At 42.6% G+C, this 144,179-nt stretch overlaps 1 protein-coding gene across 5 annotated transcripts; it reads left to right on the plus strand.

Moving 5' to 3' along the window:
* The first annotated feature begins 15,941 nt into the window (after positions 1–15,941).
* On the plus strand, positions 15,942–97,174 carry MARK3 (microtubule affinity regulating kinase 3). 5 transcript variants are annotated; one of them, XM_090034100.1, is made up of 20 exons: positions 16,353–16,460; positions 24,920–24,958; positions 31,280–31,471; positions 39,791–39,844; positions 49,059–49,107; positions 53,147–53,212; positions 56,198–56,268; positions 61,453–61,509; positions 62,055–62,291; positions 62,405–62,524; positions 64,268–64,367; positions 65,398–65,510; positions 67,019–67,172; positions 70,570–70,787; positions 78,246–78,349; positions 84,068–84,232; positions 84,994–85,251; positions 87,801–87,827; positions 94,249–94,293; positions 96,608–97,174. In XM_090034100.1, the coding sequence occupies exons 1-20, from the start codon at positions 16,410–16,412 to the stop codon at positions 96,951–96,953; spliced, it is 2,466 nt and encodes an 821-aa protein (XP_089890226.1). In that variant the 5' UTR covers positions 16,353–16,409; the 3' UTR covers positions 96,954–97,174. The 5 variants fall into 5 exon arrangements, with proteins under 5 accessions (XP_089890222.1, XP_089890226.1, XP_089890221.1 ...); XM_090034095.1 differs by lacking the exon at positions 84,068–84,232 and having other exon boundaries at positions 16,355–16,460; XM_090034096.1 differs by lacking the exons at positions 24,920–24,958; positions 84,068–84,232 and having other exon boundaries at positions 15,942–16,460.
* The last annotated feature ends 47,005 nt before the right edge of the window (positions 97,175–144,179 follow it).

Consider the following 144,179-nt stretch of genomic DNA (forward strand, 5'->3'; position numbering starts at 1 on the left):
TCCAGGCTGTCAGATATTCCTTTACATCTCATGACTTTTTCTGAGCAACCTTTTCCCCCATCCTGTTAGCATCTGAGAGTCTGCCTAGTGTCACTGAGGCTGCCCTTCTGCTCTGTCACTTGATCACAAGGACCATCTATAACAGAAGAGAGATCTAATGCCAATAGTGATACCCTCCTTAACAAGTTAGTTTAAAACTAGTTTATCTGCAAGCAGGTCACATAGAAAAACTGTTCTCAACTAGAGCTAACTGAAAAATGGAAACAAATATTTTTCAAAATATTCAAAAGTTTCAAAATCATTGTTGTTACCTTGATTTCAGAAGGCAACAATTTTTGTTCAAACTTGTTCATTATCATTTTTATTAGTTATGTCATGTTTATGGGGGTTTTTTCTCTTCCCTTCTCTGTTCTCTCCACTTTACCTTTTTCTCACTCCTTTTCTTTCTTTTGCAGGCTGTTTCTCCCTTTATTTCTTTTTCCATCTTGCTACTGAAATGGATTAAATGATTTTTCTTGTCATCAGTTGAAAAACTCATACATGAAAATCATCTCTCAAAGAGAAATTCCAGTGTATGTAAAAGATGAAGAATTCCTGTGTGCTCCAAGCCTCAGGTTGAATTCTCCCCGGGGAGGGTGCATGTAAGTCATGGTCTTCATTCAAGGAGGAGAGAATTTTTTTAACTGTATAAAGCACTGGATAGACCAGGAAAGTGAACAATGCTGGTCTACCTAATAACGGCTCCTGCTGATCATAAGCCTAATTCTGGGAATTTTGCTATCACTTTTAGTGAAAACAAGCATGGCCTCTATGGCAAGTGGCAACAGATGTCCAGAGTGTAAAGTGAAAAATAATCAATGACTTGATTATTCGGGGATTCAGTTATTAATATCCCTCAAATATTACTAGTTTTAAGCACATCACTGCCTACACAGCCCTTGTCCACTTAATTGTGTTTGCTTAAGACAGAAATTAGGAAATAAATCAATGTTGACCATGTGAAGGAACACCTTGAGAGGCTGGACACCTTCAAGTCAGCTGTCCCAGACAGTTTACACCCCGGGGTACTTAACGAGCTGGCAAGCATCATAGTTCTGCCACTGGCACGGATTTTTGAGAACTCGTGGAGCTCAGGCAACGTGCCCAAAGATTGAAAGAAGGCCAATATGGTGCCTATCTTCAAGAAAGGGAGGAAAGTGGATTTGGGGAACTACAGGCCCATCAGCCTGACCTCTATTCCAGGGAAGATCTTGAAAAAAATGATCAAAGAGACCATTTTTGACAAACTGGCTGAAGGCAACATCCTGAAGGATAGCTAGCACAGTTTTGTTGCAGGTAGGTCCTGCCTGACCAATCTCATCTCCTTCTATGACCAGGTGACATATCACCTGGACAAGGGAGAAGAGATTGACATCATATACCTTGATTTCAAAAAAGCTTTTGATCTGGTGTCCCATGATCATCTCATAGGAAAACTGGCCAACTGCAGCCTTGCCTACATCACAGTCCACTGGCTGGGGAACTGGCTCCGAGGTCGGACCCAGAGACTGGTAGCTGAGAGAAGTCAATCACTGTGGTGCGCTGTGACCAGTGGGGTCCTCCAAAGCTCTGTCCTTGGGCCTATTCTTTTCAACATCTTCACTAATGATGTGGACATTGATGTTGGAAGCAGACTGGCCAAGTTTGCTGATGACACCCAACTTTGGGGTAAAGTGTCCACACCTGAGGATAGGATGGTGATCCAGGCCAACCTGGACAGAACCGGAAAATGAGCAGATGAAAACCTGACGGCCTTCAACACCAAAAAATGCAAGGTAGTCCACCTTGGGAAGAAAAACCCAAGGTTACAGCCTTGGCAGTGCTACGCTTGCTAGCACCATATCCAAAAGGGACTTGGGGGTCATGATTGACCACAAGATGGAAATGAGCCACCAAAGTGATGTTGTAGCTGGCAAAGTGAGCAAAATTCTGGCCTGCATCCACAGATGCTTCTCTAGCAAATCCCAGGATGTCATCCTCCTGCCATACTCAGCCTTAGTGAGGCCACAGCTGGAGTACTGCATCCAATTCTGGGCTCCACAATTTAAAAAGGACGTGGAGAAGCTTGAGAGAGTCCAGAGGAGAGCCACATGCATGATCAGAGGGCAGGAACACAGGTGTGAGGGGATGGGGTGCGTCACCTACCGTGAGTCCCCCTATCCCCGGACGGCCCCTGGAGAGGAGGGGGTACGCGATGGGCCGTTCCTGCTTCTGCCGATCTCGCCTGCCACGACTTGATGGAATATGGGGGTTCACCCGTACGGGGAAGTTGGCGGTCCAGATGGGGTACCTCGTCTCCAAGGTCCAGGGGTCCTGAGGGCTCCTCCTCCCCTACACCCTCGCCCGGTCCTCCGGGGTTAGCCCCCGTCAGGGGCTCCCTTGTCCGTGCCCTAGTCCTGCAGTGGGGGGGGGAGCGCCCTCGCACTGCCGGACCCTCACCAGGAGTCCTCACAGCACCTAGTCTACCCAGGTGCAGCTAGCTCCTCTAGGTCTGGGGTGTCCTTACCCCTATGGATTGTCTCTCAAGACCCGGGGGGGTTACGAGGCTTACCTCCCTGCCCGCGGGTCTTCTTCTGCGGCCAAACGGCCCGCAGCTGCCGGAGAAGGGTCCCTCCGTCCGAACCTCTCGTCCCGGTCTCCTCAGGCACGGCAGCCGCCGGCCCCCTGGTTACCGTTGGGTCGTCGAGAGTCGCTACTGCCTTGGGCCCCACAGCTCCCGGCCCCGCAGGCTCCTGCGGTGCGGTCCTGGGCTCCGCAGCTCCCTGTGCCGCCGCCGCCGGTTCCAGCCGCGTGGCTCCCGGCTTCGCGGCTCCCGGCTTCGCTGCCGCAGGCTCCTGCCACGTGGCTCCCGGCTCCACCGCTCCCGGCTTTGCGGCTCCCGGCTCCGCAGCTCCCGAGGCAGGCTCCAGCTGGAGCCTCCGTCCTTCTCTGCTTGGGGTAGGTGGGCTCCTTTTATTCTCCCGGGCCGGTCCCGGTCCGGCCCGGTCCGAGTTCCGGGAAACGTTAAGCCCCCGGCCAAACTTCCGGGTCGGGCCCCGGAAGTCGGGCGGAACTCCAGGCTTCCCCGCCTGACTCTGGCCCCTTGGGGTCTTGGCCCCCTCACAACAGGCCTTATGATGATAGGCTGAGAGCCATGGGACTCTTCAGCCTGGAAAATCACAGGCTGAGAGGGGACCTGGTGGCTGCCTATAAGTATATTAGGGGTGTGCATCAGGATGTGGGGGAATGCCTGTTTACCAGAGTGCCCCATGGGATGACAAGGTCAAACAGTCACAAACTCCTCCAAGACCACTTCAGGCTGGACATAAGGAAGAACTTCTTTACTGTCCGAGCCCCCAAGGGCTGGAACAGACTGCTGCCAGAGGTGGTGCAAGCACCTACTCTGGACTCCTTTTAAGAGTCAATTGGACATGTATCTTGCTGGGATCCTGTGACCCCAGAGGACTTCCTGCCCCTGGGACAGGGGGCTGGACTTGATGATTTTCCAAGGTCCCTTCCAGCCCTAATACCTGTGAAATCCAGTAAATGAAACTTCTGGCAACATCTTCAATTGCCTACACAGATAAACAATCTTAACCTGGTTTTGCATGCTCACGTCGGTTCTTAGCCAGAGTGCAGGACCTCCATCTAACCCAGGAGGTGCACAGTCCCACCAGGGGAGACGCCTTGTTGGACCTGGTGCTGGCCACAGGTGATGACCTGGTGAGGGGGCTGCGGGTGATGGGCCACCTGGGAGACAGTGATCATCGCTTGCTGGAATTCACCATCCAGCGTAAGGTGGCAAAGGGCTGCAGCAAGGCAACAGCCCTAGACTTTAGGAGGGCTGACTTCAACAAGCTAAGGAGGATCGTTGGGGAAGCGCTGAGGACCCAGAGGGGAAGGGAATCAGATGTCGAAGGGGAGTGGTTGCTCCTTAAGGAGACGATCCTCCATGCCCAAAGGGAGGTAATCCCAACAAGGGTCAAAGGGAGCAGGAGGGCACATAAACCCCCATGGCTCACTAAGAGCATCCGGGAATGTCTCCTTGCTAAAAGGGAGGCATACACCCAATGGAGAGATGGGGTCATCACCAAGAAGGACTATGTTACAGTCGCCCGAGGATGTAGGGGGGCAGTCAGGAGGGCCAAGGCAGAGATGGAGATAGGACTAGCTTCCCGGATTGGGGACAATAAGAAGTCCTTCTTCAAATACATAGGGGGTAAAAAGAGGGTCCCGGGTAATGTGGGGCCCCTGCAGGACACGATGGGCAACTTAGTCATCACGCCAGATGACAAAGCTAACATATTTAACGATTTCTTTGCCTCTGTCTTCCTAAGTAGGGACCAGTTCAGCCACCTCCCTGCTGGGCCCCCCTCGGGCCCCGGGAGAGACACGCCTGGGCCAGGGGTTAGCGAGGAGTTAGTTAGGGTACTTCTGGAGAGGCTGGACGTGTTCAAGTCCGCTGGTCCGGACGATCTTCACCCTAGGGTTCTACAGGAACTGGCCGAGGTCATTGCGGGACCCCTGGCGCGGCTCTATGAGCACTCGTGGTGCTCTGGCGAGGTGCCGGAGGACTGGAAGAGGGCCAATGTGGTCCCTATCTTCAAAAAGGGAAAAAAAGAGGACCCGGGAAATTACAGGCCAGTTAGTCTGACCTCAATCCCGGGTAAGCTCTTTGAAAAAATTATCCTGGCACACATCCAGGAGGGCCTTGCGGGGGAATGCATGCTCAGGGGCAACCAACATGGGTTCATCAGTGGCAGGTCTTGTCAGACCAACCTGGTGGCCTTTTATGATCAGGTCACCAAATCATTAGACGCAGGGGTTGCTGTGGATGTAGTCTTTCTGGACTTCCGGAAGGCTTTCGACACTGTCTCTCACCCTGTCCTCATCAATAAGCTGGGAGACTGTGGTGTCGATGCCCACACGGTCAAATGGGTCACCAACTGGTTAGAGGGCCGCACCCAGAGGGTGGTAGTGGATGGGTTCTTCTCGACCTGGAAGGACGTGGGCAGTGGGGTTCCGCAGGGCTCGGTCCTCGGGCCCGCACTGTTCAACATCTTCATCAGTGACGTGGATGAGGGGGTAGAAAGCACCCTGTTCAAGTTTGCTGATGACACTAAGATGTGGGGGGATGTGGGTGCACTAGAAGGGTGCAATAGGCTACAAGCTGACCTTGACAGGTTGCAACGGTGGGCGGATGAGAATAGGATGGGGTTTAACACTGATAAGTGCAAGGTGTTGCACATGGGGAGGAAGAACCGGCACCACACTTACAGGTTGGGGAACTCCCCTCTTGCCAGCACGGAGACAGAAAAGGATCTTGGAGTCGTCATTGACTCCACGATGAACATGGGCCGGCAGTGTGGGGAGGCAGTCAAGAAGGCCAACCGTACCCTGTCATGCATCCACAGATGCATCTCGAGCAGGTCCAGGGAGGTGATCCTCCCCCTCTATGCGGCACTGGTCAGGCCGCAGCTGGAGTACTGCATCCAGTTCTGGGCGCCACACTTCAAGAGGGACGTGGACGATATGGAAAGAGTCCAGAGGAGGGCCACTCATATGATCAGGGGTCAGCAGGGCAGGCCTTATGAGGAGAGGCTACGGGACCTGAACCTGTTTAGCCTCCACAAGAGAAGGTTAAGGGGGGACCTTGTGGCCTGCTACAAACTGGTCAGGGGGGATCAGCGAGTATTGGGGGAGTCCCTGTTCCCCCGTGCACTGCCAGGAGTGACCAGGAATAACGGTCACAAGCTGGCGGAGGGTAAGTTTAGATTAGATATTAGGAGGCGCTACTTCACAGTCAGGGCGGCTAGGGCCTGGAACCGGCTTCCAGGGGAAGTGGTGCAGGCTCCTAGCCTGGGGATTTTTAAAAGGAAGTTAGATGAGCACCTTGCCGGGGTCATCTGACCCCGGTGCTCTTTCCTGCCAAGGCAGGGGGTCGGACTAGATGATCTACCTAGGTCCCTTCCGACTCTAGCTACTATGATACTATGATACTATGATAAATCATGTCATTCGAAATGACTGATGGTCTGGAGTTTCCACCAGTGAAGATTTCTTTGATAGCATTGACAATATTTTCTAATATAATTCCCTTTTATTTCTTCATATCTTGAAAACATTGATCTACTGAGTTAATAAAAACAGATCTCTATTTCTACATAAAATATATTTTGAGTGTACATATGTCACTGACATGAATTCTAATCTTGGTCATTACATTAATGTTATAGAAAGTATTAATTTGATCTTGAAGGGATGAAAATATTGTCTAATTTCACTAAATCTCTTCATATGGATATCTGATATTTCCCTTTGTCTGCTGCATGATTATGGGAAACAGAAGCATACCATACATTGTGTGTCATATCCTTGATACTTAAAAACAAAGGTGTTACTTCATATTCGAAGTTTGGATTTTAGAGTGGAAACTGAACAGAAGAATCCAAATGTTTCTATACCTAGTCTAGTCTGAGTGGGAAGGCAGAAGGCAGCCTACAACTAGATTAGCAGAGGTATTGAAGGTCAGGACTGACCAACTGTGACAGCTCTGTAGGGAAACTTGCACACCGATAAGCCTGGCTCAAGTCAATTCTGTAAATCCTTTACTTTCACACACTCTGTATTTACTCATTTGTTCAAAAGACAGGGTTTGTTATTTTAGCATTATGTTATGAAAAGGAGACACAAGACATATAAGCAAATTACTGGCAAAATGCCTTTATGGAGGTTGCTTAGGTTTAGTACTTATCTTAAACACTACATGAAGCTATTTTATTTTTCTAAAAATGCAGTTTTCTTCAATAAGATGTGTAATAGGCCTGATTTTGTCAGCATGGAACTACACACCATATTCTCTATAACTGCAGCACTACAGGTGCACTTGATTTTCAACAACACTTGCTGCACTATGGCATGCCAAGAGAGAAAGAGAGCTAATATTGTGCCAGTGTTTAAAAAGGGTATGTGGGATGATCCCAGTGATTTTAAGCCTCTTGGCCTGACATGAATCTCAGGCAAAATAATAGAACGGCTGATATAGGACCAGATTAGTAGAGAATAAACAGAGGAAAATACAGTTAATGCCTATCAGCATGGGTTTGTGGAAAACAGACTCTCGGACAAACTCGTTATCTTTTACTTCATGAGGTTATACAATTGATTGGCACAGATAACAGCACTGTTGGAATATACTTAGATCTTGATTATCATATTTGATTAGTATTGTGTAACATGTTAAAAAACTCAGGTGATACAAATTTAACATGGCACACATTAAATGGATTAAAAGCTAATTGATATCACTCCACATGAGGAAACATCAAGTGGTTTCTAAGAGGGTCCCATAGGGGTTGGCTCTTGGCCCTACACTATTTAATGTTTTATCATATCTGAAAGAAAACAAAATCATTATTTATTAAATTTGCTAATAACGCAAAGAGTGGGGGATGGGAAATACTGAAGAGAAATTAAGAGACAGGTCCCTGCTGTGGATCAAACTGTAGTGCTTGGCAATTTGTGCACAAGCAAACTATATATGTGTTAACTGTCTGAATCTATCCTGGTTGCATAATTGGGGGTCAGTGACCAGGCTATTAGCTCCAGGTGCTGATCTCAAGGGGGCACCTCTGGGTCTCCTCCCTCTCCTGCAGCACAACTCACCCCACAAGTCTGTGCATTCCTTTACCCTTGAACTGTTTCTCTGCACTACCCCAGCACTCCTACTCCAGGGGTCGGCAAAATGCAATCCGCAGGCTGGATGCAGCCCACCAGGCCATTCTATCTGGCCCACGGGGCCCCTAAAAAATTTAGAAAATTAATATTTACCTGCTTCTGGCTGCCTGTCATGTGGCCCTCGATGGCTTGCCAAAACTCAGTAAGCGGCCCTCTGCCTGAAATAATTGCCTGCCCCTGCCCTACTCTCTCATCCATCCCTTTACTACATACCCTGCTTTTTTTGCCACTTAATGAATTGCTTGTGGCAATCAGCAGTGAGAGTAAGGGGCAGCTGTGGTGGTGACTGCAGTAGGGGAAAACAGAGCATCCCTCAGCATAGGGCAGGGAGGGTGTGGGTAATAGCAGGCAGCTTGGGTGCTGCAGAAAAACAGTTCAAGGGCAGAGAAATGCATGAAGTTGTGTGAAGTTGGGGGCTGGCTCTGAGCGTTACTAGTTATAACCTTACCAGGTAGGGCCCTGATGTGGCCAAATATAAGGTGCTACTTCTAAAAACAAATACTGTTGGCCAGCTTAAAGAATGGGTGCTCAATCCTTGGAGGCAGAGGCTCCAAGAAAGATTTGGGGGTCATGGTGGATTAGCAACTGAGTGTGAGCTCCTGGTACAATACTGCAGCTAAAGCAGCTAATGCTGTTCTTGTTTATATAAGCAGGGGTATGCTGAGCAGGAGTAGGGATCCCATATTGCTTCTGTATTTGACACTTGTGATATGGCTGCTGGAATGGTGGTCAATTATATTCTAGTTCTGGTATCTACAGTTCAAAATGGACGTTGAGAAACTGGAGATGGTTCAGAGAAGAGTCATGAGAATGATTAAACGACTGGAAGATAAGCCTGTTAGTGACAGATTCCAGTGGCTTAGTTTGTTTAGTTTATCAAAGAAAGAATCAAGAGTAATTTGACCACAGCTTATAAGTAATTATACTGGGAACAAAAATTGGATAATCTAGCAGACAATAGTCAAATGGTTGGGTGCTAAAATTAGATAGGTTCAGACTAGAAGTAAGATACATATTTTAATGGTAACTATAATTAACTACTGGGACAACTAACCAAGGGTGAAGTCTCCAGCACTGGGGATTTTTAAAATACGATTGCATATTGATCTTCCCTTGCTTACACATGAATTAATTCAAGGACGTCCTATGGCATAGAATATCCAGGAGATCAGAGTAAAAAAAAAAATCACAGCAGTCATCTTTGGCCTTATAATTAATATAATATACTTTGCATGAACAAAATCTTCCTTCCACAGCAGCACAAAACCTGCTCTGTACAGCCTTACAATATCCCTACAAAAGGTGAGGCATTCAGGAAGGGGACTCTGGAGCTCAGGACATTCTCTAGGAGCAGATGGGATCTCAGGGATGAGCCAGAGAATAGCACAGGGATAATCAGCTAGTTCATCACTCTTGTTGGAGTGTAAAGCCTTAGTAGCAGGAGATCAGGTCTGAACTTTTGCTCCAAGGCTGTAGGCCAAGTAAACAGTACTGTGGCAAAGATGTTTGATGCCTGAGACAAAGCCCGCAAAGGCAGCCTGCCTTCGTCCCATGCACAGATCCTGGGGGGGCATACTCCCCCCCCCCAGTGCCTGCCTGGGAGTGCATGCAGCAGTGGAAGCCGCCCTCCCTCTATTCTCGTGCCCTGTCGGGTACTCACCAGATACGGGTGCGTGCCTTTGCGCCCAGTTGGCATTCACCAGTTCTCTCCCATGCATCTTGACCCTCTGTCAGTCTACTTGGGGTAGCTCTGTCTCTTTTTTTAATCTTGCCTGCCATGACTTTTGATGTTTAAACGGTGTAAAGGAAAAGGGAGGGGTGATGACTTCCCCGCCCCAATAACGACTGACAGCTGGTTCACGCCACCGAGCTCCGTGCTGGTGAAAGACAGAACAACCCCCACCCCCCCCCACCCAAAAAAAAAAAAAAAAAGACTGCTGGCCATGCCAGGTTCCCTTCCAAAAACAACAACAAAAACAAGCTGAGAGGGAGAGTATCCCTTGCTTCTCCCTCTTTCTCTCTCCTTTTCTTCCTGTCCTTTCTAATGAGGACTCTTCCGAGCCCACAAGACCCGATCGGTCTCTTGCCTCATTCCCAGGGACTTCAGTCTCGGGCTGGATAAGGCAACCATCCTCCCCACCCCTCCTCTTTCACGTTCACTCACCTCTCTCTCTTGGTCTTCCACTCAGCCCCGGTTATTGACCCGGCCACTGATTCCCGCCAATCCGCCTCACCTGACAAGGTGGTAAAGCAGATCTTGGGCAGACCAGGAGCTTTAGTTAATGTGCAGTCAAAAAGTCTAGATTTCATCTCATCACTACAAAACAATTACTTCCCACTAATGCTCAGGCACATCAAATATTAATTTTCACTTGAAAACATTACGTGTACTAGAGTCATCTATTCTTTTCCCACCATTATGAATGGAGCCTTTGATTCAATATTAACCACACAGGAAATCCAGTGTAGGTGGAACACTAACATGCCTGACTCAGAAAGCAAAGCATCTGAACGAATTTAAGCTTCAGATGTTTAAGATGTAACTCTGGAAGGGACATGCAGTAATATGAATGGAAGCTTATTATAAAACAACTATGCTGGCTTTAAACACACGGAACCAAATTCATAGCCAGCATTGTCTCATTGCCTTCACCAGGGAAAAATGTGGTCAGTTGTCCATTTGTATGTCCTTTTTAACCCACAAAAGGTCAGATTTATAGAAAGCTAAAATTAACACATTTTAAGATCTTGGGTTTTTTAACTTTCTAAACCCTGGCCTTGCATCTGACATACGATAATAATGTTTAAATGTAATAAACTATTTGCAGTACAATAGTTCTGGCTCAAATCCTGCCCATCTGTGTGCTCAATACTCACATGACTCAAATAGTGGTAGAACTGATGTGGCCCTGTCATGTTGAAAGGGACCCGTCTGCAAGGCCACATCTCTTGTCGGCCATTAAATGCTGTTTCACAAGGATTTGGGCTTCAGTAGCAGAGAGAAGCGAGTTTGGAAGGCAGGTGTAGATGGGTAAAGGGAAAGTACAGTGGTTGTCACTGGATTTGCAGTTATATAGTTGACAGGCAATTGTCTTTCCACCCTTTAGATTTATGGTAGTGGGGGTGGAACACATTGGACAGATTAATTTTGCCACCATTCTGGAGTCGGGACGGGAAGGTCTTCTCCCTTTCTACCCCTTCCTGCTTCCCCTCTGGAAAGCCCATTTAACTCTGGCTTTATGGAAGGACCAGGATTTGGGCTTGAAGGCAGTTCGATTCAATATGAAGTATTGATTCAGCCTGTCGGCTGTGATCAACTACTTATCTATCATCATATCATTATATAGCTTCAGATTTTCAGATTTGCATGTTTTCCCTTTCATACCTTATTGCACGAATTCAATATTTTTAAACACACACACAAATAATTTTTTTTTTAAAGATCACTGTTGAGAACAGACAGAACTGTCCAGTGGATGTTCCATTGCACAAAAGACTCCTACGCTACATAAAAAGGAGCATTAGAATATTTGGACAACAGACTGTGACTTGCATGGCAAGGGAAGAACTGATTTGTATGCTTCCCTGGCTTAAAAAAATGGGTGGTCCTAAATTGGAAAAGCTTTGAAAAAGACTGGAAGTTAGAACTATCAGGGTGGACAGGCTATTTGATGTTTTCTGGTAACTAAAATTATTTTCATTTGCAATATGTTGGGGCATTCAATGGAGCTAGGACAATTTACTTGAGCTGAGGACCTGCCTGTTAATTTTAAAAGTCTGTAAAGCTTCAGCCCTAAAAGGGGGATATAAATATATTGGAGTAGGCATTAATACAGAAGTAAGGATTGACTTTTGTGGCCCATTTTGCAGGGTGAAGGCCTGGTAAAGTATTACAATTTAAACACACACACAGATTGGGGAATTCAAGTTTATGTTTCATGCAGCAACTGTAACAAAGTCTCGTAATTTTTGCTAAGATTGAATTTGCTGTCTAAATGTAAGCTTCACTATATATGTGTGATGTAACTCTTAGAGTTTTCCATGGAAGAACTGTGATTTTGAATTTCCTGATTTTTTTTTATTTAATTTTTTTACCATAAAAACTTGGGTTTATACATGACTTCTTAGTTTTTAAGTGCAGTTGTGGTTAGCAAAGTAATGTGAAAATGTCACCGAAAGTAAGCATATCTGCTTCCTGTGGATCTTTGAGTTGTATCTACTGACCTCACTGACAAAAACAAGTTTTTACTACTGTTAGCACTTCAGAGCCAGAAGAGCCAGAAAAGAAAGCTGCAATCGATTCAGTTTCTTATACAAATAACATTGTCAGTTAAGTCTTACTTGCAAAATCTCTTTTACCACTGATAATGGGAAGAAGCAGTAAACACGATTTGACCTGATTCCTTTACTGAGTTTTTAGGGTTTTAAAATAGAAAAATCACCTTGTAATGTGCTAATGCAACCTAGTTTGTGCTTTAACATATATAAGTTCCGCAAAAGAAGAAATATTAAACCCTATACAATAACTTTTCTAGCCATAGGTATATTTTAGGAGGAAAGGTAGAAAACAGTATCAAATGCACTTTTAAATAAACTCACATCTAATTCTATGTGAGATGCGTGTACAAAATAAAAGAGAATCAAGAGCCAGTCAAACACAAAAGAAGTTAAGTGCTATACAAATCAGCAAATCTGATGTGAGATTTTTGATATATAAAAAGACGGCATTATAATCACTAGAGTTACTTAATGGCAGCAAAGCAAAAACACCTTTCTTTTGGCTCCACATTTTTTCTTGACAAGTTCTAACTACAACATCATTGTATTAATCTGAACTGTAATTTTGCAAACAATACGTCCATTCAAACTATGAGGGTGAAATCTTGGTCCCGCTGAAGTCAATAGCAAAGCTCCTATTGATTTCAATAGGGTTAGGATTTTCACCATGCATGCCCACAATTGCATAGATTGGGTCCAATCACGCAAGCCACTGGAAAGTATTTCAGGTATTTTTAGTCGCTTGCAGTGTTACTTAGCGTCTGTGCACAGGACTCTTGTAGGCCTCAGCGCTGCAAACACTTAGGCATATGAGTAATTTAACACACATGAATAGTACCATTGAACTTGATGGGACAGCTCACACCCTGAAACCTACCCACAGGCCTAAATGTTTGCAGGATTAGCACCACCAATATTAACTGAAATTACATCAATTCAGGAGCGCACCATTAGTCAGATTAACCACCAAAGCAAGCTACTCTCTATTCCTTTCCTTTTCCTGATGTAATCAGTTATAGTTTTTATAAACATAGTCAACTGCAGTTTTTATATGCCTTTTGTAAGGAGCATATTTTATTGGCAGTGGAAAAAGAAAGATGAAATAACTAACAGCTTGCGGCTGAAGCACAGGATTGAATGTCAGGAGATCTGAATACTTTTCTTGGCTCTGCTTGGGACTTCCTGTGTGACCTTGGCAAATAAGACAGAGGCAACTTCTGTCCCATGCACAGTGCAGAGAGTTCTGCCTGCCACAGAGGGATGGATCCAATATGGGTGCAAAGGCTTGAATGGCCTGCACAAAGGTCTGTGCCAAAGATCTTGATTCCTGTGCACCACTTCTCAGTAAGGCAAAGTGTAAAGGGTAAAGACAAAACCAAAAGATAAATTGCTGTGCCCATCCATTTACTGCCCGTTCTAACATATGACAGGGCAGGGGGCAGATGTTGTGAAAGCTACTCCGCCCCTGAAGAGCAATAAGGGATGTGTGAACCTGCTTTGTCAAATGGCATTCAGAGAGCACCTCTCTATGCTTTTACTTCTAACAATGAGGATAACTGTACTTATTTTCCCCAGAAGGGGATTGTGAGGCTAGACAAATAGATATTTCTAAAGCGTGCTAAGGTTTTCAGATGAACTGCACCATAGAAGACAATGTATTATCATTATGGGCCAAATGCTAAGAGGTGTTGCACATCTGCAGCTCCCACTGGAATCAGAATTTGGCTGCTCATGTACTCGAGAACCTTGCATTACCTGCCTTGGATACTTGGAAGAAGCAGAAATGGAAGTTTGTTACTAAGTCATCTATGTACTGAGCATGTGTAGCAGCAACTTTTTAAATATTTTTTAAAATTCAGAGTTCATTCTGAATCCAAACGCATGAGAAATCTGTCTGTTTTAGAAATGGCAGTGCAAAATAATTACTGGTTCAATCTGTTTTTCCCATACAAACTCTCACCTCTGCCCAGCACACACATGCACTCAGGACCTAGGCACAATATTGATCCTACAGCTGTGAATCATTACATCAGTCCTTTTGCTCTCATGTGACGTACTAAGCACTGGTAATCCAAGAAGCGGTCTGGAGCTTCTGAATCACTTGGGCTCTCCCCGTTTTAATTAAGAGTTTGATGATAATGGTGCAAGGTGGTCTGGGAGAAATGCTGAAGGTTGATAGTTCTGTGCTGGCCCAGAGGTTTGGGAACCACTGTTCTGAACTAAACATACACATTCCCTTTAGGTCTGGGAATACCGTTAGCACCAAGGAGAATAATGGTTTGTAGAATAAGACCCTAAGGCCTATAGACTCTGGAGATTTTTCCTTCAGTCAGCAAGCCAGCTCCAGGACTGGATGGAGCGAATAGACAGCGGTCAATGGGCAGCAGGATGAGCCCACTCCCACCCTCTGGTCTAATTCTAGACCTCACATTTCAGTCATCCCTGTCCTGGTGCAGGCTGCATTTTGCTATTAACATCCTGGGCCATCTCCCTACCCATTCACAGGATCTTGGGCCAACTCCCTTTGCCTTCACGATCCCATGCACCACCTGGCCTGCATCACACTCCCATGTACCAGCTTGCCTCCCACTCGCAGTCCCGCAGACAGTTCACCGGCACATGGCTCCCCCGGCCCTCCCATTGATGGTCTCAGGGGCTGCCCTCCATTGCATCCACGATGCCGTCACACCCCGCGGCAACTGCGGGAGACATTTTCAACAGAACAACATGAGGACAGTATTGAGCAGTTTAGTTTTATGCTATGTAGCAACAGTTGACAAGGCAGGGAAGCATGCAGAGGTCAGTCTGCAGCCTGGAGGCCTGGCTGCCTGCACCCCTCCACCCCTCCAAACAGCAACAAGTGCCGGGCATTGTTTGTAACAGAGCGAGCTGGGGTGGCCATCAAGGTACCTCCAGAATAGAGGACAATTGCATTTCCGCTATGAAATCGTGTTCTTTTGACCATTCTGAGCCAAAGGATGTCTTTCTCTTGGGCTTTATTAATGGTGACATCAACTGATTTTGAAAACAAATGTTTAATGGGGGCAAGCCACAGCTGTAATGCAAGGACGTCATTAGGAAGCATGAGAAACAGGATCTTCGTTGGCATTTGCAGGACCAATACAAACACGGGATTAATTAAGTGACAAATATATTAACCAATGAAGACAAACAATCTAAAGTCCAATTGCGGGTTGAAAGGTTGGGTGTCTTGAGCGAAAACTGGAGGACATAAAGATGCGTGGTTTTGTATCAATAGAGGACAGAGTAGCTTAAAACTGATGGCCACCCTAGTTGAGACCCCAAGCCAGGCTCTCAGCCGAGTGGCGCCATCCGGCAGCTGACCCCACTGCTCCTTGGCCGTGCCTGCCGCCACTGAGCCCCCGCGCCGGAGGGTGCCTGGCAGGGGGCCACGTGCCAATGCTCAGCAAGGCCTGGTGGTGCAGGGGCCATGAGGTGATGGTGACACCCACTGTGGGGCAGGGATTGTGAGGCTCAGGGACCTCAGAGATCATTTGCACGAAGCAGAGGTAAAAAAGGGACAGGCAGGGACCCTTGTGGCTACACTGGGGCGGGGAGGGAGCTCAGGACCACGCAGCACAGCCAGGCCACACCGTGGTGCGTCGCAGTGCTGTAGGCTGAGGGGGCACCTTGGGCACCTGAGGAGAGTGGCCCAGAGGCCACCCTGCCCTTGCAGGGAGCTCATTGCTCCTCCCCGACACTCATTACCCTGAGGAGGGGGAAGGGCGTAGTGAGTCCCCCACCCCCCAGGCCACTCATTGCCCTGAGGAGGGGGAGCGGGTACTGCGTGCCCCTCCGCCGGGCACTCAATGCCCCGCCCCCCGGGCCCTAGCAACAAGCGGCCGTGGGGCGCGGGGCGGGCGCTTCCGGTTCATGCCGGAGCCGAGGGGGGGCGGAGGAAGCTGGGCCGCCATCTTGGATCGCCCAGCGGCGGCGGCAGAGCGGAGAGGAGCGGAGCGGATTCGGGGCGGCCGCCGCAGCAGTAGGCGGGAGGCCAGGGCGGGCCCAGCATGCGAAGCGGCGTTGCGGGAGCGGCCTGAACTGCAGTTGCCTGCGCTCCGCATGCGGCTGAGCCCCGCTCGGGCCGGGGGATGAGCCCCGCTCGGGCCGGGGGGCAGGCGCCGCGCCGGGGCCGGCCCGCGGTCGGGATCTAGAGCAGGAGCCGCCGGGCTGCGATCGGCCGCTCCCCGCCGGCTCATGCGGGCCCGTGCCCGCCGCTGCCCGCCCGCCCGATCGCCGGCGTTGCGGGGCTGAGGCCGCCGGGCAGGGGAGGGGGGGTGTCTCGGGGGGTGGGGGGCGCCCCGGGGGTTTCTCTTTGGTCCCGCCTCACCGCGCGCCAGCACGAGCCCAGGACCATGTCCACGCGGACCCCCCTGCCCACGGTGAACGAGCGCGACACCGAGAATGTGAGTACCCCGCGGGACCCCGGGGCTGCCCACCTGGACGGCCGTGCTGCAGGCATGTCGGCTCCGTCACGGGGTTGGGGGGCAAGTGCTGGAGCTGGTGTGTGTGTATGTGACTGTGTGCATGTGCCCCCACCGAGAGGGGCTAAGGAGAAGGAAGGGAGGTGGGTGGGTTCAGATTCCCCAGTGGATAAGTGTCCCCTACCCCCACTCCTCTTGCATCAAACGTCATGACAGGTCCTTCTGAGCAAGGCCTGGCCTTGTGGAGTGGGGACATGCTCCTGTGACACCATTGCTGAGCCCCTTATCACAACACTGCCTGGGCGGCTCCGCGGATGTTGCAGGAGTAGTGTGGAAAAGATGCTCCTGTTGAGAGGGACTGTGTCCTTGCCGGTTGTTACGTACCCAAGTTAGCATTTGTTGTTGTGAAAGATGACAAAAGTAGTTGCATTTTCCAGTAGCCTCTCCCTCTTCACCTCCAACCCAAAAAAAAACCCCTGCCCTGTTTTAAGGATTTGCCTGTAAGCTGTGGAAAGAAGAGACTGCTGCTGGCCTAGTGTCATGGGATGTTAACATGTGAAAGCTAATTGCTAAAACAAGTGGATTAAGCACTAGTAAATGGACTGGGGGGAACAATCTTGTGCCAGCAGGGGATGGACTAGCTGACCTAGATAATTGTTTTTTTCTGTCTTTTTATGATTTTAAATGATAATAATGCTATTTTGCTATTCACCTGTTCAGGTGATGTTAAAAGGTCCGTTTCTCATATTAATCAGTTAGTGTTTCCTTTTATTAAGAGGTATTTACCAGCTGAATATAAAACTAAAAATGCTACAACTGCATGCTTTTAACAGGCTCAGTCAAACAACTGTATTTTAGCATGACAATTAAAACAGCCCTTTGATGCTAAAATATGTGCAAATATGTTGTAGAAACTTTATATCATCCCAAACCAAACTTCAACAAGCCAAAATTACCAAAGGTTCCTGAATGTAGGAACTCTGTTTGCTTAAGGATGATACCAAGCTTATTTGACCATAGAGGAACCTTTTTAAAAGGTTCTTCTAAAAAGTATTAGAAGAAAAATTGTTCTTTGTCCATTAGAGATTATGCAAATGAGTTATCAGTCTTTATACTGCTCTAAAGCAACCTTATTATCAATGAACTTCCTTTCTATAATTTTTTTCTCTTTAAATACTACCAGGTGTCCTTTACAGAATATGTTGGGCCTAAATGAAAGGGACAGGTGAAATCTGCTTTTTTTTGATTGAAATAAAAAAGAGAAAATTTTAAGCTAAATGTCAGGAAAACACCCAACTCAGTAAATAGTCTAAATGTAGAGATGGGAGGTCTTCTGCTAGAGACACTTCAAAACAAGACTAGACAAAGCATTAAAAAAATGCTGCATGGAACAGTTGCTCCACTGGCAGGGATTTGGAATTTATTGATCTAATAGACATCTCTAACTTCTGTGATCTTTATTTGTTTTCGTTCTTGGTCCAGCCTGCAGGTTAAGAGCTGTATTGAGCAAAAAGTCAGCTAAGTGTATTTGGTTGTAGAATCTCAGAGGGCCTCAGCCTAAGAGACAAATGCTGCCCTATAGAAGAAAACCATTAACATGGAAAATCTTTGTGGCCCTTGATATGCCACAGGGCAGCTGAACTTCTAGCAGATTGTCTAAGCAAATTCCTTTGAAATGTTTGACCAGTTATTCTGGTCCCAGCGAAGCTCATCATTTTTAAACAACAATTTTGCCTTCCATCCAGGTTAGTCAATAAACTATATCAGTTACTGTTTAAATCTGGTTCTGTAATTTGGCTCAGATTCTAATATAGATGGAGATTTAAGCACGCAACTGTTTGTAAAAGGGCTTTGTACTCCAGGAAACGCTGATTTGCACAGTTGTTGTGACACTTGAGGCTACATTTGACATTTCATCCATTTAGGGTACCTTAGTTTTTTGGTTTCAACATGTGGATTACTTTTCAACAAAGTCCTTAGTAATTTTCTTAATGAACAGATGTTGGTGTCTGTTGCTTGCAGGCCTGTTACCTTATGCTTTGATCACAGCAGAACTTGCAAGCTAAACAAAACTGGCTTAGGTGACCACTGAGGTAGTAGTACTGGTGATTTTAAGCAGCTTAATCCTTCTCCTTTCGTCAGACTGAACCAAAACCCCAGTATAGTACAGTACTGTGCACAGTTCCTTCTTTCAGGTGTGAATCCTGACTCAGTGGCTAAAATGTGTACAGGAACCTTGCATCTGCATGCAGTTGTATAAGCAGCGAAATGTGCACCACCACCATTTTCTGTGTGCTGACGCACTTTTCAACTAAAACACCTTTGTGTGTTAGTTCAAAAGTGTGCCACCACCACTTTTTCAGCGCTGACACATTTCGCCACTTGTACAACTGCATGCCCCACAGTGTGCCTGGCGCTGCAGTGCAAGCATGTATAAATGCCCATTCTGCCTAATTGCCTCAGCATCTATAACTGAATACAATTTACATTTCACTCATTTGTAAAACACAGTATTATCATTCATGTCTATTCTAACTGTTCTTTACCCACAAAAGGTGGATATGTTTTATTGGCAAGAGAAACAAACCTGTACTTTAAGTCTCTCACATGTAGATGAGACTTAATTAGCCAATATTCATAAAACACTTTGATCCTTTAAACAAAGGTGCTTTAAACAAATGTAGCACCTTCAGAGACTGCCTTTGGGTTGTGGTCATAGGGCTTCTAAAGTATTTCTCAGTGTATATATATTATAATAGAGATCTTTTTGTTCTTTTTGTTGCTGATAAAGGATGCAACTTAACTTGTGCCGAACCTGGCTTAACTGCAAGCATAAGCAAGGACAAACTGTTCAGTGCAGTATCTAAAACTTGTTTTCTCAAATTATATTGAACAATGTTTGTCCTTGTCTACATTTGTACTCAACTATGTTCAGCATCTGGTAATTCTCGCAGTGTAGACAAGGCCTAATCATCAGTGCTCAATTTGTGTGATTTTCAAATGCAGTGTATAGCTCTCTTTGTTACTGAGGGACCCTTCAAATTGTAAACTAGTAGAGTGGAACTGTTGTCACAGTGACTTTCCCTGAAAGCGATTAGTTACTGTGCTTTCTAGTTGTGCCAAGGGCTGGCCTGTGAGGTTCAAGAATATACTTTTGGGATGAAGGGGACTCAGGGGTGACTTGGAGCAATCTGGGATTCCACTGATGGCATGAAGACTTCCCTGAGCTGGCTGGCTGGATGCCTGTTTGTAAACAAGCTGGCTTTTGACCTTGCATTATCTTCTGGCTCCACGGGTAGTAGGGCAATTCATTGGAGGCAGCTGCTATGCTGAAGGCTGCTGGTGCAGATGAGGGGGTCCCAATATCTCTACCTTTTGCAAAAATAGATGTTCAAGAAGGGAGTGAAGAGAAAACATTGTAAGCTTAAAGAGGCCTATGGGCCTGGACAAAGGATGAAGCCCAGTGAAGGGGGAGTAGGAAAAGAGGCAATATAGGGAAGCCTAGAAAAGGGGAGAGGAGTTGAGTCACCCTTGGGTCATGAGTATAACTGGTTTATGAGGCCTTAAAGAGAAGGAATGACAGTGGAGTGAGTGACTGGAAAACAAATGGAGCTAATGAGTGAAAAGAGGAGGGGCAAAATATAGGGTAAGGTGATAGGTAGGAAAAGACTCTGGAGAACAGGAAATAATGCAAATAGGATACAATTTCCTTCTCACAAGAGAAAATGACAAAGCAGTAGACAAGAAGGAAGAAATGGAAGTGGTATAGAAATGCACAGAATTTTGTTTTACATGTAAAAAGGACATGGAATGACAAGAGAGGGACTTCCAAGTTAAATAAATGTAATTTATGCTTCTGTATATCCAGTGCATGGCTGTTATGTAATAAGGAATGAGGCAACTAATCTGAAAATTTATTAGTATTTCTAGTGCTTTGGATTTTAAAGTTTGGGCCACCAGAATTTCTAATGTGAATAAGTCCACTGAAAAATATCAAGATATTGGCAATGATGCTTTCACAAACCCAAGCAGAAGCAGGTGGCATCCACTTTTTGCAGGAAGCTCATTCTCTTCTTTTAGTCACAGATGCGTGAGTGAAAGTTGAGTGCGCCCAGAAACTCATCTTACTAGCCCTCCCAAAATCAGAAGGGTGGCTCCGAAAGTGTTATTTTTAAATAGACCTAAAGTGCATTTACAGTATTTGAGCAATATTGGGATACTTACATGCAACATGGAAGATTACATTAGTCTTTGTAATGTTTACTAGGCATGTCTTTCATGAGAGGAATGCAAAAGTATATAATCAAAATGCTGCCTGTAGCAATGTGGAATTAGGGACAGACATCCTATGGTGCCTATTACCAAAAGATGTTTTACCTCCTCAGAAAGCTGGCACCTCTGTAATGTTTTCACAAGCTATTTTAAATGTTGAGTTAATTCTTGTAAATTAAATTGCCACCTACATTTTAACTTAGGGCAGTATATTTAATTTCTTTTTATTTTATCTGGGAAGCTCTTCGTGAATTATTTTGTGCTTTTTACAGGTTTAAAGTGTGAAATATGCTCTTGCCTTTTATAGTAACTGGGATACCTCCTAGGCTCTGCTGTTCCATTGATCTACATACAATATACCTGACTATTTTCCTTGACCTTTTACTGTATTGAGAATTAGAAAATGGGCATGTTGAAGTGAGAAGCATATTGTATGTCTGTTTCTCAGCTGTACTAAATTATCCAGTCTGCATCATTCAACTCAATTTGGCTGTTCTGTCATAGCAATAAATGCACTGTGCAGTGCTTCTTTTGTGTCACATATGTTAAAAAATAAAGGCAAAGCACTACTGTTTTTTGGCTTAAATCCCATTTGATTTGCCTTGCACCTTAGACAAACAACTGGAAGAACACAGTACATCAGCCCAAAAGTCTTTTAAGAAAATGTCTCGCTTAAAAAAAAATTACACTATGCACTATGGCTTAAATTCTGATATATATTTTCTTCTTTTTAAAGCAGTCATCTGTAGAAAACCAGGAATATATTTTATGTTATATAAAATACTGAAAGGAAATATTTGCTGCAAGTGAAAATACTGTGTATTTAATCCATGGACTGTCTTCCTAAGGAGTGTTAAAATTCACATATAACATTCATGGATCATAGTCTGCCTTTGGGGCTAGCTGAAAGATGTATTAATTTTCATGTAACCAAACAACTCTGTGAACTAAATGTCTGAAGTGATTCAAGCATAGGTAAACCTGGCAAAGACTGGAGGTATTTATCTTGTTTCCCATAATACACAAACTAGCATGTTTGCTACTTCCTCCCACTCTTGCTCAAATAATACCATTTTTTGGAAGCCTGCCAACACAAAAATGGAAGGGACTAATTGAGCTTTGTGGGGGATGGGAAATATTACCTTGTTTTGTTTAACATGAATTCGCACCCCTGTTCAGTGGATATATGACTACTGCTCTGACAGTACCAGAGATGAATGCATGCAAAGCGTAAACCTAAAAGGTGCTAAAAGGTTTAGGCTTAAACCTAAAAGGTGACTGAAATCTATCTCTTGGGAAGGATTCCCCAGTTATACATATTGGCCCAAAAATATGGGCCAATATATATAATTCTCCTTTGCTGAGCCGTATGTATTTCATCTTTAATGTCAAATTTGTTCCTGCATAATTAAAAGTTGGAATAAGGTTTATTGAACTACACACTGGACCCGGTTTCTGAAAACTAAGCGAGTCCTTTTAGTTTCATACATAGTCACTAACAGTGATGTTTCTGGAACCAAGCTAGTAGTTGACAGTGTTGTATGCGATTGCTCTCCTTCGGCTATTACTTCCTGGTGCTGAAGCAGTAAATAAAGCAATCATGATGTGAAATTATACAATAAATATCAGATCTAGGTATGAGAAGTGACAAAGTGCTTTAAAAGACTTTGCTAATGTTACTGTGCTTGGTTGTGTTTTGCATTATACCAAAATGATTTTTACACTAAATGTTGCTTGGTTACCCATGGACATTTTTACACATGCTCTGAATGTAGGGGGGGGCAGCACTTTAATTAAAGTGACTCTGAGAACCGATCTAATTAAAGTGCTTCAGCGTCTTGTGTATCAGCATCCCTGCACTTAAAAATGTCCGCAGGGTACTTGAACTAAAGCTTGTTGAGTGATCTTTGATTCGAGTGCACCCACCACCATTTTTAAATGTGGGGACACTGATACACAAGATGCGGGGGCTGCTGGAGTGCGGTAATGACCACACTTCAGCAGACTCAATTAATTGAGTCTGTTCTGACCCACTGGTATTACAGAGCATCAGACCAGCCTCCCCACTCGTGTACAGACACCCCATGGGTTCACAACACTAATGAACACATTTACTCTGTTTTATTCTGGCAAAAGTGCAAGAAAACTAGTGCACCAGAAGGGCTTGGTGAGGCAGAGTAGCATCACTTTGCTAGCAGTTTGGTCTTAAAGAATTGGTCACATACAACTGCTCATGCTTAACTGACACATTCACAGCTCTGTATCTACAGTGTTATGGTCCCTAGCTTTATTGCTTGACTTCTGTCCATAGGTTGTCTGTGGACAGAAGGGTGTCTACTTGCCTTTGGCCCATGCAACGAGTAGTATTTCTAATGCAGAGCTAACACAAAAAATATTGGTGGGGTGGAAATCCCTTTACCACACAGGACAGTGGCACACATCCACTCTTGGCCTTATAGTCTTATCAGACCTCATGGTAACTGAATGCAGTGTGTCCGGTCCTGTTGCATTTGTTAGGCAAACCTACCCTGATAAGGGGAGGGGGCATTTCTGTTTGTCTGTTCTTGTGTTTTTCCTTCTCAGGATGTTGAGAATTAGGAGGATGTATTGTGATGCCAAAGCTATTTCTAGTAAAGATTAGACTTGTTCTGCAGGTTGTCTTTTTAAGCAGGTTATTGTTTGGCAAGTATGTCCTAGTTAAACTAGCCAGTCAGTTTCATTGTATTTCACAACATTTGAACAAATGAGGAGAATAGCTGGCTGAAAGGTGGTAATATTGTATTAGCTTTTGGAAAACTAGACTCCACCTTGTGAACTTCCAAATTCTATTCTATTCTCTCACTTTCCGATGGAAAGATTCTTCCTACTACTGTGGCTACCTTCGGACTAAACTCATACTTCCTTCAGTCACGTTGAATACAGTAATGTGCCTGTACAAGGCCGAAATGTGTTAAATCTGGCCTTGTGAACAGACGAATTAATGCCCTTTTTGTCCATGTCAGAGAGTATTTTGGCCTTAAAGAATGGAACTTAGAATTGCATAAGACAAGGGATGGATGCCTGCATGTGCATATATACCTCTCATTACTTTTAGTCTTTTAACAAGACTTAAAAGACCACACAGCCAAGCCCATGTTTAAAGAATGACTTCTGTGGACCGCTTTAGTTCTGTAGGAATTCTGGTGTCCATCTCTGTCCATAGTAGACTTTGTAAATTCCCATGAATGTCATTGAGATCATGTGAACTACAGAACTACTTGGTATGAGTAAACATGGGGTGGACCTGGCCCGTTTCCAATCTCATCATAGCCAGACTTCTAAGTTAACTGGACAGTTCTTCTAGGTGTGCCCTCCCCCCCCCCCCGCTTGACCTACATTACAAATCCCATGAGATTACTGTGAAGCTAAATTTTCAGAATCTAATTCACTATATTTTTGCTTTCTGTATCTCTGGATTTATACAATGTAAACATTATCCAGTTTTTGAGTTTGACATGGTTTCTCAAATATTTGTATGATACTGAAATGTTTGGGTTCTAAACAAAGGAGAGCATGAATATTTTTTTAACCAGACACTTTCCATTTGAATTAAATATGTAGTAAGTGTAGTGAAACTAGAAAGTCCATAGGCATCGTGTCACTTTCTTTTTTCCAGAAGTTTCTGAGTATTAGTTTTTAGAGCTAAGATTAATTGGTTTTCTCAAGGTTGGCAACTTGAAGATTATTTTCACAACTATGCAAAATAGACTTGAGTAAAAGTGTGCTTGCATGTGTGTGTGTGTGCGCATTTTGAGTGTGTGTCACAGACCTTTCCTGCTCCTTAAAGAAAGCTTTCTACTCGCCAAATATTTTCCAAGTCCTCCTAATTTTTAGTTCTTGAAGAAGTGGCTTAAAACTCCATTTTCCCAGTCTTCCAGAAGCATTAGCACCTTCTTCTAAAGGACTTTGGTTGTGAATCATACTAACTTGGTAAATCTAGCTAGCCCCTTTGAGTGTTTCAATACCACGATGTTCCTGTCGTGGTATTCTGCATATAAAGATATAAGGTAGATCTAACACTATCCTAGGGTACCTCAACTGTCAGCTCTTCCATGCATCATTTGCTTTTTACTCTTCTTTCTTTTTCTTTTTTTTCTCTTCATGCTAATCATTATCTGGCCATGAGAAAGGATGTCGGCTCACCTTTGGGGGAAGGCTTTTGCGAAAAGGTGGGTTTTGCGTTGTGTTCTGAATACAGTCAAGCTTAGGGTCAGTTATGGCTCTTGCAGTAAGAAGTTTCACAAGTGGAGACTCTTTATTTCCAAGTCTTCCTCAGCTTCAGGAGTAGCATATCTCTGATGTAAAGCTGTTGCATTTACTTGGAAACGGAGAGGTGACCTTTTAGATACTAGCCCTATGCATGAAAGCCTTAAAGATAAACTTTAATTTGAGATGCTGCATGTGTTAAGACTTGGAAAGAAGGGGTTGTTTGGTGATGATGGTACTGGGCTGGAATATGGGAGATCTGTATTTTAATACTGGCTCTTCAAACCAATGCCTCAGGCTAGTTGATCTCTATTGCTAAATTTAGTCTCTTGGATGGTGAAGTCCTTCCTTAGGTTGTCGCTGTGTTGGTCTAAGGATGTAGGCAGACAAGGTTCTTTGAGTAAATCTGATATCTCTTCTTAGACCAACTCAAGTTTGAGTTGGTCTAATAAAAGATATTAGATTTACCCAAAGAACCTTGTCTTCCTTAGCCTGCAGAATTACTTTATCATCAGATTGGGGTCAAACATTGAGGTCTGTGGCACGTTCTATAGATTGAAGATGACCGCCTTTGTTTTAAAGTTTATATCCATGTATGACATCAGGCTTTCAAAATTACAAAGGCTTATTACGACTGAAACCCTAGTTGCTTCAGTTTTGGTTTTGTTTTTAAATGCAAGCTGTCCAGACTTTCTCTTTACCTTCTGGTTGAAGGTCAATGATATATGAAGGCTGGACTATGGCAAAAACTCTCACTGAAGCAAAACAATTGGGCAGAAAGACACAGGGTATCTGTTAGTTGGGACTCTGGAAACACGTGCTTCTCTCTAAGGATAGGCAATGTGATGATCCCCAAAATGTTGCTGCTTCTGGGGGTGGGGAACTGAGAATCTGCTTGTATTGCAGGGGTAGTTATATCAGTGGGTGAGGGAAGCCATGTTGCTAGGCAGGGGAAGGTAGTTCTTTTCAGCAGGATAAGTACCACTGCTTGCTCAGAAGTGTTTTATAGAAGTAGCACTTAGCAGCTTACATCTACACTTGTTCCTCACTGCGCTTAATGTTTTCCTAGCTTTCCCAAAAAGCAGTTACACTGCACCTTCCAGAAGGACTTGGGCAGGTTATTTTTATTTTGGGCTTTTTATCTTTCCACATGCAGAGATCTCATCTCTCAGGAGCGGCTTATCCTGTTTGTCGTTTTGTTTTGCATTGACTTGTGCCACATGCATTGACAAAGGTGCAAGCAAATTCAGTTAAGGAATGAAGACTGGGGCTTCAAAAATGAAACTTGTTAATTGAATATAAAGGAGAGTACTTCTGCACATGTCAAACATTAACCATTGTCTTCTCCTTTAGAAATGGTGATTTGAATTATAGCAGCAGTGAGGATCCTCAGATAGCTTGCGTTACTATTGCAGTGTAATATATTGAAACATGGAACTGGAAAGGGATTTCTTGGGTCAGAGTCCAGTCCCCTATTCAGAGTACTTGTGTCATACAATAGCTTTTGTAAACTGATCAAAAGTCATCTCAGAAGTCCCTTTTATCTATGCTTACTCTCGTTGGAAGGGTGTTTTGGAATCTTGCTGTCCTTGTTATAATGCAGGACCTTTAAAAATTCGGTAAGGTCATCTAAAGCCTCATCTACATTAGGCTGGTTCTTCTGTCAGAAGTTCAAGCAGCAGACAGCAACTATCAGTGGGAACCTGACAGAGTGCATCTAAACAGCTTTTAGCTCTGTATGCTCCGCTACAGCAGCTGTGCTGCAGAGGCCAAGTGCACCAGGAAAGACACCAGGTACTTCAGGGCCCCCTGCAGCCAGCAGGAAGTACAGCATGTCTGCACACAGCTTCCAGCTTCCATGAGTGATGATGGTACAAGCATTTTCTTTTTTTTTTTTTGGTTAGAGGAGTTGTGTTACTCTGTCACTGGAATGAAAGGAAGGGAATCCCTGCCACAGGGAATCCCTGAACATAGATGCACAGAACCAGTTCCACTTGCAATATTATGTAGTATGAATCGAGGCCAAAGCGACCATTTTTGGAAGAAGGAAAGCTAGTGTAAATCAAGTATTCTGGGGAAAAAGGGAAAGTGGAAGGCTACAGAAATCATATGGGGCAGGATATTATTTTTTTTCATTGTTTTGCAACAATGAAATGAATAACAGCAGAATTCCTTGATAATTGATATTACTGTTTTAGGGATTTTGGCTTTGTTCTTGTATGTTTTCAGGCGTTATCCTGTTCTTCTAACAGTTCCTTAAAGAAAAAAAACCCTGTGTCTAAATCTGTGTAAAAAAAAAATAAAATAAAAACATACAAATGACAACTGCCAAACTCAAGTTGCACCCAGTGCAGAATGGTAATATATTTAACCTGATCTTGACAGAGAAAGGAATTTGATCCCAGAATTAAAATTTTGTATAATTGTAATCATAGTGATAATTTACTTTGGACTTGATAACATTTGTTATACTCAGAAGAGAGTAGAAATCAGTAACACTCCTTCTCAGTATTTTAAAAGGACCAGTTTCAGAAAAATGAAAAACAATTATAAGGCAAATGAGCTGGAAGAAAAACTAAACAGAAATGTCAGTTAGAAACTGCGTAGGACCACTGTACTACATGCTAAAGAGCACACATGGAAAAGACAGGCATAGCAATGAATATAAACTAAAGTAGGGATTGTAGAAAAATAATAGAAGCAAAGGGACACAAGGAAAAATTACTGGTTGGCAAAGTCAACAGCAATAGGAGGTGCTGTAGGTGTACTAGCAAAAGGAATGCTAACAACTACGTTAGTCCATTGCTATATGGAAACGGTAGAATTGCCAATAATAATGCAGTGAAAGTAGAAATGTCCAACAAGAATTTCTGTCTTTGGGTGGGGAGCAAGATGGAAAATATTTCATTGTACAGCATGAATAAATTAATTTAAACAATAACTTAAACAGCAGCTGCTACAATTTGATATCTGTAACATCACGTTCATATACCTTGCCCTCAGGAGTTTTAAACAAGCTGTCAGAAGAGTTCTCTGGGCTGCTGATGGCTTTTTAAAATAAGTCTTTGAGCACTAGGGAAGTTCCAGGGCCGGGAATAAAGCTACCATTATGTCCCTATTTAGAGCGTAAACAGGATGTAGACCTGTCAGTCTAACATCAGTCCCAGGCAATATAATAGACCAACTGATACGAATGAGACTACATTAACTTAGAATTAAAGGAGGGTAATATAAATAATGCCAGTCCATTTTGATTTATAGAACATGGAACTGTGTATCAACCAAACTTACAATCTCATCAAAAAAATAAAGGTTGATCTGACTCACAAGTCTCAACATACAATTGTAAGGTATGGGATCATCAAGCAGATGTTTGTCCTGAGGCCCCCACAGGTATCAGTTTTTGGCTGTGCTGTTTAATATTTTTATCCATTATTTGGAAGATAATGTAAACTCATTAGTGATAATTTTTATTGTTACTGTTTGGGGGGCATGAGGTTGGGGGAGGATTTGTTTGTTTGTTTTGCAAATTGGACAAATATTGGTAGGGAATAAAGGGGAGGATGGGTAACTGATTCATGATGATGTGGAATGAATGGAAAGCTATGTGCAAGAAAACAATGTGTGACAACATACATTTTTATATCCAGGAACAACAAATGTCTTTCATCCTTTAAGTATGAGGCATGGTTCCCTGGCAAGTATTGGTTTTGAGAAGGATTTGGGGGCTTTTTTGGAGAATCAGCTGTACATAAGCTCCCAATGTGTTACTTTGACTAAAGGGAATAATGCTATCTTGAGATGTATAAACAGAGGAATAGCAAGTAGGAGTAGGGAGATCATCTTACTTCTGTACTGGTCACTAATGTGACCTGTGTTGGATGTCTATCAAGTTGTAATGTAACATTTAAGGAAGGGTATTGGAAAAGTCGGAAATAGTTAAAAGATGAGCCACAAATGTGAAGAATTGGAAAACATGTTTTGCGCTATGGAGGCTCAGGGTGCTCAATATACTTATCAAAGAGAAGGTTAACAGGTATACAGTATAAACCTCATTGTAAGGAACAGAAGCCTGGTAAGAGGTGACTTTTAAGACTACGTGGCAAATCCAGCGTTGAAATGAGATGTAAAGTATTAATTGTTAAGAGTTGATAATTAACTATTTGAACAGCTTGGTCAGGGCTGTGGTGGATTCCCCACTTCTGAGTTTTGGGATGGGGTAGGTGTGATTCAAGCACAGCTACTGGACTTGAGTGAATTCAGAGAAGTGTTGAAGTGATGTTGTAGCCATGATGATCCAGGAAATACATGAGACACGAGACACAAGGATTTTTGTGGGTGATAAGGCACCTGGCTGGGGTCTTATGACCCCTACCACTCCCAGTGCTCATTTCTGCCCATGGCAGGGGGGTCGGACTCGATATGTCTAGGTCCCTTCCGACTCATTTATTCTATGAACTTGTTGAACCAACTGTGTGGTTGGGCTAGAGTTAGACAAGGTTTTGGATGTCACAATAGGAAGGGTACTGTGGTACCCAAAAGCTTGTTGAAGTCTATACCAACCCTGCAGTTGGTTCAACAAAAGATATCACCCACAAAATTCCTTACCTCTCACATGAATTCGGAGAATCTTCTTGGCCTGTTTTATGCGATGAGTTAAACCAGATGATTGCAATGATCCTTTACAGTTTTAAGTTTAAGAAAGAAGTTAAGTGTCTTGTGTTGCAATAAACACAAATGCATTTGCAACCCTTACTCACATCACTATTGTGATTTCACATCCCTAGCTCAGTTTGGAGTTTGCAGCAATGGTTCTGGAAGAACTTTTTCGGATTATGGAGGGTTGCACTGATCCTGGTTTTTAGCTTATCCTTGCTGGACCCCAGCTAGAAGAATAGCACAAGCTGCAAGTTGTCTAAGAAGATTTTTTTTTAAGCAATAGTTGAGTGGCTGGGACAACCATTAGGGGTTGGGAAGGAAGGTAAAATGACAAGGAGGGATTCAGAGTAGGTGTCAGACTTGGGAGCTGGAAATATTTATATATCCAGGCATGAAAGGCATCTTATGGTACAGCTGTTGAAGCTGAGATTCAGAGATGACAGGAAAACAAATGAAGGAAAAATTAAAACAAGGCCTTGGAGCCTTATTTTATTAAAAAGCTTTCTTAAATAACATGTGTACTGACTTTGTATTAAGAGGACCCATTGGTCTGTTGTATGCATCCAAGTAGGATCACATGGTAGGAGTTAACTTGTGGGGAACAAGAAGCCTTCTTCCACTACTCTCCGCCCCCCACAGATGGCAGAGGGCAACTCTAGTGAAAGCTTGCTGGTTTGGGTGTTATCTGTGAGAAATGTATTTTAGGGTCCTCCTTTCAATTTTGGATCTATACAGTAGGATGGAGACAGTAATTTTCATTGCTTTGAATTTAGCAGAGTGATTTAGGCAAGTGCCTCTTCATATTATGAATCCTCTTTCAGCACGTAGGCTTAACAGATGCATATTAATGTTGTTAATTCTTAATGAAGGAGCATTTAATCCCAAACCATCAAAACAAATATCATGATCAAATTTGAGAATCTACTCCTAGGATATTAATGGCCATTTTCAGAGATGACTAAAGTTCTCTCTTTCTAAATGTAGTGTTATAGTTGTATTTAGCTAGAGTCGAGAACTAAAATTATTTCTTTGGTACTGGAAAAGTTGTTTTTTTCTACCTGCGGAAAATAATTTGAAGTTTTTGTGTTCAGCCAACTGTTGGAAACGGTCTTTTAGCATCAATAACTAATTTTCTTGAGTTTTTAGGTTAGTTCAAAACATTAAAAAAATTTCAAAATTTGGGAAAATGAAAAATTGGAATACTTTCTAATTCTGAGTACTCTAAGTGCATTAAAAACAAAAAGGAACTATGTGAAGGCAGCATATTAAACCATTTATTTCATTTAATCCTTTCTGAGCCTGATTTATGACTAGAATTTAAAAGGTGCTCAGCATGTACAACTGATATTTTAATTAGTTGAGTTTGTTGGAGTTCAGAACTTTACAGTTTAGTCCATTAAAAAGCAGTGTTGATTCAATGCTGAAGTGTTGATCAAAGTCTCATAAAGACTTAATAAAAGAGGAGAGTAATGAATTGAATATCCCCAAAGCACTTCAAAATGCATTCCTCTAGATTTCTGTAAAATTAAAATTTCTGCAGTTGAAGCTGTTAATCTCAGATGCGTATTTTTTATTATTGCTGTTTTATGCTTTTTCTCTTACGTTTGTATGTATCTTTATCATAGCACACGTCTCATGGAGAAGGACGTCAAGAAGTTTCCTCTCGAACTGGGCGCTCTGGAGCTCGTTGTAGAAATTCTATAGCTTCCTGTGCAGATGAGCAACCCCATATTGGAAATTACAGACTACTTAAAACTATTGGAAAGGGGAATTTTGCAAAAGTAAAACTGGCAAGACACATTCTTACTGGCAGAGAGGTAAAACGTTTAACTGTTTAAAACACTGTTGTATCATGCATAGTTCCAGAAGTACTTTTGAAATAGCTTTACATAGAATCCAAAAACCACTTGGCATTTCTGGTTAGAGGCAAAAGAATAAACTTATAACCTTTTATTCCAGCAAACATATGCATATGAAATGTATATACAAAGGCAAATGCTTTTAAACAGTCAGGATATGTAGTATTTAAACAAACTTTGGGGGGCAAAGACTGGCCTCGTGTTTGTGTGATACCTAGCACAACTGAACCCTAATCACAACTCGGGCTTCTGGTGCTGCTGCATTACATTACAATTTGTAATTCACATCTAGTGACAGTTCCTTGCTGCACTTAGCAGCTGTAGTCATACTAGTATTTTTTTTCTTCCAGAGATAGTTCAAATACTGTAGAAAGTGTTTTATGCTGTTGTTACTGATAGCTAGTTTGTCTACAAAAAGGCAGAGACTTTTCCTCTCAGTTTTTCTTTTTGACCTACATTTGATAGGTTTGGGTGGAGCTTGTTCAGCAGAGGTTGGAAAGACCTGTTTAGCCAAGAAGTACAAGGAAAACGAAAGGTTTTCAATGCTGAATGCAGTAGGTTAAGTGGCATTTACCCTTCTTGAGTTAATACAGAAAGTGGTACAGTATAACCTCATAAATTTGGCATCCTTGGGAGCGAGCATCTGCCGGAAACTTGAAAATTCCAGATTTTTGAAAGGTTGTGCTACCGCTGCTCTAGGGCCAGCCACTGCTACTCTACCTGCTGCAGCTGCGGCAGGAGAAGCCTGAATGCTGCTGCCATCCGCTACCCTGCGGCACTGCTCTGGGACCAACCGGTGCTACTCTCTGATGTACTGTATTTTTAAAAAGTGCCGGGTTTTTGAGAATTCTGGAATTTTGAGGTTATGCTGTATTAGGAGTAATGGAGTTATCAGTTTCTGGATTGGACACTGATATTTTTTTTAAGAAGGACCTGACTAGCTGTGTTGGTTAAATGTTCTATGGGACTTTTTAAAATAATGTTCTTTTCCTGCCAAGTTTCCAATCAATTTAATTGCAGTCTGACTAAAATCTGCTCTATGCTCAGTGAACTTTATATTTTCCCACATTAAACTTTTGTTCCCTAGTAAACAGCAGTAGTACAAGAATGTGTTCAGGGGGTTTCTGCCATGGCCCAAAACAGTACATAAAAATGGCCCAAATAAAAGGATGTGTTTCTCCCCTCCTCCCCCCCCGGCCTTTTTTTGCTGTAAATAGGTTTTTCTCTCAGATTCATGATTTTACACATTTCTGATGAAATCTTCCAGCAAATAAAAGTGAGGGAGCCTAGGAACTTAGGCCCAGGTACACAAAACAATTTAGGCAGCACATTTCCATTGATTTCAAACTATAGAATTACATTATTTCAACAGAAGTTCAGTGTTCCTCATTTTAGATAACTAGGAAACGAAGCAGGTACATTCTTGTAAAAATTGCATAAAGTACTTTGAATCATAGAAGTTGGGTTGGAAGGGGCCTTGTAGATCTTCAAGTCCAACTCCCTGCCTGGGGAGGAGAAAAACTGGATTCAAATGAGTCCATCCAGGTAGGCATCAAGCCTCTTCTTAAAGACCCCCAGGGTAGGAGCCAGCACCACTTCCCTTGGAAGTTGGTTCCAGATCCTAGCCGCCCTGACTGTGAAGTAGTTCTTATGGATGTCTAATCTAAACCTCCTCTCCAACAACTTGTGGCCGATATTCCTTGTTATGCCAGGGGGTGCAAGGGGAAACAAGGTCTCCCCCCAAACCCTTCTGGTTCCCCCTGGTGAGTTTATAGATGATCACCAGTTTATAAAAGATCACTTCTCTTATGAAGGCTGAATCACTTCTGGAGGAAAGACAACATGTAAACAAGAGAGCTTACCTTCTTGTTACATGTATGATCATTTTTATACCAGGTCTCAGTTTTCCAACCTGTCTTGTTTACTATTTTTTGCAAGAAATAACTGCTAATCAACCAGTTTGGAGGGCATGTGTTTTCTGTTTTGGTTGATTTGTGTGTGTATGTTACTGTTTGTTATACCATCTGGTGTTAGTTGATGTGCACTGATGAGAATCCAAGTTCTCTTATGATAAACTTGTCATTTCCCTGCATCCTAGTCCTCCTTTGAACCTGTTCCATTTTAAATGAATTTTTCTTGAACAAAGTTAAACACAATATTTCACATGAGATCTTACCCAGCTCTTACACGATTAAATTAGTATTTCCCTTCTGGAAGTACTTCATCTAATATATCCCAAGGATCATATTTATGTGGGGGGGTTTCGTTGCATTCTGTTGGTAACTCAAAGTCATCCTATAATCAGCTAGTACAGCAGACCTTTCTCCTCCTCTCTTGTTTCCAACTGATGAATTCACAGTTTAAACCAAAAATTCTTGTTACTGGTATATAGGTGTATTACCTAAGATTTTGTAGTATCAGATTTCATCCCATTTCTTTTAGTTCAGTCCTGAGTCATCCACTTATTTCTATATGATATTCCATGATCCTTTGCATCAGTGCTGACTCCTAACTTTGTATCATCAACAGGGATCCAGATTTTTTTCATTTCCTGCAGAAGAACATGGACTTTTTTTTCCTTTTGCAAACAGCTCTTTGCAGGCTGGAACTCTGACACCCTGCAATGAGCTGCTTGCAAAAAGAGTGTGAAATCCTAAGCCTTGTCTGGCAGGGGGTAGGGGCAGGAGCAAGGCCTGAGAATCTGAGGCCAGCCAGGCCTGGCTCATACTTGCTTTGCCTCCTGCAGCCTTTGGGGTAAGTAGGGCCTGGGGGCAAGTAGCAGCTGGTGGCCCCTCTGGGGGGTGGGCAGGGGGCTACCAGTGGATGTGAGAGGCACCAGTAGGACTTGGGGGGCTGTGTCTTGGGAGTCAGGGGCACCAGCATATTGGGGCTGCTCAGCACTACAAAGCAGCAGGAGAGACGGCCATAGCTGGGCCCATGTCCTGGTGAGCAAAGGGAGTGGGGAGAATTTTGACTTTCCATGATTAAAAAACCCAAAATCAAATGCCAAAATGTATATATATTTAAAATATATTTTATTATAATGATTGAGGCACTGGTAGGCTTCCAAATTGCTTTACAATTTTAAATATTAAGTTTAAATATTAAATTTTAATCGTATCAATAAAACATTGAGTTTGATAGAGGAGTCAGCATTGATATATATATATATATATATATATATATATATATATATATATATATATATAGTGGTGTTTCATTTTAATTGCAGAAAAGCATGGATTTTGTGGGGGGTTAATTGAGAATTTGGGATTTTTAACAGAGAAAACCAGGATCCCTGGTCAGCAAATTTCAGGCAGGAGTACATGAGCCAGTAGGAATAGTTTGCCCCTCTTTCATTGAAGGTTAGGCAGAGGACAGTTTCCCCGTGCTCCATGCTCAGGAGGGAAAACCAACATGAGCTGGAGCCAAACTTGGTTATAATCATTACTGCAGGGTTGCATCTGACCACCAACAAACTTCCACTCACAGTGGAGCTAAACTACCAAATGGATGGTAAGCTGTTTAATTTCAGCTGATTCCAAGCCAAAACCAAGACAACCCCCACCTCAATCAGTGAGCTCCAATACGCTGATGATGCTGTAGTGTGCCCACTCAGAAGCAGATCTTCAGGCAATCATTGACATCTTTACCAAGGCATACAAGAAAGTGGGATTGACACTTGGCATTTAGCAGACTAAGGTCCTCCATCAGTGAGCTCTTAATGAGCGTACCCTAGCTCCAGTAGTTCAAATTCACATTGAAACTCTAAAGAACGTTGGGTAATTCCTGCACCATAGAAGCCATCTCTCGTAGAAGGCTGATATCAACAAAGAAATCCAACATCGCCTTATGTGCAAGTACAGCCTTCAGATGCCTGAGGAACCAAGATTTGAAGATCATGGCATCAGATCCGAAACCTAGCTTGGGGTTTATCAAGCAGTCATGATCCCCACCTTACTATATGGAACTGAGAAATGGACAGTCTACAAGAGGCACCTCAAGTTGCTGGAGAAGTACCATTAATGCTGCCTGCAGAAGATGTTTCGAATCCAGTGGGAGGACAGATGCAAACATTAGCATCCTTTTGCAAACAAACACAGTGTGAGCTTTGAGGTGATGATTGTCTGACATTAACTTTGCTGGGCTGGCTGTCTGACTCCAGACTCCCAAAGCAAGTTTTATTCTCTCAGCTTGGTCAAGGTATATCTTCAAGAGAAAGGGATAACACTTCAAGGACATCCTCAAGGCCAACTTGGAAAAAATGCAACATTAACATCAACTCCTGGGAGACTATTGCCTAGGACTGCTCCAAATGGATGAAGTCTGCTGCAAGGATCTCAATCCTTTGAAACATTACGACAACAGGAGGTGGAAAAATGGAAGCAACAGAAACAGCATGTTGCAGACCAAACCAACAGTCTAGAGTGACCCACCCTGCATGGAAACATACACTTGAGGTGCAACAGCCTGCCGATCCCAGATAGGCCCCGTCAGCCATCTTCAGACCCACAAATAAGACAGTTATGGAAGACATTCATCCTTGACTGCAAGGCATTGCCAGTGATGGTCCTTTTAAGTACATTTAAAGTACTTTGCTCAGTTCTGCTTCCAGTAGTTTGTTTCCCTCTTTGTACTTAATTTGAAGTGTTTATTTACCCATTTAAGCTTGCCTCTTCCTACAAGTTTTTCCCTGTGCTGAGATTATATATTTCAGATCTTTTCAGTCAAAGAGTACTGAAACTTTCCTGAATTCCTCTGTTAGGGGTCAGCAGTGTTTTCTGGCAGGGGGACTAGAAAAATCCAGCTTGGGTCTGAGGTGAGCAAACACTAGGACCTGGCTGTCTCCACTGCTTATCCCTGGTGCCTGGCTGTAAAAGGGGTGCAGGGAGAGCTCCCCTTCCCCAGAAACCCATGCCTCCTATCTATGGTGCAGTGTGGTGTGGGGTAGGCAGTCAAAGCCACAGCTCTGAAGGCCTGTATTGTCAACCCCAGCTCTGTGTTGATAACTTCAGTGAACTTCACAAACTAGTTTCCCTAGTCTATCAAAATTCAGTCTTTTGAACCGTTGTTATCCAACTAGTTTTACTTATTTTTCTGTTTAAAATAAGGTGAACTAACTCTTGATCAGAGGTTGTTCTCTATTACAGTCTTGTATAATTTACTCAGTATAGGCAACTCCTTCTGAACGCTGTTTCATTATAACACACATTTTAAATTGATACCTGATTTCAGTTAGCACTCAGCAAGTTTTGTTATAACACTTAAGGTCACCATCTTGTCATTAAAAACAATTGCGGTTGCCATCTTTGATTGTCAAATACTGTTGGTTTCGCTTAACGCTCGTTTTGCTTAATGTTCAGTTTTTCAGGAATCAGTTAAAAGCGCTAAGCGGGGCTTGCCTGCACTAACCAAAACCAAGGCTTAAATTTCATCACTTCTTCTTGGCCCATTGACAATTTGATGAACAAATCTATTGAGGAGCTTTTTAAGGAAAGTCCAAACTCACTTTACAAGTTATACCTAAGGATATTAGCTTCCTGTGGGGTAAAATGTCACAGCTGTTCAACAGTATTCCATAACGTTGTAAAATGACTTGGGATAGAAAGCAAAGAATCCCTTGTCCAGTTGACCTAAGCTATATTTTATCTTCCAGAGTTAAAATTTGGTCAAGACAGTGGGCTTCAACCATTTCTTTTTGAGAAATGTCATGGGAATTTTTTTCACGTTTACAAGGGTTCAGGGTCCCAGTTCCCGTACCTGAATAATGGATTCATAACCTCACAATTCCTTGAAAGTCTTTCAGTCAGAAAACAGCTAAGCAATGTCATTGTCCTGTGCCTCAAACTCTATCAAGGTGGGAATACTATTTTTGAGTGAGGCTGAAAAAATTTCGTTTGAAAATAAATGTTCACAATATGACTGGAACTGGTATTTTGCGCATTGGATATGTATCTGCTGTATGGGATGCATCCTGAAGACAAATCTGGAATTTTTTTCCCCTGGAAACAATATCTATATCACTAACTGGCCTTTCCCTATTTTAACTAAAATATACTTCTTCCCCTCACCCCCACTTCCCTCCCCTTAGCGTTTTTTTGTCTCCTCTTTCTGCATGTATTCTCCCTGGTAAGTTCTAGTGCATGGTAGCTTGTGAAATTACACACCTGGTCAGTCCAGTCTTACTATATTGTACAACCATCCATCATGATGTTATATTTTATCATTTTATTTCTGCTAATACACATTTGTGTAAATTCTCCTTGAGAACTGTTTAAAAAAAAAAAGTATATGAATTTTAACAGAAAAGGCCTATTGAAGTCCAGCTCCCTTAGAACCCATGGCTTTCATGATGGTGATGTATTTGATGTGCTTAAATAGTGAACAGGACATTATTTTAAAGGTTTCCTGTTTCTGATCTACTTAAAGTAAAGGCTACAGTTAGAAAAAAATGAAGATTATATAGAGAAGCTAAATAACTACTCAGTAATCTTCTCTGTTAAGATTGTTATGAAGATACCTGTGAAGGAGCTGCTTTTTTTTATTCCTTTAAAAAAAAAGGAGATACTATTTCAGACTAAGCTGTCAAAATAAGATGAGTAGAAATAAAATTGATTTAAGAATATGTGTGTCACATCAGGTTTGAGTGGTATACATCCAAGACTTCTGAAGGTGCCCAGGTCTAAATTGGGCACCTTCAGAACAGAACTGTTAAGCAAAAAAAATGCAAAGTAGATACTGTTCAAGAGAGCTAAAAGGTAGACCTATCAGGACAGTGAAAGTAGACACATTTATCTTTTTCCTTTGGAAATAAGTTCTAGAGACAGTATAACAAAACAGTAAGCCATACATCTATTCCTGGCAGTTGGCTGACATAATGATTAAAAACTGTAGTAACTTACCTGGAAGACTATGAAAAGGTCTCACCAACACTTTATATGAAGGAGAATTATTGCACTAATCTGTTTCAGTTCTCTGTTTCAGTTCTCTGAATGCATCAGTAAAACTGCAGTTAAAGGAGAATGATTTAGAACATGTAAACTAATATTAAAGTTGTTAGAGGATGAAAAGCAAAGCATTCTTATATATTGAAAGTTGAAAAGAGGCAAAGTAGGATTAAATAGTCAATTTTAGGGTTCTGTACTAAGTTTAACATAAGTTTAGTCATCTTAAAACTAAGATGACTAAGGGAGATGGTCTTTGAGGTAGTAAAATTACTGTTTGGTTAGTAAAGACCAAAGAGGACTGGCAGGGAAGTTTAGACACACCCTGAATGCACAACACCAAGATGAATGAAGTTCATTGTCCATAAAGAGAGAGAAAGTAATGGATGCTTGATGCTTAACTGTTTCAGCTCAGAAAAGGAGCTTGGGTGTTACTGTAGATCAGTATAACATGTCTGCTATGAGATGCTCGCACCTTTCCCTAAAGTATCTGAAACTGGACTAATTGGGCCTTGTATAGTAACTTCTGGGTTCACATTGTTGGGAAAAATGTGCTTTGTGTCTTAAAAGTTTCTCGCGCTTGGTTTGTATCTGAGTTGCATTGCAATGAGGCTCCTCTGCCTTGCTGTTTTTGGTTTGGAGAGACCTCATCAGACCATAAGTGTGTGTGGTTACCCATGTGCACAGTTCTCTTTTGATCAGTTTGTTAAATTAATACTCCAGTTTATTAGCAATCTTCTGTAGTTTTTACTAGGAAAATACAACCTAATAAAAAGTAAAACTTTCAAATTAGTTCATCTTTTTGCTAGAATATATTTCTCTTCATATCCAAAAGTGAATGAGTTAGTGAAACACTTGGGCATGCAAATCTAAAGTTGTAAAAAATCAATTTAGCTATTAAAAAATATGTTTTAGCAGTGCCTATACTTTGCCACAGAACTTTGTTTTTAAAATGTCTTCCCAGGTTTAAAAAAATATAGCTACCATTTTGAGAGGGCTATAATCTAGAGGAAAATGTCTAGTATTAAATTGCACTGCAAAACATTTTATAAATGTATGTGAACATAAAATAAACATTTGAATGCTTCTCTTCTGTAATAGCACTAAATGCTGCTTTTAATCTCTGATCTGTCCAGTGTGTGTAAATAGAACTGAGGTATACTGAGGAACTAAGGAAACTTTGTTTCAAATAATTGTTTGTTAATAGAATAAAAGTGTGTGTGTGTTTTGTTTTTTGTTTGTTTGTTTTTTAATTTGTACAAAATGCTAGATTCTCTTATAACTTGACTTATTGTCTTGCATTTTAAAAAGTTTAAATCAATTTTTCTTTTAGGTTGCAATAAAAATAATTGACAAAACACAGTTAAACCCAACTAGTCTACAGAAGGTAAGCCTCTCAAATTTTTTTTCAGTTGTATGGCCCCTTGTTCCCTTCACAGTCTCCTTCCCTCTTATGTTGTAGTCTCTGAAGCAATACCTACCTCTTTCTTCATATAATTATGTCCACAAGTTTGACTAAATTTAATAATTTTCCCAGTAACAGGCCTGTTTAGGACAGTTTGAGTCCTGCAACATGACTGCGGTCTCTAAAGATGAAATATCTACAACATGGCAGATTAAGAAATCTACAAGTTCTTAGCCAGTCTTATTTTAAGTTACTGAAATACACTGAACAGTATCTCACCTGGTGACATTTTATCTTTCAGGTGTGATCTAACTTGGTAGAAGGGTCATGCACAAGTGTCCACATTTGTCTCTGTTACTCCCAGAGGCATTTTGCTAAACTGACAAGTAGAAATCATTTTCCCTGACTTCTGGCCTTGAAAACTGTCTTTAGGCTGAGAGTCGTGCAGTGTCTGTCTTGCACATAATTGTCACCAATAAGTATTTTATAGATTGAAACATACTAATTTCTGACTGAGATGTGAGTGGAGAGATCATCTCATTCCCTGCTGTATTGTGTTGTCCTATCTGTGCTAGCAAGAGTAAGTAGTGATAAATGCTACTCACATCACACAAGTCAGTCATTCTGATCCAGAGCACATACATGGAGTACATAAAGTGTCATTTTTATATAGATACTTTTATAACTCTAGCATGTAAAATCAAACTGGAATAATCACAGGCTTTTTATTTATGTAATTTAATGGAAGTACATGGACCTGAATCTATTCAGATAAGAGCAAATACCAGGAATTTGGTTTTAAACAAAATTAAGTTAAATAAACTGAATAGCATATGTAATTTGATTTATGTACATAAGAAGATCAGCTCAGTAGGTGCTTTAATCTTAACGAAACAAAAGCAAATAAAAATGTACACACTTCTAGACTATGGCTGAAGTCAGTTGCAATCAGTCAAATTTGTAGGTAATTTTTGTTTAAATGGGCTCGGGTAGGTTGCAACTAAAAGCCATTAGTGGATGGCTTTTTAGCCTATAGAAAAGGGCTTATTCTTAAGACGGCTGTCACAGCTCCTTGTTTGGAAGACTCAGCAAAGTGAAGAATTAAAAGTACAAAAGCTTACAAGTGTTCGTTAATTTTTGTATTGTGTTACATGTTGTAATGATTTGTAGTGGCCCCTTTATGTTTTATAGTTGTGTGGGAGTGTGAATCCATCATTTTGGAGATGCTTTGATAAGGGGTTTGCAACTTTTTTAAAGGAGCGTACCCCTTCCGGGTACACTTCTGGCAGGGGGAGGGGGGTAGCGGCAGCCAGACGCAATGTGGGGATTGGTCTTGGCAGCTGGACCCAGAGTAGGTGGGGGGCTTGCACGCAGGGTGGTGGATGGTGGGGGCAGCTGTCGTATGAGAGTTTTGCTCCTTTTCCCCCTCCCCACATCTGGGCAGTGCCTGTGCAGCCCACAGAGGGGAGCTGCTGCCCTCATGCCCCCCCCTCCCCCCCCACTCGGGCCAGTAGTGATAGCCAATACTTAAGGAGGCATATTGGCTGATACTGATTCAATTTCCAATACAGCTGCCTCCATCTGGTAAGTCCAGTGTGGTGGAAGGGGGAGGGGTGGGGGAAGGGGCATGGTGGGGGTGGTGCAGGGCAGATCAATGCCCTTCACTGTGAGGGAGGGGGCAGGGCAGTGGGCCAGAGCTGTGGCTCATGGGGTGGGGAGGTGGCTTCTGCCTCTGCTTGTATCCCAGGAGGTTACGGGGAGGTGAGGGGGTGGCCCCTGGATTGGGGCAAGGCGGGCTCTTCTCGCAGGGGCTGGACTCAGAGCAGGTACCAGCAGTGCTGGGAAAGTGCTGCATCCACCCCAAACTTGGCTGGGCGGCTGGAGGCAGCAGAGCTGGGAGTGGAGCAGCAGCAAGATTTGGCTGCGTGCTGCTGGCTGTGCTCCTCACTGCCTGAATGATGCGCTGTGGCTGCATGCAGCACAGGCATTCATTGGCCAAATTATTGGCCCCATTAGTCCAATACCTGATGCAGACAGTTTTCTTTATATTGGTACCAATCCAATATTGGACCGATGTATCAGTGCACCTCTAATTTTTTACAGGCAGTTGCGGATTTCATGATTTCATGAGCAGTAAAACATTTATTTTTGTAAAGCAACCAGGTTTAAAGAGAAAAGAGACTTCCATGATCTTCGTCATATGGATTTCTTGTAAAACCTCTTACTGAAAGTCTAACCCAAGTTTAAGTGTTGGGGTTGTGTGGCAGAATTTATAGTTGGTTCTGAATGAAAGATGAAGGTGTACAATTTGCTTCATGCATACGCGCCAAGGTAGAACAACTTCAGTAGTGGGCATAAAATATTTAGGATATGGGAGATAGCAAAAGGGAGGGGATGGTGAAGTGCGAGTAAGTACTGATGCTTCAACTGCATAAGATTCCTTGTGAGAGGCTCTAGTGTCCATCCTTCTGATTTCTACCACCTAATCTATTATTTTCCTACATATATACGTCTGCCACCCAGATGTGTTGGCCTGTTTCTGGTGATACTTGAGTTAAAATATATGTAAGGACTTGCTTTCTAGTGCCTAATTACTACTGTACTGCTTCTACAGATTAAGATGAGACTTTAATGCTATACTTCTCTGTTAGAAAGAAAAGTTGTTTTTTATGGCTTTTTCCATGATCATATGGTTGTATGAATTAATTTTCCAAAAAGCCGCCTTGTTCTCTTATTCCCCAAGATGTAACATGTAACTTTTTTGAAAATTGGTTTTCATGTTACAGTTGCTCACTTCATTCTCAACAAAATGCAGTGCATCTTGTTAGTACCTCTCTTTTTATAGGGTTTATAACTAGGTTGTTAAAATTAAATTATTTTCCCAGAATGACTTGATCAAATTTAAGTTAATTTCCAGCTTTATTTTGAGTTATTTTTGCACTTGCAGTCAGTTGTCTTAGTGTTGAACACGATTACTATTATAGTATAAATAAGTTTGCCAGTTTCTTCAAGGATCAAAATATTAAATGGTTGAAGAACTCTGTGCAAATATTTGATTCATATAGAGGCCTTTCATTTATATTTAACCATAAACCATGTCCTGTCTCTAACATGCTTTCTTTTTTAATACATGGATTAACTATCTCAGATCCACAAATGTTGCTTGCGTGTTTGTTGCAAATACTTTTTTCTCGGTTTATACTTGAATTATGACCTGTTTGGTGCCTAAAACTAGCCCACTAAGCACTTTTACAATATCTTGTATCTTTCATAGCAAAGGTTAAATGGTTAGATTTTTCTTTACAGTCCTGTTGTCATTGAGACTATCTAATGCACTAATCAATTAATTTTGTTCTGTAAATACTTCTAATTTTTAGAAGCTGCTTTGGTGGGGGAGCCTTTCTTCCTGGGGACTTACTTTAAAATGGTTGTGGGAGTTTGGGAGCAGTAATAGGGAGTCTGCATGTGCTTTCTGCCTCCTCTTTTTCTGCTCAGCCTTTTCAATAATAATTTTGCTTAAATTCAATTATTTTCCTCTTAGAATGAAATTCTCTATAGTTACCAGAAGTGAACAGATTAATATATATTAATTTTTTTAGTAGGCGGGATAATAAATTTGGCCTACAGTTCTCGTACATAAAATATAAATGGTGGAGATGAGTAGCTATGCTTATTTTGCTCTTCTTTATCTACTCAATCCAGCAGTGAAATCCCATGACTATACAAATCAAATTATAGTGGATTCATTCTTGCCAAAAAATACGCTTGCATGGTTCCCATCTATGTGAATAATAGTTATTCAGGAAGTTTGATTGTTATTCAGCAAGTAAGATTTGTTATGTAGGGGGGGTTGGTTTTTTTTTTAATGAGGTGATAGGTAATAGTTCAGCAGGTACTAAACTTAATCCATCAATTGACTGTTTCATAATAATGAATGAACAGAAGCTTGATACAAAAGAACTTTCATAAATGTTAGGGGGAAAATGACTTCCCATTTCTCACCAGAAAATAATACTTACAGCATCTTCTTAAATAGTTGACTGGTATTTTATGTCAACAATTTTTTCAATGGGATTCAAAAAAAAAAAACTAAAAAATCAGTGTCATACTGATTCCCAAATCTGGTGAGAAGGATTTTTCTTCTGGATCTGAATGTTGCAGCGGCAGGGCATTGACAGTGGTCCTCATGTCCCTGCTTTTATCTGTGGCATGTTTTAGTATGTTCTTGGTGTTTTGGATACTGTGTCCTGTATTTGTTTGCTGAGGTTAAAGTGGTGATTTTGGGGAATCCCTGGGTAAACAATTGCTTCTGAATGCAGGGAACTGGGCTCAGTAGTCCCAGTTGACCCCTTCTAATTCTATGTTATGAAAGAATAAAAAATGAAGTAAGGATGAAAATGTCAAATGCATGATGAGGGTCAGAATTAATACAACCCTGAAGGATGCACATTATATTTATTTCCTTGTTAATATTGGAAATTAGAAAATGTTGCAAGTAATAGATTTTCAAGAAGCTTCTTTGCTTTCTGTTAGTTTGTCAAGGTTTTATGCATTGAAGTTAAATGTCAGTATTGTTTAAGTAAGGATATATAGGAGTATTAAGATTTTTTTTCATAAAATATTGTCAGCAATTTTTTCTGGATATTTGATAACATAGGATATTTGTATTTGGATCGGGTATTGGACTGCTCAAATAGCTCAGTCAATTGACCAATCAAATATAGGTCAAAAATTGTAAAAAAATAAAAATAAAAAAAAATTAAATTTGCTGATGGGTCCAAATAATGCACAGAAAAAGTTTTCCTTGAAAAATGTGTCAAAACAATAAATCTGATTTATATCAAGAAAACTACAAAAAATAGGTTTTTTGGTAAAACTACTATAATTTTTGACCAACCAAAAAAATGCAGTCAGTTCACCAGCTTGCCAACCCTAACTCATATCCTATGCTTGTAGATATTCTTTTTTTCTTCTTAAGTATTCACACAGCCATCAGTTAGGCCAGATATATAACTTTTTAGAATGCTTGTCTGCAGTTACTCATTTGAGCAAGTGAAGGATGTAGAAGCTTTTCTGAGTTTTGTCTTGTTAATCCTGCAGTGTAGTACTTTTTGACCAGCATACATGTAATTTCGGGGTGCTTAGCATCTGACTCATGTTGACCTAATTGGGTGTTGCATTTTGACAGTTAGCACAAATAGAGGAGGAAGAAGAGGTAGCTGGTTCTTAGGATATACCAGCTGTTCCAAGGAAATTAATTTAGGATGAGTATAGCTATTTGCATTGTTATTGTGGATTGCAGCCCATTTTTCAGTGTCCCATTCTGCATTATTTTTAGTTGTCTGCTTATTTTTCTCCCCTTCCCCTCCATCAACCATAACCTTTCTTTTGGAAAATCCCTTTGTTTGTACTAAAAGTCTCTTTTTCTAGATGGTTCTTTTGGTGAAAGAGCGGTCTTTTTTTTTTTTTTTTTTTATCTCCAAAATAATGGAATTGTACCCGGTATGAATCTCTCCCCTTTATGCTTCATTTAGAAAAGAACTGAATCAGGAATATTGATTTTTATCTCTTGCATCAAAGGACTCAAATTGTTGTGTCTCAGACTTTGAAAGCTGACTGGAGACTTCTCATTACATAAGATACTGCATTTAAATATCCATGAAATATTCAAGATGTATTATGTGGACACAAAATAACAGTTGTGGTGTGCTCTCCAAGAGTATTTAGAGCATGTATGCATGTCACAAAAATAAACCTGTTATAGGTACTTCTCAACAGTATATAGGATAACTGAAAACGTTTGTAAATAGGTACCATAACAGTTTCATGGGGGGGGGCGGAGGGAGAAACAGTTGTCTTGATTTTAAGCTATTATGCATTGTTTTGTCAACATTTGATGTTTCTGATTTTAATTGTATTTGAGCAAATGCGACTAAAATATCAGAAATGCACAGTTAGATATTTGTCATCCAACATAGGGTCAAGTCACAGACCTGCACTTTATCTGTAATCCATAGCTAACAGAAAATATTTTGCTAGTTGTTTGCGTGTAGGCAAGTGTCCAAAAAGTGCAGAATTTGCCCTTGTGACCATTACCTTGACTCTAGAGTTCAGAAAAGCTTAGAAAGTCTTTCCCAAACATTTTTTACTGGATGCAGAAAGCAAAAGACACCAGAGTAACTGTAATTTTAGTATTTTTTTTTCACCTTTTATTAAAAGATTGTAAGAGGATGCTCTTTCTGTTTTGTGTTGTGTTTTTTCTTTTTTTCTTTTTTCTTTCTTTCCATCACATGTTCTATTCCCTACCATTTATTTCTAGTTGGAGTTCCAGGATTTAGACATGCTATATTTGTCCTGCCAATATCAGCTGTTTTAGCATGATGAAAAGCAACTGGCCACACATTCATGCTGTTTGTTGTGCTAAAAAAGATGGCCAGTGTGTCTCAAAAATGGCAGACCAGCTGCTGTTTGAGACAACAACTTCTTTATCGTTGAGACAGTTTTAAAATGTGATCAGGTCTGAGGGACCCTGACTATCCCACAGTGCTCTTTTCTCCTTTCCTCTCTTCCCATTGGGAAACTTTTGGGGGGGCCCTGCAAAAACTAGCTTCCTGGCACAACCCTATTCCAGCTGGTGCTCAGCAGCAGCAGAGACAGAGCTTCAGCCACAGCAGGCAGCCCAAAACTGAATCCTCCTGTGGTAACAACAGCTGATCAGACAAGGCACTGATGGGATTCCCTGAGGGCACAGGCAGCTAAGGAGCAGCCCCTTAACACCACTGCCTCCCCCCCCCCACCCAAGGGCATACTGTTTGTGGGAACTTTGTTGCGCTTCAGCCACCAGGCTGGGCACATGCACCCACCCATAGCACTCTTATTTTGTGTAGTACTACAGACTTTGTAGCACTATAACTAATGCGTGTCAAAGGCCACAACGTAACCTACCCCAGTGCAGATGACAGGATACATTAAGAAATGGTGAAATGGTTGGTGGGTGTTAATAGGTCTGATCTAAAGGAAACTTGCTGCAGCTCTATTATGTTTTCACCAAATGAGTGTGTGGCACTGCCATCTATCACTGTTATCATGGGATTAATTTGCCAGTGTCACTGGCATGGGAACTATTAACTCATTTTTGTCCATATACTTGTGATACTTTGCACTTTTCACATACTTGGAGCATTTCAAGCACACCATGTCATGTCAATTTTCCAGTGAAGTTGTGTAACTTAGTGTTTAAATGTATACGAAACCTTCACTTTCCCTTCTCTCTTGGAATCAAAGCAGCTTTTAGAAAATGATCAAGACTTGAGAGTTCTGACCATGTGGAGTCCTGGGCTAGCATGAGGGCATTTGAAGTGGAAGAACAGTTTGTTGATTGCAGTGTAACCACGCTGGCTAAAAATATTCCTTGTAGTCCCTCATCCCTCAAGCCTCCCAAGACTGGACAGTGGTAAAATGAACAGGCTTATGAGAACAACAGTGTTTGTATTTCAGTAGTTGCACAGTAATGACTATCATATTTAGGTCATCTTTGTTAGAGGAACGGGGAACTTTTTGTTAAGAGAATTCATAATTCACCAGTATTAGGGTAGTAGTGCATATTAAAGTGACATGGTGTCATTTTTCATTATTATACAATTGCCCATCAGTGTAAGATAAATGCATACAGCACAGAGACAAAGGGATGCATTAGTTTAGTTTTTTTAGTTTTTAGGGAATGTAATAACCAAAATGACATTTTAATGTGCAACTTACCTTGTCTATGCATTTAAAAAAGGAGAATCGGTCATTTTACCTTAATAAAACACACTTATGGACATAGTGTATAGTGGTGAAAGTTGGCACAACTTTTGAAATGCTTTTGTAGGGAACACCAGATGCTTTTCTCCATTTATCCAGGTAGGATGCAAACTTCCTTCTTGAGAAATTGCCATTCAATAATGCCATCCTGGGAGTCCAGGGAGTGCATGCTCTGCACAGTAGATTGCTGAAGAATTAAACCCTTTTAACCTGGATGATTTTGGGACGTATATGATCAACTAGAGTCCTCTCCCTTTCCAAAGTATCAGAGAAAATTGGGGTTTATATGTAAAGCACTTTCCCTGGCTTCATAATAGCATTGTTCCCCAGTAGTCATTACTTGAAGGCAAATGCCATTCTTTTTAGCAAGCTGGCTTAATGTTCAAAAGTGTTGGTTTGACAGTCCCATTTCAAATCTAGCTACACAACTCATATGGTACAGGCAATGGCAAATCAAGCAGTATGTGCCCTGCAGCTGTTTGAACCCTTACCTTTCGAGGGACATTCTTCTAAGACCAAGAGATTCTTCCAAGATCTGCTTAGGTTAGTGGTTCTCAGCCGGGGTGCTGTGGTACCTTGGGGTGCTGTGAGATTCTTTTAAGCTTGTTGTAGTTTGCCACAGTTACTATCAGCTGTTATGTATGCAAATACCTGCACAATGTGCAGGATAAAAACAGATTTCAAATAGGAATCCATAGTGTTAAAACATTTGGACTTGTCAGGATCTTTCTGACTTGGTTGCAAGAGAAAAAGTGCTCTATTTTTTTGGTCAAAAAAACAAGTGAAAAGAAAGAGCTGGCATTTTCTGAGGGGTGCCCTGATTGTAAAAAGGTTGAGAACTACTGGCTAAGAAATGGCCTGTTGCAACTACAGAAAAAAAATTGCTGTGCTTTCTGTAATGTATGGCTGTTGTTGACTTGACTGTAACCAGCAAATAGCTGTCATGTCACAGACCAGTCACAATCTTAAATAAATAAACCTCTTTAATATACTATTGAATTCCCAGTATATGAACATTTTGCAGTAATTGTGACTATAATAAGAGGTAACCGTGACTCTTTTTAATGATATGCATTCTGGTGAATTGGACTAAAACAAATTATCCAGACCTTAAGGCCTCCATACATCTCCTGAACTATCCAGTCTCCTTTAAGTGCCAGCTTTTAAAAATATACTGCTAAATTACCTTTCTTCCTCCTGTCTACTAAATGTTCAGTTCATGCATTTGAAACTGAAATATGTTATAATGCTGTCTTTTCACATTTACTCTAAACTTCCGGTTTGAACTAATTATGCAGTTTTAAACACTAGGACAGCCTCTTGGAATAGTTTGTTAAATTTTCATTTATTTTTTTCTTCACTAGCTTATTCATCCTTATTTTTCTTTTTTCAGCTTTTCAGAGAAGTAAGAATAATGAAGATTTTAAATCATCCAAATATAGGTACCTCATGTTTCCTAATAGTTTTTTTTCCTACTAAACCTTGATCTTTGTGGAAAATGTGTTTTATGTTAAAGTACGTGTGTAGAAGTTGAATAAAAGGCTCTATATCATAAAGTTCACTTAATGAAAAATGGTGAAAAGAGCATTTCATTTGCTTTGAGACTTTATAATGTGTAGAGGAGTGTATTTAAAAAAAAATTGACTGAGTACTCTGTCTTGTGTTGTTCTACAGCCACACAAATTACTACAAATAGTTTGGACTTTCTTTTTTGGTTTGATGCATGTTTTGCTCCAGAATAAGCTTTTTGGAAAAATAAGCTTGTTAGTGGTTGAGAGAGCATTTTGAATTCTGTGGCTGCAAACGCACGTTCAAATATTCTGGGAGAATTTTCCCATAGAAAAAAACTTACCCGGAGCCACCTGTACAGACACTCGAGTGCTGAAGCCCTTAAGATTGAAGAGCTTGAAGGTTTGATGCTGTACAGCCGGAGAGGTGGGGTTTGTACACACCTCAGCATGTTCCACAGGCTCCCTTAGTCTTCCTGGAGGTGGCAGCAGTGCATAGGGCAGCCCTGATTGGCTGACCCAGACTGCCCATTGTCAATCTGTGTTTTCCTGCAGTAGAACATGGGGATTGTGAAGGGGTCGTGTTCTCATTTTCTGTGATTCTATGAATTAGGCTTGGAAGATACCTCATGGGATCTCTAGGATGGAGATTCCACCATCTTTCTGAATAATTTGTTCCATTGTTGTGCTAGCTTCCTAGTGAGAGGGTTTTTCCTAATATCTAACCTAAACCTCCCTTGCTGCAACTTGAAATCATTGCTACTTGTTCTCTCATCTGCTGCCACTGAGAGCAGTCTAGCTCCATCCTGTCTGGAACCACCCTTCATGTAGTTGAAGGTTGTTATTAAAACCCTTCCAGCCTTCTCTTCTCTAGACTAAATAAGCCCAGTTCCCTCACTCTCTTTTCATCAGTCATACTCCCCTGCCTTTAAACCATTTTCCTTGGCTTCCACTGGACTCTTCAATTTGTCCACATCCTTTCTGTAGTGGGCGGCCCAAAACTGGACACAGTACTGCAGATGTGGCCTTATGAGTGCCAAATAGAGGGGAATAATCACTTCCCTCAATTTGCTGGCAGCACTCCTACTAATGCAACCTAGCATGTTGTTAGGCACACTGTTGGCTCATATTCAGCTTAACCCCAAGTCCTCTTTCAGCACAGCTGCTGCTTAGCCATTCAGTCCCCAGTCTGTACCAGTGCATGGGTTTATTCCATCCTAAATGCAGGACTCTGCACTTGTCCTTATTGAACCCTGTGAGATTTATTTTGGTCCAATTACCTACGTCCCTCTGAATCCTAGCCCTACCTACTAGTGTATGTACTATTCCCCCCCCCCGTCTTGGTATCATCTGCAGTTGGGTGCACTCCATCCCATCTTCCAGATTGTTGATGAAGACATTGAACAAAACTGGCCCCAGTATCGGCTCCTGGGGCACTCTGCTTGATACAGGCTGCCAAGTAGACATAAAGCCTTTGACTGCTAACTACCCTTTTGAGCCCAGTGATACAGACAGTTTTCTATCCACCTTACAGTCCATTTATCCAACCTGTGCTTCCCTAGCTTGGTTGCAAGAATATTGTGGGAGACGGTATCAAAAGCCTTGCTAAAGTCAAGGTATATCACATTTGCTGCTCTCCCTGCATCTACAGAGTCAGCCACTCCATCATAAAACAGTGGTAGGCAATGTTTTTAGGCCGGAGTGCTGAAAACCCCCACAGTGCCTACCTTGGAAGCTGCTGGAGTGCTGGCATGCCAGAAAAACAAAATGAGGGCAGGGGGTACATGGCAGGATGCCCTGCTTGTGTCCCTGCCCCCCCAGCCCTACACATGGTCCTCACCCCCAGCCCTGCTGCCCCTGCTCCCCAGCCCTGCTCATGACCCTTGCCTCCCACCCAAAGCCCCTGCCCTCCAGCCCTGCTGCCCCTGTCCCCCAGCCCGGGCTCTGTGGCTGTCAGCAGCTACCCAGAACCTGGGCCGGCTGCAAACATCTGCCTGTCTGCCTTGGCCCCAGCTGCCTCCCAGTCCCAAACCTGGCCCCAGGCTCTGGGGAGGCAGCACATGCTAGCAGTGCTCCCGCTGTCCAGTCAGTAATTCCCTGAATCTTCCTCCTTCCCTTTCTTAAAGATGGGCACTATATTTGCCCTGTTTCAGTGGTCTGGGTCCTCCCCCAGTTGACATGAGTTTTCAAACATAATGGATAGCGGCTCTGCAACTATATAGTCAAATTCCCTCAGCACCCGAGGGTGCGTCGTGTCCAACCCCATGCACTTGTATACATTCAGCTTTTCTAAGAAGTCCTTAATCTGTTCTTTCACTATTATCAGCTGCTTATCTCTTCCCCAGACTGCTGCCAGGTACAGTAGTCTGGTAGCCAACCTTGCCAGTGAAGACTGAGGTAAAAAAAGGCATGGAGTACCTCAGCCTTTTCCATATAATCTGTCACTGCATTGCCTCCCTCATTCAGTAAGGGGACCCACACTTCCCCTGAACACTTTCACTTTTCTCATGTTGCTAACATACTTGTAGAAACCCTTCTTGCTACCATTCACTTCCCTTGCTAGCTGCAATTCCAGTTGCACATTAGCTTTCCTGATTTCAACCCTGCATGCCCAAACAGCACTTTTTATACTTCAAACTAGTAGTTTGTTCAAGTTTCCACTTAGAAGCGTCCTTTGTGTGCTAGCTCATTAAAGAGTTTCCTTCTAAGCCAAAGCTGGTCTTCTGCCATACTTGCTAGTCTTCCTGCACATTAGGATGGTTTGTTCTTGTGTTCTTACAAAGGTTTCTTTAGGGTACAACCAGCTCACCTGGTCTCCTTTCCCCCTCAAAGATTGGCATCGCAGGAGTTCCTTAAGTGAGTTGAAGTCCGGGGTCCTTATTCTGCTGCTTTCCTTCTTTCCTTTGTTCAGGATCCTGAAATCCGTTATTGTGGTTGTTACTGTCCAAGTTGCTGTCAACTTCTACATTTCCCACTGATTCTTCCCTTGTTTGTGAGCAACAGGTCAAGAAGAGCACAGCCCCTAGTTGTCTTCAACAGTTGCCCCAGGAAGTTGTACCCAACACTCTCCAGAAACTTCTTGGATTGCCTGTGCACTGCTTTATTGCTCTCCTAGCAGATGTCAAGGCGATTTGAAGTCTCCCGTGAGAGCCAGGGCCTGCAATGTGGAACCTTGCACTAGCTGTTTGAAGAAATCCTCATCTGCTTCATCTTCCTTGGCTGGTGGTCTATAGCAAACCCTCACCGCAGCATCATCCTTGCTGCTCTTCTGTCTGACCGTAACCCAGAGACTTTCAACAGGCCTACCTTTAGTTTCATACCGGAGCTCTGAGTAATCATTCTTTTACATAAAGAACAGCTCTTCATCCTTGTCTCCTATCCCTGTCCTTCCTGAACAGTTTATACACATCTCTGAGGGAAATGCTGGAGGACTGTTCTTCTCTGAAATAAGCCACAGCATGTACAGATGTTCTCCTGGGAGTTATTTAACCCTGGCTGTTTCCAGGTTATTTTTCTCCTGGAGTGGCCATTTTTACTTCAGGGGAGAGAGCATGAATATTTGCTCACTTATGGTTTCTCCTGGGAGAGCAACAACTCTTCCAGGGGAAACTGAATGTGTGAGGTCTATGTTAATGTAAAGTATTTAAAGTCACAGTTTTATGTCAGTCTAACAGTGTATTTCACATTTACAATAAGTAAAATTATTACCTATAAATCTGTTTTTATGACCTAGTGCATTTCAAGCCAGAACTTTGTGGTTGTGAAGTTGGATCCAGACTGTGCTATTGATAAAGCATTAGTGTTTTCATTTAAAAGGAAGAGAATCAAAAGTTGCTTTTTAAGAAATGTTATCATATTGGTAAACATTGGTGTGATCGCTTTTTGTTAGAGTCCTTCGTAAAGGTCATTTTAAAACTATACTGTAATTATCCATAATCTTTCCATTAAATATCTGCTCTTTTCTCCTCTCTAGTGAAGTTATTTGAAGTTATTGAAACCGAAAAAACTCTTTACTTAATCATGGAGTATGCAAGTGGCGGTAAGTATTTCCCATTATGATGCAAAAAATCATAAATTGCCAAGTTCTGTGGAAGTTGTTTGTCTTGTAAGACTTTTTTTTTAAAGTGGGAAATGTGAATTGCATAGTAGTGAAACGTTAAGATCCAGAGAAGATGTTCTTAAAGCCTCACCAAGTTTTAAACAGTGAAATGCCATTGCCAACTTGTTCAGACTTAACTTTGAAGTAGGATAATTTTATTTTGTAGTAGTAATGATAAAAGGGTGATAAAGCACAGGAGTTTGTGTGGCAGTAGGTCCCAGTAATTTATTTGGTACAATTGCGTATACTCAGCTGTAGAAATTTAGAAAAAAAAAATTCTCATTTTCAGGTGAGAAAGAGACAAAAGTCTGCCATGCTATCCCTTTTGTTTTAAAGCACCAATATTTTGGTCATTTTTTTGAGTTGTTGGCAACACATGGAATGTGCTTTGTTTATTAAAAATTAGACCCACAGCTACCAAAATCTTTCTGACTTCTTGCACCTCTACATCTCTCTACTGATTCTTTTTTTTCTTTTGAATCATTAATTCCTGATTAATGAACCAAAAAAAGGTGGGGCTTTCACCTAAACAGCTGGAGCCATGCTAGTCAAAAAGGAATAGCAGTCTGCTTGAAACGTGGCATTGTTGTTAAACTTTGAAATCAGCTGGTGAAATTTTCACAAGTTGAAGCTTATCTTTGGTTTTGGTGGACTTGCGTGGAAGTTTTTCCTTCTTCCTAAAATTAACAAGCAGAATGTAAGCACTTATTTCCCCTGTGCATGTTACATAGATGCAGCTCACCTCTGGGTCATGTTTTCTATAAATATTCCATAACTGCCAGCATGGATTGTCTTAACAACTGTAAATGAAGTCCAGGAAACACTAGCTGCATAGACGAGCTTTTTTGAAATGCAGTAAAACTAGTGGGAAATGTTGGTTTAATATAAGGCTATCCAGCTTGCTGTTTTTTGTGGGCTGGATCTGGACCAGGATAGGGCGAGCCATGGCCGCAACAGTTGAAACGGCCATCATTGACATTTTCTCACCATTGGGGCTCCATACTTGAGGTTTCTATGACAAGTACTGCTCCTAAGTTTCTAACCCTTCTTGGAACTCCATGGGCCAGATGACCAGGTCCATGGGCTGAATCCTGCCCAGGCTGGGTAGTGCCTGCCCCTACCCCATGCCCTCCCTCACACTGGGGGCCTCGATCTGCCTCCCCCACCCCTTCTACAAACTTACTGAGAGGACGCTGCTCTCCAAGCGGTTGGGCTGCATTCCTGTAAATTGGCTGTTGAATCAGTATCTGCTAATATGGCTGGTTAATAATCAGCTATTGGTATCAGCCAAGAAAATTATTTATCAGTGCACCCTAATTTTTTTCTGTTGTACCTGTGGGGGGTTTTGTAGTCCATTGTACATCTTAAATTTAAGATAAATCCATTTCATTTCTGATTCCACATTGACTTTTAAAAACTATTGTATAACTAGGTTTTTTTCCTTTGAGGTCATTTTGTAATAATCCATGCTTTCTCTTATCTAAAAAGATGTAAATGTTAACTATTTTACCTGCTTCTAAACTTATCACATTTCAGACACTTAAACTAAATGATTTATTGCTACCTAAACACTGATGTTGTGTATTTGAAGACATTCCCTCTTCCATATCTAATGCTGTTTTTCTGTTTAAAAAACAAAACAAAATTACTTAAACCATGCTGTGACAAACAAGTCAATATTTCACAGGCTAGGTGGTAACATTTGAACAACTGGAAGAATATTTCAGTTTAGTTAGCAAGTTTTAAAATGACATTTATTTGACTGTTTTAAAAGAATGCAAAACTTTCCATTATTGCTTCAGTATTGTCCTTCAAAAATGCCCAGCCTTATTGAATTGCACTTTCCTTCAGAATTTGGAAGTTATCCAGGAACCTGTTGTGCTGAAAAGTCTTTCCCCAGTATCAGACATGGGAAGCTTGTTGAAGCAAACCATGATTTATCAGTCTCGCTTTTCACCTAAATGGTGGGTTGTTGTGGGGGAGTTTGAGGGGGCGGGGGGGTTGGTCTTATAAAGGAGACCCTATTTTAGTTTAACTACAGATTGAAATGGGGATCTCTGTCTTGATTATAAAGTTTTTTGTTCAGTTGGTTGGTTTGGTTTGTATATATAGATACAGGAATTATAACAGAGAATACTAGCATTTTTCCCTAGCTGTTTTTAAGCATTTTTGTCCTGAAACCTAAAACATCTACCATTACAATATAGCAAATGTACCCTTCCAGAGATTTTTCACTGGGAAAACAAGTAGATTTTAGAAGAGTGGCACACTACTTTCCTTCTTACTGTAGGTAATTAGGAGCAAACATTTTCCCTTCATTTTGGCATCCACCTGATTTTATTTACAAGACTTTCTTTTATCAGGGATTATGATATAGTAAATCTGAGACCAATTGAGTTTATTTAAAGGAAAAATAGTACTTTTTATGCTTGTTAGAATGACTTCTCACATTAACTGAAAACTCCCGTACATGAGTGCAGAGGCTGCTGCAGCACACTGTAATTACTCAGTTAATTGAATCTGCTGGAGCTTGGTAATTACCACGTTCCAGCTGCCTCTTGCATCCTGTGTATGTGTCCCCATGCTTCAAAATGGTGGTGGGGGCGCTTGAACTAAAGCTTGTTGAAATATCCTTTTATCCGTTTTGAAGCTTGGGGACACCAGTACACGAGATGCTGCAGCACTTTAATCAGAGCGACTCTCAGAGCCAGTCTATTTAAAGTGCTGCCCTCCTCCACCCCCAGAGCATTTGTAAAAGTGCCCTCAATTTTTAGTTCACTTGATCTAGTTGCTCTAATTTTAAATAAATAAAATAGGTAACTTGCTGAGTTGCCATACCATCACAGCTTCTGAAATGAAGTAGATAGTATTCTAAAATATTTGATGTTAACAGATGTCACTTTCTTTCACATATTTCAATTGCAGGTGAAGTATTCGACTATCTCGTTGCACATGGTAGAATGAAGGAAAAGGAAGCAAGGGCTAAATTTAGGCAGGTATGTATGATACTCTGTTACTTTTAGCACTTTGACATGAGTTTTTCCTTTGTTTTAGTCATGAAGGGAACAAAGCCATTTTGTCTCCTGTGTTGGTTTTCCAGGTGCACTCTGAGATGTAGACTTTGTAGCATTGAATAATAGTGAAAAATCAAACTCTGTAGAAAATGAATTTAGAACGCTAAAATATAGTACTATTAAAGACAAAGAGGTCAGTTGCACAGCCTGAAATCCATTTAAAGTGCTTGTATGTCAAAACTACTTTGGTATTCTGGCTATTAGTTCCTGTATCCTCTATTTCTTTAAATGGTGATTTCAGTGCTCTTTAGAGATGGAACCTTCTTGCTATAATCATTCAATGACAAGCACACCTGCTTTAAATCAAAACAGAGTTGGTGAAAATGTGAGGAATCAATAGGAGAAGCACAGGCTTCCTTTTCATGCGAAGTAGAACTTAAAGCAGATGCTTTAAAAATAAATCCTGAGAACTTCAAATTTTGTCATTTTACCCTTAATAACGTAGGTCTGTCAGAGGAGTTCCTGAGATGAAAATCCACACATTCAGTAAACCAGTAGTAAGAAAAGTTAAAGAAAAGCGAGTAGTACTGTAAATAATTTGGATCAAATCCTCAGCCTCCTAGTACCACTTAGTCTTACAGTTCAGATCCTGCAAGCGGGTGACTTGGTTGCATCAGTGAAAATGCTAAAATCTGCTTTCTTTCTTTGTCTGGCTCAATGATGCAGAAATGTATTTAGCCATTTATATATTTAGTATTTATTTCTATCCTCTTGAATAAAAATAAAACCATGTTGTTAGTTTTGAGATCTGAAAAAAAATTATTGCTATTTCAGAGTATGCTAAACAGTAAATTAACATTTTTAACTGACAGCATAAAACCCAGTGAATATAGACAGTAACTCAGCATTTTTATTTGTAAACTTTGCTGGTATTCCCCAAATGGCTACTTTACAGTTCTTACTGATAATTTCTTGTAATGAAATATACCATCCACAAACAGAAATACAAAAGGAAAGGATCTGGAGCTGACTTGATTCTTTAAAAACAAATAGGAACAGTAGTAGCTGAAAGGAGTTGCATGATTTTGATGGAAAATCGAATGTGTCCAAAAAAAAAAAAAAAAACCCCAACAACCCTATATAAAGGTCTCCAAATTTTGAATGAAATATGTTTTCTAACATAAGCAGAAATCTTTACACATACTGATTCTTATTCAGGATAATACATCATAAGCTATTTTGGGAGCAGTGGAAACATAGGGACAAATGATTTATTCTGTCTCATTCTGAAGTTTTCCGCATGCTTGTGTAGAGAAGTGTAATGAACAAGAACATCACTTAAATATGACTAGTTGCTGCAAAAGGAAACAAAAGGGATGTTTAAGCTAATATAATGGATATCAGTGGCAGAAAGCACTGTTCTTTTCACTTGTTGTCTTGGCTCTTCATAAACTTTGCATTATACTTTTTTTGCAAAAGCTGCTTGACTTGTATCCTAGAATATACAATTCTATGACTTGTGCACACTGATAAGCTCAGAGAATCCTTTCAGCTCTTTATTCATTCCTGGGGTTTTTTCAAAGATCATTCTTTGGCTTCTGGAACTGTCATTCCTATTGCAGTTAGGCTGTACAATATTTCTAAATCCAGAAAGGTGGTGGTTTTTATTGAGATACAGTAATTTTTTTTTTTCTCATGCATCAGAAGATATGTTATGGCCATACTAATCTTCAGCAGTCAAATCTAATTCTTCATTGTCTCCTTTTCTCATCACTCTTACTGTTTTGGAAATATTCTCTCAGCATGTGCATGTTTTGTTCCTTCATTTTCAGTGCCATGTCTCATTATTCCCATAGTCTTGGTTTTTAAACTTCTCCACTTTCCTGAAAGAGTTTGAATCAGCTGCTCTCCAGGCTGAACATGTCCTAACAGGATGAGCTTAAGCATTTCCTTCACACTTCCTGTGTTTCAGTTAGCTGAAGTACAGTTTGGGAAGATAGCCACATAGTCAGCTTTAACTTGCTGAAGTACACAGAAATCCATCTTCCAAGTCCCTTTGTTTTTACCTTTCTGTATTTCCACAGTAGGTGCTTATAGAACTTTCTCATTTCATAGCATATAGGATTGGTCCATCCATGTACTAGCTTAACAATGATACTATGATTATATTTTAGAAAAGCTGGAAAACAAGACCTAGAAATCCTAGCCAAGCTGTAATGCTAAGCTTAGCTTCCTGTATGGCTTGTTTTTTCTCAGTTTGTAACTCTTCCTCCCTCTCTCCAGACAGTGCCTTTCCTCTCTCCAGACAGTGCCTTTTCTCCATCAAACGTACAGTTGTGCCCAAAGAGAATCGGTGCACACCTGTCCCATTTTAAGATTGTTCAGGAAGGGCAGTTGGAGCATGGATCTTACTTCCTTCATTAGGAAGTGTATTGGTTCTGTGGCGGTGTTTGTGGTAGCCCAACAAGGAGAAGGTTGCCTGGAGGCTTATGGGTTGTGAAAATACCAAGCTAGATTTTTCTTGTCATTCCCTCCCCCCCACCCCCCAAAAAAAAAAAAGCTATCTAAAACAGACCAGTGAATATCTGTACTTAAAAATCTACCTCATTGCATAACAACTTATAGAAATCAACCTCATGGATTGTTTTTATCATAGCATTGTTACTTGCAGATGGACACTGATATGAGCTATAGTTTTGGTACGTACTTTGTCATTCAGGTGTTTTTTCCATTCCAGAATAACCTGTTTGTGACTGACTATGTTGCAGTAAATACTCTATTATTATTCATACCCGATCATGTTCAACAACTAAATCATGGAAAGATGCAAATACTAAAACCTATAGCCATATTCTGTAGCTGTCCGGTTCAGCCTTCTTTTGCACATCCATTTTCAAGAACTTGTACTCGAAAGCTGTTTAGGATTTTTCTGATAATCTGATTCTTATTCCATTACCACAGGCTTGTGGATTGATTGTCTGATGACTCGAGAGGAAATTCTCCAATCTGACATGTGGCCAATTAGAGTTAATGTAGAAATGAGGAATTCTGCATTTGCATAGTAAAAGCAAATTAAATAAGTAATATTTCCCTATGCCCCCTCCCTGCTGAATTTGTTAGCAGCTAGCTCTGATTTTCCCATCTCTTCTGGAGAAACTACAAGTGGGACCCTTATTAATAGTATCTCTAAGTGCTGTTTAGAATGTGTAGATGTTATTACATGACTTGTTTAGGCTTGGGGGGAAAAAAATCCACATACCTTCAGTGCAGCATTTACCAAATAAGAGATGGGTTACTAAAGATGACTTCAGTGTCAGAAAGTTTCTCACTGAAGACACTAACTTACATATTTAAGGGGAAAAGAAGGAAAACAGCCAGGGGAAACAAAGAAGGCTAATGTGGTGAAAACATTCCTTGTAGTATTTCACTAAGTTTGTTTGATTTTTTTTTTTTTTCTCTTCATGGTGTTGGTTTGCTTTCATTTCCTCTTTGTCGTCTTTCCCTTTCCTTTCTATTCTCAACTGCTGCCTTCTTGTTACAGCCTCTCTGCTACCTGTTTTATCAGCTGACAAAGGAAAACACTTGTTTTTGATCAGCTTTGTCATTCTCTCTCTGGCCGTTTGGGAGCAGAAGTGATTTTTACTTTAAGTTGAAAATTGAATAGGACTGCACTTTGGGCTATATTCAGGAAATGCCTGTCATGCTGATAATCCTGGAGACCCAGGGATAGTGTTGGGAGATAAAGTCTAGTGGATCTCTGCCTGCAATTTATCAGGGTGCTAGAGTTATAGAGGGAAGGAAGATCAAGGGGGATGGGCATACATGGTTCAGGGGAAGGAAAATGCTAACAATACATACGTATAATAGAAAAAGGAACAGTAGCTGCAAGGGGGGGGAGCCAAATAAAGAAGGGAAGAATAAATGTGAAGGAAGAACAAACCACCAGGGGCTGTGTAGTAAGTTTATCCTTTCATAGGACTTTCTTCTAGGTAGTTGTCAGACGTGCACAAATTAATTCCATCATACAGGCATGCATTTTATTTTGATTTAAATGGCAGAATGGAATCCCTGTTGATTTAAGATTTAATATATGAACAGATATAACAGTCTGGAAGTGAAAAATGTGTACTCTCACGTGCAGTCAAAGAATTCTTTGTGAACTTTAGATATAACGCATAGTGGCTGGTGCCCTGTTTACAGAGGAATCCTCTGTTAGTTGGAAAACGTAGCGTGTTACAAAGTATAACGGTACCTCATGTTTTATCATTGGAGCTCTTTGTAAAATGAAACTCGCTAATATTTACAAAATAAAAAGGCTTTCTGAGTTACTATACAGATAGTTTCATCTGTAATCTTAAATCTGACTAGTGCGTATGCAAGTTCTATGCCATGTGTCAAATGTACACTGGACCGTACTTTTCTTCTGCAGCCTTAGATGCATGTGTAGCAATCATTAGTAATGTTTTACTAATGTGTGAATGCCCTGGTCTTTAAATTGTTCCCTGGGCACTTTGCAAGGGCCACCAAAGGTGCAGAAAACATTGTCCATTTCAGAACAGTAGTTGTATAATTACATGATTAGAAATGGACCTGAAAGCAGCACACTGAGCCTGGGTCTCCTTCAAGCTTATGTTGTTATACTGTACACTGATTTAAGATGAATAAAGTAATGTGTAATGTGCAGATCCCCCCTGAAGGTTTGCCAGTCAGTAACTTTTAACTGTATTATGCACATAAGCTGTTCCTCTTGTTCACGAAACTATCTGTACCCCATCCTCCCCCCAACTATTGAACATAAAAAAAAAAAAAAATCACTTTCAGGCACAGACCAGAAAACTTCAGTCTAATGGTGACATTTTCAGAAAGTGGAGAGCAGTTTTACAGTGGAAACAACCCTAGTAAAAGTTATTGCTTCCCCTTAGCCTGTATTAGCCATGGTAACACAACAATATATTTCAGAGGGTAGTAGAAGCCAGTGTGTTTGAATAAGAAGTTTGCATGTAATATTTATCAGCTTTTATCTTGAATATGGTGGTCACTAGTATTGGTTTTATGGCTTTGAATGCAAAAATACATGTCAATTTTAGCAATTAATATTGAAATTTCTGATTACAAATCTGTTTCTTTGAGGTGTCACTTATATAATTGGGCCTGTTTTCTATCCAGATAGTATCTGCAGTGCAGTACTGCCACCAAAAGCATATTGTTCATAGAGATCTCAAGGTGAGTATAGTAAACAAACAAGCAAACCAAAAAAACCTTACCAAAATGTATATGCAATGGCTTTAGTTACATATGTCATTTTAGAATGTTCTCTTAAGACTTGAGAGGTATTTTTAAAAATACCACTTCCTTCGCTTATAAGTATTAAATGTTAAATATGGAACGGTTTCTTAAAAGCAAGTGTGAAGACCTCAAAGATATTCTGTTACAAGCTATTGTACCAGATAATAGTGTAGATTTTGAGACATTCTTGTTTTCGCGTGGAAACTTGTGTTTTACAATAATACAGAAATGTTTCCATTGGGATACTTAGATGGAAGTAGCATGTGACTGATAACAGCCGTCATAAATTTGAAAGTAATGCACTGAGGTTTTAAAATGCAGTCTAAATGAATGACTGACTTGTATAGCTATATAAATACTTTCAATTAAATGGAATATCAGCTTTTTCTGGCCTTTAAAAATGAATTTAAAAAGCAATACATTTCTTTAAAGAAAAATCGTAAGTTCAAACTTCAGTGCATTTTTTTTCCTTTCCTATCCAGGCTGAAAATCTCTTGCTAGATGCAGATATGAACATTAAAATAGCAGACTTTGGTTTTAGCAATGAGTTTACAGTTGGAAATAAACTGGACACATTTTGTGGCAGCCCACCATATGCTGCTCCAGAGCTCTTCCAGGGAAAGAAATATGATGGACCTGAAGTAGATGTTTGGAGTCTGGGTGTTATTCTTTATACACTTGTGAGTGGATCTCTTCCTTTTGATGGGCAGAACCTAAAGGTACATTTAAAAAAAAAATGCTAAGTGCTTATATAGACCAGCCCCAATATTTTGAATTGTTGTCTTGGTTTTTTTTATAACTTAATGCTTGCTCTCCCCCTTTTTTACTCAAGGAACTGCGAGAGAGAGTACTAAGAGGAAAATACAGGATTCCTTTCTACATGTCCACAGACTGTGAAAACCTCCTCAAACGTTTCCTGGTGCTAAACCCAACTAAAAGAGGCACACTGGAGGTAAGCAAAAATAAAATGTTAGTTGGAGAGAATTTGGCAAGCTTGAAGTTTTGCCAATCGTTCCTTTTGTTCAGTAGCAAGTATTGAACTTCAATGGATAACCATTTTTCTTGTAAACAGCTTGCTGGATTTGCTGCCCTGGGGTTTCTTTGCCTTTTTTACCCAGCAGGTGGAAACTAAACTCTCTGGAATTTTCTTATTTAATCAGGCTGAATGGCTTGAGTTTAAGACTTGCTTATTATGTTGCATGGTTTACATAACTCTTCTCAACAGTAAATTGCTGGATTTCCTCTATTAGTGGATCATTCACTTCTGGACTTCAGCACATAGGCTCATTAAAAAGTAATTATAGAGGGCTGGTCTACTTGCTTTGTGTAAGCATTTATACAGTTATGCAGGAGACTAGAAAATAGTGTGTTGCTTCACCCGCCAGTATTAAACTTCTTGGTGCAAGATGTTGATGGGGTGTTACTAGAGTGTTAGGCGCTACACCAAGGGGTGGGGGGGTTAGATAGCATTGGTTTTCCTGTACAGTCACTTCTGCCAGTTAAATAAGTAGCTATAATAAGTTTAGGTAAGTTTGTAGTCCTGTGCTAGTTTTCAAGTAAGGATATTCCATTCCCCATGAATTTTTGGCATGAATGTGATGAAGTTGTAACTTACTCCCTCAAGTCAGTTTCTCATTGCAGTGATGAAAGTTTCTTCCAGGGATATGCAACCCAGCCCAGTTGTAGGATGAGTGCCAACTTGCATGTGTATTTTTGTATGCCGCTGATTTAAGTGGGCAGATACATAATGTGAACAAATTGTAGTTTAATGCATGTAACCCTCATTGCATGTGTATCAGGGATTTGCAAGCCTGCTTTGGGCATGTGCACTTTAAACAAGCATATTTGAAAATGTGGTCCTTTGTCATTTAAGTTTGTTTTTAAAAAAACAAGCCAATACCAAAGCACAGTGGTAGCACTCTCGTGATTTGTATTGTGGTGGACATTTGCTGTTGAATAATGCAGTGTGCTTGATGAGATCTGTAGGTATGGGGTAATCAAAGGAAGTTATTTAATTACAGCTCTCAAACCTTGAGCACCATGCCAGGCAGGAGGATGTTTCTGTGAAACTTTTTCCAAGTACAGTCTAATACTGTGGTGCACCAAACAGGTCAACATTTGAAAAGGATTAACTGCTCAACTTGTGTTTTCTTAATTGTGATACTTTTAAAACTAGTGTTTAATTTTCTCTGTTGTTCCTTTTACTTTGGTATTCCTTGGCAATATTGTATGCTTTAACTTTGGAGAACTGGCTAGTTTCCAGGTGAGTAATACTTAGAATGGGGAGCCTTTTAGGGAGTCATGTGGCTGAAGAGCATTAATGAACAAGATGCAGTAAAGGTGCCCAGATGGAATTTTTTTTATTGGTCTTTTCCTTGTGCTCACACTGCAACCAGCCTCTCCACTACTGGTGTTCAGCTTTGAACTATGTGCTGGAATATATCTGATTAGAAACCTGCCTCTCAGGTGAGGAAGAGACCAATTAATAAGGCAGTCCAGTTGCAAATAAGACGGTTCTGGAAAAGTAAACTGGGAAGGATCAGAAAAGAACAAAGGTATTCAGTTTTTTGATTCAGTCATGGTGTGTTTGTTGTCTCTTCGTTATCAAAAGACTGTAATGGGTAGAACTTGAATCCTTTGTCTTACTTTGTTTGCTACCAAATATCTTTTTCTAATAAGCAACCTGTCTTTGCAGCAAATTATGAAGGACAGATGGATCAATGCAGGACATGAGGAGGATGAGCTTAAACCTTTTGTTGAACCAGAATTGGATATCTCGGACCAGAAAAGAATAGGTATTCTAGTACTTTCCAGGATGTTCTCAATTTTAGGCTGTCAAACAAATACTTCATGATACACTGCATAATTAGACTTTGTTATTTGGTACCAGATTTGAATGTTTAGGTAGTTTGAAACTCATTACCATACTTACTTAAGTCCAAGACAAGGTTTTTTCCCTCCATTGTTAATGTGGAAGGGAGGAGGGTATTGGACTTGGATTTGGGTAGAAGGCTGTCAGGGGCTGGGCACCTGCTGCAGTTCCAGCTCTGACCCTGACTTGGGTTCAGGGCTGTTGGTAGTCTGCTCCCACTCTAGCTACCACCCTCCCCACTCAACTCCCCTCCCCAGCACTGTTGCCACTTACCCTCCAGCTCCAGCAGGGCTCTGGCCCTGTTCAAGCCTGGGACACGGAGCATGAAACGGAGGGTTGCTCTGACCCCAACCCCACCTCAGTAATGGCTGTGGCAGTAGCTCCAGCCTGGCCCAGGCTCTGGTTCTGGCACTGCAGCCCAACCAGAGCTGCTGCTGCTGGTATGTGGTCAGGCTGGTGCCAGGGGATGCACAGCATGGGGTGGTGGCAAGTATAGCAGGGGAGAAGGTGCCAGGGGTGCAGACACAGGGGAACAAGTAGTGGTGGGGGGGAGGCAGCAGGTGCTGGGTGCACAGGTGGTGAAGGGGCAGGGGATATGCTGCCTGCCCGCCCCGCCATCGCTACTTTCCCTGCTGCAGCAGTAGGTGGGCAAATTTAAGACAACCCTCTAATTATTAGATTCTGTACAAAGGAAAATTTGTTAACACACTTATTATTTTTCCATGGCTAGACTCTTTAACTGTTGAAATGGAGTTGTCTTAAATTTAGAGTAGTCTTGGATTCGAGTAAATACAGTAACTAAATCTTATTACTGTCAGTATCTAATTAAGATTGGTTTTCGACATTTAGATGTTTTTATTCCATTGTTGGGGCAGATGCTTGCTTTGAACATGGAAGTACTTGAACAGTTTATCAAAGTGTATTGTTACTTATAAATTGTTTGTTTATTTTAGATATTATGGTTGGAATGGGATATTCTCAAGAAGAAATTCAAGAATCCCTTAGTAAAATGAAGTATGATGAAATCACAGCTACATACTTATTGTTAGGGAGGAAATCGTCAGAGGTAAGTATAGTGATGGAAATAGGGTAAAATACATGTATTCTGTTGAATACAGGGAGGAAAAAACCCTCCCTCAGGGAAGCAAAGTGAAAGTAAAGCTTGTTCTTCAGATAATTTTCCACATAAATTCCAGTGTTGGTGGATGTGTGCTATGTGCACCGGAAGTCAGGTTTGTTTAGCCAGTGGTGTCCATTGAGCTGCATCCATGCCCCAGATAGATGCCTGGTCCCTTCCCTCCCAGTGCAGGAGAAGGCCTTGCTTCGAGTGCAGTTGCACATCCATCTACGTTCCATTGCAACTCTGCATGCCCCTTCGTTGTTTACCACCCTTGTTTAACTGGTCAGATCTTGCAATAATATCTGTGTTTCTATAATTGTTTGGTTTACCTGTTGTCCTACAAGTAGTATGTATTAGTTAATGATTCATATCAATTTATTATTTTGATGATGCTTTCTTTTTCAACAAGGAAGAATTTTTTTAATAGATTATTTAGCAAAAAAGTCTACCTCAGTACCAAAATTAATAGTGTTAATTGAATGCCAGTCTCCAGATGGGAAGAATTGTCCTTTGTACTGGCAGTAATGCTTCTTAAGGACTGTTATATCTGGCTTAGGGGCTCATAACAGAACTTGTTATCTATACATGAGTTAGCTTAGAAAAAGGAAGCTTTGCTTGAAAATCTTTATTGCTAAAGAGCTTGTTGTATCTCTCCCTCCCCCTCCCCCCCCCCTTTAATGTTGGGACACTTGGCCCTACCAACTGCTTGAGGAGCTGAAATAGCTGCACCTAAAGATCCATTTTCCTTGTCTGGTAAAATCTCAGGGGTCTCTGAAGAAAGCACAAAGGGAAGATTTAAAAAAGAAAGGCTACTTGTAGTACTGTAGTTCTTCAAGATGTATTCTGTGACCTGACCTCCTTCCTCAGTGTTAGCCTGATAAAATCTGGACCCTCTGTTGAAGGAACTGTTGGAGCTGCCTCACTCTCTCTTGCTTGAAGTATGAAGTCACTCAAGCCACAGATGCTGTCACCAGCAGCCTGTTCAATTCCACAGCCTATGATTTTGCTCACCGTTGAAAACCTACAGGGGAAATGGATGAACAGGGTCCATGTTAATTAAAGTGTCTGAGGGGGAAGGCTCCCTAGGAGTTGCAGGTACACATGTGGCCTTTCTTGCCCTGTTCAGAAACACTAGTCTTACCCCCAGCTTAACCCTTAGAAGGGATCACAGGATCCTTGTTTCTCTGCAAAATAACTTTTATAACTGGCAGTTTCCAAATGTGTTCAGAATTGAACTGCTTAGCATAGATAGGCATTTTGAATGGATCTGTACCTTAAAACACATGAGAGAGAAATTAACAGGAAAGCTGTTAGTTTCTGGCACTGGAGTGGGTCTCACTAGTGTTATCACTTCATTAAGAGAACTTCTTGGAATGTTGCTCATTTAAGATTGTTCAGAATCTCTGCAGGATGCTTTCTGTTTAACTAAGCCTTTTTTGAATTTTCTATTGTAGTTGGATGCTAGTGATTCAAGCTCCAGCAGCAATCTTTCACTCGCTAAAGTTAGGCCAAGTAGTGATCTCAACAATAGCACTGGACAATCTCCTCACCACAAAGTGCAGAGAAGCATATCTTCCAGCCAAAAACAGCGACGGTACAGTGATCATGGTGGGTGATCTATGTCTATTTCAGAGTGACGATATAATTGCTTTGGGAAGATGTATTCTTAGTGTACTGTCTGTACCTTTTAAATAAGGAGAGAGATCACATTGCGTGTGGTCCAGGGATTTAATGATCTAGTGACTGTTTTACATTAGTCATGTGTTCTTATGACTATATCAGAGCTACTTCTAAACAGTATGCTAAATGCAGTAGCTTGTTTCTGCTTGCATCTTCTCTTGTTTTCATGACCATTGTAAGAAAGTTTTGTTATACACATTAAAGCATCTTGCAAACTCTCTCTTGTTCTCCCTGGAAAGCACATCACCCCCTCCCCCTCACTTTTCATATGTCCATGCAGCTTTTGTTTCCTTTTGACGCTAATAGGTCAATTTGCGTCTGAAAACCAGAGAACTGTCAGTTTGCCAGGACTACTACTTGTTTCCCATTTTTGAGTTTTCTGTAACTTCAGTGTCTGCAAAAGTCTAATTTTAAAAAGTAACAGTGACTCCAGCCAAACTTAACTTTTCTGCCTAATGAACATGCAGAACAGCTACTTGCTGCTTACTAAGTATTTTATAAACCTTCTTGCTTAGTCACTATCTCACAAAAGGAATCTTCTTTTGACCTGAATATACAAGAGTTATTTATAAGCAAAGAGGTTGCTTTCCTCTCGCCAGGTCTCCTGGGATTGTTTACATTCTGTATTTGGGAAAGCATCACAAAGAACAATCAGGTCAGCTAATTTTATGTGAAGAGAGCAACTGAAATACTTAATAGTTTTGATTCTTTCTGTCCCAGCCACCTCGTCTGAACCAGAACCTGTTTAGTACCTAGGAAAGAATGAATGCCAATAAGAAATTGATAGTCTATTAAAACATTAGCCCTTTAATGTCTGAGGGTAAACTAGAACAGCTTTCTGTCTCTCCTTTTATTCCTGATGGCAGCAGGAGCCCAGTGCACAAGTCAAAGCCACTTCCTGGCTGCTCTGAATTAAGCTGACAGTAATTATGTGCAGGTGTCATTCCACCAATTCAGGCTTCTCGAATGCCACCTGTATTAAGCAGGACCACAGATGTGTGACCTAAAACTGGCTCCCACACCTCTACAATATTCAGGGGCTCCACTGCTCTAAACAAATGGCTAAATGGCTTTTTTCATCTTATTCGCATCTCCTTCTGTGACCAGGTGATGCATCACCTGGACAGTGAGGGAGAGGTTGATGTCATTTACTCTAGATTTCAAAAAAGCCTTTGACATGATCTCCCACGATGTCCTCATGGCAAACTTGGGGAACTGTGGCCTTGACAACTTCACAGTCCGATGTCTGGGGAAACTGGCTCCATGATAATTAAGAGAGTGATAATCAGTGGAACCAAGTCAGTATGGCGCATGGTGACCAGTGGCATCCCTCAGGCTTCAATACTCAGTCCAGTACTCATGAATCCAGATTGTTAATAAATATATTAAAGTGTCAGAAGTGGACTGGCTAAGTTTGCAGATGACACCAAACTGTGGGGAAGTGCAGTTACGCTGGAGGATAGGCTGAGGATTCAGGCCGACATGGACAGGCTTGCAAGGTGGGCGGACAAACCTGATGACCTTCAATATTGAGAAATGCAAGGTGCTCCACCTTGGGAGAAAAGAACCCATGCCATACCTATAGGCTTGGCAGTGCTTCACTTGCTAGCACTATGTCTGAAAGAGACTTGGGGGTCATGATTGACCACAAGATGATAAATATGAGCCACCAATGTGATGCCGCAGCTGGCAAAGCAGGTAAAACCCTGGCTTGCATCTACCAATGCATCTCAAACAAGTCCCAAGATGTCATTCTCACGCTTTACTTAGCCTTGGTGAGGCTGCAGCAGCAGCACTGCATCCAGTTCTGGGCTCCACACTTTAAAAAAGACGTGGAGAAGTTCAAGAGAGTGCAGAGGAGAGCCACACACGTGATCAGAGGTCAAGAGAGCAGGCTGTATGAGGGGAGTCTGAGAGGCACGAGACTCTTCAGCCTGGAGAAGCATAGGTTCAGAGGGGATTTGGTGGCAGCCTATCAGGGGTGTGCACCAGGAACTGGGAGAACGTCTGTTCCTCTCCTAGGGAAGACAAGGTCCAATGGCCACAAACTACTGGAAGACCGTTTTAGATTGGACTTAAGGAAAAACTTCTTTACTGTCTGAGTCTCCAGAGTCTGGAATAGACTACCCCGAGAAGTGGTGCAAGCACCTACTCTGGACACGTTCAAGTTGCATTCGGATGCCTATGTTGCTGGGGTCATCTGACCCCAGCTGACTTCCTGCCCTTTGGGCAGGGGGCTGGACCTGATGATCTCACAAGGTCCCTTCCAGCCCTAATGTCTATGAAGTGAAACAAAGTGGGAACCTTAAAGTACTTTTCACAGTGTGTAACTCCAGATCTGCAGTGGTGACTCTCAATCTTTTAACCCAGGGGCAGGTAATTATTTGGGTCTATGGGCCACATAGGTAGTTCTGGGGAGCTGTTGCAAGTCAGCACCCCCTGCCCACCAACAGCCCAGAGCCTGCATACCCTGCGGCTCCACCCCACAGCTACTCCAGACTTGCCCCGGCTGGAATGGACCAGCTCCAGACCAGCCAGGACCTGTGCACACTGCTCCAACCCCAGCCCACCCACAATGAGCCAGGCAGAAGCTGCTGCGGAGCTTGGGGAAAGCAGCTACCTCTCCTTTGCTGCCAGGCTGTTCTTGCTGCAGTCCCAGAGCCCTTGCCTGGGCTCCTCTGCATCTTCTCTCTGTTACCCCACTGGGTGGGCTGGAGGCAGCTGCGGTGCCAGTGGTGACTGTAGTGGAGAGGAGCCACAGCCCAGATATGGGCTCCAGGCAGCTGCAGCAAGGAGGGCCCAGCAGCAGTAATGGGAAGGTGGCTGCTTTTCCCCTGCATCCAGCAGCAGTGTTTGCCTGGCCACCACCACCACTTGTGGGTGCAGGGTGGCCTGGGGTCCAGGACTGTGCATGTGAGTCCCAACTGGTCCGGAGCTAGTCCACTCTAGTCGAGGTAGGCACAGGGCAGGCCAGGACAGGGCTGGGGCTGTGCACATGAGTCCCCATCCATCTCCATGGGTCTGGGGGCCAGCAGCTGCAGCAGCCAGAAAGACCTGCCACCGCCTGGGCTGCCTAGAAAGAGTCCTACTGCAGAGCTGCCCCAGCCCTACTTGATGCCCAGGAGTGGTGGGATGTGTCATGAGCCAGACAGTGCCTGGGCTAGGCAGGACTGAGGAACCTGCCGTGGCCTGGCCCACAAACTGTATTTTGCCCACACCTGTTTTAATCTCTGGGATTGAATTACTTAGACTTTTAATGTATTTGTGTAACAAATAACGAACCTTGATAACATCTAGATTTTAAAAGATTTCTTCTCTCCATTAGCTGGACCATCCATTCCTCCAGTAGTGGCATATCCAAAACGAAGCCAAACTAGCACTACAGACAGCGACCTCAAAGAAGAAGGAATTCAGTCAAGGAAATCTAGCAGCAGTGCTGTTGGAGGAAGAGGAATTGCTCCAGCTAGCCCCATGCTGGGAAATGCCAGCAATCCAAATAAGGCTGATATTCCTGAACGTAAGAAAAGTTCTGCTGTCCCCAGTGTAAGTAGAACCATTTTATTCCTTAAAGCGTAGGAGCAGAAAGAACACTGAGTAGGAGGGGGAAAAATCATTCCAAGGTGCTCCACCTGGGTGAAGATCATTCCACCAGTGGCCTGTCAGTGTGTATTGGTTTTTAATGTTTCTCTCCTTTCATTCCCAAAAACAAGCTTAGGTATCTTATGAACTCATTTATACTCTTTCAGTCAACTACCCAGTAACTTAGTTCACTTTACTTATTATTCACGTTTCTGAAACAGCCCTTAAGATATGACCTGACAAACAATGATTTAGAGATGCATCTTAAATGGTTTAAAAGAAAGAAAAGGAATTTGGAGTCTATTCCATGGAATAAGTTGTATGAGTCGAGCATATTTTAACAATCCTGGCAGCAGCAGGACACTGGCGACTGTTTTTTTCCCCTGCTTTTACCTGTGACATGTTAAGCTTTGTGGTTGTGTAGTTGCCTGTATAGTTTTCCAAATAGGTTAGAACTGGATCTGTATAGGCTGGTTTGGATAGGGAAGATACTGCTACAGGCAGGGGTTTAGATTAGATGACTTCCAGAGGTCCCTTCTAACTTTACTTTTCTATGATTCCTACATGATTCTGAAATCGCAACTGGTGATTTTATTACCATCCTCTGAAAAGTAATTTGCGACTGCTTTTATCCAGCTTATATTTATAAATCAGTGGTGCTCAATCTTTTGACCCCATGGGCATGACAAGTGGTTCAGGGCTGGAATGGTCCCTGCACTGCCTCCACCTGGCCTCACACACCCAGATGGCCCTGTGCACCCTTGGCTGCCCCCATGCACTGACATTGCCATGTGTACCAGGATGGAGCTCTTGCATGCATGACTGGGTGGATGCAGCCTGATTTAGTGCACAGGGCCATTCTGTCCACCCCATGGGCTCTCCCTGGATTTGGAAATTTGTCAGTAGTGCTGCTGCTTGCCCACTGCCAAATTTTTGGATTCATGGGGAACTTTGCTCTTAGAACCTGCCCCCTACAGTCACAGAGAGAAGCCCATTCCCTTCCTCTTTGTAATCACTCTTAAGTTATTTGTAGACTGTTACCAAATTCCCCCTCAGTTTTCTCTTTCCCAGACTAAATAACCAAAATTCTTTGAGCCTTTCCTGATAGGTCTTGCCTCCCAGGTCCCTAATCACTTTTGCTGCACTCAGCTGGACGCTTTCCCATCTGTCCACATCCTTCTTGAAATGTAGGGGCCAAAACAGGGCACAGTACTGTAGGTGATGTCTCACCAGTGCTGAACAGAGCAGAAGAATCACATTTTGCTTGGTATGCAAGTGAAATGCCTGTTGATATGTATTCACCTTTTGGGTCAATTGTAAGCCCTATGTCCTTTTCTGTGACATTGCAGCTTAGCCAGTTATTCCCCAGTCTGTATTTATACATGTAGTTATTTTATCCCTAATACAGGACTTGGCACTTGTCCTACTTGAATTTCATCTGGTTGATTGTGGACCATTTTTCCAGTCTATCCAGGTTATTCTGGATCCTAGCCCTGCCCTCCAGAGTGTCTGCAACTCCACCCAACTCGGTGTCATCCGCAAATTTGCCAAGCGTGCACTTGATCCCATCGTCCAAATCATTAATGAAGATATTAAACAATACTGGACCCAGGACAGACCCCTGGGGATCCCCACTTGATACCTCCTCCCAGCTAGACATTGAGACATGGATGACTACTCGTTGAGCACGATGATCCAACCAGTTATGTATATACCTTACAATACTTTCACTTCCTTAGCTTGTTAATGAGAACGTTGTGGGAGATGGTATCCAAAGCCTTGCTAAAGTCAAGGTACATCACATCCACTACTCTCCCTCCATCCATAGTGCCTGTCACTTTATCAGAGAAAGCAATCAAGTTGGTCAGGCATGGCTTGCTCTTGGTGAATCCATGCTGACTGTACCTGATCACCTTCTTCTTTAGGTGCTTCTTATTAGATTCCTCGAGGACCTGCTCCACGATCTTTCCAGGTATTGTGGTCATGTTTACTGGTCTATAATTTCCCAGATCTTCCTTCTTCCCTTTCTTAAAGTCGAGCACTATACTTGCCTTTCCAGTCACCCAAGACCTCATTCGACCTTCCAAAGTTGTCAGTTTTGGAGCCATTGGCTATCTTCTTTCTCAGCCAGTTCTTTCAGTACCCTAGGGTGCATCCCATGTGGCCCTGCCAGCTTGAAAACTGGCTTCCCTAAAGTAATCCCTTACCTGTTCTGCCATTACTCTAGGCTGTTCGTCGCCTTCCGTATCTTTGCTTCCAGTCGCATGCTTCACCTGGAAGCTGCCCCTACCAGTGAAGACTGAAATAATAAAGGCCTTCTCAGGCTTGTCTTCATCATCTGTAACTAGTTTGCCTTCTGTATTCCATAAGGGATCTGTTGTTTCTTTGGTCTTCCTTCTGCTTTTGACACACTTGTAGAAGCCCATTTTATTGCATTTTATGTTCCTTGCCAGTTGCATCTCAGATCATGCCTTGGCCTCCCCAGTTTTCTACTAGCGTGCCTGTACACTTCTCTTGTACTCTTCCCTAGTAACATGTCCAAGTTTCTACTGTGTTTTTGTAGGATTCCTTTTTGAGTATCAACTCGCTGAAAAGATTACTTTCTAGCCAGTCTGGGCTCCTGTTTCAGTTCCCATTCTTTGGTCATATTGAGAGCCCCAGATGTGCGAAGTCATTCTGTGAATTGAGTCAATGAAGGCTTCATGCTATCAGATGCTTCTAGGCCAATTCACAAGCTTCTGCAGCTCCCATAGTGATTCCTGAAAATCCTTCAGAAGGCACACTCAGGCCACAAACATTCTCCCATCTGGCTGTCTCTGGCAGAGAAATAGTTAGCCAAGTTAGCTTGACATCAACTATAATGCAAGATAGGTTGGGACATGCAGGCTGTAGTCCCTGCAAAACAAGACCAGAACCTGGATGGAAGCCTCTGTGATCCACACAGGCAGAGTTGACTGTGGCAGAGGCTTTGTCATTGCAATGTCTTCCTGCCATCTTGGGGGGGGGGGTTCCTCCTAGCTCTTTCCTCTTCTGATGGTGCTTCCTGAAAATCTTCCTCTTTATTTTTACCTGCTTCCACTTATCGCGCTTAGTGTAGGCAGGGTAAGAAAGAAAGTGTCCACATAAACTCTCCGCTCAAATTTCTGTTTGCTGACCTGTTCACTGGTCTTGGTGTTGCCAGCTTCTATTAATAATTTTTTTTTAAATCTATCCTTTGCATTGGGCATTCATTAATGTGCATTTAAAAATGTACGGGTTGTGCCAGATCATACATATTTCCCCAGTAATTAACATTTACCAAATTGCTGTAGTTTTAAAAGCTTTATACGTGGACAAATACTGGCATAAGCATAGTTTTTGTTTAAAAGCACACTGCCTTATTTTGGAACTTATGAATCTTAAAATTAGCTGTTGCATTTTGCTTAGTGCAAAATGGGGAGATATGTTTCAGCTGTCCCCCAGTAACTCTTCTGTAACTCCCCCAAAACACTCCCACAGTAACGTCTAGATTCTTAACTGGTAAATCATTAGGTAGTTGGGTTTTTCCTCCCTTCAGCATATTATCTACCTTTTTGCTCTGTTTTCAGAGTAGCTTGCTCGATTACTGCTTCTATAATTGTTTAGTAAACAATTCTTATAATCAGTCTTCATTAAATCAAAGTTACTAAAACAAACTTTTTAGTCTGAATTCCTAATATGGTGAATTCTTAATACAGAAGTAAAATCCTGCCAATTATCATTGACATTGGGACAATATAAGTTTCTTTGCATATGGCATCCTGTCAACTTACCATACCTGGGTTTTACAGTATCATCCAGGACAATTTCTGGAAATCAAAGCTTTTGGGCCCTGAGTTTCTGGTGGTGGTGGCACTGTTTTTTAGACAGACCATAACACTTTCCAGTTCCTGGCAGGGAGGGAAAGAAGATGAACTCAAGCAGATAGGCATTTTCATTTTCACCACTTGATATTAGAATGGGAAATTTACCAGGCTGTGCTTTTTGCATTGTTGATGGACTTTATAGGAAGATATAGCTAGGTGTTCCAAAGGACTTTGAAGAGCAAAACTAGGGATGATACAGTAGCCAGGCCTAAGGTTTGAAGCTTCAAAAGCATCCATCTTCACTGCACAGATCGTTACAGCAACTATTACATATTTCACAGGCAGGCTCAATTTTTTTTATTTTCCCCACATAGGCAAATTGAGTATATGGAACACCTGGCATTTGGAGGCATTGGGTTAGTCAAGATACAGTAAAGAAAATGAAGGCTTTATTTTTATTGGTTAGTAAACACCCAATCTTAAGACCTGTCCTTAGGTCTTACAAACATTTGTATTCTCTTTCATCTTATTCACAAAGCCATCATTCTCAGTCCTACCAGCCTCCTTCAGGGCCAGAGCAGGGGAAGAACCCTTTAAATGACAGCTTCACACTTCCATTATATCACTTGGCATTCCATCACCTTAGACAGATGGATCCTGGAGATAAAAGGTGCTTAAATTTCCTTCCTCTGTTCAAACCTCTCTTCCGTCTGCATTCAGAAAAATTGCTCACAAGCAGTTAAGGTCAAAGGTCCTGTTAGAAGTAGGAACCGAAAAAGAGATGCCAGAGGAATTCAAAGGTCAAGGTTTCTACTCCAGTCATTTTGATATCAAAGACAGAAAAAAAGGCTTCAGTAAGCATTATATATATAGAAACTTAGCTACCTTCATCAGAGAATTTCATGTGCGCCTGTTGATGCAAACAACTGTCACACCTGTCTTTGTTCCAGGTTGTTCCTCAGCTCTACCTAAAACGTACATAATTTACTTCTATCAGTGTTTTAAAAATACACTCTTTGTAATACTAGCTTATTTGAGATGATTGACTGACAAAAGCATCATTAGAAGCCTATCTGACAAATGCTGGCAAATTATAAATCACTCTATAGACTTGCCCTACTTTATACATTCCTTCTTCAAGATTTTAGGACATGTGATAAAATAATAGAGAAAAAATCTCTTGCTACCCATTCAAGTTACATATATAAGAGCCGTTCCAGTTCTCGAGAGAGCAAAGTCTTTCTTTCTTCCAGAAGAAAGGTTTCTGAAACCTGAATTCCTAATAGTGCTGATCAATCAAAATCCCACCCACGAATTAATATCTAGGCCTCATGACTTCAGTCTCTTACCTGTTAGGCAGTGATCAGCAGTCAGTCCATGCCATTTATTATGTTGTTGTTTCCCTGTGCCTTCCCCATTTGTCTAATCACCTATTTCTTGTTTTTTAAAATGGTGATGGGCAACTCCTTGTTGGTGTTGAAAGTAATAAACTATGCCCATGTTTCAAGGTGAAAGGGGGGTTTACAGTGATCTTTTCTTGGTTCTGAGGAGCAAAGGAGGACTCTATCCTGGACTTCAGGATGCTTAATTGATTCATCTTTGGGCTTAAGTTCACTATGACACTGGCTACAACACTGGCAACCATTTCTACACTGTGGGGACAGGTGTTCAGTAGGATGAGGGATACCCATTTCTACATTGCCAAGATCCTGTCACAGATGCTACATATGGTTGGAGTGGGATAGAATTATGATAGTAGAATCCTCCTGTTTAGCCCCCCCATGTACCCCAAAGGCTTATTACCAAGGTATTTTCAGTGGTAGCAGCTCAGTTATGAAGACTTGGAATCTGTCTTCTGTAAGTCAGTTAATTTGGACAGGAGAAGTAGCTTCTGCAGAGTATGCATTGGAGATTTTTCAGCACAATAATGTATCTTGTTTGCTCTGGAGGTTGACCCTTGGACCCAAAGAAAAATTATTTTTGACCTTAATATGAAGGGCAAAGCTAGGCTCAGGGTTAGCAAGGGCTTACCTTCAGGGACACTTTCTTCATAGACAGCATAAGCACCTCCATGAGCTGAAATGGCCTGCCCAGAAGAATAAGGACTTGTCTTGCTGAACTTGACCACTCTGCTTCCTGCACCTTTGTGATGTCATGTGCCAGACTTCATTGCGGAGCTTTACAAGCCTGGCTGTGCAAAATACACTCTCCAAGGAGAGTGTTTCTCCTGGCATTGTTCTTGATCTGTTGGTCAAAAGATCTGCTGTACTCCTTTTCCTCTGGTCCCAAGGATACTTTGCAAAGTGAAGGAAGACTTGGCTTGGGTCATCCTTCTAGCTGGCTTATGGCTGAGAGGGAGTTTGAGTATTACCTATCTTGCCATTACCCCTGGTCCTCTCCTATCCATAAACATGGAGCTGGATTTGGGCTTAAGTAATTTTAAAGCAATGTTAAATTTTAAAACCTAGAAGTTACATTTCCTCTATAGATAAATGGTGACAGATCTGGAGCGGTTTGTCAGGGTGATGGCAGACCAAGGCAGATGACATCTGTATAGCCTGTACCCATTTTCAGATTTTGAAGTTTACAACAGTATGCCTAGAAATCCATGTTGAAATGAGAACTAGAATTCTGGTATACTCCCTTATAAATTAAATGTTGGGTTCTGTGGCAGATTCTGCAGCCTTGGAATTGTGAGGTACTTGAAACCCTAACTCTGAACTAAAGCCTAAGGGAATTTTGTCTGAGTAAAGATAGCAAAAACATTCCTGTAGGTCAACTAGCAAAGGCTTTTAATTGACTGCTATATTTTGTCAGGGGCTGCCTTTTTGCTTTATATGCACTGATCTGAGCATATCTCTGTTCTTTCTTTGTATAGACAGAGGTAAAACAAGTAACCCCATTTCTTTACCTCTTCCTATCATAAGGGTTTGATGTTATTTATCAACATCATTATTCTTTTGTACTTCACCTACATGTTTGGGCCTACAAATATATTTTTAAAATGCCTTGCAATTATTTTTTCCAGGATTTGCCATATTTGTTCTTTATTGTTTTTAAAACTTTAGTCTCTTTCATAGCATCTAATATCAAAATGTGGTTTACTCCCCTACTGGATTTAGATATAATTATGTTTTTCCTTTCAATTATTCTATCACGTTAAGGAGTACTCAAAAGATTTAAAAGAGAAAATCTTCGTACTCTAAATCTTAATGTTTCTGAAATTGTAGAGGAAGTTTAAAACATCTAAATCAGCTTTTATAAAATTCTCATTTGAGTTCACATGTCTAGTTGAGAGCGCATGTAATGAAAATTTAAGAAGCTTTTAAGCTCTATTAATTTGAAACTTTAAAACAAAATGTAATTTTGTACTTCAGACAGATTGTTCACATTGCGATTTATAGACTAGCACAATCCCAATTGAAGAGCACTTCTGTTTTTGTCTAATTTGAAAGAAAATATATTTTTTTTATTGTAAGCCATAGACCAAGTCGTCATAAGTAGAAGCAAGTAAAATGAAGTCTTCAACAGATCAATTTTTGTCAAAGGTTTTTAACTTCTTGTGAAAATTAACACACCCCATATCTTCCTTTTGTAGAATAATACTGCACCTGGAGCAATGACACGGCGCAATACGTATGTTTGTAGCGAAAGAACCACTGCTGATAGACATTCAGTAATTCAAAATGGCAAGGAGAACAGGTATGAAATTTTACTACCTTCCTTGTTTTCCATGTTTCAGAAAAATGTAACATCATTCAAAACAAAGCAGTATCATTGTGCCTTTTTACCCAAGGTAAGTGCAAATGCTCAGTTCCTGGATACTTGCAAATACTTATTTCTGTGGTGTGGACTGGAAGTCTTCTGGTTAGATTCCCAGAATTTCTAGGCTTTAAGTTATGAGCTGTGAAATGGGTTCCAAAGTTTGATAGTTGTTGTACGTGAGGTGCAACTTCTCTGTCATCTGTTCCTCTGGATGCTCGAACAAGGCAAGGAAGCTTCCCTTTTGGCAAGAGCTTTTTTGGTTGTTGAAAAGCAGAGAGAAGCCGTAAGGGTTTTTTGTTCAGCCTCCAGTACAAACCTGTGTGAAGACAACATGCTCGCGCTCGCTCTCTCTCTCTTGCTCGCTCTATCTATATCTGTATATACATACACCAGTTGGCAGTTTTCACTGTGATTATTGAAGCGCCATTTAAAGAAAAAGGGAAAAAAAAACACAAAACCCCCCAAAACCTTTCTTGTCTGACCCATGTACAGGCTAGGTCTGTGCCCTGCTCTGTTGGGCTTGCAGGCCCAGGTACACCGTCATCCTTTCTCCTGTAGTGCTAATTGCTTCACAGTCTTTTAATATATTTACCCTCTGAGATAGTGAAGTGTTGTATCTATATTTTACAGATGGGGAAATTAGGTGCAGAGGAGCTATGACTTTCCCAAGGTCATGTAGAAAGTGGAGCAGGAAATTGAACTTGTCTCTCTCAAGACTAAAGTTAACACCCAAAGCACAAGATAATCCTTCCACTTCTATGCCAGCGATACAAGTCGGACAAAAAGTTATATATCTGGGAGTAACCCCAGAACTAGAGAGAGGTAGCTTGTCAAATAGCACCTGTGGGGAATGCCTTGTGGAGAATTTCTTACTGTATAGATTATTAGTCAAGAATCCATTTTAAGCCTCCCTTCAGTCTTGTCCAGGCTTTTACCCATCCCTGATAGGTGGGGAGTTAATTGTTTCTTTGTCCTGGAATTGGAGTGAGTTATAACCACAACCAGTTTCACATAAAACCTATCCAGTGAATTAGATTGCTGCTACTGAAAAGGAGCATAGCAGGATTGTCAAATTGTTAAACAAATGGGGTTGCCAAAAAAGCAACACTTATCTTTAAGCAAGAATATGGAATTTCTCATGCAAACAGGGACCTGTTTAGATTGGGTAAAAGCCAAGCTTCAAGAGGCGTTCAAATGGAGAGGGTTTGGGATTGCCAGTCAAATAGATTGTGCTAGCTGTTTTGCCTGCTATCTGGAAGATGCCCAAATAACTGCTGCTGCAAATCATTCTGATATTACTTTTCCCCCCCCTTTTTCATCATTTTCTTTGCATTGTTCTCTCTTTTTGGGGTCTTTGATTCAACCCCAAGTAAGGATGCCTCCTATCCAGCCTTATAGTGGAGCTGCTGAGTGGATTTGACTTCCACAGGGGGTGATGAGTTTTGTCTTCTCTTTTAATTCTTCTCCAGTTCGTAGAGAAGGGATGAGTCCTGCTGTTGAATGAAGGATCAACATGGCCCTCTACTTAACCACTGGAGCAATGAGATAAGGAGTCAGACCTGTGTTCCCTCTCCTTCCATTAGCCCTTTAGTAAACAGGGAAGGGATTAGGGAAAGAATTAGATATAATGAATTAACTCATATCTGAACCTTCAGTCTAATCAAGTGGACCTGTACTTGACTGGACTCTGAATTACAGCTCTGTTTAATAGTGATGTGTCTTGAGTCTTTAGTGTTTTTGTGTCTCATCCTTCATTGATTAGTCCTCATTAATGTTATCCAGTCTCTGAATTGAGTTGTTTTTCCCATTCCTTTCCTTTAAATGAGGATACCCTGATTTTTTTTTTTTTCTTTAAACCTTATTTTTGAAGATGAGGCTGCACACAACCGAAATAGGTCCAGTAGGGGAACAGTTGCAAGCAAAGTATTCAATTGCTCAATTAGTTGGTTACAATTTTTTCTTCATTCAGTCTATAAATTAAAGGCAGCTTTGCCTCATCCTGTGTCTACAGGGCTTTATTCTTGACATTTGACATTCCAGTCCCATCTATCCTCATTGGCCTTCTAGGAGCAACTGCATTCTATATGGCTAATAACTGTTTGGATTTTTTCTTCTGGTCTGTCTTTTCTTCGTATAATCCTGTACTTCAGGAGACCTGTTAGTCATGTTTTATTTAAGAGTCCAAATTCAGTGCTTTAAAATATATAGCAATAAACAAACCAATTTATTGGCCAGTTGGCTTTCATGCTCACTTTATTTTCTGTAACTTCACTTTCAGAAGTACTGAACAGTCCTACTTCCTAGAGGTGTTAGTGAAATGTAGGTACCAGCACTGAATGTAATTTCTTCCAATCTTTAAACTTGCTGAACATATTTTTTTCATCTCTACTTCATGTAAAAAAAAATTCACATCCATTTTACTACACATTTAACTTTTGCTTAAAATACTTGGACTCATTTTTGTGGAGGAAATGCTTGGTATAATTTAATTATGAGCTTTCATAAATGCAAGTACCTAGGTAATTAGCAAAAATAATCAATGTTCATTAAAAATACCAATGCTTAGCAAATAGAATGAAAGGCTGAAACGTTAATATTTGGCTTTATAAATGGGAGATCTTTGGTTGTGATACATGGAACTTAATTAAACTATGCATTCAGCAAAGTATAGTAAAAGCTTTGTTATCTGGCAGGAGTGAGGTAAGGGGTGTGCTGGTTATCTGAGAATTATGTGTATCAAGGAAGTCAGGAGCGCAACACGGCCTTCCCCGCCGGGAAGACCCTGGCGCTGCCCTGGCCCCAGCCCACAACGGCAGTCCACCCTGCCCCCCACAGATCCCTTTCCCCTCCCTTTCTGTAAACAACATAAATACTTGATGCGCATGCCAGATAGACTTGACAAAGACTGTGGTTGCTAAAGTGAGGATTTGTTTCGGGGGCTATTGGGAATTCCAGTTAATAGAGTATTCTTGTTAGTAAAATGCAGGCTAACATAGCTTTTACCGTACATTAGCTTGGCAGAGCCTGTTACTGCCAAGGTCTAAAAAGTATGATCTGTGTATACTCAGTTGCTATACATGGGCATTGGCTTTTCTGTATGTATGGTATTAATGAATCTTTTAGGGTAAATGCTCGTTTTTGGTTTTTTTAGTTCATTTAGTCATTCTAATGCTGCTGTTTATTTCTCAAGTCAGCAAAAGATCACAGGAAACCTGGAGTGTCTTTCTCTGAATGAAGCAGTCTGAGCTACAACCCACATTTTCACTTGTATTTCCAGGGTTTCATTAGAATTAAACTTTTATTTAATGTAGACTTTTATTTAATGTAGACTTTTATCCCTATATACTCTATATTCCACACTTGGGTACTTTTTTACATGCTGAGTTCTGACACAGCTAGGATCCCTAAACGCATCAAATGGAGCCTTTACCTCTCATTGTAAGTGAAAATGATCAGTTAGTATAGGTCCCAAATGCAGTTCCTTTCCAAAGAGCCACTCTTGTCTCCAATCCTGCATGACATCCCAGCTTGCTTTACAGGTTTTTTCTTTTCTTTCTGGGGACATGTTTTAGGGAGCTGGCATATAAGGGTCAGAAGTTATCTATATTTTTGGTATAGGTTTACATAGCAACAGAGTGGTAGTAAAGAGTGGTAACTTTAAAAAAAAATAATAAAACCAACCGTTGCAAACCTACATTGTTTAGAGTATTTCTTCATTGGTGTGAAATGTGCAGCAAGCTTTTCAGAGATCAAGAGAATTAATCCTAGTAACACAATGACAGAGTACACTGCTGTAAGTAGAAATAGAAATTTTGGTGAGCCCTAACTTTTGCTGGAACCAAAATGACGAAAGGTCTGACTTTGGAGCTGATCATTTCCATTGTTAATAAAGCAGGCTCAGATTTGGATATCTCCTTACCATCTGTTCTGTGGTATAGTGAAATCTAAAATGTTGCACTAGATGGGCATCTGGTGTGACCTAGTGTGGGCATGGCATCTCCTTTTTATTCTTAGGTTTGTTAGTGTGTGTGCATTAGATGGGCTTCACCCAAGCATGGCTGTGCCCCTGGAAAGGTAACACAAGGAAGACAGGGTAGAGAAGAGTCTTGGTAGGGAAAAGTTCAAATGCTAAGGATCTGTTTTGCAGCAGATATGACCCAACTTTCACAGAAGTCTTAGTGCCTTTAGAAGTAGGCAAAACTTGGAACCAAAATGATTCTTTAAAGAAGAAAACTATTACAACTACTTGTGTACCGAACAGGGAAAAATTCAAGCCACAGAAGTTTGAAACTTTAGCCAATAGGGTTTTTTTAGGTTTGTTTATGCCTTCAGGTGTCAATTTGCTTTCTGTTCATCCAATTCCAGTTTCTTAATTCACTCATATTGCCTTTTTAATAAAAAGGTCAAACTTCTTGTTACAGAGAAATACAAAGACATTAACAGGTGATTATGAGTAGTTACTTGCTTATCTGAGGGGAAACAAATACCTTGGACAGAATAATGCATCAGATTTGCTAGGTATGGTTTGGTTTTTGTTTGGTTTCTTAATGACACTTCTGAAAAGAAACAACTCTGTTAATGCCATGTCTGACATTTTTGGCTCTGAAACTTTTTTCAAAGCATTCTAAAGAATAATCAGTTCCGACAGCAAGTAGCTATCTGCTACTGACTTGAACCGACATCCCTTGCAATTGTAGATTTTGGACTTACTTCAATGGCAAACATCAGATCTTGGGTCTCCGGTATCTGTAGTCACAAGAGTTTTCTGAACATAATGTGTAATACTCTTGATGCAGAACTTCAGGTTAGACGTAAATTTTGTGTGTGTGTGTGTGTGTGTGTGTGTGTCCTGGGTATACCATGTGTCAGCCAGGGTAAAGGACCGTGTGTCAGCCAGACGGGTATCCTTTTTGCTGAAGACAACTCGATACACCTTCCTTCAGAGCAGGAGCATTAACCTGGGGAATCACTGTCGGGCACTACAAAAGAGATGCTTCAACAGTCCCCTCTTGTTTTTCTGTAGGGATAATTGAGCTGCCTTTCCAGCACTCTTCAGTCTTTCTTCTATCTGCACACCACTCCAACCTCTGTAGCAATACAAATTGATTAGGGTAATCTGTTGATTTGTAATTAATGTGCTACTCCAGGCTAGTTAAACATCTAAACCTTCAAAGCCTGCCAGGTCCTCAACCTGTTATAAAGGTTGAGGTTCATTTAAGGAGTGAATTTTTTTTGTTTGTTTGTTTCTTTAAGAATATAAATACTTTATAGCAGCAACTTTGTGCAACTAGGTGGTTATAATCATTAGCAAAATACGCCCAATGTTAATATTTAAAAGTATTTCTATATAGGACCCAAGTTTCCTGTATGTGTGCACCATCAAGAGGATGGGCCCACAAGCTAATGCTGTCACACCTAAATAGCCACTTTGCAGATGGTAAATGGCAATAAGCCACAGTAAAGATGGTTTTGAAGAAGTTAAACTAACTAAGTGCTGTATCTCCTATGTAAGCAGTGGAAAAGCTTATATTCTTTGACACATCAGATATTTTTTGGAAGGAAAAGTGTTTGCTTTTCACCGTGCAGTAGTTTGCATTTTTGTCATTGGTCCATGCTGTTCTTTCTGCCTCTGCCTGAACCCAAACCCCCTCACAGCCTGACAGAAATGTTCGCTTATGCAGCTAGCCCTGCTTCAGTTTGTACCACATCCTTCTCCAGCATTCGGCTGCGACATCAGAAGTCGATGTCCATGTCAGCCTCTGTGCACACGAAGATGATGTTACCTCCAATAGACAATGGCACAGATAACTTCAGGCCTGCGTAAGAAACAAAAATCATTGTGAAACTAACTTGTACCCACTGCTTCTTAACTTTGTGCTGTGGAATTTTAGTCCTAGACTGTTAGTACGTATTGCCTACAGGTGTTTTCCCTTGGTTTTTTTTAGTTTTGTTCACACTTGTCTTGTGGTGTCTCCAGGTTGTCTGTAATATATATTCCTGCCATATTTTAATAACTTTTTCTTACTGTTAGGAATATGAGAAATCCCTCTGTTATCAAATCCCTGAGGAGGGGAAGAGAGTCTATTCTAGTCATTATATATGCTTAGGGATATCCATTTTTTTTTTTTTTAAGTAGACTACCTTTCATATAGAGTTTTTACAAAATGTTCAAATTTATGAGCTGCTTCACAGGCACAGAGATAATGCAGGAGATAATTGGGTGGCTTTTTCCCCTGCCTGCAAGGAAGCTTTTGCTTTATCCATTCTTGCTGTCAGCCTTGTCGGTGAAAATCTGCCTGCAAAATTTCTTCCAGGTTTCCACTAGTTTGCTCAATGTTAATATTTTTTCTACATGCACCGGTTTCTGTTTCAAGCAGTCTTTTTACTCTTAACCTTTTTTGTAAAATATTTTATTTTTGTAATGTGTTGTAATTTTGGTCCTTTTCTATTTTGGCCTATATAAATATGTCTTTAATTAAAAAGTATTATAGCAGTTACAATATTTCATTCTTTACAAAGCTTTGGGTTTCTGTAAATGATGGTTTGGCACTATAATAGTATGTTCTTGTTTTCCACTGTAGCGCTATTCCGGATCAAAGAACTCCAGTTGCTTCAACTCACAGCATCAGCAGTGCAACTACACCTGATCGCATTCGTTTCCCCAGAGGAACTGCCAGTCGAAGCACGTTCCATGGCCAGCTCAGAGAGCGACGTACTGCTACTTATAATGGACCACCTGCCTCACCCAGTCTATCGCATGAAGCAACACCACTTTCACAGACTCGAACCAGAGGCTCCACTAATCTGTTTAGTAAATTAACTTCAAAGCTCACAAGAAGGTAAGATTTTTATTTAAAAAACAAAAAAACTTGTAGAATTTTTGTTTTCCACTAATCACTTTCTGTTCTTGTTTTTCATTGATCGAGATTGTTTCTGCATCTGAAATGATAGGTGTATTAGGTTCGGGATTTTATTCAGTTTTTGTAGTTATTTGAAAGCTGTTCTTACAGTTTAAAATTACCAAGTCAAATTGGTTTCATTACTGTTGCATGGTGTGAAAGTTGGAGTAGTTCGGCTTCTAGACAACACAATCAGTATGGTGTTTTTTTGTTTTTTTAATGTATATCCTTTACCTCTGATCCTGCAAAGACTTGTTCATGCCTGCCAGTTTAATTCTGATGGGACTGCCTATCATAAGTGTCATCTGTCACTGGGAGAGATTTGATTGGCTAAAATCTTAATAATGGACTAAGGATAACGAACTATAAAGCTTGCCACAGTTCTCAAAATCAGTCAACCCTAGAAGCTGGGCTTAGGCAGAAGTTTTAAGCCTTAAAATTATTTTATTCCTTTTTGGGGGGCACAGTATAGGCATAACCCAGTTCTTAAGCCTCAAGAAGTGTAGCCTCTCCACAGAGATGAAGCAGAGGACTTTTACTTGGACAGAAAGCTTTGCTTGAAGTTACCCCTAGGACCTTACGTTTCTTCAGTTCTTGCAGCACTTAATTTTTAAAAAAATGCTTGCCCTATATAGTTATTTAAAATGGCCTACAGTTCATAGACCACTGTGTGTACTTGAATGGTCACCTTGAGCTTGTCGTCAAAGGAGTGAAGCTCTGGGTACTAGCTTTGTCTTCCCATTCTCTCCTTAAACTACTGCACTTCAAGCTTTGCCTGCTCATTTTGTATTATAGGTGTATACCACACAAGCATTGCTAACTACTGAGTGGTAGGTTTTTTTGTAACCATAAATGTACTGCCACTCAGTCATAGTTTCCATCCTTCAAAGCTCTGTTTGCTAAGTTAACCTGGTATTTCCATTTAACTGACAAGTGATGCTGGTTTGGGAAATTTACTTTCTTAAAAAAAGTTGCAATTGAAAGATTCAGTGCTCACAGTCCAGCATCTGGTAAGTTTTATTTAGCCCTTGCTCCTAATTGAATTTCTGCTGCATATTATTTTAACAAATGACTTTAGATATGTAAAGGCCACACACATGAACAATTAATTATATCATGTAAAGGGAGGGAGGATGGAGCTCATGTCAGCAGGTCTCTTCTGTTTAATCTGGTTTGTCCTAGCTTGTGGCAAAGGAAGCCAAACTGTAAGCAGTGTGTCCTGTTACACTGCAGTAATTTACCCCTGAAGTAGCTTTGCTTACTTAAATTAGATTCAGCAGCATAATGGTAAAGGTAACTTTCCCCACCTCCTTAAAGGGCTCTAACTTACCTTATCTTGAAGAGGAGAAATGTATAGACACATGAGTGTGGAGTTTTTGACAATGGGTCTGTGTTTGTCTCTAACTTTTTTTTTTTTTACGTAGAAATCTTTTGTAAGCTTTGCATCTAGTCAAACACTAAATCCTTTGGGACCATCTTTTTTTCTTTCTCTACTCTTGCTTGTTTGATGATGTCTTTCCTTAATATTTCCATATAGCATTCTTGATGTGACTTAATTGTGTTAGGAATATGCCAGCTGTAAGCTCTGTTCTTGGAACATCATCTGGCATGCTCAATTATTTATCCTATAATCAAGCTTATATTGCCATGAGCTCTGTGTTTCATCTTGCAGCATAAGAAGCTTTTTAAGACCCCCTTTAAAATACTTTTGACAGTAAATAAGATTTTAATTATCTGAGGATTATTTTATAATACGCACATATGAAGCAGTTTACCATGTCATGTTACAGGTTACATGTTCAGCTTGTATCTCATAGATCCCACTTAGGATCAGGGCCTGATTGTGCTAGATGCTGTACAAACTCTTAGGAAGGTGGACAGCTCCTATCCCAAGCACTTGATACGCAAGTTGCTTTTTTTCTCACGTGATATTTGACTTCAGTTCTTTTTTATAGGGAGTACTCCTTGTACATTCATAAAATACTTATGTTCTGGAAAAGGCAGTTCTACAAGCTTTTCCATTAAATATTAATGCATCTTTAACCAAATTCTTGGCACCAACTGACTAAATTGTTTTACGAAGAAATTAGTTAATTTGGGGGCTATAAACTAATGTTAATTGTTACTAATTTTGCAATAATGGAGTTTATTCATTTCAAACAGGAGAATAAATCCAAAGCATCCCTTCTTCAGCACATACAGTGCTAGGGTGTTGAAAGTATTTTTTTCAATAGTTACATTTTAATTCAGGATATGTAGTTGGCAGATTTTTCTCAGAGGAAAACTATACCCAAGTTAATAAAACCGTGAGAGCAGTTTGGCCATAATAAAACCCATTCTTCTAACCTCAAAATAAACTTGAAACATTACTTCTGTGGGCATTTAAATAAAAAATCTCATTATTGCATGTTTCACTTTTTTAATGGGCTTTTTAATTTACTTTGTACAGAACTTTTTTTAATTATTGTTTTGGCTTAATTTCTTTTTAGAAACATGTCATTCAGGTTTATCAAAAGGTAGGATTTATTTATATTTAAAAAAGTGGCGCTCTGCAATTAACCTCAGATTTGGCTTTCTAGCCTTGGTTTTCTAAAAACTAAACTTTCTGCTGAGAACTAAATACTTTTTCTTCCTTGAAAGGAAAATATAGAAATAAATTCATTAACTAACGACAACATTTAAGGATCTGTGGCACCTGTATAACAAGATGCTAAGCATGCCTTGTGAATTCTTCTTTCTTTGATAGAGTTGTTAGTATCAAAAATAATTTTATTCTTTATACTAATACACTTAGCATGCTTATGTTTTGAAGAATGAGCTATTTAGTATCACTGAAAAATGTAAATTAAATTTAAGGTCACAGGCATATGAAGGTAAGTGAATATACATGTTGGGTTTTTTTTCATTTTATTTCATTTTATTAAAGACGTTTTTGAAGCGTCTTTAATGCACTGAATTGATAATAAGTTTAGATATTTAATCATCAAAATAGATCTTGCTTGAGATGTGGAGGTTTGCAGGAAAAATGAACTACTGCATATTGAGTATTTTGAAAGGAAGCATTTGTCAAGCATCTGAAGCAAATTGTTGCTTTTTATACTGTACAACACAAAGACAAACTGAACACCCTAATATAAAGTGTGTAGTTAAAGAATAAAACCTATCCAGTTGCCTTGTTGATAAAAAATAAACGTTGAAAAGACTTTGGGTTCAAAATTAGAATTGAAATGATTCTTCATTTTTTGATCTGGCTATATTGTCTAGTACTGTTCATTTAAAAAAACTGTATGCCACAGTACATCGCTGCGCTAGGCTGATGCAGTCAAGTGTAAACTTTTGAAAGAATGTGTAAGTTGCAAAAAACCATTTTGGCCCAACATACTTTCCTCACTACACAAGTAGAGTTCTATCTGCGCTTGCATTTGAAAATAAATACAAATCAACGTTTATGGTTGCACTCTGTAGTTTCACTTATTTTTCAGTAAAAATGACTTAAAATTGCAAGGAATTATTAATTAGTCCAGTAGGAGATTTTGTATACAGCTCATTCTGTTCCAGCTGCTAAAGTTCATATTTAATCAGGAAAGCAGGCTGTGAAATATACCTTACATACTAGACTTGGACTCGTTTCTTTATTTTTAAGACTCATCTTAGGGCATTTCTCACATATATGCACTGCAGCATTTGTATAAATAGCAAAATTCACGTCAGCACTGAGAAAATGGCAGCAGCGTGCTTTTGAACTAAAATGTATCAAAGGTGTTTTAGTACAAAAGCACACCCCACCATATTTTTCAGCACTGATGTGCATTTCTCTGTTTATGCAAATACATACAACACAGTGTCAGGCACATCGGTTCACATGCTCCACAGACTCGATTATTTGAGTCTGCTCCAACGTGCTGGATTTCTGGCACGTCCGAGCAGACTAACGTACATGTGTAAATACCCTTAGTGATCAGGGCTTTCTCAAATGTATGTTTTAGGGTGATTATAATATGCTGATCGTTACTGAAGTTGAAAGTCTAGTTGGGTGCAAGTTGAGAGGAGAAATATAAGTGGACTGCTATATAGGGGAAGGGAGTTCTCAGAAGAAATTTAAATGTCAAGTTTCTTGTACCCTTGACACTGAGTAAAGGCAAAAACTTAACACAGCATACAGATTGTCTAGTTTTGGGTCCCCCACTATAGAAAGGAAGTGAACAAGTTGGAAAGAGGCCAGCGAAGGCCAATGAAAATTGTTACAGGATTGGGGCACATGACTTCTGAGGAGAGACAGGGAACTGGCCTTATTCAGTCCGCAGAAGAGAAGACCAAGGGGGGATTTGATAGCAGCTGTTAACTCTCTGAAGGGGGGTTTGAAAGAGTATGGAGCTGGACTCTTCTCAGTGGTGACAGATGACAGAACAAGGAGCAATGGTCTCAAGTTGCAGCAAGGGAGATTAGGTTGGATATTGAGAGAGAATTTCTCTAGGGGCGTGGTGAAGCACTGGAACAGGTTACCCAGTTGGGTGATGGAACCTCCATCCTTGGAGGTTTTTAAGGCCCAGCTAGTCGAACCTTGGCTGGGATGATCTAGTTGGGGATGGTCCTGCTTTGAGCAGGGAGTTGGACTAGATGTGACCTCCTGAGGTCCCAGCCCTAATTTTCTATGCTTCTGTGAGCTGCTCAGTTGTATATTTGTGACACCCACCAGTATCTGAGGGAAGAGTCTTTGCCTCATACCAAGTCATGCCTGCTGTATGGCATTAGTTTTTTAGCTGTCCAAGTAAAGCTACCACTTCCATAACTGGAAAACATATCTTACCTTTTTCATCTGTCAAAAAGCTATCGTACACTAGAACATTCACGAATTAAAGGTAACTTTGGAAAGCCGGTTGTTGTCCTTCAGATGAACTAATCTTAGTTTGTTTCTAATGACTCGTCTCCTATCCCTGAAACTGCTTACAGCTTTTCTTGAGGCTGTGGAACTTCCTTAACACCTTTTCCTTCTACATCTCATTGGATGATTCATGACCAATGAGTGGAAACAATATTAGAGTGATTATATCATATATGCTGATAAATACCTTGTGTATATCATGTGACAGAACACAAATTGGATCATACAGGCATTGTATCACATTGTGAACTGTCTGGAAAGTTTGGCTAATTTACCCCAAGAATAATAGATTTTGTCAGTTAAGCTAATTTCTTTAATACATTGCTTCTCAGTAGTCTGTTCTTGTAAACCTGTAGTTTAATTAATTACTATAAATCTAAGAATCGGCTGACATTTTGGAAGCGTAAAGGCTCTTTCTGACATGAAGGCTTACAGCATAAGCTTCAACTTCAGTTGGAAGCATCATGAGGGTTATTCTGTTTTACTTAGTTGTGTGAGCCGTTGTGCTGGTTTACAGAATGTGGCTGTGCTTTGACAGTCACAGGGAAGGAACATCAATAGGAAGAATGATTTTTGCTACTTTGAAAATTTACCCCAAGTACTGTATGTCAAGTTACACATCGCAAAGTACAGTTTTGAGTCTGTTAAATGGTTTCTTTTAACTAGTTTGTTTTAATTTTTAACTCTTCCTGATTAAGTACTTAAAAAATCTTGCATAAAATAGTACTTATTAATTCCGATTTTTTGGCAGGTGTTTTATTGACTAAGAACATCTGGGCTCTCAATTTGTAGAGTAGACAGTATTTAGAAATTGTCCAGATTTAACACAATTTCAGTTTCAATAACTGAAAAACGTCTAAAAAAAAACTAGTAAGTTTTTTATCTTCCTGAAAGCATCTGAACTTTTTGACCAAATGAATCTTGAAACTTCTTGGATCTTTTACTGTTAGGGTAATTAGTTACACTCCTATTTCTAGAGAGACTCTAAAGAGACTGTGGGACTGAAGTGACTTGTAAATGCTTGTGATAGCAAGCAAATATGTTCCCTCGTGCTTCTCAGGGGCAAACAAGACCCTTGACATCCTTCAGGTACTTGAAAGTGTATTGTTTGAGAGTTGAGAAATAACTTCAGATTTGACTTCATCTGCCTTGCTTTCCACATGACTCTTTAGAGCAGTGGTTCCCAACCTTTTTGGACCATGGACCGTGCAGACCAGCATACTGTAGGTCAGTCACATCTGCACTTCCGGTCTGGCAGCCAGCCTGCCCTTCGCGGCCCGGTATTGGGCCGTGGCCCAGGGGTAGGGAACCTCTGCTTTAGGGGATAGCTGTTTTTGAAACCTCAGTATCTGATCAGCCTTACAGCTAATGGATCTTTTCTTCCCCAGCAGTATTCCTACAGAGAATGGCAGGGACAACCACAGACTTCATATGTCTTTTCCCTTTTCTTTCTTCTGTTACCCTTCCAGAGCAGAGAGCCATATCAACTTTGCCAGTGCTACTAAATGACCTATATTTTAATCTATCTTTGTCAGCTCCCAGAATTCACTACCTGAAAGGCGATTGGCATGAAATAATAGCTTAAAATGGTTCTACTGATAATATTCACTATGTTGAAGAAGAGAGCAGTAGAACTATTCTCCTTTTAAAGGGCCTGAACTTGCATCCATTGATTTGTTGGGAATGTAATGTAATTGGTAATAAAATATAGTCCTAAAGACTATATTCTCTATCTGACTTTGAGCAGCCATATTTGTATTGGACACATTCACTGCTATATGTTGGCAGTAATCAAAAAGGATTCCTACTGCAGTGCAAGTTTCATGTTCTTAAAACATAGGCAACATGATTCTAAATAGCTGTGAGATATTTTAAAATTTTTATCCTTCTTACAGTGACGCTGTTTAGATTTTAGGGAGCACTGGATTTGCAGCTGAATAAAGGCTTTTTTTTTCTGCGTCTCAGCAAAAGCTGCTGGTCACAAGACAGAAAGATATATTAAGACTAACCTTGCAAATGCTTAGGGAAGCAGTTTTCTAACAAGGTTGTAGTATTAGAGCCCACTGTATAAGAAGAACAAGATGCAGCCCACCCGCTATCGTCAGGAGAGAAAGCAAAAGCAAGACCTTGGAGATGGAGTCAGCAAGAAATGAGAGAGAACCATCAAGTTACCAGAAGAAGCGAAGGTCGAAGTCTTATGCATGTGCTCTTAGCAGAGAGGCATGTAAATAAATGAAATGCATAGGCAATTCCATGCTAATGAAGTAAACAGTGAACAGAAGTGGAGCTTGGGGTGGGAGGAGAAATGGGTGGAACGAATGTTAATGAGCATGAACCAAAGTGTATAAAATGTGAAAAGAACTAATGTTCAGTGCAGGTCCCCAGTTTGTTGGTTTTTTGGGACCTGGCCCGAAGTTGTCTCCATTCTGAATAAAGCTGTTGCAAGTAATGTGTGCTGGTGTTTGCTCCCTGCTTGCTCTGGCTAATGAGTAACAGGATCCATGAGCAATTGGATCGTCATCTCCCTAGTCATTGGGCACCACATGGAGTCTGGGTCTAATAATCCTGACCAAAACAGTAGCCAGGAGCTGTGCTACTGTCTAGAATAGTATTTTTAGTAATTCAGGAAAATTCCTGAAGCCAAATTTTCAATCTCTTCTAGATAATAGAATATAACTGTAACTAAAATCCTGATGTGACAATTAATATGTAAATATTTATACTAACTCTAGTTTGAAAGCTTTGTCCATTTTTGATTTCTCATTTATCTTCCATATCTCCTCCTACTGTTACTTTTTAAACTGACTTGTATCTTTAATCAGATAATGATTTTCAGAGCAGGAACCATGTTTCCATATGCAGTGTACAGTGCCTGGTTCAGTAAGCTTCTGATTTAGAGTTTTTAAGCATTTGAACAGTAAAAAAAAAAAAAAAAAAATACTTGTTTACTTGTAATGCATAATTTTCTCTTATGTTGCGTAAATCTCTCACTGCTGTATTAGTTTCATTTGTACTGCAGAAGCAGTTAAGGATTTGGTTCCCTATTTCATTCAGATTCTTATGCCAGGCCCTTTACAGGAGCATTAAACATCTTATTCACAAGGAAATACAAATGTAGTACATGCAGTCTGTGACTTTTTTTATAGACCTATATTGATGCACAAAAACACTTTCCTGTAAAATGGTTGGGGTTGCCCCATACACACCACAGCAGATTTGAACCTGCAGAATCAAGAAAATGAGATTAAGCCACCCAAGTTACCTTATCTTCTCCCTCACTTAAAGAAACATACTTCCTTGCCATAAGTTTGTTTCTGGCCTCCTTACCCGTCCTTCTTCTCATACCTGTTTTTACCTGGCTAATCCTCATCTACTGTCATTACTTTGTGGTCTGATGGGGAGAGATAGTGACACCGAGGGAGAATGAATGTTGTCAGGTTCCCTGGGGTATAATACATAATGTGATGTAGGTACGTGTAGGTAAAGGTAAAGCGAGCACAAGAGAAGTAGCAAGGTGTAGCTGTGGGAGATCTTTTCCTCTTGATTCTGTTTGCCTGGAAGGTTTTTAAGTGTAATGTTTATCTGTAACATTGTGTCTTAATTACACTTTCCACCTATGATCTATATGTTACTTAAGAACTGTACGTCTGTTTGCTGCTATAATTATGTTTTAAATAGGGGGTTTTTTTCCAAATATACTTTTCCTCCCAGCACATTGTTGTCTGAACTAAAATGAACATTTTGCATCTGTAGTACAGCATTCCCCCCACTTCAGTATTAGCTTTTTATGAGTATTTAAGTATTGATACAGTCTTCAGTTTAAAAATAAAAAAATCCTAGTTTCTGTAAACTTTGAGGCTACCAAATGCATTTTGATTTGGTTGGGCAAAATGTATTCTACAATTGTTGTGATCTAGAAAACCCATTACATGTACTGTTGCAAGTATGGTAGAATTTCCAATCACTTTTAGCAGCTGTTCAGAAAATGTATATGCTAGTGTAAGATTTGTCTTCTCTTTCCCACTTCCTTTTGCTTCTGCATTCTTTTCAATGAGGCTCCCGACTGAATATGAGAGGAACGGGAGATATGAGGGCTCAAGGTGAGGGTTAATGATTTTTGCTTAAAATGTTACTTAGGTGGGTTTGAACCTTTCTTCCTTTAATGATGTGGCAGTCTGGCTCCAAGCAGTAGGCTTTTAGTTAATTTCTGTGAAACTATAAACCAGAATGATGTTCCCTTATCTTCAGACCAGCTATTAAAGGATTGATTGGCTTGGCTCTAAACTTCCATTTTTCATGTTATTTTTTTCCCTATACATTTATTTGCATTTTAGTAGCTGTAATTGTTTTATCTTGCATCTGGCCAGACAGCAGCTTCTAGGGAGATTGCAAAGGTGCTCTACAGCCAACCATTGGAGGGTACTAACCTGATATTTCACCCTTCTGGAGATTGAGAGAAACAGGGTTTTAGTGTCTTAATCTGAAACTTGTTCTTAATCCAAAAAAGAAAAAGGCAGCCAGGGTCTCCAAAAATAGCCTGTGAATTCCTGCCAAATTTGCTTTTACCAGAAAAATAAAACTTTAAAACATTTAAAAAGTAATTGATCTGTTTTGACTAAAATTTACCTCCATTTTTATTTGAAAATTATTTTTTTTAAAGAAATTACTACTTCATTTGCTGAATTTTTTTATACACTTCCAGCAAGCTGAGAAACTAGTTATTGATGCCACTTAACTAAAGAGCATAGTTTAAAACTATCCCAGTCAACCTGAGGGTTTGTCCTGAAGAAGTTTTGTCTGATAGCACATGGAATTGTGATGTAGGTCTTCTGTTACAATACATTTGCTTAACTTCCTAATTGTGCTTCCACATTGTTTCACAATTGCCTACCAACACAAGAGCAGACACTAGTTCCCGTAAATATAAATTAATCTACAAATGCCTGTAAGAATAACTTGATTTGGTATTTAGTAGTCATTTAAATATATTTTAATTATGAAATTGAACATGCCACTGGCTTTAAATTGAATTAAGCTAGGGAATTTCACGAAGTTTTGTTTGTTTTTTTTTATTGTGATGGTTGGTATAGTTGCTTGAATTCTTTTGTCCCTGTTACAATTTTGGAGCAAAAAAAGTTTTTAGAGAGGTGTCTATCCAGAAGCAGATCTAATACATCTATCTGAACATTACCAGTTACTTTTTTGTAATGGCTTTAATGCATTTGTTCCGGTTCTTTAGCTATATGAACCCTAGCTGAAGTAGAAAAGGAATGTGAAACTAGAAATTTCTGGAACTTTTCCTTTCCACTTCCCCCTTTTTTGCCCCTATTGAGGGTAGAGAATCTTCCAACCTTCGGACTTACGACTGTGCTTCATACTTTTGATTCTGATAGTAAACGTGAACTTTCTGGTTATAACTTCTAGCGTAATGACAATGAGATTTTTTTTTTTTTGTTACTGCTTCACTGAAATCTTACTTTTCTGTACTTTAGTCTGAAAAGGGCACTTCAGAAATTACATAACTTGCAGCTGCAAAGTATCTTTCATGCTTCATCTGTAGCAATCCATGACATGGACCAAAATACTTCAAGATTTGCTTGAGTAATACTGCCTTTTGGCTTGCATGTTTATGGTTCTAGGAAAAGAGCTCTACTTTAGGTCTTTGGAGGAGGAGGACTACATAAGAAGTTTGACTGTCTAAAATGAGAGATTTTAAACTGTTAGATATCGTAGCACTATATTAGTGTAGCATATTCAGTCCCAAAAGAGGTGGTGCATTGAATTGCCGTCTAGTACCCTTCATTCTGTTAGTTCAGTGTCCCAGTGTTTACAGCCTCTGGGAAAAAAGACTGCTGCAATGCAGGGTCTGAGGATTGCAGTAGAGAAAAAAAATCGCAAAGGATTCTGCTGCTCCAGCTTTTCAGCAGTTTCTGTCAATAAGCAGCTGCTGTTAGGGTTGCTTTGGCCTTCATTTAAACCTAAACATGTAACACACAACTGCTACCTTTAGTAAACGTTCCAGAAATTCCTAGAGCATTCCTAGTGCCATGCACCACAGCCCTCATGGCCCAAAAATACAGGCCAGCCCATGGGGCACGGGGTTCATTGCACTGAAGTGGAAACTTTTCTTCAGCCAGGTAGTCATCCGTTTGCTTCATCCTCCCATCCCCGTTCTTTTCACTTGTTACACCTAGTTGTGCTTTGTCTCAGGATGTAAGTTGTAGGGCAGGAACAGTCGTCTTGTGTGTTTGTACAGTTCCTAGCACAATGGGGCCCTGCCCACACTTGGAGCATCTAGGCTGTAACCCCCCCCCCCCCCCCCCCAAAAATGCCCTTTGAATATGTCAGTTGCTATGTTCACACAGGATTTAAGAGGATGTTGGCTGTCTGATTAAATCATCTTTTATTTTTCAGTCGCAACGTAGCTGTGGATCAGAAGGATGAAAACAAGGAAGCTAAGCCCCGTTCCCTGCGGTTTACTTGGAGCATGAAAACCACCAGTTCTATGGATCCTAATGATATGATGAGGGAGATTCGGAAGGTCTTGGATGCCAATAACTGTGACTATGAACAAAGAGAGCGTTTCTTGCTTTTCTGTGTCCATGGAGATGGGCACGCAGAAAACCTTGTACAATGGGAGATGGAGGTGTGCAAACTGCCAAGACTGTCACTGAATGGAGTTCGCTTTAAGCGAATATCGGGAACATCCATAGCTTTTAAAAACATTGCTTCCAAAATTGCCAATGAATTAAAGCTGTAATAAGAAAAAGAATTAAGTTGTAAATTGAGTAGCAATTGCAAGTTTTTTTTGAGAACACCGATGGAAATGTATAGAATAACATTTAGGCAATAACTTCTGCATCTTCTGAATCATGATATTAAAAAAAAAAAAAATTGAAACAAGCTGCTGAGCTGGGAGGGAGAGTTGGACTTTTTTTTTTATAAGTGCACTACAGCATTAAAGTTGCCTACTATGTAAAATATTACCCCTTCTGCTTTATTTCCATTGCTCTGTCTTTGATGACAAACTGAAAAACACAATATACCCATTTAAATATGCCTCCTGTTTGTGTGGATGTGTGAATGTACAGTATGTGTGTATAATATATAAAGTATTATATGTAAGCAAGTCATCTACAACATCTGAGCTGTACTAGTACCTCTTCTGGGGCTAATTTTGGTGCTAAAAATTGAAATGGCCAAGGAGGAAACACTTGAATTAATATTTAAAACAATTGAATAGTTAACCAGTAAAATGCAGGTTTACGGTTCACTGCTGTGTTAAGAAAAAAAAGTGTGAAGGGTTTGGATTTACGGTTGTGAACATTACTCCTGGGTTTTTTTAAGTAGATCTCATAAGAATTAAAAATTCACTTTTATTCAGTAAGTCTTGCATTATATTTTGCCCACCTATTTATTATTTAAGCCTGAAGCAAATTAAAAACTGTAGTTGATTTGTGTATTATATCCTGGGTAAATGTTTCCATTTTTCTGTTCATGCTAAATGACTAAAAATTAATCTTCTGTTCTTTCTGGCTTATTACTGTGGATTACTGTTCAGAACACTCAATTACTTAATTTCTGCCATTGTCCTACAGAATGTAAATAATACAGCTTAATGGAACTTAACTTTTTAATGTCTTGTCTCGAGATAAATGAGTTAAGTCAGACTTGCTGAAAATTGGCTAGTGGGAACTTCAGACCAAGTTCCTGCAGTACAGTCTAGCCTGGTTTCAGTAGAAGGACAAAAGGACTCCATAAATGACAGTGTTCTGGTGAGAATTGCCACAGGTCTTGGATGCTAGTGTTCTTTACACCTGCACAAATGATGGTCTTTTTTCCTTTTGGGTTCTGAGCATTCACTCTGTTAAAAGTCCAAAAGTGGAACTCTAATAACTACTGATTGTTTGCCATAATTTAATAATGACAAGATGCCTGATTAACCACACCGATGACAGTGGACAGCAGAGGTAGTGCCCATTCAGGCTTTCTCTGCCAACTCCTTTCCAATGCGCTTCAACCTATTTGTGGATGTGTTGCTTCTGTCGCTGAGAAGACAGAATTGGCATGGAGTGCGACTGATCTTAGGCCTGTACTAAAATTACTGAGGAGGAGGGAGGGAGGAAGAGAGTTGTGGGACTTTTTTTTGTTAAGCATCCAGAGTAGAAACTTGCTGTATATGAACTCTGGCCAAATCATGTTCTGTAGGCCACAAAACTGCCATCTGATGGTTCCATTCTGTCATTACTGCCCTGGGCTGCATTTGGTTTGTGACCTGGAAGCAAGAGATGCCCCTCACCCATCCAGTCTACCTCCTGGGGCTTGTTTTTTTCTTTTCATGAAACTCAGTTGAATTTTTTTTTAGGGAATTGTGTGGGCAATGCCCTGCTTTATCTACTTGATGTGTATAAATTACGGCTTCTGGTTGCATTCCAAGTGAAGCACCAAAGATGTACTTACTATGATGTTCATTTTAGTGTACACAATTTAGGTTTGATCCAAGCTCAAAATGCAGAATCCTTAATATTTTGCTTACATATTGTGATCCATAGTCTGTAAAGGCAGCAGGCTTCCCCTCTTTCTCTTCCGTAAGCATTGTTATTATGATAAAGAATAATCATGATTGTTAATGTAGTAAATTATTCCTGAAATCAAACATTTTTTTTATTCTATGTATATTATGCACCATGAAATGTCTTTAGAGCTTAAAGTGAAGTTGGAGCTTGATTGGCTGTCAGTGCTGTATCCATGCTTATGCTGCTCAGTAGGATTTTTCCATGGAAACTCCATTTTGTAATAGCAATAAGACATTTCAGGGCAGTTGTAGTTCTCAGGTGGGTATTCACCTACCCTCTTCCTTCCTACATTAGTCACTATATAAGATGTGGGGTTTTCCACACAGGAGTGCACTTTGTTGTCATCACTTTAAACACTGTTCTAATTTATAACATTTACTGATGTAAATCTGTATTCAATGGAAGTTCCAAAAGGTTTCATATTAAATGTCTTCTGCAATACTTTATTCCTATTTTACCTGTTAAGTATATACGTTTCTAAAAAGTGCACTGGTATTTTAAGTTTAAATATTTTTTTAAAGTTTGTACTTATTCTTCTCAGACTATATTCAAAGATCCTTTAAGAATTAATCTGTATTTGAGGCATTAAAATACAACATATGATCTTTTTATTACCATTAGAAGCAGATTCCTAACAATGTTCTTCCCACATACCATGTAAAATTCAGTTGAAAAATGTCATATTTATTGATCATAAAGAAGAGAGATACTTTCATTCCCATCCTATAGTTCAGAAGCTTTATGATTGTTTAGTTCACTGAAAGTATCGCAAAATATAGTTCACTCAAAGATTGTACTAAGAAAGGCTTAATTCAAGAACACAGGTCTGAATTACACATTTTGAGAGGTTCTGTGTGGGCTTAGGGACTTGCGTGGCTTTGAGTTTGCACAATCAAGATCAAGTTATTTGCTTAGATAATTTTAAAAAAACAATCCTTGTTCGAAGAATCAGTGGTCAGCACGTTATGATTCATGGTGGCAGGCCTGGGCTTCTCATAAGGTATGCATCCAGCAGCCAGTAAATGGTTCTGTAACAACATGATTTGAGTCCTGGAGTGTAGTGGCTTCTCTTAAATTTTAGGTGGGTCTTGTCTAAAGCCGTGCACTACTTGCTATCCAAGTCACTCCTAAGTCTGATTCTGGAATCGAGCCACTTGCCTCCAGTTGGCAGGGAGATGTATTTTGGAGGCTGTTCTGCTATATTTTAAGGACTTTCCTTTGGAAATCTTTCTTCAAAGTAATTTGTTCAATACAAATGTTGGAGAGAGGACATTAAAAACTTAACAGCAAGTGAGAACAGAGCATCTCCACCAGGCTTTTCTCTCAGCTAAACCTCTGCAATTCCTTGAAACGGGGAAGAGACCCCGAAGGCACGGAGGACTGTGACAGGATTAGATTTGAGAGAGGAGGTTTCATTTGTCCAGCCAGCAAGGTCTTATGAATTTGGACCATGTTGTGAAAGAGAAAGGTAAGTAATTTGGGGCTGTACTGGCTGTTCCTCCAGATGTAGTAACTAAGCATGTTCCACAGGTCTTTTTTTCAGAGATGCTCTCCAATTTTTTTAAGGAAGCTAACCCCTAGAGAAACGGACCTCACAGGTGGTGGTGGGGGCAGAGGTCGAGGAGAGACTCTGGAGTTATCCTCTTTTAACTTTGGCAATATATAGAGACCTACCTATAGGGAGCAGCCACCATCTTGATTGCTGGCTGCTGTTTGTGTGGCCCCGCCCCTTGGCAGGGGTTGGTGGAGATGCCTTGGTGGGACAAGGGGGGCAGCTGCCATCTTCTCTGCTGCTTTTTGTGCTGCACCTTCCCCTCCCAGCAGTGAGAACAATTGGCTCCCACTAGGGAGCCAACTTTTTATTCAGGTTTTTTTATTTGTCCATTTAAATCTGCAAAAAAAAAAAAATCTCAGATATCATGGTTTCCAAGAAATCTGCAAAGCTGTAGATTAGGATTCCCTAGCAGTGTGGTAAAAGCCTCAACCCAGGGGCTCCATTGTGCTGAATGCTTTAAACAAAAAAAAAAAACCCACAGATGTTAACGGTCCTTGCCTAGGGATCTTACAATCTAAACAGGCAACGGTCAGAATAAAGAACAATTCTCCTATTATCCGTCTCTCAAATAGAGGTGTAGATCAAATAGTTCCCCAAAATTACAGACAAGTTGTACATTCCCATCACAGTCGGCTACAGGCTGTCCTGTATCCCAGTCCAGTCACCTAGCCACACAATTCTATGGCCTGATCCAGCCAAGAGCTGGAATTCTTGACTTGACTTCAGGGGTGTAGGTTGTAGCCACGTTGGTCTAAGGACATAGGCAGACAAGGTTTTTGGGTAAATCCAATATGTTTTATAAGACCAAATCAAATAGTTGTACCTAAAAAGCTTGTAAAGAAGAATTTTTCCAAGTACCCTTCATCAGGCAGAGGAAGCATCTGCAGTTGGTCTAATGTTCTTCCTGGATGGCGTAGTAAAGCAGCCAGAGGCTAGTACGTATGCAAGAAAACCAGTCAGTTAAAATGTAAATAGAGGTACCTAATAGGTGAGAGACAGGTAGGGGAGAGCATGTAGCTGTAGTCAATGGCTGAGAGACTAGTCCCATGGATTTTGGTGTTTAAATTTGCATGGTAAAAAATTGAGAGATGGTAAAGAGCCTTGCTTGGACCAGGGCAAAAAAAAAAATTATTTTGAAGCAGTATAGTAATCTAGCAAATTTCAAAGCTCCTGGATAAGTGGGTCTTTACAGTGGTCTGCAGATCAGCTGTGCCTGACTATGCCATTTCTTGTTTGTATAATAAAATGTTTTGCAAATCCTGTGCTAGAGGAAGTGGATTTGCTTTGCCAGGATTTTCACTTCACAAATATTTTGTTTCAAATTCAGATCTCCAAGGCCTATCCTATTGGTTCCTATCTCATTCTTTTTTTTTCTTTTTCTGTTCCTAGACATTGATACCTAGCAAACATACGTGCAGTCCTGGTACTCAAGACACTAAAGAAAGCAATGCCACTTAAGAATAATTAAGGTCCCTAGCAGCACTTATGTCTGTAACATTTGACTGAAAACTAAATAATGTAAACTTTTCTGGACACAGTAGACTTTACCCCAGCAGTGACTGAGAGCAGATGAGCTGTAGACATTACCAGTGCAGATCCCTGTAACAATCTATATGAAATTAGAGTCAGTAACTTTTGCATAAATGGTGAGCCTCTCAAATTCAAAACTCACCCAGTTGATCTTGGGGTCACTCTTGCCCAGACTTTAACTTTTATAAATCACGTTTCCAGAAAATTGCTTTAAAAATTAAAACAAGGAATAATCTACTTGCCAAACTCACAGACTCTGCTTGGGGTGCCATTGCCTCCACACTCTGGTCATCTGCTCTTGCAGAATACTGTGGCCCTGTATGGGCTTGTTCATCGCACACCAAATTACTGGACACCCAACTGCATGCTACAGTGTGTCTTGTCAGATGCACTGTGCTGTACCCTACTCTGCTCCCATGAGTACTAGTCCTCAGTAACATTGTTCCCCCTCATCTCCTCCACACAAACGCTGAAGCAAATTTACTAGCCAGACTCCATGACAATCCTACGTTGCGAGTGTACTGGAACATACTCCACCCACCTCTAGCTCAGCTCCCCTCAAGATGCCCAATATGGTCCACCCTCTCAAAATCCTTTGACTTTTCCTTACTGGATGGCACAAAGAATGGTCAACACAAGCACCAATCACCACGTCATCTCTGACCCTGTAGTCAGTCAACCAGGATTTAACTGGCTACGCTGTTATTGGACACTTCTCAACCATTTTTTTTTTTAACTGGACAGGGGCGCAGTGCCTCAAACCTATACCAGTAGGGTCTTTACAATGGCAACAAATGTCCTTGTGCACAAGTTCAAACCATGTCCCACATAGCTGACTTGTGTCCATTTACAGTGCTACCTGGTAGCCTTCAGGCTACTGCATTAACAGTTTTGGATAAACGTTATTTGCACACACTAATAGTAATGGTTCATCAGGTAGGATGCTTTAATGAGAAATGTTAAACACTCCAAATGAAAATGTAACACTATTGTTGCTGTTGCCATAGCAACTAACACTTGCATTGATGGAGTGTTTTTCACTGTATATTTTGTTAAGGCAGGTGCATATACTGTTCATGCAAAGTGGTCTAGTTATGGTTGCTGTAGAAACAAAAGCATTGAATGTTCTGGCTTTGGGTTATTTCAGTGCTCGATCACAGTCCTTTAATGTCTCTATGCATTGAAATTCAGAACATGAACACTGACATAACCATATATTTAAAGGTTTATTGTATTACTTAAAAATTATATTGGATGTAATAGGTGTATACATTTGTTCTCCAAGTAATCAAATATTCAAGTATCTGATTAAAATACCCCAGCTGTGCACTTAAATATATGGAAATGCAGTGTGAACAAAGTCATTAAGGAAAATGCTATCACCTATGTGAACATTATGCTATTTTCAGTCATTTGACACTAAACCTGTATTTTTCTACTTTAGTAAGAGATGATTCTTACTAAGTACTCTGTCCTTGTTAAGCTTGAACATTTGAACAATGAAACAGTGGGGCAAAGCTCAAGTATTCTTGGAAGCATAAGATGATGGAAAGGGAGTTATTTATTTTGTTCATTTTTCCTCATTTGAAACTGGTCAAATGGCATTTTAGCCAGCTACTTCCAAAATAGTTCCTTGCAATGAAAGGAATAAAATAGAAACATACCAGCCCAATAATTAATCTGTTTAGAAAGTTAGTCGTTTGAAAACGGTTAAAAAATAAAACTGCCTAAATTAAAATTGTACCAATCCTGTGATGCTAGAATGGGCAAAATACATAAGAAATCGCATGTGATATTTTTAGAGAGAATGCTGAAGCTTCAGCGTTAAGCTGTCCTTGTATTTTGCTAGTATTGGAAATCCTGGAAGTGAAACGTGCTGCAGTTACACGTTCTGCGCTTTCCGGGGTGAGGGTTGTTTTTGAAGGAATCTTACACCGATAGTCATAAGTTCAGAAAATGGGGTTGTAATGATTGTAATGGCCACATGATGTCTCTCAAATTCAGAAACAAAAAGCAACCACTATGATTTTGTATTATTTTCATGATGTTTGTAGGTAGTGGAAGGGAATCCAGTAAGTACTCCAACAGTTTTAATATAGACAATGGAAGCATTTTAATATTTGCAGAGGAAGAATGCTGTTGATTAACTCGGAATTATTTTTAAAGCGATTACAGGAAAATCTAGTAGAAATTTATTAAACTTGCATATTTTTGTGGCTGAGTAATGGCCGAGTGTTATGTAATGTTTAACATCAATGCATCCTAATGCTTAGAGAATTAAAACCTTTTGTAAGTTGAGGTTGGATCCTCCATAGGCAAACTGTAGCTCTGAAGACCTTTTCCTCCATCTTCTCAATCTGTGCACGTTGCACCTTTAAACAGTTGTCCTTTCCTTGGAATGTATTGTGCTGTCAGACATCATTTATTGCTCCTGGGAAGGGCAGTAATAGCATTTCAAATTAACTCTTTTTTTCCTATCTGGAAAGTAAGAACCTCCAACTTCTTTGTGAGTTAATGGAATTATTGGCTTTGACCTTTTTCAGATTCTAGCCGGCACCTTTTGATGACTGTTCTTGTTACAGTTGTAAATTCTACCAAGGTAATTATAACATGCGGGGAGCAGTTTCCTTTATTCCTCCACCACCACCACACAAAATTGGTGTGAATGCTTACACCTGAAAATTCCATGCTGGCACTCTGTGTGTTGTAACCCTCAACCAAACATGTCCATCTTCGAGTAGATTAAGAAATATTCATCATTTTCTGTTTTATTTTGAAAAAAAAAACAGTTTAACACTAATGTATTAAAAAATAATGGGTTAGGGGTCTGCTGCTCACTGCGGAGTTAATTGCATGATGATAAAGAGGAGTTGGGATTCAGAAAACAGGAAAACTTGAAAACTGTCCATTGTACCCATTCTCCAGTTTGGTTGTGTGGTCATGTTGTTACAAGTCTTGCAGCTACTTTGCCTCCTAATTACGGTTGCAGAGCTTACCTTCCCACCCATCTATAACTGCAACTCTGCCAACTGTTGCATTGTTTTAGAGGGATATGTAGTAGAAATATTTAGTATCTTTATTTTTTGTGACAAGTGTATCTAGAAGTCAACAGAATGTGACTAGCTGACCTACTATGGTTTTCATCTGGCACTTTTCATGGGAAACTTTCTTAGTCTAAGATGTTACTGTTGCCTCTGAAACTTTCTCTGGAATGTGAAATCTATTGCTGGATCCCTGTCTTCTCTTACCCCCCGCCCCCGTGATAAACAATCCTGCTGACCAAATGTCCTTATTTACACTTGTGCAATCGTTTTGCTCTTAGGTGCTGACCCAATTTGCAGCCCCTTTTGTGCTGTTCTAGTGGTGCAAACTCCTGTGAGGCTGGTTTAACTACCCACAAAGATTCTCTCAGCCAGGGGGAAAGCTTGGATGCCGTGGAGCCTCCGTGCCACTGCTTCATAGCCCACGGTAGAGAACAGGACTGGGGTTGAGGGCATGGTACTCTGGAGATCCAGCCAACCAAGTACAACCTTAAGCAGCCACAAAGCTACTCTAGCTTGTTCTGGACCTAAAGGAGCTCCCAAGATCAGGATGAGAGGTCATAACAAACCTTCCCCATTTCCGTTCTGGTCCTAATATGGTTTCTAGCTTATTTATTTAGGACTTTGTATGTCCTACCACCATATGACTGATCAAGCATTTCTGCCTTGTGCCAGATGCTGTACATGTGTGCACACACACACGCACCTAAAAAAAAAAAAAAAAAAAAAAAAAAAAAGTTCATGTCCTAAAAAGTTTACAAGGTGACATGGTAACCCTGTATGACAGATAGGGAGGAGTCTGGCCTCTTACATTTGGTAGTAGTACCTAGGTATGACTAAGTGTCATCTGCTGGGTGGTACAGATAGAAATGGGGTCATGATTGGGCAGTTTCAATGTAAGAAACAGAGTCCAGTTTCCTCTCTTAGTTATTTGGTTCCACCCTGATTTAGTGCTTTTCAACACACTGCTCTTATGTGCATCTGATAACAAGAATGACTGCCCAGCAGGAACTGTAGAATCATAGAAAATTAGGGTTGGACAGGATCTCATGAGGTCATCTAGTTCAGTCCCCTGCTCAAAGCAGGACCATCCCCAACTAGATCATCCCAGCCAAGTCCTTGTCTGGACAGGTCTTAAAAACTTCCAAGGATGGAGATTCTGCCACCTCTCTAGGTAACCTGTATCAGTGCTTTACTACCCTCAGAGTCTGAGTAAGAAGTTGCTATTCTTCCAAAGTCACTTTTGGGTTAAAAGCATGCACCAGTGATGCTCACCAGATCATTAGACACAGGGGTAGCAGTAGATATAATCTTCCTGGACTTCCGGAAGGCTTTTGACACTGTCTCACCCTGTTCTCATTAAGAAACTGGGGGGCTGTGGTGTAGACACCCACACAGTCAAATGGGTCACCAACTGGCTCGAGGGCCGCACCCAGAGGGTGGTAGTGGATGGGTCCTTCTCAACCTGGAAGGACGTGGGCAGTGGGGTTCTGCAGGGCTCGGTCCTCGGGCCCACACTGTTCAACATCTTCATCAGCAATTTGGATGAGGGGGTAAAAAGCACCCTGTTCAAATTTGCTGATGACACTAAGATGTGGGGGGACGTGGGCACACTGGAAGGATTCAACAGGCTACAATCAGACCTAGACAGGTTACAAGGGCAGGCCCTATGCGGAGAGGCTACGGGACCTGAACCTGTTCAGCCTCCAAAAGAGAAGGCTGAGGGGGGATCTTGTGGCCTGTTATAAACTAGTCAGGGGGGATCAGCAGGCATTGGGGGAGTCCCTGTTCCCCCGAGCACCGCCGGGAGTGACCAGGAATAACAGTCACAAGCTGGCAGAGGGTAGGTTTAGGTTAGCTATCAGGAGGCGCTACTTCACGGTCAGGGCGGCTAGGGTCTGGAACCGACTTCCAAGAGAAGTGATGCTGGCTCCTACCCTGGGGATGTTTAAAAGGAGGCTGGATGACACCTTGCCGGGGTCGTTCGACCTCAGTACTCTTTCCTGCCATGGCAGGGGGTCAGACTAGATGATCTGCTCAGGTCCCTTCCAACCCTGGAAACTATGAAACTATGGATTTGATGCTGATCAATGAAAATCCCAAAGTAATAGAAAACAGATGCAGACCAGCTTGTGCACCTACTGGTTCTGATCATTTTAGAAGATTTTTGAGAGAAATTGCCCAAGGAAATTAAATATAGAAGACCATTATCCAGTTTTCATTCTTTTGCTGGGCTTATTTCCTTGATCTGTTAAAGCAGAAGAGTTGCATAAAATTAGCCAGATCCTTTTCAAAGATTGATTTGACATCTGGGTGACTTAATTGGTTTCAAGGGCATTAATCCTAATGTGCCCCAGGGTCAGCAAACTAGAGCTGGTGATGAAGGCACTTGATGGGAAAGGCTAAAGCAAGATGAAGTAAAAGTAAGGAAGAGCTGTTCTGCCTTTTTGAACCAAAAAGCTGCTTTGCCAATGGTGGTGTCTAGGAGTATGCTCTATTCCTAGTGCAATAACGTTCAGCATATTTGGGGTGAGCAAATGCACTAAGAAGTTCCTTATCTGCCATATTGGGGCATGGCCAAATTCCATTTTGGATTAAACCAAACTAAAAATATTCTGTTTTACAGATATGAAGACCCCTAGTACTGTAATTCAGTACTGAATGAAATATCAAACATCCTTCTTATTTTTTACGCACTGGGAAGAAAAGCAAATGAAATACACTACCACAATCCATGAGATACCGCTGCAGCACTCCAGCACAAAGGTTAATGCAACACTATTGCAGATGCAGTTGTACATGTCCTGGCACAGGTAATTTATTTGCAGAAAAATGAGGTTCGCTTATTGCTAAATAGTTTTGCATAGAAAAAGGGAATAAGTACTGCTGTTTCATAGTTTCATAGACATTAGGGCTGGAAGGGACCGCGGGAGATCGAGTCCAGCTCCCTGCCCAAAGGGCAGGAATTCAGCTGGGGTCATAGGATCCCAGCAAGATGAGCATCCAATTTACTCTTGAAGGTGTTCAGTGTAGGTGCTTGAACCACCTCCGCTGGCAGACTGTTCCGGACCTTGGGGGCTCGGACAGTAAAGAAATTCTTCCTTATGTCCAGCCTGAAACGGTCTTGCAGGAGTTTGTGACCGTTCGACCTCGTCATCCTTTGGGGCGCTCTGGTGAACAAATGTTCCCCCAGATCCTGGTGGTCACCCCTGATAAACTTATAGGTGGCCATCAGATCACCCCTGAGCCTGCGCTTTTCCAGGCTAAAGAGTCCCGTGGCTCTCAGCCTGTCATCGTAAGATCTGTTTTCCTGACCTCTGATCATGCGCGTGGCTCTCCTCTGGACTCTCTCAAGCTTCTCCACATCCTTTTTGAATTGTGGAGCCCAAAACTGGACGCAAGGTGGAGAACCTTGCATTTTTCGGTGTTAAACACCATGAGGTTCTCGTCTGCCCATTTGCTGAGCTTGTCCAGGTCAGCCTGGATCACCCGCCTATCTTCTGGCGTGGATGCTTTGCCCCAAAGTTTGGTGTCATTGGCCAGTCCACTCCTGACTCCAACGTCCACATCGTTAATGAAGATGTTGAACAGTATGGGTCACAGGGCACCATGATGAGTGACTGCCATCAATCACAACCCTCTGCGTCCGACCACGAAGCCAATTTCCCAGTTGCTTCCAGACCCTAGCCGCCCTGACCGTGAAGTCGCGCCTCCTGATGTCTAGCCCGAATCTACCCTCTGCCAGCTTGTGACCATTATTCCTAGTCACTCCTGGTAGTGCTTGGGGGAACGGACTCCCCCAATGCCTGCTGGTCCCCTCTGTTTGTAACAGGCCACTAGATCCCCCCTCAGCCTTCTCTTTTGGAGGCTGAACAGGTTCAGGTCCTGTAGCCTCTCCTTGTAGGGCCTGCCCTGCTGTTCCCCTGATCATGCGAGTGGCCTCCTCTGGACCCTCTCCATGTTGTCCACATCCCTCCTGAAGTGCGGCCCCCAGAACTGGACACAGTACTCCAGCTGCGGCCTGACCAGTGCTGCATAGAAGGGGAGGATCACCTCCTTGGACCTGCTTGAGATGCGTCTGTGGATGCATGACAAGGTGCGGTTGGCCTTCCTGACTGCATCCCCACACTGCTGGCCCACGTTCACCTTGGCGTCAATGATGACTCCAAGATCCTTTTCTGCCTCTGCACCAACGAGAAGGGAGCTCCCCAGCCCGTAGGTATGGTGCCGGTTCTTCTTTCCCAGGTGCAGCACCTTGCACTTGTCAGTGTTGAATCCCATCCTAGTCTCGGCCGCCCACCCCTGTAACCTGTGTAGGTCTGATTGCAGCCTATTCCACCCTTCTAGTGTGCCCACGTCCTCCCACATCTTAGTGTCATCAGCAGATTTGAACAGGGTCCTTTTTACCCCCTCATCCAAGTCACTGATAAAGATGTTGAACAGCGCGGGCCTGAGGACCGAGCCCTGAGGGACCCCACTGCGCACATCCCTCCAGGTCAAAAATGACCCGTCCACCACCACTCTCTGGGTGCGGCCCTCCAGCCAGTTGGCAACCCATTTGACTGTGTGGATGTTGACACCACAGCCCCCCAGTTTTTTAATGAGAATGGGGTGAGAGACAGTGTCAAAGGCCTTCCGAAAGTCCAGGAAGACTATGTCCACTGTTCCCCCTGCATCTAAGGATTTGGTGACCTGGTCGTAGAAGGCCGCCAGGTTGGTCTGACAGGACCTGCTGCTTATGAACCCATGTTCGTTGCCCCTAAGCATAATCTCCCCTGCTGGCCCCTCGTGGGCATGTGCCAGAATAATTCTGTCAAAAACTTACCCAGTATTGAGGTTACACTAACTGGCCTATAGTTCCCCGGGTCCTCCTTCCTCCCTTCTTTGGAGACAGGAACCACATTGGCCTTCTTCCAGTCCTCTGGCACCACACCAGAGCACCATGAGTGCTCGTACAGCCGTGCCAGGGGTCCCGCAATGACCTCAGCCAATTCCCTCAGCACTCGGGTGGAGATCATCTGGACCAGCTGACTTGAATACATCCAGTCCCTCCAGAAGTTCCCTGACTAGATCCTCACTGACCCTTGGCCTAGGTGCGCCTCCCCTGGGGCCTGAGTGGGGCTTAGTGCAGGGGCTGATCTGGTCCCTGCTCAGGAAAATGGAGGCAAAGAAATTGTTAAATAGGTTAGCTTTGTCGTCTGGTGTGACGACCAGATTTCCCAACATGTCCTGCAGAGGCCCCACATTACCCGGTACCTTCTTTTTGCCCCCTACATATTTAAAAAAGGACTTCTTGTTGTCCTTGATCCGGGAAGCTAGTCCCAGTCCCATCTCTGCCTTGGCATTCCTGCCTGCTCCCCTGCATCCCCGAGCAACCGCAGTATAGTCCTCCCTGGGGATGGTCCCCCCGCCATTGGGTGTGCGCCTCCCTTTTAGCTAGGAGACATTCCCAGATGCGTTGGGTGAGCCATGGGAGCTTTTGTGCCCTCCTGCTCCCTTTGATCCGTGTTGGGATTACCTCCCTCTGGGCTTGGAGGATCATCTCTTTAAGGAGCAACCACTCTTCTTGGACACCTGGCTCCCCTCCCCTCTGGGACCTCAGTGCTTCCCCGTCTAGTCTCCTTAGCTCATTGAAGTCTGCCCTCCTGAAATCTAGGGCTGCTGCCTTGCTGCAGGCCTTTGTCACCTTGCACTAGATGGTGAATCCCAGCAGGCGATGATCAGTGTCACCCAGGTGGTCGAGCACCCGCAGACCCCTCACCAGGTCGTCACTCGTGGCCAGCACCAGGTCCAACAAGGCGTCTCCCCTGGTGGAACTGTGCACCTCCTAGGTTAGATGGAGGTCCTGCATTTGGGCTAGGAACCTATGTGAGCGGTCAGACCTGGCTGACTGCTCTTCCCAGCAGATGTCTGGAAAGTTCAGGTCACCTATGATGACCACGTCCTTTGACCCAACTACCTCTGTGAGCTGACTTGAGAATTCCTGGTCTAGCTCTTCCCCTTGGTGGGGAGGTCTGTAGTAGACCCCCACCATTAAGTCTCTTTCCCCTCGACTGCCTTGTATTCTAACCCAGAGCACTTCCGTGTGCCCCTCCTCTGACTCTGTGCTAATTGATGAGGATGTGTATTCCTCCTTAATGTAGAGCGCCACACCCCTGCCTTTAATATCTGTCCTGTCCCTCCTGTACAGCCTAAAGCCCTTGATATTCACTGCCCAGTCATGTGTTGGGTCCCACCACGTTTCAGTGAGCCCTACTATGTCTGGGTTGGTGTCAGCTAGCAGGAGGGCAAGTTCCTCCTGCTTGTTCCCCATACTACAAGCGTTTGTGTAGAGGCATTTGAGGCCGCCTGTGGATGTGTGCACTGGCCCCCTAGTCTGAGCATTGCCCTGGCCCCTGTTGCTTACCTGTGTATATGTTCCGGTCGTTGGTCTAGGCTGGGCTGTACTTGTGAGTGCTGCTTGGTTTAGCGGTCCAAGGCTTCCTCTGCCCTCATCTTCCCCTTCCCCCAGCAAGCCAAGTTTAAAGCCCGCCAGAGGAGATCCACCAACCTAGAAGATAACACATGCTTACCTTTAGGGGAAAGGTGGATCCCATCCCACCCAAGCATGTCTCTCGTCGTGATGTGCGGGTCGTTGTCAAGGAAGCCAAAGCCCGCCTCAAGACACCATTCCCGAAGCCGCCAGTTGATCTCTCTGGTGCACGTCTTGTGCCATCTTCCACGTCCACTCACTGGTAGGACAGAAGAGAATACTACCTGTATTGAAGCAAGGGCAACTAAGTTGGATATTAGGAAGACCTTTTCACTATGAAGGTAGTTAAGCATTGGAACAGACTATGCAGAAAGGCTGTGGAGTACATTAAACAAACACTTAAGTGGGATAGTTTAGTCAGGGATAATCCTGCCTTGAGCAGGGACTTGGCCTACGTGATGTCCAGATATCCCTACCAATGCTACTAGTCTATGATTCTGTCCACCAATCTCAATTCCATGGCCTGGACTAAATCCTTACTGAAATAGCCATGTTTTCTAGAGAATGGGACTAAATCCAGACTGTGCCCCATCTAGCCTATTGGCTTCAATTAAATGACTCTGTACCTGTTCTTTGGCCAGCTTCCCTAGGAGCTTTCTGTATTCTTTGGTCCTTGGTTGACACATCTCAGTTGGCGTTCTTCTGTGGTGGTGAAACTATTGCATGTTCAAAAGAGGAAGAGGAGATCCCATTCTCTAGAAAACATGGCTATTTCAGTGAGGTGTGGCAGTAAATTACTCATTTATTTTCTTAGAAACAGTAAGGGCAGAGGTCAGGGTCACAAAACTTGGATTGCAGCTGCTTTAGAATGAATGAATGTAGTGAACTTTGGGAATGCAATGGACTGTTGTCGATGCTGGTGAGGTAGATCCATGCTGTCTGAACAGGCTTCCTGAATATGTGTGATTTTTTTTCAGTCAAGTCATATGATAGCTCTTCACAGTGCTTGGTGCTCAGTTCTGTTAGGGGCTGTGGGCACTCGGGATTGATGGAACAGTTTATCTCCATGTGATGGGGGTGAGTTTGGCAGCTTGGGAAGGGTCTCCAGACCTGTTATACAGCCTCAGCAAAGGCTTGCAAGCATATATTTCATCATGCCTGTATCAGCTTCCATTTTCCATGATCAGACCTCTGTCTCCAGCCAGCACACGGTGTCAGAAAACTAAGATCTGTGCAGGAGCTGGAAAAGAAAGAGGCATTTGCTGACCAGCATGCCAGTAGTCACAGTTAGTGTCCAGTGATGATGATGGTTCACCAGATCCTCAACTACTTGCCCTGGGGGAGGTAATGTGCTGCTGTCCTTTAGCAAGCTTTAGAATTTGATGGAGACCATGAGTCTTTATAGTTGAGAGAGAACTTTTGCTTTTTCTTGGTACCTAGGGGTGAGAAGTCTCTGACCACACTCCTAATTAGTTGATGTTCTGTAAAGTCCTAGCTATTGACATCTAGGCCAAAGAGTAAGGTCGGGGTGTGACCAACGGGTTGGACCAGACACAATCTATGAAAATTCCAGAGGCAAAAGTGAGATGAGTTGGGGATGGGGAGAGCAGGGTTGCATCTGCAGCTTTGGTGATATGGGCTGATGCCTATGATAACACTCCTGGGGGGATTCTACCACCAAGCTCCTTTATGAACCTGTCATCTGTGATGGTCTGTAAATAAACATAAAGTATGTGCCTGCTTTAGCTCTGGTTTCTATTATCAGGTCAATGAATTTGAATGAAGTTGTCATCTATGAAGCACTTCTTTTGGATTTCGTGTTTTTCATAGATTTCATAGACATTAGGGCTGGAAGGGACCTCGGGAGATCATCGAGTCCAGCCCCCTGCCCAAAGGGCAGGAAGTCAGCTGGGGTCATAGGATCCCAGCAAGATAAGCATCCAATTTACTCTTGAAGGTGTTCAATGTAGGTGCTTGAACCACCTCCGCTGGCAGACTGTTCCAGACCTTGGGGGCTCGGACAGTAAAGAAATTCTTCCTTATGTCCAGCCTGAAACGGTCTTGCAAGAGTTTGTGACCGTTCGACCTCGTCATCCCTTGGGGCGCTCTGGTGAACAAACGTTCCCCCAGATCCTGGTGGTCACCCCTGATAAACTTATAGGTGGCCATCAGATCACCCCTGAGCCTGCGCTTTTCCAGGCTAAAGAGTCCCGTGGCTCTCAGCCTATCATCGTAAGATCTGTTTTCCTGACCTCTGATCATGCGCGTGGCTCTCCTCTGGACTCTCTCAAGCTTCTCCACATCCTTTTTGAATTGTGGAGCCCAAAACTGGACGCAGTACTCCAGCTGCGGCCTCACCAAGGCCGAGTACAAGGGGAGAATGACGTCCCGGGATTTGCTCGAGAAGCATCTATGGATGCAAGCCAGCGTTCTGGTCGCTTTACTAGCCGCAGCATCGCATTGCAGGCTCATGTTCATCTTGTGGTCAATGATGACCCCCAAGTCTTTTTCTTCTGTAGTGCTAACCAACGTAGCACTGCCGAGCCTATAAGGATGCTGCAGGTTTTTCCTCCCAAGGTGGAGAACCTTGCATTTATCGGTGTTAAACACCATGAGGTTCTCGTCTGCCCATTTGCTGAGCTTGTCCAGGTCAGCCTGGATCACCCGCCTATCTTCTGGTGTGGATGCTTTGCCCCAAAGTTTGGTGTCATCGGCAAACTTGGCCAGTCCACTCCTGACTCCAATGTCCACATCATTAATGAAGATGTTGAACAGTATGGGTCCCAGGACAAAGCCTTGAGGGACCCCACTGGTCACAGGGCACCACGATGAGTGACTGCCATCAATCACAACCCTCTGGGTCCGACCACGGAGCCAATTTCCCAGCCAGCGGATCGTGGTGGAGCCAAGGCCACAACTGGGCAGTTTGGCCAAGAGGTGATCATGGGATACCAGATCAAAAGCTTTTTGAAGTCAAGATATATGACATCAATCTCTTCTCCCTTGTCCAGGTGATAGGTCACCTGGTCATAGAAGGAAATGAGATTGGTCAAACAAGACCTACCCGCAACAAACCCGTGCTGGCTATCCCTTAGATGTTAGCCTGGGCCAGTCCCTCAAGGATGGCCTCCTTAATAAACTTTTCTAAGATCTTCCCCAGGATAGAAGTCAGGCTAATGGGCCTGTAGTTAGCCGGATCCACTCTCCTCCCTTTCTTGAAGACCGGCACCACGTTGGCCTTCTTCCAGTCTTCGGGCACTACACCAGAGCGCCAGGAGTTTTCAAAGACCCGTGCCAGGGGCTGGGCTATGACGCTCGCCAGCTCCTTGAGTACCCTGGGGTGCAGGTTGTCAGGGCCGGCTGACTTGAAGGTCTCCAGCTTCTCAAGGTGTTCCTTCATGAGGTCAGCATTGATGGAGGGTAGGGGATTCCCCTCACCCAGATTTCCCTGTCCCATAGCAGGCATGGGCATCCCGTGTGACTGATGAAAGACTGATGCAAAGTACCTATTTAATAGGCTGGCTTTTTTCTGGGCAGAGATGAACATAGTGCCACCTGTCATCTTGTCCCATCTGGCCCTGTAAGGGGTAGGTTATAAAGGGAGAAACCAAATGGGCTAGCATGGGACTTACAGTCAGCATTCCCTCTAAGCTGTGTGGCGTGTGCAGGCATACCTGGCAGTGCAGTATGTGCGTGCCTGCACAGCCACGCATGCCACACAGCTTAGAGAGAATGCTGCTTATGGTGCCATCCAGCTGGGTCTCAGCAAGCCAGGTGCACTGGGTGTTTTCATAATGGAAAGGAAACGTACTGTGTGTTAGTAACAGTTCTTACACTGATTAGCGTCAACTTGAGTTCATGTCTACTTCTGTGTTTCCTAGGACTGTTCCTCCTGGTTTGACGTGTGATAGATGACATAGATGACTGTGCCACAGGAGGATCACTTGTCTGGCTCACTAGATGCCATGGGGAAGGCAGGTCTGTTGGATCCCTTTTGGAGCTGTGACTGGGATTGAGCCCTTGGGTGGGACACAGCTGAGGCAGTCATAGATTCATAGATATGAGGGTCAGAAGCGACCTCAACATATCATCAAGTCTGTCCCCCTGCCCTGGGCAGGAAATGGTTCTGGGGTCAGATGACCCCAGCCAGATGCCTGTCCAATCTTCTCTTAAAGACCCCCAAAGAAGGGAAGGGCGCCACCTCCCTTGGAAGCCCATTTCAAATTTTGGCCACCCTTACCGTGAAGTTTTTCCTGATGTCTCGCCTAAATCTGCTCTCTGTCAGTTTGTGACCATTGTTCCTTGTTACCCCAAGAGGCGCCCTGCTGAACAGAGCATCTCCAATTCCTTGCTGCACCCTCTTAATAAATTTGTAAGTGGCCACAAAATCACCTCTCAGCCTTCTCTTGCGGAGGCTGAAGAGGTCCAGATCCCTCAGTCTCTCTGCCATAGGGCTTGGCCTGTAAACCCTTAACCCTCCTCTGGACCGTCTTGAGGTTATCCACATACTTCTTAAAGTACGGTGCCCAGAACTGGAAGACAGTACTCCAACTGTGATCTGACCAATGCCGCATAGAGGGGAAGTATCACCTCCTTGGTACTATTTGTCATGCATCTGCTGATGGATGATAAAGTGCGGTTAGCTTTGCTGATGATTTCGTCACACTGACGACTCATGTTCATCTTGGAGTCCACTATGACTCCGAGATCCCTTTCTTCTTCTGTGCTACTGAGAGGGTCACTTCCCAGCCAGTAGACGTGCTGGATATATTTATGCCCTAGGTACAGCACTCTGCATTTGTCCTTGTTGTACTGCATCCTATTGTGTACTGCCCACTTTCCCAACTTGTCCAGGTCTGCCTGCAATTGTTCCCTACCCTCCGGAGTGCGCACTTTATCCCACAATTTAGTATCATCCACAACTTGGACAGAGTATGCTTCACACCCACATCCAAGTCATTGATGAAGACATTGAAGAATACAGGTCCAAAGACTGAGCCCTGTGGGACCCCACTACCCACATCCTTCCAGGTCAACACCAGCCTGTACTACCACTCTCTGGGTGCGACTGCTAAACCAATTTGTCACCCGCTGGACCGTGTAAACATCTATGTTGCAGCCTCTTAATTTATTTATGAGAATGGGATGAGATACCATATCAAAGGCCTTCCTAAAATCCAAGTAAACAACATCTACCTCTACTCCCTCATCTAAGCGTTTTGTGACCTGGCCATAAAACGAAACCAGATTGGTCAGGCATGATCTACCTGCTGTGAATCCATGGTGGTTGCCTTGCTGCATTATTTTTTCCCACTGGACTCCCACAGATATGATCCTTAATAATCGTTTCAAAGACCTTTCCAAGGATGGAGTTGAGCCCGACTGACCTATAATTACTCAGATCCTTCTTCCTCCCTTTCTTGAAAATGGGGACCACGTTGGCCCTTTTCCAGTCCTCTGAGACCTGACCTGAGTACCATGAGTGCTCAAACAGCTGTGCCAATGGTTCTGCTATGACACCGGCCAATTCCTTCAGCACCCTCAGATGCAGCTCATCTGGGTCTGCTGATTTAAAAATACCCAGTTCATCCAAGTGACTACACCAAGTCAGCATCAACAGTTGGTAGGCTGGTGTCCCTCTGATGCCTACCTAAGTCTCCTAATGGGTTCTTATCTTGAGCCCTGTTCAGGAACACCAAGGCAAAAAACTCAATGAATAGCTCAGCCTTGCCCCCCCGCCCCCATCACTAATTGCTTCTCCTTGTTCAGTAGGGGTCCTATGCTGCCCTGCGCCTTCCTTTTACTCCCTACATATCTAACAGACTTTTTGTTGTCTTTTAATTTGTGTTGCCAGCCTCAGCTCTGTAGTTGTTTTGCCCTTTCTGACTGCCTCCCTGCAAGTGCTGGCCAAGTAGGTATACTCCTCCCTGGTAGCTTCTCCCTGCTTCCACTGCCTATATGACTGCTTTTTTGCCCTTAGGCTCCCCTGGATTTCTCTGTTTAGCCCAGGAAGTTTTTGGCCCCTTTCCCTCATGCTGGGATCATCTCTCCCTTGCCCGAAGGATCGCTTCCTTCAGGAATGACCACCCTTCCTGGACTCCCTTCTCGCCCATACTCCTACCCTGCAGTGCACCATTGACTAGACTCCTGAGCACACTGAAGTCAGCCTTCCTAAAGTCCAGCACTTCCACCCTCCTAGTTATCTTACCCACCCTGCATCATATGGTGAATTTGATTGATTGGTGGTCACTGTCCCAAGGTGACCACGAAGCTGCAGCTCCCCTAGTAGGTCCTCCCCCGTCGCCAACATGAAGTCCAGTAAGACATTCCCTCTAGTGGGACCGTATACCTCCTGCATTAGGTGAAGGTCCTGCACACAAGTTAAGAACCTACGTGAATGGTTGGATTTGGCTGACTGCTTCTCCCAGCAGATGTCAGGGTCCCCAGTGACAACCACGTCCCCAGACCATACGGCCTTTGAGAGATGCCTCAGGAATTCCAAGTTTAGCTTCTCCTCTTGGTGTGGTGGCCTGTAGCAGACCCCCACCACCAAGTCCCTTTCCCCTCGACCTCCATGTATCCTAACCCACAGTGCCTCAACTTTCTCCTCCTCTGACCCCCCCACTTTTCTCCCTACTCTGTCCTGTCTATACAACCTATAGTCCTCAATGCGTACTGCCCAGTCATGGGTAGTGTCCCACCAGGTTTCTGTTAGCCCCACTAAATTGAAGTTATTGTCTGCATGCAGGAGTGCAAGTTTTTCCTGCTTGTTACCCATGCTCCTAACATTATTATAGAGGCACCTGAGCCCTCCGAATGGTGCCTTTGGTGCTCCTCCTCCCCTCCCTGTTTTGATGTTCAATGGGCCTCTTAGTACTTACCTGGGATGTACTGTTGCATGTCTCGTAGTTTGTAGGTCCTAGATTCTCTCCATCTCCCGCTTCCCCATCCCCCATTGAACCTAGTTTGAAGCCCGATGTAGGAGGTCAGCCAACCTGTAAGAAAAGAGACTCTTACTTTGTGCGGAGAGATGAAGTCCATCGCATCTGTTCCTGGAGTAGTGGCAGGCAGGCTGGAAGTATGAGGGAGTAGTGGCAGTGGGGTCACAAGAGGAACGAGATGGGTTAAGTCCAGCCAGAAGAGCACCAGGAATCTATCCAAAGGGATGAGCCCATTAGTGGCATCATCCGTTTCCTTGAAATGAACTGTCTTTGTTGCCATGATGCCCTGGGTGAGATGGGGACGGATGGTAGCAATTGTCATCTTGTTCCATCTAAGAAAGAGCTGCAAAGAAGCCTCCTGACCAGCTGGTGGTGGCAGAAGCTGGCGCTGAGTCTCAGGACCTTTCCCTGTGCTGGTGGGAGAGGGGATTGGCTCAGAGTCACAACCTCATTTGACCTCATAAAATTTCTGTTTCCAGATTTCCCAAAGGCAGAAGAGGCCCCTGCCCCTGGGGGATTTAGCTGTGTCCTTTAATAGTAACATATGCACAGGCAGTTGCAGCAGGGGGAGGAAAGAGTATTCCCCATTAGGAGAAATGAGAAACCCCATGCGCCAGTCAAAGTAGTGGAGTGCTACAAACGGATGTGCATACTCCAGCCTGAATTGGGCATTCATCCTCTTGAACCTCCTGCAAACACAGCCAGGCCCAGAAACATTTTTCACTTGCAGGGGGAAAGCTATTAAATGTTTGTTAACACAGAATGGAAAGTTGGAGGGCAGCTTACTATTCTGGCCTCAGTTAGTGACATTGAACTAGAGCAGATATGGGAGTTATGACCAACTTGTCAGGGCTTCTCTTACACAATGGGCCTGGGTTTGATTTTGTTTCCATTTATGGAGCTCCCGTCAGCTCCCTGATTAGATACCGTTTGCAAACACACAGACGCAGATCTCCAGTTGGGGCTTGGACTATCACACCGTGCCTTCAGATCTAGTCTGGGGTCCCACAGCAGGGAAGGTATTGATACCTTGGGATCATCAGGCACAGCCTTGATTAAAGGTAGTGTGGAGATGGCTTGTTGCTAGCAGGTGAATGTAACAAGAGTTATATTTAAAAAATCAGCTGCAAAAACAGCAAGCTCGAGGGCATTGCTTCTGTTTCCATGGGAACCAAGAAAAGCCGGGGAGAAGAGTCCCACTTTGCTGTATTTTCCACAAGAGACTTCCTGCATGCTAAGATTCCTCTCCGACTGTTCTCTGCTATTACACCCCATTAAGGACCGCCCCACATCCAGCTCCAAGGGGCCTGATTCGTTTTATATTAAGAGTGCTTCTACAAATAATGCTTACAGGGATATAGTGCTGCTCAGCCACAGGGAGCTGGTTTCTAAGACTTGTATCAGAGCCAGCACCCGGACCCCAACCAGAATCAGTACCCCACTGTGCTGGGTGCTGGACAAATGCAGCCCCAGCCCTACGAAGACTTAGGGTACGGCTGAACAACTGATTTACCATGGAGTGAAAGTGGAGAAAGACAGAAGGAGACTTGCCATGTGTCAGCTACTCTTTGCTCTCCATGCACACGTGGCAGTGTGCCTGCTCTTACCCCATAGCGAGGGAAAGTTGTGCTGGCCCTTAATGAAAGAGGAGTAAGCTTCTTTGGGCTGGCTTCCACTTACCACAGTATGTACACAGGCAGGTACCACAGAATAGTGAATGTGCCAAAAAGCTCCCCTCCTCCTCTTTCTCCCCCCTGGGAACTGTATGCCCATACTCTTAAACACACACTGATTTTCATACACTTAATCTTCCTATTTACCTCCCTTGGAAGGATCAGGAGTAACGTGTAGAGGGGGATGCTGTTCCTGTACCACAGCCCTTACTGTTGAAGGGGAGCTCCATACAATGAGAGCATGAGACTCAAGATGTGCTTATTTAAAGAGTATTTTCCTCATTGTAAAATGTTGAAATAATCACACAAATAAATAATGGCTTTCGCCAAGTCCCCCTCAGCCTGGCACTGAATACTGGGCCATTTCCTAAACATAGCAAAGCAAGAGTAGGTCTTGAGAAGGGATTTGAAGAAGGGCAGGGTGGTGGCTTACACTTCTGTGCACAGAGGGAGCTCCCTGAGCTGGGGCAGCATGGAGGGAAGCATGAGGTCATCTTCGAGAGCAGCAGATAAGCAGGTGATGGCCCCCCTGGCTAAGGCACTCATCTAGGGGGCATCACAGGCTACTAAGGTAACTCAGCATAGTGGCTACATCCAAGAGCCCTACGTCAAAATCCAGGCAGAGGTTAGCAGCTAAAGGCCAGTAGTCGATGCTGAGCCAAAGGCCTAGAGGCAGTGACTGGAAACAAGGAGGCAAGCCATGAGCCAGTCACAGTGCCAATAGTCAAGCCAAGGTCATAATGAGTCAGGAAACTGGGACACAAAGCAGGGTTAGGAGTCAAGGCCCAGCAATCAGGGCAGGGGGTAAGAAACAAGGCAAGAAGACTTGAACAGGCCGGGAGGTGCTCATGTACAGAGGCACAGGGTGTTGTGCAGCAAGTCTGGTGTTAGGGCAGTCCCTTGAGTGAGGAGCAAAAGCCAATCCTGCTGGCTTGGGCCTGCTAGCTCATTACACTGGGGAATGGGGACTTGGCCCTTACTGGGAGTGGGAGCCCTAAGTTCTGACTTCTGCTCCAAGGACTGTTTCTCTCTTATTCAGTGATTATGTACTGTGAAGTACTCCCCCACCTCCCAGCAAATTAACTCTGTTGTACAATGGGTTAGCTTCAAGAGGAGGCATAGAAAGTCCAGCTACCTGAAAATGGCTGACAACCTGGTGGGTTGGCACTCTTCTGGGAAATGGGAAACTGTAGGTTTGGATCCCCTTAGGCTGAGGTGTCCCACCACCTGGATGAGTACTCTGACCGGTAGGCTCTTATATTAGTGGTGTGTGGCAGCTCTGACACCACTTCCACCATCATTTTGAAAAGAAATGATGGATGCCACTAGGTTTTGTGATGAGCCAAGCCTGGCAGTGTGAGTAAGAGAACACCTACCAAATCATGACCCCCAGCAACTTGGGCAAGGGAATGCCATGGTCCTAGATCCCAGCAGGGCTGTCACCAAGCTGCTCGGCCTGTTCAGATCACAGGATTTCTAACCATGCACAGATCTGCAACTCTTACACCTAAGAAACTAAAGTAAAAGTAGCTGAATAATGCCTGATACCTATACAGGACTGCTTTGTGCACCTACATCTTTGTTTGAGTCCGTCCTCTCTGGGCCTCAGGAAGTCTATAAAATGGGGTTAATAAGACTTCCCTACCTTGCAGGCTGGTGGGAAGAGCTCAGATACTGGTCATAGAATCAGAGAATCATAGAAGTCGGGTCCGAAGGGACCTTGTAGATCTTCAAGTCCGACCCCCCGCCTGCTGGAGACCAGAGAAGTACTTGAGTACAGAGTTAATTTGCTGGGAGGTGGGGGAGTACTTCACAGTACATAATCACTGAATAAGAGAGAAACAGTCCTTGGAGCAGAAGTCAGATGGAGACCAGAGAAGTACTTGAGGTAGATGAAGGGGTGCACTGGTACACCCTAGCCAAAGTTCCCAGTCTTGGCTATAGCGAACAACCAATGCCTCTGGGAAGGCTTAAAAACAGAGCATTTACCTCCCATCGCTGCCCCCTCAGCTCCAGCTGAAGGACAACCTGGTATCTTGGGGTGTGACATTACATTTGCCTGAATAGTGCAACACACCACTTCTGCAGTAGGAATGACAAGGAGTTGTGATATGAGATGTGATATTCTCCATTCAGATTAGAAGTAGTCTGAAATATCCTGGGCACAAGACAGCCACGCAGAACCACGGGAACGGGAAAGGGCCAAAGAACACCCTGGCTGTTGGCAACCCTCTGAGGTTGCTCATGGCGTGCAGAGCTGTTCTTCACATTGTGGCACGGGAGATGAGGTTAGCGATAGCACCTTTTGTTCCTGAAAGGGAAGCAGAGCTGGAGTTCTCGCAAGGCTTCTATTGGGTTTTTTTTTTAATCTTGAGGAAGGAGCAAAGTAAATCAAAGGGGGAAAATGCCACATAATCCAGGGGTATAATACTTACTTAAAAGCCTGGCCCAGTACAGCATGTGACAGGCTGAGGTGCAGGATTTTGCCTGTTGAACAGTCACGGGTTTGTTTTCCATTTAGAGGGTATTACAGTCTCCCAGCACTTCCTAACATAGCATTTCTGTGGTGGCCAGGCTCTGGAGAGATGGCGAGGCAATGCCTCGCTCCACGTGCCAGGAACTTACCTGCACAGGGTGGGGTGAAAGACAGAGGGCAGGGGCAGGCACCAAGCGGGGGGGCCCTTAGGGCAAGATGTGTCAAGGCACTTAGGCATGGTGTTGCTGAGTGATCTCACACCACAGAGTTACAGGGCTCAGCTCCCATAGTGGGATTCATAAGCCCAGGTCAGATACCTAAATTCCCTGGACTTCCAATAAAGATTGCTGGGCACAGAGGATGGAAATTCACCATATGTAGTACACTAAGCAAGGGCACACCTAAACTAGCCAACAGGAAATATGTGGACTCCAGCTGCTCTCCTAGCCTTCTGCTGCAGTTAGATGCCTTTGTAAGCGTGGGATCCACTGCTCAGAATCTCTTCCTAAGACATACGGGCCCTCCTGAAGATGTGTCTATAGCAGTGGTCTCCAACCTTTTTAAGTAGATCACCTTTGGCATTTAAAAGTAACCCAAAATCTACTGTGTGCTGCTGCCACACCCCTTCCCGTCGCCCTCCCACCCAGCAGGTAAGTCTGGGGGAGGAGGGGAACAGATTGAGGCAGAGGGAGAAAAAATTATTTGGGGGCATGCCTGCCCAGCAGGTGAGTCCCACCCAGATGGGGCCCCGCTCAGCTTACTAGGGCTGTGCAAAACAGCAGTGTTTGTCTTCCACAAACATTTCAACAGAAAAGTGTTTTGTTTCGATTTAAAAACACTGTTCTGCTCCGTTTCATCAAAATGGTTTCGCTGTTTCAACGCTGTTTTGGTTGGGCTGAGGAGGGGAACTCAGCCAGGCTGCTTCAAAACTTGAAACGTTTTTAAACTTTCAAAACGTTTCAACTGCCCTCGTTTCGTTTCAAGGCTGTTTCAAAGCCCTTTATTTCATTTTGATTTGGCTGTTTCAAGCTCAAAATGAGTCAAAACTGCCAGCGAAATTTCGCACAGCCCTACAACTTACCCCTGCTCCTACCTCTGTGGCACTGACCCTCACTGTGCCTCTTCCCTCCCCCACAGACCGATCTCCTGGGTTGGGATGCACACACGCATGCATGCAGGCACTCAGCCCCCCACCACAGCCTCAGATTGACTCCAAGATCTACTGGTGGATCGAGATCCACTGGTTGGTGACCACTGATCTATATGGTTGCAGTGGTGGCCACCAACACAGAGGGCCAAATACAGTCCTCGCATGTTCCACAGCAAAGTGCATTGGGGAGGATGTCTGGGGCTCATCTTTTAATTAGAGCAGCTCTGAGAGCCATTCTAATTATAGCACCCAGAGCGTCACGTGTATCAGTGTCCCCATGCTGAAAAATGGTGGCAGGGCCTCTTTAACTAAAGCTTGTCAAACATTTTTCAGCACAGGGACGCTGCTATACGTGACGCTGGAGTCTGCCGGAGCGCAGTGATTACCACGCTCCAGCAGACTCAATTAATCAAGCCTGTTCTGATGCACTGTAATTACAACATGTCGGAGCAGCCTCCCTGCTTGAGGACACAGTGGGTAGAGTGTACTCAGGTCCCTCTTAGTGCGGTGATAAGCTGCTGCTGTGACAAACCCTAAGTTGTCCCTTTGTACAAAGGCAACTGGCTCTGTCTTTTCTTTTAAAACAACAGCTCAAAGACGAGGTTGGAATATTCATCAGGAAGTGGGAGATGCAATCTCCGAGTCTGCCTCTCCTTGAGAGGAGTTCAACCTTGCTGCCCATCTTCCAAGAGAGCATCTTAATTGGGCAGGCAAAAGGGCAAGACTCCTGGAACCAGGAGGTGACCATGCATAAAGGAATATGTCTCGGTAGCTAGCTGTTGAGGGAGTATCCTGGATTCTGGACCCTGCTCCCAACGTGGCTTGTGTACTTAGGATATATTTAATTTAGGAAGAATATATTTAATTTCGGTTTGCATATAAAGCACTGTACAAAGGCTTAGTACAGTTGTTACTACGGCCAGTCTGAGGTTCAAGTGCAACTTCTTTCTAGGGCTGCTGGAGTTTCAGACTTAGCCATGACCACTTTCTCTATGCTCTGCTTTAATTTAAGCACAGGATCCAACCTGATGAAGTTTCCCCCTCTATGATCTACTGAGGTTTCAAGAAGAAATGCTGCCACTGCCCCAAATTAAGCTAGATCTTAGGAGGTGCTACTTCACTGTCAGGGTAGCTAGGATCTGGAACCTACTACCAAGAGAAGTGGTGCTGGCTCCTACCCTGGGGGTCTTTAAGAGGAGGCTGGACGAACATCTTGCCAGGGTTGTTTGACCCCAGTACTCTTTCCTGCCATGGCAGGGGGTCAGACTTGACGATCTGCTCAGGTCCCTTCTGACCTTACCAACTATGAAATTAGCTTTGCTCCCAAGAGAAAAAGAAGTAGACCCTTTCTTGGAGATCTGGGTGAGTTTGTGGGAAGGAGGTCTCATCATAATCATAACAGGGATAAAATTGTCAAATGTGGCACCCGTCAAACCAACTGTCCCAGCCTTAGTGGCCTTTTCTACCTGCAAAAGGAGCTCTATTGAGTTTGAGCTGCTTTTGAAATATGTTCCAACTGAATGTTTTAGCCAAGGCAAAAATATTCTAGTAAAAAGGAATCTGTGAAAAAACACAGCCTTTCCTTCTAGCCATATTTCACAGAGGTGCCACCACTTGCATCTGGCTTGATAACAACCTTTTGCCTCAGATTACCACCTTCAAAGCAACTCCTTTCTGAGGCCTAAAATAATACCCCTAAGAAAGTAAAGTAACTTTACCAAAGAAAATATCCCCTGGTCCTTTGTGCCAGTCTCAGAAGTCTAACAAACATTAGTGCTGTGCTTGCTTGACCACATACTCCTGTAGCAACCCAATTGCTGCTATCCGTGATTAACTCTACGTGTGGGCTAAAGGTTTCTTTTTCTCAGTGGGCTAGAAAGACTGGAAAGAACTTGTAGAGAATTAGCAAACTGAGAATTATGTGCCAAAATCAAAGATTAGTGGTTTATTTATTATTTGTCCCTCAAGCTTAACATTAGCTAATGCTAAGTGACCCACACATTGCAATCAGAAGCAAGGATTTAAAAAAGAAAAAGTCTAATGGTGAATGTTTGTATTTGAAAGTGGCAGGGGACAAAGAGTACCAGGAATCAATAACACTCTCTTTTCTCCTTGCTGGTATCCAGTGGAAGATTTCTCTTAGTGTCTTCCCACTGAGAATGAGCTAAAAGAATCTCAACTAAAGTAATTACATTCCTCTCTAAAAACTAATTTTGTCCATGCTAATTCAATCTTGTCTGTCCTGATTTTTGTCAGTATACTCCATGGTTTGTATCTTCTTGGCACCTGCCTTTATGAAACTAGATGAGAGATGATCAAAAAAACAAACCCCGAAATACCCATTCAGGGCTGGCATTTAACTATAGGGTGCTAAAAATTGTACTGAAAAGGTTGTTTTAAATAAATCACATTGTAGAAGATGGCTTACTGTTGGAGCATATTCTTGGCATAGGTTTCACTTTTATGCTAATTATCACCTAGGTATCTCAATACTACATCAACAAAGGAAATTCAAATGATCATCCTGGAGAAGGAATACACATACACAAGTAGGCCTCGAGAATGGCAGCTAAAAACCACCACATTAAACAAACAGAACTATATTTGTTGTTCTAATGTTGACCGCGTAAAAATCTTTAGGAGGTAACTTGGTCATCTGTCGTCCTATTTCTCTGTAATGGCTGGTTGTTGGATGGTTCTTCCTCTTAAAAATGTATTTTTAGAGTTGGTTTCCCTTCTGTCCAAGTGTTAATGTATTTTATATAGAAACTGTCAAACTCCTGTAGCACCAACGGCTCAAAAGAGCCTTTCCTCCCCATGATACTGGTCCAAGCTCAGCCCAGACTTGTAGTGACTGACAGAATTGCGGTCTGAAGCCTGTTTGGGGGCCTTGTGAAATGAGCTGATAAACCTGGCATAGTTCCTAGGGGACAGAGTCTGTCATTCGACTACATCCACAAATGACAACCTTGATGGCACACCCATGAGCGAAGCTAATGACTGAATGAGCAAGGAGACCTATTAACCATGGTAGCCTCTGGAGAGGAGTGGGGCCAGTTACAGACTGATGGCCCCAGGAGAGGCATGGCAGATTGGTGGGGCGCTGTGCAGACCTTGTTCTGTTGCTATGCAGTGCTGTGGTATGGCTAAACATAGCACTGCTCCCCCCAGCACTAAACTGATGTATAACTAACACGACTCCAAAGCACTTAAGCCAAAGCCCAAAAAGGACACAGGTGCCTAATAAGGAACTTAATGAGTTCTTGGACATCAAGGCTCAAAACTGCAACCCTAAAAACCTCTGCTCAGCTGCCAGCTAACTTGGAGGCACCGAACCCCCACAAGCACCTCGCTATTTGGCTCTGTATTTCCCAGGGTACCTAGGGTCACATCTCTGCACGTGCCCACAACTGCTTCACAGGGCTGAGGAGGATGGTGCTTTGTTCCCTCGTAAGGGATCCAGAAGCAAGGAGTCCCACCTGGTCAGCGTTCTCCGAACCCAGGTAAGAAATCAGGCCACCACTGCTTTCTTTTAAGATGGAGTGAGGCAGTCATAGTATCAAAAGGCTCTTGGTACCTGACACTTGCCCAGGAAGTGAAATACATGAGTTCATGGTCCTCTGTGGCCAGATGGGTTCAAACCCACCTCTCCTAACTCCCAGGAGAGTGCTCAAATCACCAGGTTAGCATGGCAACAGTCTCATGATAATCACTGCCTGGCAGAGCTTTCAATGGAGAGACAGAAAAAGGAAGTGCCCTCAGAGACCTCAGTTTTGCCTGCCCTGAGGATGCTGCACAGGCGCGAACCCCCGTTGAAACTTGAGCTGACAGATCATGGTGCAAGCAAGGATTTGCACCAGTTTGTCTATCCAGTGGTAGGTAACAAGGCAGCTCTCTGGCGAGGGCCATTAGTTCAGAGGCAGATGCATTTGTTAATCACATAATACTTTTGCTATTCCATTCCATGGCCTCATGGAAGTAGGTCTTAAAGAGGGATTCAAAGGGCCTGGCTCACTGGGGATGGAAAGTCACTGTGGGTGATGCATGACAGGATGTGCAAGAGGCAGGAAATGTTCCAGAAGAGTTGCTCCATCAGAGGGACATGCTCTCCTCCTTGTCTTACAGGTGAGCAGCTTTTCCTTGTCATAACAGGACAAGATAGCTCTGTCCTATCCCTTTTCACACTGTTCCCCTGAGATGGTCTCAGCAGTGCATGTTTTAAGACATCACAGTGAATCCTTCCTCTAATCATTAATGTTGGGACCAGGCCATGGAGGTGTGCAGAGCCCTCTAAAGCAATTATACTTTCTCTTCATAGACCATGAAGATGAACCTCTTGCGCAGAGCAGATGCTTTTTGACAAGGCCATGGCTCACCCTGAGAGAGGGAGCAGAGAACATCGATTTCCAGTCTGGGAAGAATGCTGCTTGTGTCCGATTCCTTGCCGCGGTGGGGAGCTGACGTGAGAAGCGCTTGGTTTAAAGAGGCTATGAGATGCTCACAAGCAGAATCCACTTCTCTCACATTCTTCAGAACGAGATCTTCCTGTTTGGCAAGGCCACCTACTGAGAGCCGAGTGAGCCACAGTTAAACCTTCCCTCGTGGCTTTTGCCTTTTTATTTCCTGAAACAGAAACAGAGCTTGTTGAACCACAAAGAAAAAAAGAGTTGAATTTGGAGGCCACTTCTTTTCCTCATCTCCTTTTTTTGTTTTTCCCTTTTAGCTGTTAAATATGACTTTATTGTTATAAAAACTTGTCTGGGTCATTTAAACAGTTATGTTGCCCAAAATTTGAATGCATGTCAAAAGAACTTATTTAAGAGACTCTCTTAATTCTTGCTATTGGCTATGGACAGAGGACTCCTGTAAAGCCCCCGGGCTTAGTTGGCTAACGTGTTTTCTGTAACCTAGTTGCTTTCCCCTCCTCACCCCCATCCCTCTCATGTTAGTCCCTCACTTGGGCAATTTGTATTTCCCTACTGGTTTGATCATCTTTTTGGATTCACAATCCTGAACATCTGCTAATAAAAATCAATCTGCCTGTTCATCAGTGTTTCACACTGCCATTTAAGTAGGGAAAACCACAAACTTATCTTAAGACACCAGCAGCAGTCAACATAAAACGATTTGTAAAGGTACAACAGCCTGAAGGCTCGGGGCTCACAGCTGAGACTGGATTTCCAAAACTCTTGTAGCAACTGGAGTAGATGGTCAGATTTTACCGAGGATGGGAAAGCTGGATGCAAAACTCTTTTGAAATGTTTGCCTAAATTCTGGGTGCCAAACACTTGGGTACACTCATCTTCGATTCAGGCAGAGCTGTACGTCAGACAGGACATAATCACATGACCTTCCTGCTTGGAAATTCAGGTTTTCTGGGTCTTCCAAAGCACAATTTCCAACCATGAGTCCTCATACCATTTATGCTTTAAGCTTTTTTTCCATGGCTGATCAACTAGGCAACTAGGAATTCTTTGCCTTGTCACGCATTGTTTCTAGGTAGCTGTTTTGCTTTAGCTGCTACCATTAAGTGTCAGGGTTTTTCAAGCTCCTCAGTCCAACATTGTGGTCTCTCTAATGCTATATCTGGTCTGAGATCTTGTCTTGTTGCCATCACTCTACAAAAACGTTTCAGCATTTTAGATCATCCATTCATTTGGCTCAGTAGGCAGAAACGTGCCCTCTAATTCCCTTTTATCTGTAAGTAACTAGGCAGGCTTTTAATTCCCGCAGTCCTTCTCTGGAGACAGGAACATGGAACCAGAAGGGAACTCCAGGACTACTGAGCCCAGTCCCCAGATAGCACAGGTAACCGTGTCAGGATATCCTTCCACAAAAACTGATCAAGTTTCATCTGATGAGTGGTTGCTCCAATCAAAGGCTGTCCCAAGCCTCAGTGCTCTGCTGGTCTAGCCTAAATTATATTTCTGGTTAGTTGAAACCCATTTGTTTTTCTGCCAACAATAGCCTTCGGCTCAAATAGTTATTTTTCCTCACTGGTAGTTATCCCACAAATACATCGTACTATCATGGATGTAACATGCCCTGAAATGAGATATACAATTTGTTTTTGAAAGGCAGAATGAAGGGAAAAAAGGATTTCCCATGTAAGTAACTGAGGAGGAGGGATAAAGGAGCCAAGACTGCTGATTGTTCTGTTCCCTGTGGATCCTTGCAGCCTTCACTTGTGCTGTTGTCTGGCAAGCTGCAGAAACTGTTCTTACCATAGTTCTCACATATAATGTGCACTCCAATCACCAGCAGTTGCTTTTTGGAAAAGGGGCAGTTGAATGTGAGAAAATATGGTAGTTATAAGCAGTGATCAGATTCCCTCAGCCTTCCTTTTGTTAAGCTGGACAAAGTTGACTTTTCTAGTCTTTTCTCAGAAGGTAGGCTTGCAATCCTCCTGATTACCTGTCACTGCACCTGTTCTTAGAATTAATCTTTCTTAAATGTGGGTGACCAGATCTGTATGCAATATTCTAAGTTGGGCCACTTCCTTCTCCATCTCTATGAAAACATCCTAGGGCACCATTTGCATTTCCAATAGCTACATCCAGCCGACAGCACCAGTCATTCGGTGATCAACTGGCACAGAGGTGCTGAACCCCTGGCCCGTGGGCTATTCACCCAGCCTGCCGGGCTCCCCACAGGTCTTAAAATTTGGTGATGGGGTAATGGTGGCTGCATTAATTACTGCTGGCCTACTGCCAAGTTGCCAGACCTACGGGGAGTCTGGAGAGCCAGCTGGCGTGGCCCTGCACTCTAGATCAGACATACAGGGCTGGATTGATGTGAGGCCTGCTCCTGGCATGTAGGTCTGGGCCAAAGTGGTGCGAGGTTCAATCTGGGTATACAGGGCCTAATCCTGCATGCCAAATCTTCAAAGGATCCAGGCCATGGAGTGATCCGATGCCAGTCATCCAGCCTCCAGGGCTGAAAGGTTGAGCACCACTGAACCAGCACATCTATGTCCTAAGTGTAGGACTTCCTACTCTGTGCTATTAAATTTCATCACATTTCTACTTTTGCAGTCCTCAAGGTCATCTAGTTCTCTCTATATAATAATCCAAGATGCCTTCGTGTTCGTGATTTCTCCCAAATTTGTGCCACCAGCATATTTTATTAGCGGACACCTAGTTTTTGCAGCAAATTCACCAATGAAGATCTTACTGGTAAACATCACTAGTCCCCAGACCAGTTCTTGAACAATTTCACTAGTGACCTCCTTCCAGCCTCATATTTTATCTGTCAACATAATCCAATGTTCATCTAATCCACATCTTCCCTAGCATAACTAATAACTACCCCCATGGCACTATATTAATTCTTTGACTCAAGTCTAAATCGACAATATTTACTGTATCACCTTTGCCTAGAAAAAATTAGTCCTTATGAAAGAAGGATATCAGCTTAGTCTGGCACAAACTATTTGTTCTAAGCTCAGGCTGCACATTTATCCCATAATTCCATTTCCCCTCCATCTCCTTTAATTATTCCTCCTTTCAAAATTTGTTCTAAAATGTTATATATGACTTAAATCAGATTCATGAGCCTGCAGTTGCCTAGGATACTTTTCTCCCCTTCTTAAATATACATACTCCCTTTACTGTTTTCAATCAGAAGGTTCTCCCTCTGATTTGATAGCTTTATAAAAGATACTTGCTACCTCACCTGCAATTTAATATGCCAGTTCTTTCAGAAGTCTGATCCCCCAACTAGCAGCACCTCTTGTTAGTTCAGTGAGTCTTTGGTAAAGGTAAAGGACAAGCCTTCTCCTTATAACCACATGCTCCCACAAGCTGTTTTCCTTGTCCAAGGGTCTGCCTTTCCCATCCTCATGTTCTGCAGGGTCTTGGATTGTCCATGCAGCCTCATCTCCCCCGTCCTCCATCATTTCCTCAAATCACCACAGACCATTCTTCTCAAGTCCTTGCATCCTCTCGTCCATGACTTGTGTCAGACAGCACTTCATGCATACATACCTCCTCCAGGTTCCTGCACAAGGATAATGTACATCCTCCAGGTTTGTGCTTCTTCACTCTCTTCCATACTTTGGTTCACTTGCACTACTACCTCCATCACCATCATTATCTTCTTTCCTTTGCTTCTACCATTCAAGAAGGAGAAATGAAACAAATGCCCCCAAATGCCACACAAAACTGTGTTTGCTGGCTGCTTGACTGCTTAAGGCTTTTACTTAGGACAGCCTGTCCCCTTGTTTAGGTTCACCAGGTAACTAACTGTCCATCAACTTCAAGGCCCCTCTCCCACTCCCAAGCAGACTCTTTAAGCTACAAGCTCCAACTAAACCATAGACCTTACAAACCACCAAGCAACAGACATAAAGAAAGACAATGTCCCTTACCCCCAGGAACAAGGACTTCTTTTTTTTCCCTCACCAAGGACAACTTCTACACAAACTCCCTTGTTTGCTGGGCTTCCCTCCTTGATTTTCAAGTCTTTTGCCTAGGTCAGCCCCATCCACTCATTTAGGTTCAGCTCTTAATTACTAATCAGCTGTGATCAAAGTGATATTCTTTAGTGAAATGAGAAGTGATTAGTTTAACTGCATGCAAAGGGATTTTGAATTCTCAGCAACAAGGCATGATATACAGTAAATGCAATATTAATGTGTCTCTCATGCTGTGGTCCATGGAGCACTTACTAGCAGTCTGCAGAGGGCTGACTGATATTAACTCTCCTCTCTGTTTCTAGCTGCTAAATTGCATTAAAATAAACTAAAAATACAGTGTAATCCTATGTAAAGCCAGGTTCCAGCTGCTCAGGTAATATTAAAAACACCAGCATGATGGGAGATGTTCTGCCCAGCTGTGTATAGAAGGGGGGAGGGACTAGGAGACAAATCTCAGAGTTGAGCTGTGATGACCTTCAGGAAAATGTTTGCAGCTGCATGCAATTCTCCATTTTTACAGTCCAGAGTTACAGCACATTGCATGTCCTTGCCCAGCCCTGACCTCTGTGACCTTCTGGAGTGACCCAAATGCGAGAGCACCTCTGAAATCCTTAGAAAGAAGCAGCCTTCAGGAACCTCTCAGAGCCTCACACGAGCTCAGAGCTGCCTGGAGAGTTCAGTAGCACAACGTAAAGGTAAAGGACAAGGACAGTGCACGTAGGCAGGCGCTCTGCAGAATTTCATGCTCAGCATCAATCTACATGCAAGCTTCACTTTCATATGTCACTTCTGCTTTGTGTTTGACCTTCAGAAGAACTATGGGGAAATGCTCACATTTCCACAAGCAGGCTTTTTGTGTACTCTGAAACCACAACACTATCAATTCTTGATTTCAGCTCCCCGACTTCCTAGGTCACCAAGAGGTTAACAGTACAGCAGAGCGATACCCACAGCACGTACATCAGGAGGCAGAACCTCCTGTCACATAACAGCAAAAGCCACAGACAGTCAGGAAACGGAGCTGACAGCCTCCGAGCAGAGCTCCGACACCTGCTCAGCTAAGGCAAACAAGTCCCGGTGCAGGCTAGAGAGCAGAGGCAGGCAAGCAAAAGTCAAGAGGAAGAGATCCCCATGACACCAAGAGATGATTTACCTTTGAAAGCCTTCTTTAAAAGGACTTTCTAACAGAGAAGCGTAATGAGCCCATTTTTATCCACAAGGCAGAAGACAGACTGGGAGACCATCTGGAGTTCTCCTGTCCTGCTAATTCCAATTAGCGCATCGGGAATCAGCTGCTCCTGCACAAATAAAACAGGGATGTTTCTTGGAGATTGTTGTCCTGCTGCAGCTTGATATAATCACGTGCTGATGATGCACTTGCCTTCTGCCAAGAGTGGTCTAATCCTGCAGCATGACATGCAAGTGGACTCCTGCAGTCTTTGCCTCTTTCCCCTGCCTCAGCCTCACTGTTAGAAGGGAGATCCCAAGCATACTTGTTCACATTCTGGTTCAGCCTTGAAATTGCTCAGTAACCTGCTTATAAAACAGTATTTTGGTCTCCACTGTGAGAAATACCTGCTGATTCTCCTAGTGTCACAAAACCATGCTGGGAAACAGCCTGAAAGTGCAGGCAACCCTGGTTGTAATGGCTGGTGATGCAGGTGACTTCATAATGGTTGTTCAGTGTGAAATGATAGAGCCCAGGGGGTAGAATAAAGGCACAATGTGCTAACTGAAACACCAATTTTCTTATCTTAGATTATCAGCCCACCAAGAAGTTTACCTGTGCATTTTGTGCCACTCGAACAATGAAAACAGTGAAATCCTGGCCCCATCTAAGTCAGTGGCAACATTCTTGTTAGCTTGGTTTTTGTGAAACAGGAGTTTGCTGAACAGGAAATCATCCAGACTGGATTGTTAAGTGTAGTTTAAATAGGGACTGTGGGTTCTTAGCCCATTATCTGAGTTAACTTTAGTGACTCCTTTGTTCCTATGGGTTTAATGCTTGTTTGCTTGTCTCTCCCAGCACTGCTCCCTTCCCTCCGTTTCCCTCTCTCTCCCCTACCTCCCTTGTCTTCTGTATTCTAATTTCTCCTTATACTCTGCTTTCTGTCCCTCCTTTCACAGCATCTGGTGAATTGAGTTTCAGTTCATGAGCAGTCATGCTATACATATATATCTACTTTAGTTAGTCTTTAAGGTGTAAATCAACCGTGCTTTCTACTAGAGCAGGGGTGCTCAACTTCTGGCCTGGGGGCCAAAGCTGACCCACGGAGCCATGATAGCTGGCCCATGGTGCTCCACCCCCAGCTGGAAAATTTGGCAGCTGAGGAGCAGTCGCAACTAATATGGCCACCATTTCTCACAGTCAAATGCCCAAACCCCTGGCCCCACATGGCCAGGTCATGCCCCCTTGACCCTGTGGGAACAGGTTGGGGCCAGGTCATTATCCTTTCCCCCACAGGGGCCAAGTTGGGGTTGAACCATGTACCCTCACTCCCTCCTTCCCCACAGGGCTGGGTTGGGGTTGAGGTTGGGCTGCCCCCCCGATGAAGTCACGCTGCGCCACCCTTGGTGCCAGATAGGGACCGTTGACTGGATCCAGCCCACTGATGGACCAGGCACTGCTCCTCTGACTCACTGGGCAAAAAGGTTTAACACCACTGGGCTAAGGCATGATTTTAACCATAGTTGGTTTTGCTTTCTGGTCCCAGTGCACTTGGAACACATCCATCATGTTTGAATTGCAAACAGAGAAATGTTTAAATCCAAACAAAACCTTCATTTTCCCCTCACTTTTATTTTCCATGACAACATTGCTCTTGCTGTTAGATTTTGTAAAAGGCTACTTTTCTCTTGTAAAGCTTAAATTTCAGGCCCAAACTACCAGGCAATAGCCCTTCTTATCAAAGTAGCAGCATGTTTCATAGTTTCATAGTAGCTAGAGTCGGAAGGGACCTAGGCAGATCATCTAGTCCGACCCCCTGCCTTGGCAGGAAAGAGCACTGGGGTCAGACGACCCCGGCAAGGTGCTCATCTAACTTCCTTTTAAAAATCCCCAGGCTAGGAGCCTGCACCACTTCCCCTGGAAGCCGGTTCCAGGCCCTAGCCGCCCTGACCGTGAAGTAGCGCCTCCTAACATCTAATCTAAACTTACCCTCCGCCAGCTTGTGACCGTTATTCCTGGTCACTCCTGGCAGCGCATGGGGGAACAGGGACTCCCCCAATACCTGCTGATCCCCCCTGACCAGTTTGTAGCAGGCCACAAGGTCCCCCCTTAACCTTCTCTTGTGGAGGCTAAACAGGTTCAGGTCCCGTAGCCTCTCCTCATAAGGCCTGCCCTGCTGACCCCTGATCATACGAGTGACCCTCCTCTGAACTCTTTCCATATCGTCCACGTCCCTCTTGAAGTGTGGCGCCCAGAACTGGAAGCAGTACTCCAGCTGCGGCCTGACCAGTGCCGCATAGAGGGGGAGGATCACCTCCTTGGACCTGCTCGAGATGCATCTGTGGATGCATGACAGGGTACGGTTGGCCTTCTTGACTGCCTCCCCACACTGCCGGCCCATGTTCATCATGGAGTCAATGACGACTCCAAGATCCGTTTCCGTCTCCATGCTGGCAAGAGGGGAGTTCCCCAGCCTGTAAGTGTGGTGCCGGTTCTTCCTCCCCATGTGCAACACCTTGCACTTATCAGTGTTAAACCCCATCCTATTCTCATCCGCCCACCGTTGCAACCTGTCAAGGTCAGCTTGTAGCCTATTGCACCCTTCTAGTGCACCCACATCCCCCCACATCTTAGTGTCATCAGCAAACTTGAACAGGGTGCTTTCTACCCCCTCATCCACGTCACTGATGAAGATGTTGAACAGTGCGGGCCCGAGGACCGAGCCCTGCGGAACCCCACTGCCCACGTCCTTCCAGGTCGAGAAGAACCCATCCACTACCACCCTCTGGGTGCGGCCCTCCAACCAGTTGGCGACCCATTTGACCGTGTGGGCATCGACACCACAGTCTCCCAGCTTTTTGATGAGGACAGGGTGAGAGACAGTGTCGAAAGCCTTCCGGAAGTCCAGAAAGACTACATCCACAGCAACCCCTGCGTCTAATGATTTGGTGACCTGATCGTAAAAGGCCACCAGGTTGGTCTGACAAGACCTGCCACTGATGAACCCATGTTGGTTGCCCCTGAGCATGCATTCCCCCGCAAGGCCCTCCTGGATATGTGCCAGGATAATTTTTTCAAAGAGCTTACCCGGGATTGAGGTAAGACTAACTGGCCTGTAATTTCCCGGGTCCTCTTTTTTTTCCTTTTTGAAGATAGGGACCACATTGGCCCTCTTCCAGTCCTCCGGCACCTCGCCAGAGCACCACGAGTGCTCATAGAGCCGCGCCAGGGGTCCCGCAATGACCTCGGCCAGTTCCTGTAGAACCCTAGGGTGAAGATCGTCCGGACCAGCGGACTTGAACACGTCCAGCCTCTCCAGAAGTACCCTAACTAACACCTCGCTAACCCCTGGCCCAGGCGTGTCTCTCCCGGGGCCCGAGGGGGGCCCAGCAGGGAGGTGGCTGAACTGGTCCCTACTTAGGAAGGCAGAGGCAAAGAAATCGTTAAATATGTTAGCTTTATCATCTGGCGTGATGACTAAGTTGCCCATCGTGTCCTGCAGGGGCCCCACATTACCCGGGACCCTCTTTTTACCCCCTATGTATTTGAAGAAGGACTTCTTATTGTCCTTAATCCGGGAAGCTAGTCCTATCTCCATCTCTGCCTTGGCCCTCCTGACTGCCCCCCTACATCCTCGGGCGACTGTAACATAGTCCTTCTTGGTGATGACCCCATCTCTCCATTGGGTGTATGCCTCCCTTTTAGCAAGGAGACATTCCCGGATGCTCTTAGTGAGCCATGGGGGTTTATGTGCCCTCCTGCTCCCTTTGACCCTTGTTGGGATTACCTCCCTTTGGGCATGGAGGATCGTCTCCTTAAGGAGCAACCACTCACCTTGGACATCTGATTCCCTTCCCCTCTGGGTCCTCAGTGCTTCCCCAACAATCTTCCTTAGCTTGTTGAAGTCAGCCCTCCTAAAGTCTAGGGCTGTTGCCTTGCTGCAGCCCTTTGCCACCTTACGCTGGATGGTGAATTCCAGCAAGCGATGATCACTGTCTCCCAGGTGGCCCATCACCCGCAGCCCCCTCACCAGGTCATCACCCGTGGCCAGCACCAGGTCCAACAAGGCGTCTCCCCTGGTGGGACTGTGCACCTCCTGGGTTAGATGGAGGACCTGAGCAGATCATCAAGTCTGACCCCCTGCCATGTCAGGAAAGAGTACTGGGGTCGAACAACCCCAGCAAGGTGTTCATCTAGCTGTGTCTTAAAGGCCCCCAGGGTAGGAGCCAGCATCACTTCTCTTGGAAGTTGGTTCCAGATCCTAGCCGCCCTGATCGTGAAGTCGCGCCTCCTGATATCTAGTCTGAATCTACCCTCTGCCAGCTTGTGACTGTTATTCCTGGTCACTCCTGGCGGTGCTCGGAGGAACAGGGACTCCCCCAGTGCCTGCTGGTCTCCCCGACTAGTTTGTAACAGGCCACTAGATCTCCCCTCAGCCTTCTCTTGTGGAGTCTGAACAGGTTCAGGTCCCGTAGCCTCTCCTCGTAGGACCTGCCCTGCTGCCCCCTGATCATGCGAATGGCCTCCTCTGGACCCTCTCCATGCTGTCAACATCCCACTTGAAGTGCAGCACCCAGAACTGGACGCAGTACTCCAGCTGCAGCCTGACCAGTGCCGCATAGAGAGGGAGGATCGCCTCCCTAGACCTGCTTGAGATGCATCTGTGGATGCATGACAAGGTGCGGTTGGCCTTCCTGACTGCATCCCCACACTGCCAGCCCCATGTTTATCTTGGCATCAGTGATGACTCTAAGATCCTTTTCTGCCTCTGCACTGACGAGAAGGGAGTTCCCCAGCCTGTAGGTATGGTGCCGGTTCTTCCTCCCCAGGTGCAGCACCTTGCACTTGTTGGTGTTGAATCCTATCCTATTCTTGTCCGCCCACCTCTATAACTTGTCTTGGTCCGATTGCAGCCTATTCCTCCCATCTATGTTAACTTAAAGGATACTGAAGGTAAGGATAACTCTTTTGGTATAACTGTGAGCCTCAATATGATGAAATATACTCCAGTGTGCTCCGGATTCTAATCTTACAAGGCTAAAAATTCGTCTCATTTTCCTAAGCAACCTTGTTTGAGTTAAGAGACATTCTTGCCTCAGAGACTCATTCATTATCCAGTAACCCAGGAAACTGTTGCTGTATTTGGATACCACTATTTAACACCCCAGGCAACAAGTCTCTGCAAAAGGTTATATTTTCTGATTGCTTCCAGTCTGGCATATTCTCCATTTCATATTCTGATCATAAATAATGTATTCAGAATGTGCAATCAAACTACAATAGATATATCCCAACTATGCATCAAGCTGGAGAACATGAGTATTAACGGAAATGCTGTTCCTTCACATGAATGTCAGCATACCTTCCTAGTAGGACCCCTCACTACCAAATTCATTTTCTGATTCTTGAATTTAAAATTACATCAGAAGCAACTCTGTGCTGTCCATTGAAAGTCCCATTTAAAAATGTTCAGAGCTACTACAGTCATCCTGAATATTGAATCCACCTCACCCTCTCAGGGGATAAATATGATCCTCTATACACCTTTAAATTATTTCTGTGACTTTCTGATACTTTTTTCTAGCTGATGACACATTTCCTGGTATCAGTTAGGTTTCAAGGTTTCTCTCTGCTTCAATTCACAGATGCATGGAATACTTTTCTATAATGTTACTAAGTAGGTTTCAACCCTAGGGGTTGGAGTGATATTTGTTATTCATCCAATAAGTTAGGAAGCATGGACTTAAAGTGCTTTTATTTCTGAGCTGGGATGAGGACTGACCATTTACAAGTTGTTTTTCCATTTTGATCAGCAGCTTCACACTATCAACCACCGCTACCTCTCAGAGGGTAGATATGATTCTCTGTGCACCTTGGAATTATTTCTTTGCCTTTCAGATACCTTTGCTTAGCTAATTACGTTTCCTCATACCAGTTGGGTTTTGAGGTTTCTCTCTACTTATTTTTAACTTGTCAGTTAAGTGCAGATTCTCCACATAAATTGTTAACTCTGGTCTGTGGGCATGCTGCCAATTTAACAATTGGAATCACATTGTGGAAGGAAAATGCCGACTCTTAGGTCTCGGGGCTGTGTGTCACTCATGCAACAGAAAGGAGCCTTCAAAAAGCAGGGGACAACTGCTATTCATGTAAGAAATGCAATCCTCACATAGAAAGAGGAACATAAGGAAGACTCCAGACGTCTAAAACCTTCTCATGTTTTCCTGTGTAAAGAAACCCGTTTCACTAAATGTATTAGTTATATAGGTACAACAGCAACCCAAGATGAAAGAATAGTGACAGACATAAATATAGCAGTGAGATATGTTTTTAGGTAGGGGTGGTTGGAAAACTTCCAGTAAAACACATTTTCCTCAGATAATTGAAACTGAAGCTATAGCTTTTGATGATGAATTACTTGACTTATTTTTATTTACAAATAGTTGCAAAAGTATTGGAAGTTCCCTTCTTAAAAACGTTTCAAGAAAATATTTCAGCCCACAGGAAAAAAAAAAACATTTAGACATTTGGCTAAATGATAATACAAGCTATTATTAAAAACCTGTCAAAACCAAAACAAATGCTTTAAGGAGTCATGAACTCCAGCATTTCAATGGATCCAAGCTGAGTTTTGTTTTTCAAATGTTCAGTTTATTAAAGTTTTGTGAAATACTCGCTTGTTTCTGCATGGAAAGAAATTCTGAAGCCTCAAAAGTTTTCCTAAGATGTGGAAACTGATTCTGTCTTTGCAATACTGCTCTAATGAATTATAGCTATATGCTGCAGCCTTGAAGTAGAAGGGAGTCTGAATAACATGGACAAAGAAAAAATATGCACTATTTGTCTGCACCTCTGCAACACCTAAAGGCACCAGTCCCCTTGTGCCGGGCCAAACAGCAGCTAAATAATCATCGTGGTATATTTGCATTACAGTAGCATGTGAGGCCCCCAGCCAAGATGAAGGTCCCCAAACAAACACATGGTAAGGGACTGTACATGGGTCACAAGAGCTCCTAAACTGAGAAACAAGACAAGAAACAGAGGTGAAGTGCCTTGCCCAAGTTCACACAATAGGTCAGTGTCAGAGCCAGAAATAGTATGCACATCTGCTGTCAGAGGCAGGTGCTCTGTCCCCAGGACAGCACTGCCTCTCTGTCAGCCAGCTGAGGGAGAGGGAGGGTAGGCATGCAGTAACTAAGATAAACTAAGATAAGAAAAATTATCCAGGCAGTAAACTATAATAGGCTACAAAATAGTGTTCCTAGGGATGTGATGAAAACCCCCCTCACTGCAGGCATTTAAAACCAAACTTGACAAAGCATATGATATATACATAAGAAGCACTCCCACCCTGCCCGAGGAATGGATTAGCTGATAGCATAGACCTTTCAACCTGAAATAAAAGCAAGTCTAAGATCATGGGGTTGAGTAGAAGGCAAAACAGTAAAGTAACAACAGATGTCATGAGAACTGGCTTGGCTGCTGCCTACCATGGAAAGAGGAAATAAGAGATGAAGAAATGTCTGAACTGACCCCTACATCCCAGAAGGGTGACCTAATCACTAGGCTACAGGATATGCTGAGAGGGTGGTAAAGGGGTAGGGAAGAATCACTCCACCTTTCCTATTCCATTTCATATAAAATACTTTCACAAATATCTGTCCGAGCGGGGACTAGATCCTTGGCTCCTGCCCCCTCTCAGCTGAGACCATTAACCACTGTACTCTGCACTGCATTGGAAAGTCAGTTCACTCTCATCTGTGTCCAGTGAATATTCAATTGGTCCACGCAACAGGAAACAACTTGAACAGGAGAGATTGGAAACATCCTGCCCCAGAATGCAGTGGGTGCATTTACACATTCATTAATGTGCTGTAATTATGGTGCATTAAGTTTTAAGTACCTGTAATGACAGGTGCTAACTTAATGCGCTGTAATTGCCACTAATGTACATTAGCGCAAATGAGGTTTTTTTTGTGATGCTACTGTGCATTAGACTAAATCTACTGTGTAGTAGCACAGGTTATGCCTGCCACACTCATGTGCAGTAGAATTAGTCTTCTGCTCATTACGGGTCTCATGTACTAATGGGCCCAAGTCCACTTAGGCCAATGTACCTATCCACCACCACCACCACCACCACCACCACCACTAACCCACTCACACCCCCCCCCAAAGGAATAGTGTAACCAATAAACTATTTAGTTACAGGCAGCGCCACAGCTACCACCTCTGCATTTTTTAAAAGCCTGACCTGTCTGAGGTACCTACGTTCAGGAAAGGTTCATGGCTGTGAAGATGGACATCTCATTGGTCTCCCTTAAATACCTGAGTCACCTTACAGGGGTCAGGACCTAAGCCACACCCTCCATTTCCCATTGGCTAGCTTTGGCAGCTCCCTCCCTGCTCAGCATGCTATTTTCTGCCGCTCCCCCTGGGCACCAAACTTGGGGGTTGCAAGGTACCTAAAAATCTGCAACAAGGACTATTGAACAGAACCTATTAGTGCATATTTTGGGTCAATAAGCATAGAACAAGGGTCTTGTCAAGTAAAGAGCCTGGAGCTCCACTGGGCTGAGGCACCAGCCATGAGTCAACAGTGCAGTACTTGCACAAATGGCAAACATATTAGATGCCCAGGGTTTAATACGAGCAGCATGCGATTGTTGCTCTTTGCTGTGCCAGTGTTACCCTGAATGGGAGTCCTGTGCTTACTGAGGCTGAACACTGTAAAAAAAGACTAGTCGGAGAAGATTTAAAAAATTGGTGAGAGGAGGTCCTATACCATTAGGTGAAGGAGCACACAACTGAGGGGCAACATGGCAATGATCTCCAGGCATGGAAGGGGATGCTAGAAAGGCAGCTGGGTCAGCTGTTCACCCAGCCAGTGAGGACACAGAAAACAAAACTGTTAACGTGTAGGTGAGAAAGGTTAAATGTTAGGGTGAAAGTTTAAAGCTATAAAAATAGGAAGAAAAATGGAACCAGGGAACAAAGGAGCTTGTAGAGGTGCCAACAGGAACTCCTATTTGTTAGGAACTGTTAAGACCAGTCACATCACTTTGGTCACAAGGCAAGAATAAAATAAATGGTACGTTAGCAGTTCCTTCAAGCCATACCAGCTCTTCACTGCTGTTAATGGAGCCAAGTAGCATTAACAGATCAATTAGTAACATTTTTGCATTGGTACAACATTAAAAATGCTAGCAACTTATGAGTTTCCCTCACAGAGTAGAAGGCCCCATCAGCTTATCTGAAAAGCCACTGTCCTATCCTTCTCTGTGACATTATCTAGTCACCTTTGCCATCTGGCCTGCCTCATAAGATCAAAATATTTTCAGGCCTAACTAATCATCAGACTCCCTGAGGTTTATCTGGTAGAAAAGAGCTAGCTGAGAATATGCCAGGAACAGAACTTTGTTTTAAAGCTTTTAAGGTGGCACAGCGATAGCTTTTGTGTCATTCCAGGATCACAGGTGTTAGGCACCTACCAATTCGGCTTGGTCACTGTTATCCAGCCTCCTGCCACAACAGGTTTGTTCACTAGAATATTTTTAATTGTTCTGTACAGGCTCAAACAAAAGCAGGCTCTTATTAATCTTCATAGCACACAGAAGAAAACAGAGCTAATGGTCTGGGTAGGAAAGAAAACTAAAGAGAATTATTTCTTAGATAGTATCAGGCATAACCATCCTGCTATTTTGCCTACAATTCTGATCCACTTACTGATTCTGCTTAGCATCTAGAAGACTGCAGAAAATAAGCCCTGAGTGTTATTATGAAGGTGCCATAACTAGATTTACATTTGCACTGATTAAAGTAGTGCTGTTGGGTGGGGTGATGACAGCCACTGTTAAATTAAAGCTCCTTGATTACTAGATGAGACACCAGCTGCCTGCCAAGTACATGTAGAATAATGAAACAGAGTCAGAGAGGTCCCAAGTATATAAAGCAGTAAAGTAGATTGAAACAGGGTGAGGATATACAAAACCTGGTATAGCAAAAGTCCTCTCCCCAGTGCTAATTCACTCAGCTATTTAAACACTGGACTTAGCTCATGGAATGAATGAAAAGCTCGTGAAGATTCTTTCCACACACATTAAATTCTTACCAAATATTCCAAAAAGCAATAACATCCAAGGACTCATTCGGTCTGTCCTTGTTGAGATTAACTGCTAGTTAAGCTTACCTCCAACCACAGTTTTAATGTTGAACTTGTTCCACAAAGTGAGACTGGAGCTGGTTATGACATTTCTAAAGCATACAGAAGGAAGATTGGGCCAGGTAAGCTAGTGCCAAACTGTTTCCTGCTGCTCCCAGTGAAGTTTTAACATGTGCAAATCTGTGTATCAGCTTTTATAATGCTTCTTCCATATAGCTGAGGCTTTTTAAGATGGTGGGGGTGGAAGGGTAGGCTGATAAGCACACACCCTAGACTGGGTCATTCTGTCAGAGCTCTGGTAAGTTAGTAGTTCAGCAACCCTTTCTGGGAGAGGTACTTTTACAGACGGATAATTTAGAATGAGCCTGCAATGAGTGTAACTGAAGGTGATTATGGTAGTTCAATAGGAAAGCCCTGGTTTTAGGGCTACATAGTAGGGCTTCACCACAGCAATAGAGCAATCTGGACTCGGACATGGTTTGAGGTACTATAATGGAGTACACTGAAAGGAGAGACTAGCTTTCCCTAGGGAAGTAGAGGGAATGGAAAGGTGTCGGGGGGGGGGGGGTATGTCTTTCTACTTTCCTCTGTGTCCCAGCTTATACAGACAGATTAACTAGCTCCAAGTCACTTCAACTAATAAGAATATTTAAGTGGGCAGGTCTCTAGCATTTTTTTAATATCACATGTTTCACTCCATGACCCAGTTTGCAGGATTAAAAATGATGAAGTTACTTATTACAGCAGATCTATTTCTCCAGAAGGGAATAAGTTAGTAAGGCATTTTGTCCCATCATTAATCAGCACTTAGTCCTCAATGTTATGT

Source organism: Crocodylus siamensis, chromosome 2, assembly GCF_052110815.1.
Source record: "Crocodylus siamensis isolate JL-2025a chromosome 2, ASM5211081v1, whole genome shotgun sequence".
Classification (NCBI taxonomy): Eukaryota; Metazoa; Chordata; order Crocodylia; family Crocodylidae; genus Crocodylus; species Crocodylus siamensis.

Coding starts and splice junctions, on each gene's coding strand:
- MARK3 (XM_090034100.1), top strand. CDS start 16,410: ATGTCCACGCGGACCCCCCTGCCCACGGTGAACGAGCGCGACACCGAG. Junction 62,292..62,404: donor TTGATGGGCAGAACCTAAAG/GTACATTTAAAA, acceptor TTTTTACTCAAG/GAACTGCGAGAGAGAGTACT. Junction 84,233..84,993: donor ACAGATAACTTCAGGCCTGC/GTAAGAAACAAA, acceptor TTTCCACTGTAG/CGCTATTCCGGATCAAAGAA.